Source organism: Colius striatus, chromosome 4 (assembly GCF_028858725.1).
Source record: "Colius striatus isolate bColStr4 chromosome 4, bColStr4.1.hap1, whole genome shotgun sequence".
NCBI classification, from domain to species: domain Eukaryota; kingdom Metazoa; phylum Chordata; class Aves; order Coliiformes; family Coliidae; genus Colius; species Colius striatus.
The window spans coordinates 63320756-63464934 of record NC_084762.1 but is presented as its reverse complement, the minus strand read 5'-3'; the positions used below and the strand labels follow the sequence as shown (position 1 = coordinate 63464934).

Sequence of the window (144179 nt, the reverse complement as noted above, 5' to 3'; positions counted from 1 at the left end):
GGTCTATAATGACTCCACAAAAACATTTTTTCCCCCTCTTGACTTCTCCCATGAAATGTGTGGCATGTAAGTGAGAAGAGAGCAAGAAGTGTTAGCAAAAGGAAAGCAATATGTAATACCTTAATATTTTGAAAGCACCAGCTGAATCTTTAGATATCCTGTGTGGGGATCCTTGTTTGAGAGGAGATGGTACGTGTCTGATGGTTTCTCTGTACTTGCCATGCCAGGATATACTGACTGCTTGTCACTGTGTGGTGAGAAGGATTGTGTTAAAGTCTTTGACTCTCTCGGCCTTTTAGAGCATGCCCATTCTCCTATGTTTTACAATTGTTATCTGCATGTTATGGCATTCAATGTTTTGTGCAGGAGGCTGTGGTGAGCGAGTTAAAGGTGAGAAGGAAGATGGGAACTGCACTGTGTGCTGTAATGAATGAGTGAATAGTAAAATACTGTGGAAGATGACTGAACTGTAAGAGAGGCAAGTAAATTTTGAGGAAAGACAGACAAGGAATTTGCTTCCTCCTTTTACCTCCAGGTGAAAGCACTCCTCCACTCACCAGCCTTTCCCAGCCTTTGACTTGCCATCTTTGTTTTCACATTTACTGGCACAGAACCACCATATTTTTTAGTTGAGGTGAGCACATGACCAGGGATCATACTAGCTCATGCCTGAAAAATCATTTGTACCTCTGACCTCTTAAGTTTTATATTATCTGCCATAAAATTAAAAATGCATGTTAAACATTTTGCTGGGATGACTTCAAGAGGTACCAGTTATATATTTCTGCTGATAAGTAATGTGACTATTTGCTTACTTCACACTAGTGCCAGATTTACACTGATGCCTTTTAGGTCATCCCAAGTCCTTAAGCTCTGGTGCACCTTTGGCTTTTTTCCCATTCACTGTCAGCTTGTGCTAATAATAATCTGTAGATCTCAGCTGTTTTTGTTGAACGGCCAGTGCTCTTTTGTTGACTTTTTTTTCCCCTGCATCCATCTTATTCAACCACTGATATTTTCTGCCACTCTAGTTACTCATTGTCAACAGCTAAGTAGGAAAACTTTATTTCTACCAAAGTGTGCACAGGGTGTTCTGCATTAGACACAGCTGCTAGAAATAGAAGTCATGTCCTTCTTGACTTTGCTGAGCAGTTGTAGATAATTCATGTCAAATGAACTCGGTAGGAGACTTAGGTAGTTGTTACTGCTGTTACCTAGAGAAGATTACAAACTTTTACCATGCTTTTTATTACAGATGGCATTTATTGTCATAGAGTTCTTGTCTTAGTATTTTTTTCTTTTTATGGAGTTACTTGGCAAATGTTTCACATTTCAATACCTTTAACCTCCTTGTGAGATACTAGTTTAGAAGGTGTTATTATTTTGCCTGTCAGTCTTGTGCCCCAATGAGAAGTTGTGAGTTACATTTTTAAGTCAAAGAGAATAGTCAGAAAAAAGAGGTGCTGACAAACCCAATGTATTTAGTACTTTAACATTTGTTTTCTGGAAGTCATTTGTAGGTATAAAAGTAACATTTGAGTAAACTAATTGCTGAGAAGTGTTAAACAGAATCTGTGTATATCTGCCAACAAAAATAAATATGGCTGTGATGAAGTGTGTGATGGTGGTATTAGCAGACCTGTAGAGGCTCTTGGAGGGACACTAAACAAGTACCACTGGGATAACAACCAGGCCAACCATGGGTAGTTCAGGTGCTGGGCTTCTGAATCAGCCTCTCATTTTAATGTTCATATGGAGTTTTAAAACATGGTTATTTTTAACAGCCTTGAATCTGTCAAAACTGAAGGACTAGGTTAACTCTCTGTAACATCTGATGTATTCAATCCAAAATCTTTGTATTAGCCCAGTGTGGCTGTTGCTAGAGGTTTCATGATTGCTCTGCTGACACTTCTAAAGACTAAGACTTCTGAGAGGAAGAAATAAAAGTTTTCTGCTTTGAGATGTCTTTGTCTAATTGGATGTAATGTTTAGGTGGCAAGAAGAGTTTTGTCATTAAGGCACTGACTTGATGTTGGGATGTGTGAATCCTCTCCATGGCTGTCCTGCAAACTGCTTGCATGACCGTAGTGGTCCCATGTAGTCTGGCCCTGCCTGTGGAATGGTAGTGTCTGCAAAATCAAACAGTAATGGTTTTCCTCCTCATTGTGCTAGTCTAATTAATTTGAGCCAGTTGTAGTCAATTTGTGTGATGTACAGAAATTGCACAAAGCACTATCTTGCAGTCGTCAGTGTTGAATTTGCATTTCCTTTTGAAAGTCAAGTGTGAGAGTGCCAGACATGAAAGATGCACTACTCTCAGCTTTTACTTTCAATAATGAAAATGCTGAAGCTCAAAATACTCCTTTGAACATTCATAGCAATTATATTGCAGTGGACAAATTGAAAACATGCAAGGACTGACCTCTATGCTTTTGCAGTGATAAAGATCTGAAGTCTTCATTTGAACACTGTATAATCTGTCCCTGTGGAAGGAGTGGGAGTTGTGTGTGCACAGCTAAAGCCATGAATTTGATCTGTATTTTTCTCCTGTACTCTGAAAAAGCAGTAATTAATCTTAAAATATATTCCTGTGTATGGTTTCTTCCTCCTTGTGTGTGCACATGCATTTTATCCTGGCTGTTATGCAGTCTATAAAAATTGTATGCTTTTTAACTATTTATGTTTTAGAGCAATTATTTTCTATAGTAGGCTGACATTTTTAAATACTAAGGACATATTCAAATGACACCGATCAATGCTGCCACATTTCTTTGTTCTTATCTGCTCAGAATGTAGTGTCAGAATACTTAGTGATAAACCGTAGAATATGTTTAGTGGTTTTTTAGTCCATGGAATAGTTTAGTTAATTAATATGAAGTGGTACTGAGAGGCAAATAGAGGAAGAGCCAGGATAAATACAAAATTTTAAACTCGTTCATTAGCTCTCTCTAAAACAGGACAAAGTCAGAAAACTTACTTATAGACATCTTCTGTTGCTACTGTGCGCAAATGTTACTATATGAACAGAGGTCAACGTGGTGCATTTTGAATAGTAGCAAGAATGTATTATCTTGTCATTTGTTGGGGTTTTTTTTTTAATTAATAATCGATATTTTAAAATTATAAAGGTAGTTTCCACATGTATTTTTTATATTTATTTTATATTTAGCTGTTGTTCCTCCATTAATCTTTATTCCAAACAATAAATGCCTTCCTCATGGCAGCTGTCCATTCACTTGTACCGTGACTACTGGCACGTTAAGTTCAAAGTGGAATGTCATGGAGAATGCAGATAATAAATTTAGTTCCTGTGAGCAGACAGTACAAGGCACCAATGAGTCTCGTTCTCAGAAGGGAAAGACAGCTACTTTCACTGTAATATTCCCCTTCAGTTAATACCATTTTATTTTTTTAGAGTGTTAGTCAAGTCTATCAGCATGATTTTTACTATAGTCTTCAGTGTTAGGAATATCTGAAAGAAATGTTTTAAGTGAAATAATTTGAAAAGCGATGTCAGACAGAATATGTAGAATATGTTTGTTTTTCAATGCTTTGCTGCGTGCATGCCAAAAAATAAGCTGTAAGTGGAGCAGATGCAGAACTCTGGGTCTGAGTGATCATAAGCAAGCCATTTTAAAACAAATTATAGAAGCGTATAGAAGAGAAAACTTTCCCAAGAGCTTAGTGAAAAGCTTAATCCATATTTCTAGAAAATTGCAGCTGTCAAGCTTTCTTTTATTACCCTAGCAAAATGCTGTGTCAGATGTTACAAAGAAGTTTGGCCACGCATTTAGAAAATTAATAGCTTCCTTACAATCAGATGTGTTAAAAAGAAACATGTCTGGTTGTGTAGCCAGTTGTCATATTTTGACGTTCCCATTGAAAGGTATTTCTTTTACTGTATAATTTATGTTCAGCAATTAAACTAATAGAAAAGAGACATTTTATTGGAAGAGCGATCTTCATGCATGTAAAAAACATTTGTAGAATTAGACCAACGTCTAATGTGTCACAAAGAAAAAAAAATAGTATTCACAAATTCGTTTGTATCCCTGATAAATTGCATTCAGTTTGTTAAAACAACAAATTGACAGTCAGTAGAAGTATCTTACTCTGATGCTCAGTCTTGCTAAGTCCTACCTTCTCCTAATAGGCTTTCCAGCTTTGCAATGCTTTCATCTAACCAGAGATTACTACCTGTATTAACAGCTTAAACCTCAAGTTTTATGGGCTTAGTTTCCCCAGTGTGTTACAATTAGCATACCTGAAACTGACACTGTGAAATTTTTGTCCCCATGTGTGTAATTTCCAATGTCGAACCTGATGTTTGTTGTCTTATCCTGTCACTGCACATCTCCTATCTTACCACTAGGAAGACATAAAGAGGAATAAGATTTTCTGTTAACTTTCTCTTCTTCGTTCTGACTAAACCCAGTTCCCTCAGCCTCTCCTCATATCACATGTATCCCCTAATCATCTTGATAGCCTTCTGTTGGGCTCGTTCCAGTACAGCAGTGTCTCTGTTATGCTGGGAAGTCCAAAATGAGACACATTACTCCAGATGAAGTCTCTCAAGTGCCAAATAGAGGGGGGAAATAACTTTTTCTCATCTGCTGCTTCCACTTTTGCTAATATGTCTCTGTGTGCTTTGACATTCTTCACCTCTATTAGCTCAGGTTCCAATGCTCTGCCAAATACCCCATCCTTTTCTGCTTTCTACTAAGTTTGTCCCTAGTCTGTGTAGTCATATGGGGTTATTCTGTCCAGGCATTGAACTTAGCACTTGTCTTTGTTGAACTCCATGAAGTTCCTGTAGGACCATATCTCCAGCCCATCAAGGTCCTTCTGATGAGTAGCAGCCCTGGCCTAATAGTTTTGGAGGGCAGAGTTGCAAATTTTGCTATTTATAAACTTTATGAGAGTACACATCCATGTCTCTGTTAGTAAAGATACCAAACACTATTGGCTGTCAGTCCCTGAGCAATAATACTGGTAACTAGCTGTCAGTATGGCTGGTCACAAACCCTTGAGCCAGTAGATTCAGCTAGTTTTCCACCTGCCATATCTTATTTGTCTAAAAGGGTACAGTGGAGACTTGTGGGCCCTTGTCCACAGAGATAGGAGTTTTGTTATGATGCAGTCAGGTCAGTTAAACACAAGCTGCCCTTGTTAAATCTGTGATTGTTTTTCCCAGTTGTCTTCTTGTCTATCATATGCCTCAAAATGACTTCTGAGAGAATTCTTCTTCTAAGGATGACTGGCCTGTGTTTTCCCACAATCATCTTGTTCCACAACCATCTTGTGTGACATTTACCCATTTCCAGTCTTCAGGAACCTACCTTGATCATTATGACCTCTCAAAGATGGTTAGTGGTGCTGCTTTTCTAACTCCACCCCTACACATTCAGGCCATATCTCTATACTCCTCATGAGTAGCCTGCCACTGCCTTCACCCTCTACGTACTTAATTTTTGAGGTTAAGCTCAATCAGGAGTGTCTTGTTCATTCATGCTGACGTTCTGCCCTTCCTGATCAGATTCCTACGTGTTGGAAAGGACAGAGAGATTTGAGGACATCTTTGGGAGATTCTTGAGGGTCAACCAGCTTTCCTGGGCCTCTCTACCCCCATGTCAGGGTCTGCCAAACAAGTGCTATCTGCGTTTCTGAGTGATAAGATTTGGACACATGAGAGAGTGGGACGGTCATAGTTTGTAGGATGAGAGTGTTCATGGTAATGTGTGGTTGGCTTCTTTCTGTTGGATAGATTAGAAGAGAAGGGAGAGGATGCAGGTCTAGTCTCCAAGCTGGCAGCATCATGAGGGAATGTGGAGAGGAAGAAACAGAGGCGCACAACTTCCATTGAGGTCTAGTATTGGTGATGACAGAACTGCTGATGATACTAGATGATTGTTAGCAAGATACATTTTAGAGCTGTGATCTCGGCAATCTCAGCATGGAGAAGATGGTTACTACAAAGGGTACATGTGATTTCTAATGTTTTAGAAAAGTCCTTCAGTGCTGGCAACTATAGGCTTACACATCAAATGTAAAAGAGGAAATAAAGAAAGGTCATAAAAAATGTTTCTCTCTCGTCTCTTTTCATTAGAATAACTAATTTTGTGATTCACTGCAAATATACAGTTCTATATTGTATAACAACAGTAGCCTATGTTATCCCTGTTAATTTCTTTACACAATGATAGCCTACTAGACCTCAGCATTAATTAATGTTTCTAATTTATCTATGCTTCATTGACATTACAAGTATCCTTTAAAAAGATAACAAAGCCACAACAGAAGAGTGTGTAGATAGTATAATGCTTGTTGTGTCAGTGTTTCTGGAACAATACGTACATGATTTTTTTTTTACTTTAAATGTTGAATCCAAATGCATATGCCCATTTTCCGTTGAGCCAAGGTAGGATGGAAAGCCCTGGGTATTCCAGAGAAACAGGATCTCACATTAGTTTTAATTTACTGCTTGAGCCAGGAGACATTCTAAGCCTAAGAAAGTAATTGATTTGTTTATCTCAGTTTTTCATGAAAATCAGTTTGTTTATTTGAGTGCAAACTGGCTAGGAAAACATTGCACAGAGACTTGATGACAAGAAGAGGAGAAACAGGGGAGTTTGTGTTTTAATTACCTCTGGTGAATTATTAAATCGGAAAGAAAAAAAAAGTGTTTACAGGCATTATTTATGTTTTGACTATTATTGTATGTTGTGAAAAATCTCCACATTCAGTTTTTATGCACTCTCTGATTTGCTGGTTTACGACCATCATAAGGCTTGACTCTAGCAACACTCCTGAGTGTGCAGCTATCTAAGCAGCTCTTCATTTAGTAGCCTGAAGTCCTTCCATCACTAACTGAGGAAGAAAAAGGCAGTCTACAAGTAATATTTGTCATATGCAATGAAACCTTCTCAGCGTTAGAACAAATTCAGATTTATTTGAAACTGAAGGATTTCATTGTAATATAAATTGGGATGCTATTTGAGGTGACAAACCAAGTGGGAACCACGCCAGAGAGTAGCCTGCACTGATCTGACAGAGAGGTACGGCTGGAAGCAGGCAGATGAGTGGCACTACAATTTGAAGAGGCTGGGAGTTCTGAGAAGTTGGATCCGGAGCAGTGAGATGTAGATCACATGGAAAGCCATAGTAGCAGCAATGTGACTGTGCCGTATTTTTTATCTCATCTGTAACTGTGTGGTAGGCATTGCTAACTCTGCAAAGGCTGTACTGCATTTGAACCAGAAGGATGCTCCCTATGACAGCTTCATCCCAGCCTCTCTAATGGATTTGAGAACAATTTTTCAAGGTCATTTTTATCTGTAAGTTTCAAAGGAAATAGCTTTAAATAAAGGACCATTTGTCTAGAAATTGGCTATTCTAAAACCTGGCTGAATGCCCATTTAAGTAAAATAAACCCCAAATCAAATAGTAAAACATAAGTGCTGCTTGTGGATGCAAACTGTGGCTGGTTAGGTTGAAAGAGGAAATTGGTTTAAGTGTGCTTTTTATTTTTCTTCTTCTTTCAGAAGAATGCAAAATAATTATTATATTTTCAATGACTGTTGTTTCTGTGTAATGTTTATGGCATAAACACGGTCTTTGACTTCTGAGAGCCTGGTAGGATTTTATCAATTCCTGGAGGAAGTTCTCACTTTTGAATGACCAGCATTTTGATGTCAATTTATCTAATTGATAATGTTTATGCCCTTACAGTGTACAAAACAGAAAACCACTTTTGTGGCAACTTTTAAAAGCCAAAGCTAGGCTACAAAATTTGATAACCACAAAAACAATTTAATGCAGCTAAACACCAGGACCCAAATATTTTCCCATTATGTAATGTACAAAACAAATTAAATACCCACAACATTAAAACAGTGCTTTTCCCTGCTTCCTGGGACACTTACAGTCTTCTGCCTTCTATTTTGAAGACTTTTGTACATACACCATTTGTTGCCTCTCTCTGCAGAGAAGGACAATAATCATCAAATGAGTAAATTTACCGATAAGATGGAAAAAAGCAGTGACTCTTCAATCTCTGTGGACTTTTTTTAAGCACCTATTGTGAGATAAGGTAAGATGGAGTACAATATTGAGCTCGTGCTTGGGACATTAAGAGGCTGAATGTTTAAGAGGTTGAGTTATATAGATATAGTTGTTAAAATGTTAGCAATTTCTCTGTCTTTATCACCCTAGCCAGTTTATGTTACTGAATGCTAAAGGCAACATAGTTATTTTTGAAATTGCTAAGCAGACTTCAAGAACAATTACCAAAAACTAGTTTAAATTCTGGAGTCCCTTCCGACTTGCAGTCAAACTTCCGGCAAGTAAACTGGTGCCCTGCTGACCTTAAGCCTGAGGATATTCTTAACACAAAATGCTATTTGTACTAAATTATGAAATCTTAGTTATATTATGTAGCTTGTGTTATGTAGGGCCTAAACTGGGATTATCACAAATACTTCTGTTAAGGTCTCATATTTGTTGAACCTAGATATTAAGTATACAAATAACTTTTTATTTTCTAATATGTACATAAAATAATAATAAGTTAAGAAGCCCTAAAGCGTCACCTTCTCTTGATCCTTTAGTGACAGGAGTCAGACTTCCCCAGTGGTTTCTGGAATAGTTATGATAGTTGAAATTCCATCAAGCAACTCAAAGACCTTAATAAATGGGCAAGTCTTTAAAAAGACTGCTTAAGAAACAAAAGGTTGTTACTTAGAATATTTTAAATGACATTTTATTTCTTACGACAAAACCATTTTCATATCCCTTATAGTTATGAATTTCTTATTAATGAGATTTATACAAATATTCACAAAGGGGAAAATGAGACATATAGCTGAATATTAGTGCAATTGTGTTCAGTAGTATCTGGGATGATGTTGTTAAACTTTTCATGCCAGCAACATGCCTTTTTTTTTTGTAAAATACACCTGACTAAAACCTACATGTCATGTAAATACAGATGTAACTATGCTATATAGATATATACATATGTATGTTATATATGTGTTAAGTGACCTGGGAAGACGTGAAGACTTCTCAGTAGTACTACAAATGTAACTCTTGTGAATGAATCTCTAGTTTGTATACATGAAAAATGATCTATTTAAATAATTTTTGTTCTAAATGTGAATTGAAGTTTTGAAATGTTTATGCTGAATCCCTTGCTTTCATTCCTTCTGTATTTCACTTTTAATCTTTGCAGAAGCAAAGTATTGCAATCCTAAAAATCTTTAAGTCTTGACTTAGTATATTACCACTCCCAGGAGGGGACTTGTAAGAGGGAATTTTATACTTTTCTACATATCTAAAAGAAAATTAATGAGAAGACTCTGATAGTATCAAGACTCATTTTTAAGGTAATCAACATTTCTGAGCCATGGCCAAGATGATGGTTAGGCAAGTCATTTGTCACACTTTGATTTGCCATTGTTGATTAGTTTTTGATTGTAAGATTTCAAGTGTACAGGAAAGATCTTGAGTATGAACCAAGTTGTAAGTGGAACGTGTCAGTGTTAATATAACTAGTCTTGACAACAAACTGCTTTTGCAGACCTTCTGTTTCTATATTTATGAACTATTATTAGTTTGTCATGATACAAACAACATATAAATAGTTTACTGTAGTGGCTAGAGGCCTAATCACAGACTATGTATTCCTAGAATAAAGAAATACGTAATTGTTTTTATTGATTGGACCTAATGCAAAGATTGTGAGAGAAACTATGACCATGTTCAAGTTATCAAGGGGAGTCTCAGTGATTTCAGAGGGACTGTCCTGCCAGATTTTTTTAAGTGTCATTTATTCTTGAGATAATTCCTTGGCCAAATTCCCCCCTTCTTATACCAGTTTCTACCAGTTGAAAATTAGTCTATAGCAGATGAGTCTATTACTCTGTTGTTCATTTCAAAGACTGTTATTTTGAATTATATAAGATTAAAAGTAGACCTTTGGTGAAGTTTATGAAGCTCAGTTTTCAGTAGCTGTCTCCTGTGTGGATTTTCTATTATCCTAAATTTTATTGAGGTTATGAGACACCCTTTCCCTTTATGGGGAGGAGCTAATCAGGATCTCTCTTCTAGTTAGGATTCTGTATCCCTTAGCACTATAGAAGCTGCTCTCTTTCTGCCAGGTTTGAATTATCATTGAAGCAAGCAAACAATGAGACACATATGACCTGCACAATAGTAAAATACATGGTGTTTTTTCTTATAGTGTGAAATTGAACTTTTGTTTGACATGTAATTAGAAGAAAAAAAAAGAAATTTTAAACATATCTTCATCTTTCTCTCATGTAAATATAATGTTCCTATGTGACCTGATCTAGGTGAACCTGCTTCTGCAGGGAGTTTGGACTAGATGATCTCTAAAGGTCCCTTCCAACCCCTACCATGCTATGATTCTATGATAAGTAACAGGTATGTAATGTGCAAAGGAAAACCCTAAGTTTCATCCCCTGTTGGAAATACATTTTCTAGTAAATTAAATTAGATGCCATGTAGCTTTTCTTTTTAAAAGTCAGATCATGTGTTAAGATATACTTTCAGATCATTTACATTATTTGATTATAAAAGTAATAATCTGGGTAACACATCTTATGGAGTCAATTGGTTGTTATTTAAGATCCTGGAAGAACTGAGATGGAGAGTGTGGGGAAGCTTAATGGGAAAGGATACCTTCTACTGTTTGACTTCTGTGTCCTACAGCAATGGACAGTGACATCTTCAACTAAATCAGATTGCTCAGAGCCCCATCCAATCTGACCATGAATTTTTCCAGGGATTGGGCATATGCCACCTCTCTGGACAACCTGTTCCAATGTTTCACCGTCTGCACTGTAAAAAATATCTTCCTTAGTTCTAGCCTTAATCTACCCACTTTTAGAATAAAACCATTACCCCCTTATCCTATTGTTATAGGCCCTACTAAAAAGTTTGTCCTCATCTTCCTTGTAAGCCTACTTTAAGTATTGAAAGGTTGCAGTAAGATCTCCTGGAGCTTTCTTCTCCAGACTAAACAACCCCAACACTCTCAACCTCTTCTTATAGAAGAGGTTCTCCCTCCCTCTGATCTTTTTTGTGGACTCCTCTGGATCCATTCCAACAGGTCCATGTCTTTTCCGTGCTGTGTCCCTCTGGATGGCATCCTGTCCTTCAGGTGTGTCAACCACACTGCTCAGCTTGGTGTCATCTGCAGACTTGCTGAGAGTGCATTCAATCCCACTGTCTATGTTCCTGAGGAAGATATTAAACAGTACTGGTCCCTTTAATAGCTTTAATAATACATGAAATTTCTTGATGTTTACTGGCTGAAAAGTGACTAAAAGCAAGATTATTCATATTCATAATAAAATCCCCACAAAACTCAAAGAACACCACAAAAATGGCAGATGATAAAATTTTGATACGTCTTTTCATATCTATTTCCATTTTTGTTATTCTAAACAGTTCTAATAGACCAATAGACTTTTAAAAGTTATCTGCAGCTATCTATAACTCTGAGAGAACTGAAAGTGATCAAACCTAATATAGATATTTGTAGACCATATTCTCATTTGCTGGGTAGCATGTTTCATCATGCAGTTTATAATGTGGTTGATAGGATATTTGATAGGATTTGATATTCTTTTACAAACACTCTATAGGTATGTAAATGACAATGCAAAGTAGAGAGGACTTAGATAAACATGCCTGGAAGATCATTTTAACCGTCCTATTTCAGATGAACCAGAGGGGACAGGCTGACTGTCTTGAGGACCAGAAAAAGTTTCTTGTCAAGATATAGAAATTTAGAGGGATCAGTGACCTAATTAAAGAATATGAATTCATCTAGTGTAGATGCCTTAAGTTCAAATGTGCTTTTTAGACAGGAAACTCTCCTGCCTGGCTACTACACAAACATTAAAACAACTCTGTGTGAGACAAGTTTTTTCAGCATCTGGTCTGCAGCACCATGAGACAATAGCTAAATCTTTGCTGTGCAAGACCTCCTTGTCAATCTTGTGCCTAAGCATAGTAGCCAGTGTTGTAGGTTGTTTATTAGGGGAAACAAATAATTCGTGTCTTGAGATAGCTCCTAACATAGACCACATTCCTCTTGCAAGTTATTGTAAAATGATTACTCTGTTTTCTTGCTAACTATATTCCTTCCAGGAAGAGACTCTGCATGCCTGCTAAAGTCATTTATAGCCTTGTCCTCCATATAAATGAGTGTCAAGGTTGAATAAGATAACTAATGAATTGGACAACTTCATACTTGAACACCAGAAGAGAGATAGCTCCAAGTTTCCTTCCTTTAGTCCTTGGTGGATTGCTCTTATTCTCATAACTTTTTCTCCCTACAAACTTCTTACTGTGTGTTTCTGGAAAAAAAATACCTTATCTAGGGCTTATCCAAATCACATCTACTTCGTTACCACATTCACCTTGGGACAAAAGCCCCTAATACAAGACAGGGATAAAATATGAAAACAATGGTTTCCAACTGTTCTAAATCTTTACATTTTATAACTAAATATTTTAGTGTCAGAAATGTACCTAATAAATTGAAGGCTTTCAAAATCACAACCAGGAGGTATGCTGCACCCTATACCACATGTTTTAAAAAGGAAATGACTGAATAAATTAAAACATAGGAAGACAATCTGAGTTACATAATAGCTATATGTATTAAATCATTCAGGAGAAGTTGCAGCTGAACTAACACTCTGTAAAAATGAACTCTCTGTAGTAGACTCTTCACTCACTGAACTTATTTAAAATGTAACAGAGAGGAGTGAATGGTTGTACAAAATGGAAAATTGCTGCCATGGAAGAGATATGTTCAGGTTTATTCCTTCCAGAGGAGAAGATGATGATTCAGTTACATACAAGGGAGAAGCAATTAACTGCATCTTTCAGTTTAAATATGATGCTTATTTGAAATTATGTTTAACCCCAAACCAATTCTGTCCCTCTTATCTAAATGCTCATCTATAAAAGGAAGAAAATATAATCTATTCATAGAGAAGACATTGTGGATATAATCAGAAATTGTTTACAGTCTGCATAAACACAAGGTCTAAATGCTTTCCTCGTATAAGCGCCCCATTTTTTTCTCAAAATGTTCAATCACGTTTTCACTTCCAGTACATGACATAACTACAGCCCAGATAAAATTAAAATCTTAATAGGCTAATACACAGTCCCTTACAGGGGCCTCCTTACAGACTGACCAGCCTTATGAATTCAGATCTTACAGTTTTATCTAAATTTGGAGCCAATGAGCCGGAACACATAATTTAATTTTATGATGCATTGAAAGTATTTCAGTAAGTAGTCATACCAGACTGCTGCAACACACAATTTCAGAAGGGTATTTCACAGGTTATCTGTACTCTAGATTTTAAAGAACAGGTATTATGTAGAAACATTTCTTATCTTTTTGAAGGATAACTTTATTGTTTTTTAAATAATTGAGTTTAAAAAATACTTTGCCATCTATCGGACCAAAATACTGCAGCTAGTGTGTGGAGACTGAGCTCTTTTCCTTTGTTCTGTTCCTTTTTCAAAAAGGTTAATTGCCAGATATGCCTTTTAGTAATCCTCCTTTTGTAGCTATTATGAAAACATTAGCTTTTACCTTGTCAGAGAAAGAAGCACAAATATATAGAAAATCTATATTCATATGCTAAAAGCTTTAGTATTTTGCTGTTGCGCCTAGAATTTACTAGTTCAAGGGATTGTCTGCTCACACATCCTTGAAAAAATAGTGAATTCCCTCATCAACATGCACACAATTGGCAATTCTATAACATATAAAACTTACTATAAAAATATTTCAATTAAGTTTACTTATTTAAGATAAATGCACAGAAAATTGTAATATTAATTGGAGGGACTCCATTATTTTTTCTGGCATTCTTTCTAATCAGATATTTAAATAAAATCAGAGGTTTTGTGCTGTGATTTCAGGGAAGAACTTTACCATTTGAGAATGCTTTAGTGATTGCTCTGTCTTTTCTCAGTTGTATGCCACAGCCGCTGGGACAATTTCAGTGAGGGAAGACACACAAATTCAGTGTGTCCTGTAGTTCATGGTTTCTTTGAGAATCTCTTGTAGTTAGTCTGGTGAGGACTTGGAAGTAGGTGAACTGTGAATACTCAAGTTCATTTCATTGAACAGGGCTGTGTATTTTAAGCCAAAGGTAAACAAACATCTTCACCGTAGGAGACCCATCCTAAAATCCCTGTAGATAAAAAAGCTGCATGGAGTCCATTGCACACTTAAGAGAATCAAGGATCTATCAATCAAGGAATGTGATTTCCCAATAGGAGGTGACAGAAGAGTCCCTCTGCTCTATAGGGCTGATCTATCTTACCTCTCAGTCTCAAAGCAGCTGAGAGATGTCATCTTTGGCAAGCTGAACCTTGCTGGAAATACGGATTACCAGGCAGTCTGACTAAAACCTTGCTGCTGGCCTTTCTATTTAGTTTCACTGTAGGGAAATCCCTTTGAACATCCACCTCTGTCTAGCACCATATTTTGGCTAGCCTTATCTGATTGCTTTGAGAATCTGAATCAGCTTAAACATTAACCTCAGGAGTAAATGGTCTCATTATAATCAGCACAGCTACCAACAGGCTAAACTTATGGTTCATGATTTAGGACCCTCCATTAACAGATGAATAGAGTAGATTCTAGTGGTTCCATATGTCCACTTATTTTTCATTTATTGAAAGGTATTGCACCAGCCACAGTTCAGTCCAGACTGCTTTCCAACATATTATTATAATCACTTGGAGGTAGGAGTATACAGTATGTGGTGAGGTTAGACACAAGCCTTGTTCATTTGAAAAGATGCAGTCCCTATAATGGTGAAATGAAAACGTTTATTTCATTTGAAACTCTTGTATACCCCATTGAAGGATCACAGTTTTTATCTTTTGCTAAATTTATCTGAATTTATGCTATTAAAACCCATTCTTGAAGCTGAGAGTTACTATTTTTAGGACTATAGACAAATCTTTTTCAGAGACACTTGTCGTAAGTGGGAATGACTGAATTTTGTGGAAATCCAAGGAGGATAAAGTCCACTCTCAGCTGATACAGTACTCTTGGTGATATTAAAAATGACAAGAAAATGCTCATTCTTGTTATCAACAGCTGATTTTCCATTTATCTATAAAGAACATCTCTTACATATATTTGAGACCCATTTGAGACTGATTTTTATTTACCTATAGATAATAAAATCAGCTTCTTTAAACTTTTAATGAACCTTTTCTTTCCTAATGACTTTTTTACTACATTGCATATCACCATAATATTTTAAATATGTTGACTGTAAATTGAACAATAGAAATGTAAATGGGAAAAAACTTCCTTCCACAGGTCATTTCATCTATCACCATCTCTGAACGTCAAACACCGTAATTAATGTTGTGTCAGTAGATGCCAGTCTAACATGATCTTTGAAACCTGTCATAGTGGAGTTTGCTCCATTCCCATTTCACAGAGGGTAATTCACTGTGCTCTTTGTGAGAGACTTTTAGGAACTGATAGGGATTTATCACACTTCTCAATTTTCTCCTTTCTAGATCCACTAACTTTAGATCTGTTAAGCTCAGTTCTTTAAGTCATTCCAGCTAAATCATATTGCCTCAGCTTTGCTGTCTCTGTGGTTCCTTGTAAGGTCATCTGCTGGTTCACATTTTTATTGTTGTGTGTTACCTAAAAGAAGCTGAGGGCATGTTGAAATAGACATGGGGGGATTACTTTGCATGTCTTTCATTTGACTTTGCAGTTTATAGGTCATGATGGAATGAACCCTTTTTTTTTTTTTTCATAGAGATTGTATAGACTGTATTTGTGATTTGCTCCAAAGCCATTTCTCCAGAGCTGCTACTTATCCAGTAGCTGTTTTCTCATATCTATGCAACTATCTGTTTAGATACTGCAAATGTTTTATATTTTAGTTTATGATAATCAAAAGAAACTAAAAACACAGGCTCAATTTTGAGACCTGACAGTGAAGAAAATTCTAGAAACTTTCAGTGAACATCTTTAAATCCAACATTTCCTTTTATTTCACTGGTTTCTATATTTTATTATCACTGCTTTTTAAAATAAATGTTCAGTAAATATTAAATTAGAGCTATACTACAGCTAGAGTGAAGTCACGCAGTCTGCATTTTAAACGATTGAAAATCTTACTTTTTTTTTTTGCTTGTTTTTGTCAGGATCCTGTAAATATAGTCCCGTTTTCTTGAATTTTTAGTGGATACCTTGGAAGGACATTTATTTTTACTGGTAACTTCTGTAATTTTTTTTTTTTTTTTGGTCAGATGCTCAGACATAAACTGTTGGCTTTGATGATGTTGCATAGCATTAGTTTCCTAGACCATGTTCTTGCAGACATGCATTTGCATGTAACTATATGTGATTGAAGTTGAGGGACTGCTTGCAGGGTTTAGACACATATTTACATCTTTTGAGTACTGGAGTTTTTCCTCTGAGGTCTTGGGGGAAGAAGCTCAGTCTGCTTTCTTTCCTGAAGAGTGTCTCATGCATTATAATAACAACACATAGTATGAAGAATGGGTGTAGTTTCTCATTCCAGCATACTATTATAAACAAAGAAAACTAGGTTGTTCCAAATTTTCAAGTGCCTGCAGATTTCTTTGGCAAATACCTTTGTTGTCTGATGACCTTTCCTTCATTAGTATGAATTTCCCTCCAAGGCAGGCATTTTTCCATCAACAGTAATTTGCATATAATTTATCAAGAGAAAAGCAAAGCAAAATAATTTTATTTAAAGATTTCCCTTTGTTTTAAGTGTCATTAGCAGTTTTGACTAATCAGATTTTTACAATCTCATCAGGCGCTTTTAGAAAATCTCTATGAACTCATCTAGAGGATGCATTTATTCCTAAGTGTCCTGTATTGCATTACAGCACAGTAACGAGTCACCGACTGCTACAGATGTTTATGTGAAATGCAATTAACACTCTGCCAATTTAGTTTTTATAGGGACACAATCAATTTTTATTCATTTTAAAGCTAGAATGCTTTCTTTTATTGTGTGCTGCCTCTCTGCTGATTACGGAGCTAAACAAATTATTCTTCTGTTTGTAGTAAATGGGAGTGTTTAGCCAGACAGTGCTGTGGTGTATTACATGGATCACATACAGGATAGGAATTAAATGTTTGGATTATGCAGAATTTGTAAGAACAAAAATCTAATTTAAAAATATACTTTACTTTGGTTTATTTTTTTAAATCACATAGAAATGTACATTATAGTATTTAGATGTTTATTTAATCACAAGCTTGATCCTGTGATATGCTTAGTTTCTACAGCTATCACGACTTTCATTATGAGGAGAATAAAAAACTCAGTTTGTTCAGAGTCTCCTTTAATAATGATGTTTTCTTGGATACTTGACTTACTTAAAGCAAGTGCAGTGGACAATACTGGATTGTTATATGTTAATCTTTGCTACATAAAGAGACCCTAAGTGGCACATTCAACAAATTGGTATAATGCTGTAGATAAGAGCTTTCAAAAGACATGAGAAGAGTAAGCATTTCTGGATGGTCCCTGTTGGCTAATGTTTTTTGGCTATTAAAGGTGATAATAATTCAAGTAAACGGTAAAAAGGCAAAAAGAAGAGTGGAGGTGGCATGCATGAGAACCATTAGGAAGAATTTTGCTTAGAATGGATCATCTTATACACTTAAAATTATTGATAAAATTAGTTTGTGCTCATGAAGGAGCCATTTTTTTTCTAGGAAGTGATTCAACCTCAAATAAATTCATCTTCTCTTGAGTTCAGTAATCACATGCAAATTCTGTAAAGAGAGCTTCTCGTTATTTTTTCTTCCTTTAGAAGTATCCCCATATAATTTCTATCCCTTCCTTATGCATTTGTTTGTTTGCTTTTCTCCCTTGACTGTCGGGCTAAGTTTATCTGTTTTTGTAAAAGATTATCAAAGAGTTCCTCCCTGCCTGTTCTTCACATATATAACTGTATCATCGGGCTGGCCAGGGAAACACTTGAATGTGATTGCATTTAGGCCATGGGCACTCTCCGTGATTCGTACTCCAACAAGCAGTCTCGGCACTGTCTTTCTGCCAATATTGATGTTTCTTCCTTAGTGTGTCTTCCTGGTCATGTTTGTTTCTCATGATCAGTTCTAGTGTTTATTCCTGGGACGTTTCCACCTCTTGTTCTTTCCATCCTTCAATCCCAGGTTCTGCATTGCCCCTTGTGTCCTTACATTCCAACCCCTGTCTCATCAATGATATCTTTCTTCTTTCTCCCCCTGCTCACCTCTCTACCTATTCTTCATGCTTTTTTGAGCCCCAGAGCTCATTTTCTCTCTCATTTGCTCTTCTTTCCCTGCATTTGAGTCAACTTCTTTCTCTGTCCTTCTGGGACACAATGCAGAGAGTGAAGGAACTTAAAAATTGTGTTTTTTTTTTTAAAAAAAAAAAAGATAAACACCCATTTCTGCCCTAATTTTATGAGATGCCTCACTCAAGAATTCCCCAAATCATACCAAGTGTGGACAGATTGGACCCTAGGATTGACCTGCTAAAATGTAATATGTTGTCAAGTCTCTAGCATAAGCTGTTTTTTCAAGGTTCATTTTTTTTTATATACTGATTCATAGGGAAGATAATTGCTCCCCTGAAATACATTTCATATCCCTGATATATAGTCCATTTTTTAAAAAAAGTAATCCATTATTTTGAAGGTAGGCAATTTCTTTCTCTTTTTCATCATTCTCAGAAATGGCTGAACAATTTTGATAGTCATTTCATATCAATTGCCCTGATATTGGGGAAGCTGTAAATTTACTGTGTTACTTGTTCCCCATGTAGTTAAAGCACATGTACATTTCTAGGTCTCTGCCAGCCAAGCTGGAAAGTAAGTTAAAAAGCCATTTCTTCTGCAGCTGCCTTATTACTCTTTCCTTGTCAGGCTGCAAGACTTTTAAGTGTTGTTTTAGTCCCGGTCACTTAGAGAATGCTTCTACTAAATCTACTGATTGCCAGAACCACCTCCATATAACCTATGCAACTATCAAAATACTTCTGGTATCAGAGAAAGCAGTAAGAATGTGCATCCTGTGTGTGTTTAAAATCCACATTTACATCTTCTGAATTTTTGCTGCACATTTCCGAGAGGTTTCAGTCTAATTCCAGATTTATGAGTGCTTAAAGGCAGTCTTGTCTATCTACTTGCCTGTCAAATGTTATGAATGTTTATAATTTTGTTATCTGTACCAATGTTTATTTAGGATGCAGTTACAGCACACTGCTGAATTTTCTTGACTTCATGCATTGAGACAGAAAATTAATTTAAAGCAGAGAAGTAGTTTCTTTAAACTGTGACTATAAATAATGCACACACTTCTGTGTAATGAAATAATTAATAATCCCCCCAAATTTAGTTATAAAATACTAAAGTTAATATTTATTTTTTGTTAAGTTTGGATTTCTATAAAATGCATCTAATAACTTCATACAACACTGTTGAACAAATCTAAAGAAAATGTTTACAGATTGTAACAAACACTTCGATTTTACATTGGTCATGTAATGATGGTCAAGTATTCAGAGAAAATGTTCAAAAGTTTTATTCTCTTTATCAGGTTTTTTTTTTTTACCAGATCAGTCTTTACATGGCAAGTAACAAAGTATTAGCACCTTTGGTGCTGATGCTAATAACTCACAATCTAATGCAGAGTTTTTCGAGGCCTCCCTGCAGACAGTATGAAAGCTTCTTGTTTCACATCTTAAAATTTATTAGTATTCAAGTTCAGTGAAGCCTAGATGAATAATTGCAGAAAATAAACACCCCTAGGAAGTATGAACAAGGTGAGCTACAGAAGCTGCTCTTACACTGAAATCAGATGAGATCCACATTTGATTCTCTTTCATTGTTTCTGTTGTAATTTTTCAAAGGAAATGATACAGTGACAATTACTGTTTTTAGTAACACATTGTAATCGCCACAGTGTTGGGACACAAAGCATTGTGAAACAGGAAAAAAAGACTGGAAATGACTGTCAAGGACACTTTAATGCACACTTGAATGCACCTCAAATGAAAACCAGATGTTCTTTGTTAACTTCAGCAGTAAGCCTTGTGTTCCGATAGAGGTAACTGTACCTTCATCAAGGACAGAAAACAAGGAGAGCTCTTTCCAACAACAATGCATATTTTTTGTATGTTTAATAGATAATAGTGCAGAGGTATTTTTTCTGTACTTCTCTAAACTTTTATGGCATATTTAACATCACTAATCAAGTAATGTTATGATTTGAACAGTACAGTTCTTTATTTAGGAAAGACATGTAACATAATTTGCTTAGCAAAATGGAAAACATTTCTGCAAAGTAACTACTGAAAAACTTAAAAAAAGAGAGCTATTTCCTTACCATTTCACTGCACCAGAAGGAATACTGCAAATAAAGTGATGTTGTAAATAGAGTTTGATTTTCAGCATAGTTTTGATTTAATAGATCGTAAATACCATTTTTTAGCTATCTGTTCTCAAAGTTCTAGTGGGACTGCCTAGTTCTGGCAAATCAGCCACTAACAGGAAACTAAAAATTCCTGGGAGAATTTGTTGTAGTATTTATGTGCATATTTATATTTATGTTTCTATATCAATACGTACCTAGACAGTCACAGATATATAACATTGTACTCCAGGCCTTGAAAACATATGGACTTGCAAAACATCTACAACAGCCAAGTCAGGTATTAGATGCTCCAAGTACCCCTGCAGACCTGCAGTCCTACTGCAAGTACAACTTCAGGAAGCATAACAACAATAATTTGTATCTTTGGTCTTTAAGGAAGGGATTTAATCAGTGATGTTCAGGATGAATCCTGGAAACCTGTAACATTTTATAGGTTTAGCACTGATTTCTCCAGGTCATCAGATTGTTCTGCATGGTTTGTGGCCAGCTGAACCTTTAGGCAGTGGGAATCCTGTCTCTGCCCCAGAAAGCAGATGATATTCCTGTACCATCTGTCACCTTTCCTGTTAGAAGTGAAACTGTGAACAGAGACAGGTCGTAGTGGAGCTAACTACTCTGTGCTTAATCACTTTTTGGACTGTGTTAATGGAAATACAGGTGGCTTTCTGGTTGTTTTAGCTGGAGATGAGGAATGGGGAGGAATAGCCTTGTAGCTGTCCCTCTACACTGACTGAACATAGTTTTAGGATTATGTATATTGTATTATTTCATGAATTACTAATGTAATATGAATCATTACAATCTGTCACATCAAGGCCTACTGAATGGAAATATAATGTATCATGCCAAGATCAACTGAGAGACAGTTTAATTTATGGCTTATTGACTAAAGTTTGTGATCATATTCTTTTAATATATACTGCATAAGGATTTATGAAGGCACCTGTTCTATGAGTGATGTAGGAGATCTGAATGACTAGCATGCAGTGGATAATGCTGAGAAATATACTTCAGCTACAAGTTCTTTCTTTGTGCCTTCTGTAATTAATATTTACGTATTTAACCATTTATCTGTTTATATAGCTAACAATTTAGGATGTTTATAGGAAAAATCGATTTGCGAGGAAGCCCAGGAAGTCTCTAGTCCAATCTCCTGCTCAAAGCAGAGTCACCTGTAAGGTCAGATCATATTGCTCAAAAATTTATCTAGTCCAATTTTGAAAAACCTCCAAGTTTTTCACCTCAGGGTGAAAAAGGTTTTCCTGTTATTCACTCTGAAATTCTTTTTGTTTTGGGTTATACCCATTGTCCTTATGCCCCCACCACACATCACAGTAAAGAGCCTGTCTCTTCTCGATGACCTCCTTGCTGGTACGAAAAGCTACTATTAGGCTCCTCTTAAGTCTGATAAACTTAGTTTAGGACAGTTGGCCTGATTTAATCCACATGTTATTTTGAGGAGTAAAGGCCAGGTTTTAGCCTTTAAACAATTCCCAACAGTTCACTGTTGCCACATGTCTAGGTCCTTTAGACTCCTTGGCCTCTTCTTTCTTTGTTGGTATCATGCTTTTCTGTGCCATAGGAGTGTAGTTCTGACATTAGTGAGCAGTTGTGAGTATTGAGCCCAGAGGTTCAGCATCAGGAGAACTGAAATGTTGGGGGAGATGTTTAGGTTGTATATACTCAGTAGCCTTTGTTGGTTGCAGAATGGTGTTGGTTTCGAATGCCTTTTTACATAATAGGAATAACCTACTATTTACGTTACTCACGAAGCTTTCCTCCAAAGGTCAGTGGATCTCTCCTCTTTTGTGTTGTTTACACTTAACCTCATTGCATCCTTCTTGCTTTATGCTCTTTTGCTGGGATTTTAAACTCCAAAATGAAGGTCAGGACCACAAAGCTTCCAGGAGCACCGGTTCAACTTCAGAGAACTTCTGTTTAACTCATCTCACTAGACTGTACCATTTATCCTGCTTCTCAGTATCTCATAAAGCTCTTACGACATCTGCTTCTTTACTTTGATTATGATCTGATTTGCTCTGCATTTCTTTAACACATTTCTTTAATGTGACACACGATACATCTGAAAATGTTCTAACTCTGAAAAGTGGTTTATCTGTTTTTATGAACAGTTTTGTTTTTACAAATGAATTAATTTCAGCTTCCTGAGAATGCATTTCAAAGTTGCTATTAGCTGTCTTCCTTACTTTGCATTCAAAATTGTTTTGCTCCTGTGGCGGGATTGAGACTGGACTGGAGGGAGTAGGTGGGGACATTACCATACGTCCTCAAAGGGAACTGAAGGGTGTGTCCTACATTTGTTTCAAAGTAAAATGCCAAAATTGACAAAAAATAACTGTTGACTATACCGATCTTATTTTTCACATTTTCCATTTGAAAGAAGAGATCCTGTGTATGCCTACATAAAGTGAGATAAAGTGAGAATCTCTTACTGGCCAGTTGTTTAAGAATACAGGGCTTCTGATTTGTACAGATGTATCAACAAGTTTGCATACAGCAGTTACAGCACAGCAGAAATTACTGCATGTAAGATGCTGGAAAGACTAGATTCATAGATATTTTCGGAGTCTTGCTCATCTGACACAACTTTATGCTTGGCTCCAGTGTTTCTATCCTTATAGGGTAGCTGTGGACTTGTAGATGGGTTGCATGAAGCTGAAGCTTTCATAAAGCCTTAGTGAAGTATATTCAACATAACATTTTGAGTACAAACTGCTGGCAGGAATCATGAGGAGTTCTTTGAGAATCTCTGATAGTTTTATACTTGGTATTTGGAAATTTTTACCCACAATATGTAGTATTTCTACTGTAAGGACTCAATTTACTTTGCTAGATGTAGAGGTGGAAAGTTTTTCTTTTTTATTTCTGCATTTATGAGTGGCATTTTAGCATTTATTCTCATCCTTGGAAGACTTGTAGGAGATGTATTGTCACATAAGAGTGTGGAGAGATATACTAGGTAGATGGATAGAAAAGCATGAGAAGGGAGGGGAGCAGATCACCAAGTCCTTCTGAATATCAGAAATTGTGATCATCTTAATTTGATGATAGCTACTGAGCATCAGCGTCTCTGTACAGATAGATTGACAGATTGCTCTGAGTTGATTTACTGACTTTTTTTAGGTAGTATCTCTGCAGTGTCTTGGGAAGGCATTAGTTAGCGACATTTACCCAGTCCAAGATCTACAGATTTTAAGTGGTTCTATTGGAGCATCCCTCCTGTGCTGCAAGCAGGAAAAATATTAGTGTTTTGGTTTCTTTCTATTTTAAGTAGACTTTTTCTCTAGTGTAACTGAAGTTTTGTTGTTCATTATGCCAACTAGTATGTCTCATGGAGAACTGAGGTCATGGAAATCCACTGGGGAAGGACTTCACAGCAGCAGGAAGGAGTCCAGAAATGGCAGTAAAACTGTGTTTTTTCCTTTGGTTATTGAGGCCTATTAAATTTATGTTTAAGTGAGCAAGCTTATAAGATATGAATTGGTACACTGAGGAGAAAAAAAGTGAGATCATTCTTGTATTTCAAGCTTTAGCAATTAAAAGTGTAAATTGATGTGCTACTGCTTCTTGTTTTACAGAAAAGAAAGACTGAGATACTGACTTGTGTGATCTGTGGAAGCAGTAAAATATATACTTACTTGAGAAGTCATTTGCAAGTCTAATTTGCATGTTTTGAATGTCTTGCAAAGTTTGTCCCAACGTCATTATAAAATAGATTCACTCCTGCTTTAAGTGATAGTGGCACAACAAAGTTATATTTACAGAAGTAGATTTCAAAAGAAATATTAGATAAACTAAATGAGCCTCAAATGCATAATAGTAGGTACAAATGTGTTTTTAAAAATGAGTTTTGGTTTCTTCTGTTTCCTGCTAGTTCCTACGCATTGAGATTTGGTAACGCATGTGTTCAAAACGCAGAGCTTTATGAAAGCATTAACTGGTGAACTCATTAGTACCAGATCCTGACTCTTTACTAGAAGATGTTGACGTGTAAAATCACTGGTTAGGAACAAAATAAAATAAAAAAAGGCCTGTATTTGCAAGCTCAAGTTACAGTATTTCCATACTGTAGAGATTTTACTGTTTTAGAATACATGAAGCCATTATTCAGCCACACAGCAGTGTTACATTTTGCATGTACAGGACTGTTGCATGAAAACAGTGACTGCCAAAGTTTGGAGTTTAAGGTGGCTAATAGGAATTTTCATAATGAAAAGAAACCACGAAAGAGGGAATTATACACCTTAGATATACTCTTAATTCTCACCAAAATATCTCCATATTATTTTCTCATTTGAGTGTTTTTTCCCTTTTATGACTTTTGGAATTTTGTCTGACAGTCTGGGAAAGCATTGTAACAGGGAGGAGAAATCACAGATTATAATTTAAATCTATGGTATGATTGCTATTGCAACATTGGATATAGCTGTCTGCTGAGGTTTTGGTATAATACTAATTTCTAGTGGGGGGGAATGGATTTTCTAACTTAACAGGAAAAATAAATAGAAGGTCCCAGTCTTAAACAAACAAAATCGTTGTGCCCCTAACCCCCTAAAATTTGGACACCATGCAAAGTAATTCAGAGTTAAAATTATTTTGGAAATGCAACCTGAAAATGGAAGAAATGTCTTTTCTATTTGTCCTATATTTTAAATGAAGTGAGGAAAGTGTTCATTTTATATATGTCTCGTACATTTTAGCTTGGTTTACTGGAGATCTCCTTAGAAAAGCAGAAAAGTGGATGGAGGGCTTTGTCAGTTATTGAAGGACAGCACAGAGTGTTAAATATCAGCAGAGATCTTACTTTCCAGCTGTTTGAATTAAATAGGCTATAATAAAATGTACACAAATCCTCCCAGAGATTTAAGTAGATTACTGTGCCTGACGAAGCTGAATTACAGAAAAGAACATCTTAATTTCAGACCACTGTCTCTGAAACTCATTTCATAGGCATTAAGAATAGAAATCAGGCTACTAAATTATGAGCACCCAAGTCAGAAAATATAGCCTCTTGTATTTTCACAAGACATCTATATTTTTGATAGTTTGTTGAGCAAGAGATTGAAGAGGTTATCTTATAAATAACAAGAAAAAAAAAGGTGATAATTTCTCATAGGATCTTTTTTCTTGTCCCTACTAGAATTTAAAAAATCCAATTATTCATTTTGTAAAAGCCAAAATATTATTCTGTTGGGCTATTAAACTATAAGAAATTAGATAAAATAGTTGAGTAGGGAAGAGGCACTACACCTCTATAATGACTTATGAATATTCATTTATGTTAGGATAAAATTAAACATCTACTTTTATACAAAGTTGAGGAACTGTTTCTGTTTACAATGCTGAAGGAGTCACTAAACCAAAAAGACAGAACAAAAGCAAGAAAGGCAAACTGTACTGTATTGTTCAGTTTAAGAAGAGTTGGTTAAAAAATGAGTTAACAATACCGGAAAGCACCAAGACATATTTTTATATGAGGTAACCAGTGAGTGTGGAAGTGTAAATCCCTTGGAGAACATATGAGAGATACAATAAGGCTTTCTGCGTTCTTCATATTGGTCATTCAGAGGGTGAACAAAAAGTAGACAGATACAGTACATGTGTATTTTCAAAAAAGCTTTAGATACAAGTAAATCAAGAAACATTACTGCTAAACATCTATGTGGACTGAAAAGTGGCTGAGAGTAAAAAACAAATAGAAAAGGGAGACTGACATTCATCACGCAAGAACTTCAGCATCTATACTACAAGTATTTTAAGTAAGTACACTCATTAATCAATTAAAAATAAGATGAATGGAGAGCTGGCAAATTTAAGACAAGATGATTTAGGTGAAGAAGATTGAGAGAGGCTGAAGAGCTCTTGTGGGACTTGATGTAACTGACAAATATGATGCGAACTGTTTGGAATGACTGTGTGAACTGTATAACCAGAGCTCCTAGAGACATTCGAGCATCCTTTTGTGTAGCTCATTGCCACTTCTGTACAGAACATGGAACCAATCAAAAATTAAAATGGTTTAATTGATACTAGAAAACTTTTTTGGAGCAAGTAGTAAGCTTGTATTACCCACAGAGGAAAAAATACTTCTGAAGTTCAGAAAGATTTAAAAGGATATTGAGAGGGATAATACAGATTACGGGAACAATCATAAGAAGATGTATGTTTTTAATGTTACATAATCCTTACACTTCAGAGAGCAAATCCGTGGGCAATTGTATCCCCCTGTTGTGGTTGTAGAAGAGCGATTGACATCTCTCTGATAAAAACGTCTGGTACCATCAGATGGGTGAAACCCTGTGGATGGACAAACCACAAGGCTGAAATGGTCCAGTAGTCATTGTATTCAGAGTTCACCAGTAAAGATAAAAGTTTCTAAAGGAGAAAATGCTTGTGTGTGTATGGGTCATCAGAAAGTGAAAGTTGAGATTGCAAACCCACTCCATGTAGCTTTTGGGTCTTACAACTGTATGCAAGATGACACTTTTATCTGTAAAGATATAACCTTCACTATTCATATTAATTCAGAACTGATCACCTGCAAATGAGCTAACTACTTAGACTTGTGTTGTTTTAGTATCCTAGCCTAGCTAAGTGCTTCTGGAGACTTAAAGCTCAAAACTCAGCCCACTCAAAAAGCTTGTTAATGGGTCCCACATGACAAAGCTATCAATTTTTTAGTATCAGATGTACATGCCATATCCATTATAACTTTCACTTAGGGGCAGGCGTGCCCTAGCTGTACAGGAGCTTGTAGAGCTTTGCTCTTATTTTTGGTCTGAAAGAAGGAAAAATTAAACAACATTATCATGAAACTGTGTATTGCAAAAGACGATGCTTAATATGTGTCCAACAGAGAGGCCTGATGCATTGCAAAGGGTTGCAAGATTCAATCTGTTTTTAACGTTTCTCAGGTTGTTTAAATGTGCATTGTAAGCAATGATAAAATGACAAGTTATCATTGATCTGTCCTTTCCTCCATCTCAAAGGGATTCATTAAATAATGCATGCACCCATGTGAATTACCCTTCTTCACTATACTATCCCCAGACCATTAGCCAAATATAGCAACAGCAGCATCTTTCAACCCCCAGAAACCCTTTGGCTTTCATTTAATTAAATTATCCCATTATGAAAACTCTTATAATGAGATTAAATTTAATTATTTATTAGACACTTATTTGCACTAGGGAACCTATCAATTATGCATGGTTGCGCTAAACATTTTTCAATCCATCACCTTTTCTTTTCATGGAAGGTGCAATTTATTAAGTGCAACTGAAGTAATGTAACAGAAGAGCTCTAGCAGAAATGTACATACCATCCTAGCTCAATTAATTGCAAATATAATAGAAAAACAGAAATACAAAAATGTATTCTCTCTCCTTTTCAAATGCAGCATGTGGACAGAATTGTGCATTTTGCACTTATTTGGAACATCCCCTTTTTACATTCTACCTAGTAAAGTTCATGGACAGTCATTTCAGTTCTTTTTTGGTGTGTGTGTTGTGTTTTGTGTGTTAATGTTTCCTAATCGCACAAAAATTCAGATTTAATGCCTAATCTAAATGGTTCAAAGAAATATTCGTGTCACACTGTGACTTGCAGCTAAGTGCATATAAAAATTTGTTACTAACTTACAACTAACAAGATACTAATATAAATTAGTTCATCATAAAAATGAAATTTTAGATAATTTTTTAAAGCGTGTAACTATAAACATCGTCAGTTACATATCTTCTTGATAAGAATTTGAATGTGAAGACAAAAACATATAAGCTACCAGTAATTGTTTCAAGTAGAATGACAGTTTCTGATGATTGTTAAGAAGAAGATATAAATGTCAATACAGCTCTGAGCTTTTCTTTTATAAGGCCTTGTCAATATGCAATTAATTATTCAACTGGAGTTCTGCTTGGCTCAGGGCAGCATTTCAAAGAGCTCTCTTTTATAAATTGCAAAGTCATCATAAGGTTGCTTTTACTTTTTTCCTTTCTTTTTTTTTTTTTCACATGTAGAAATAGCATGTGTATAAAAGCTTATAGACACCTGCAAGGTGGCATATGCAGCACAGCGGTAAAGTGAGGAGCGGTAGGCTTTTTAGTAACTATAGATTTTAGCAGATGCTTTTAATACATTACAAAATTCTGCCTGGCTTTAAAAGTGCTCGTGTTTCATGTTCGGATGTGAATAGGGGTCAGACAGAAAGGTTTATGTCCTTTTTTATCTCATTTATTCATGTAAGAGGATGTTTGCTTCATTAACTTTGAAATTCACTGTCCATATAGACTGCATATTTTAGAGAATTTAAGTAAATGTGCCCCAAAGTTTAGGCAAATGACTATAGGGCATTTCAGTCCTCATCCTGAAGGAATGAGACATGATGTATCTGTGAATAAAACCAAAGGAGTACTGCTTCTATTTGTGAAAACAGTCATATCTGTACTTACGACTTTATCAGTGTCACTAGTTGTTATTATTTGGTGCTTTATTCCTGAAATTCAGGATTGTTAATTAAATCTCAGTGTACCCTAGCGGGCTTGATAGGATTCTTTTATTCCTATGAGGGAAATTACATTCATTAGGACAGCTCTCCAGACAATATTCAGAACTGAAGTTTACTTTTCAGTTTGCTGCTTTTGCCAGCCAAGAATCTAGCTTTAATTTTCCAGAATAGCCACTCATATGCTACTTGGATAGATATGCTCATTTTTAAGCCTCATATGTAAGATTGGTACCTAGTCACAAGCAAGCACGTTTCTTCTTTTGAAGTACCAAGATTATACATGTAGCGGATAGTTGTACCAAAACTAGTAATTTTGTTCTCCAACATTTCCTCTGAAGAATCAAACCTCTGAGTGAAGCTAAAAAAACTTTTATAGATAAAAAACTTTGCAACATTATACAGCAGTTAGATTATCACCCGCAAACTCTCGAGTGGTGAAAGAGTATATTACATTTGACATCTTCTCAGCCTAAAAGCAGCATTTTAGTTTATTTTTTCAGTAAGATACATCAAAAACTTTATTTTAACTTTGACAAATGTGACAATTGCTGCATTTTGCCTCCTGAAGGTTTGGTGCTTCAGTCAGGTATGAAACAGCCCATCTTAGTCTGTGATAGAAGCTACTAAGTTGGCAATGGTTATTCTCATGTTTCCTGTTATGTAATCAATTGGCAGTTTTGAACTCTACTTTGAGACCTCCTGTAAGTATCATGTAAACTACACACTACAATGTGTTAGCAAATAGTTTTAAATGCATACTTGAGTCATGAAAATGAGATTAAAATGAAAATGAACATGAAAAAGCATGCTTGAGATATGACATCTGTCAGCCACCTACTTAAATTCTAGCTATCCAGTCAGGACAGATGTATTGGTAGGTGTACTCTATTTTTACACCTATACTACATGAAGATTTCAGTGTTTGCAAATTGGCTGTGGTTGCAAGTCTCCATATACTGCTTTCTTCTTTTTACATGTGACAATATTATTTTATTTTTCCAAGTGGTACATGAAAGGCGAGCCTTTTAAAAGCTTCAGATGATTAAACATTATAGAAACTGTACATCCAGCTTATATCATGGAGCAGATAATTTGGATATAGTTTTTCAATACTTTGGATACAAGTTTTGACAGTTTCATCTGGGCAAAGACATAATCTAGGAGGAAAAGCAGAATGGCAGTGATGATTTCGTCTTTGGTATCAGAAACTTGTCGGTAGGCTTTTCATTTGCAGCTTGCTAGTAGCTTGTTATCTTTCATTAACATCCTTTTACTTTTGTATTTAGTAATGACAACAGTTAATAGGATATTAGTATCAGTATGTTTAAAATACATACTGATTTCAGCTGTGTAGCTTTTTGAGCTTTATTTTTAACACTAATGATGAAAACATATAATGTAACCCAATCTAGCTTGTTAGAATCTTTGATCTCATGTCTTTGTTAATAAAGAGTAGCATGAGCTTAGTATGGTTCTCTAATATAATTTTTAAATGTTTTTAAAATAAATATATCAAGTTTAGTAAAAATATTACTTAGAGGCACGGAGTTTCCACATTTGTTGCTTGTTTAAGAGTAATCGATAGTAGAAAAATCATGGCTTAGAGGTGGTGTCAACGAGAAGGTTTTGGTTTTGGTTTTTCTGACAGGACCTTCTTCAATGACTGTAATCTGATAGGGCAGGATGGAATACATCTATCTCACAAAGGCACTGGTATCTTTGGGAATAAGCTGGCCAGCTTGATTAAGAGGGCTTTAAACTGAAGGACTCGAGGGGCAGGGGGTAAAATGGCAAAGTCTGTGCCATCCCATCTAACAGGGAAACAGGTCAGGGCAAGAAATGCAGTGATGATGCTCCTCAGCCCCACACCAAGATGACAAGCAGAAGGCTGAGGGAGTGTCATATGAGGGAGGATCCTCTTTCACCCATCCAGTAAAACCCTGTCTGCTTATATAAGCCCCTTTGTTGCCTGTACACCAACATATGCAGCCTGGGGAATAAGCAGGGGGAACTGGAGATGTGGATGCGGATGCGGGGCTACGACCTCATTGCAGTTACAGAGACATGGTAGCACAGCTCCCATGACTGGAGCACAGCCATGAGTGGCTATGTACTGTTTAGGAAAGAGAGGCAAAGGAGACAAGGGGGTGGAGTTGCTCTCTATGTGAGAGAGCAATTAGAGTAAATTGAGCTCTGCCTGGGCAGGGATGAGGGGAGGGTTGAATGTTTATAGGTGAGAATTAAGGGGCAGGGTAGTGTGGGTGATACTATGGTGAGAGTTTACTACAGGCCACCTGAAAAGGAAGAGGAAATGGATGAGGCCTTCTACAAACAGTTGAGAGCTGTCTCAGTCACAATCCCTGGTCCTCATGGGGGACTTCAACCACACTGATATTTGCTTGCAAAGCCACTCAGCCAAGCACACACAGTCCATGAGGTTCCTACAGGATGCTGATGACATCTTCCTGTCACAGGTGGTCAAGGAGTCAATAAGGGGAGCTGTGCTGTTGGACCTTGTGCTGACAAATAAAGAGGGCCTGATTGGGGATGTGAAGGTTGGAGGCAACTTTGGCTGCCGTGACCATGAGATGGTGGAGTTCAAGATCCAGTGTGGAAGAAGCAGGACAACAAGCTGGGTTGCAACCCTGGACTTCAGGCAAGCTGACTTTGGCCTCTTCAAAGATCTGTTTGGAAGACTCTCATGGGATAGGATTCTAGATGGTAGGAATGTCCAAGAAAGTTGGTTGATCTTCAAATACCACTTCCACCAAGCCCAAGATCAATGTGTCCCCACAAGTAGAAAATCAGGAAAAAGAGGCAAGAGGCCTACATGAATGAAAAAAAACCTACTAGGACTACTCAAGGAGAAGAAAGAAAACTATGTAAGGTGGAAAAAGGACCTAATTGCTTGGAAAGAGGACAGGAACATCACCAGCATATGGAGGGATTAAACTGGGACATTTGGAATGCCCTTTTGGAATTAAACCTCGCAAGGGAAGTAAAGGAAAGCAAGAAGAGCTTTTTCAGATACATTAGCAACAACAGGAAGATTAGGGAGAATGTGAACCTGCTGATGGGCAAGGAGGGTGCCCTGGTGACAGAGGATGCAGAGAAGGCAGAACTACTGAATGCCTTCTCTGCCAAGGCCAGCCCTCAGGAAGCCCAGACCCTAGAGAATAGTAGGATGGTCTGGAGAATGGAAGACTTTCCCTTGGTGGACGAGAATGAAATTAGAGATCTGTTGGGCAAGCTGGACACCCATAAATCTATGGAACCTTATATGATGCACCCATGAGTGCTGAGGGAACTGGCTGATATTATTGTTAAGCTGCTTTCCATCGTTTTTGAAAGACTGTGGAGAACTGACATGGTACCTGTGAACTAGAGGAGGGCCAGTGTCACTCCAGACTTCAAAAAAGGCAAGAAGGAGAACCTGGGAAATGATAGGCCAGTTAACCTCAATTCCATCTCTGGATAGGTGATGGAACAACTCACCCTGGACACCCTCTCAAAACACAGGAAGGAAAAGATAGTTATCAGGGGGACTCAATCAGATTCATTAAGGGGCAATCCTGCTTAACCAACCTCATAGCCGTCTATGAGAGCATAACTGGCTGGCTAGATGAGGGGAGAGCAGTGGATGTCATCTACCTTGACTTCAGCAAGGCTTTTGACACTGTCTCCCATAACATCCTCATAGAAAAGCTCAGGCAGTGTGGGTTGGATGAGTGGACAGTGGAGTGGATCAAGAACTGATGAAATTACAGAGCCCAGAGGGTGGTGATCAATGGAGCCAAGTCAAGTTGGAGGCCTGTGGCCAGTGGAGTTCCACGGGGACCGGTTCTGGGGCCAGTCTTGTTCAACATCTTCATCAACAACCTGGATGATGACACCAAACTGGGAGGACTGACTGATTTACTAGAAGGCTGTGCTGCCATTCAGTAGGATCTCAACTATCTTGAGAGTTGGGCAGAGAGGAACTCCATGAGGTTCAACAAGGACAAGTGCAGAGTCCTGTACCTGGGGAAGAACAACCCCATGCATCAGGGTTGGGGATTGACAGGCTGGGGATTGACCTGCTGGAGAGAAGCTCTGTGGAGAGGGACCTGGGATCTCGGGTTAATTACAAACTAAATATGAGCCAGTAATGTGCCCTCGTGGGATGCATCAAGAAGAGTGTGTCCAGCAGGTCAAGGGAGGTTCTTCTCTCTACTCAGCTCTGATGAGGTCCCATCTGGAATACTGTGTCCAGTTTTGGGCTCAAGAAGGACAGGGAAGTGCTGGAGAGAATCCAGCACAGGGCCACCAAGATGATCAGGGGACTGGAGCATCTTCCTTATGCCAAAACGCTGTAGGATCTGGGGCTGTTCAGCCTGGAGAAGAGAAGACTGAAGGGAGACCTCATTAATGCTTACAGATATTTGAAAGCTGTGTGTTAAGAAGATGAGGCAGCACTTTTTTCTGTAGTGTCCAGTGATAGGACTAGGGATAATGGACAAAAACTGGAACATAAGAAGTTCCACTTAAGGAAAAAATTCTTCACTGTGAGGGTAATGGAGCCCTGACACAGGCTGCCCAGGGAAGGTGTGGAGTCTCCTTCTCTGGTGGTCTTCAAAACCCACCTGGATGCATTCCTGTGCAACCTGACCTAGGTGGGCCTACTTGAGCAGGGTGGGGAGGGTGGACTAGATAATCTTTAGAGGTCCCTTCCAACCCCTACCATTCTGTGATACCTGGGCCCTGCAATGCACAACCAAACTGGGGAAGGATTTTGTGTCTGTAGTACTGTTTTCCTTCCTTCAACAGCCCTGTAGAATGAACCTGATTTCTTGAGATGTAGCTTTGCATGTATAGGTAGGAACTGAAAGGATTTCCTGTGACAACTGACAGATCTTACCCTCGGGGGAGCTGCCTTTCTATGTAAAATGAAGTTGCTCTGTCAGCAAAATTAAAAAGTTCATTAAAATATCTGAACAGAACTGTAAATGGAGATCGGGCAGTTTCTTGTTCTAACCTGGTTTCCTAAAGAAGAAAGGCTTTTGCAACCACATTCTTTGTACGTGTCTGTCTAGCTGTATGTCTCCTAGTAATAACTTTTCAATTTTTTGGGAAATCTCAGTCCAGTCTGACAGGTAGCAGCCACAGAAATTTCACACTCCCTCAACTTTTATGAAAACAGGCAGATGGGTTGTGGAGAACGTGTATAGATGTCCTTGGCAGATGAAAATGTGTATCTTGCAGTAGATATGCGTGAACCTGTAGGACAGGGCTTGCCTGTACTGATGATGATGAGGTTGGAAGTATGTGGATCTTCAGTGCAGGCTGAGTGCTTTTTGGCCTTGGGATTGTTGTGGGTGGGTACGGCTCTTTGTGTGTCCCTCTCTCTGCACTAGGGTTCTGTTAAGAGGCACATGATTGGTCAGTGTCAGCCCTATGCCACACACCTCAGCACTCCCAAGCCCAGAGACTGCATTTTTAAACAACTTGCATCCCAGAAGCCTGACCCTTTCTTCTTAATAGCTACAATAATCTCAGCAAACCTCCCCTTCTTCCTCATCTCTTGATTTGCTTCATTTAAGCCACCCAATGATCTTCTCTTCAAGTTTTCCAACACAGAGCCTTCAAACCCATTTCAACTGCTTCACCACTAGATTTCAGCCTGTTTTAAGCTGCTGCTTTGAGCCAGCTGCCCTTCCTCTGCTTGCCTGCGTTTTCTGTCTCTGCCTCTGTCGCTGCTGAATCTCTTGCAGCTATCTGCATGGGGAAAAAAGTCCTCCTTTCCCCCACTCTCGATTTTCAGGAGATGTAAAAAAAGCTAGTTAGAAGTAGCAACTCTGAAAACTGAATCCTATGAGCTATAAAACAGAGGGGAATCTCTGGCAAGACACTCTAAGTCTAAGCCTGTAATTCCGTCTACTCACAGCCTTGCTCTAAAATACCCTGGCTGACCTTCCTGGCACATTGTAGGGAAAGTTCAAATATAGTCAAATGACAAAAATCTTTCATTTATGACATGCTATCATTAGCTTCTGGGTGAGAAATGTCAAAGCACAATATCTGGGATCATTTGATGGGTTACTAGGTTGATTATATCTCATTCTGATTGTAATGGTGCTTTCGATCCTTATTTTTTTTCTAATTGTACTTTTAATTACATCAGAGATTCCCAGGGTATTATTTTTCTATGTATCTAAATAGACATTTCTGCACAGGAATTAATGGAAGTATCTTTAGATGTGAGGATTAGGAAAAGCAAGAGGCATTTAGGGACTCTAATTAGGCTGGGGACTTTTGAGTATAAAAATGCCACTGAAGCATCCTGAAGTATCTATACGAAAAGACTGTATGTCCCATATGTATTTATAGACTGTAGAGTGGGAGATGCAGACAGTGCACACTTGGAATTAGACTGTTATTTTAGATGGTGGAAAGCAGGAGGGAAATTTTCAAATTAGATTCTGAGAACTTAGCCATGTGACTCATTAAAATTAATAGGAACTGCATAGTTTAGTCTCTATGCACCACTTTGAAAATTTCCCTGGATGTTTCTCTATGAATATTTATGCAATCAGAAATAAAATGGAGACAATGAAGCAAAAGCCAGTGTAATACAAAGTGATCACATAATTTACATGTTTTTAATTATTGACATAAACTCCACTTTTGTCCAGTAATAAAACATACATATGTGTGAAAAAAGTAGTTAAACACAAAACAGTTTTCACAGAATCACAGAATCTTAAGGGTTGGAAAGGACCTTGAAAGCTCATCTAGTCCAACCCCCTGCCAGAGCAGGACCACCTAGAGTAGGTCACACAGGAACTCATCCAGGTGGGTTTTGAATGTCTCCAGAGAAGGAGACTCCACAACCCATCTGAGCAGTCTGTTCCAGTGCCCCGTCACCCTCACAGTGAAAAAATTCTTCTTTGTATTTCTTTAGAACCTCTTGTGTTCCAGCTTTTACCAAATGCCCCTTGTCCTATCATTGGGAACAGCCTGGCTTGATCCTCTTGACACCTGCCATAAATGCAATACTTTTCTGATTTAATTTCTAACTTGCTTGCACTTCTATCAGAGATATTTTAAATGTACAATCTGGTATATGTTTGGATTTTTTTTTAAAGACTGATCACTGAAGGGGAGAGATTTATGTCAATCAGATCACCATATATCAAACAATCTTCTGGCAGTGCACCAAGAGTCATAATGTTATCTCAATATTGGGTTAAACTAGTTATTTTTATTCCAAAGACTGTTCCTGTACTGAAGGATAGTACGAGAAAGGTGTAGGATGTAAATGGAGGGGGTATGTATTTGCCTAAGAATCTGCCTATCTATGGTGTCTTCCCCCCAATTACAATGGACTTATTGGAAGGTACAGTGTACTTATCTTTAATTAAAGTAATGAATGGTGTTAATTTTGTTATCTCTTGGTCTTTTATTTAACAGCACAAATCCAAAGCAAAGTAACTAGTAAGGTTCCTGGTTCCTAATCATCATTTCGGTTTGGGGAGAGAATGCAAGATGATTATATTTAAAAAATCCCTGTCATATGGTTTCTGCACTCCATCCAAAACTCAAGACCCTCTGAACTCATTTCAGCCATTAGTATTATTGAAACACATTTGATTTTACCACGATGGATGCAGCAGATCAAAGATTTGCAATGCCTGGAAAATGTGGATGACTCTGAATCAATATAACCTATAAGAAAACTGTAAGAAAAAGTAGATATTCTGCAACTGCAGCTTTCACTGTGCTTCCATATCTGCTGAGTGGTTTATACATTTTGAAGTCTTGTCAAACCTAGCAGCAATCTTCTGCCAAATAATTCCATCACCAATTAGTCTGTCATAGGCTTTGTCAGTTTATCTTATCTTTTCTGCCCTATGGTCTGAATACTGAATACATAACAATGATCAAGAGAAAAGAAGTATTATGCTTTCTCTCTGTATAACACTGCCTTAAACCAAACATCCTCTTTCCCTGAAGCTGTGAAGCAGTGAAATTCCTCCACAGGGCCCCAAACTGAAAAAAGAAAGAGTCACATCTCCAATAGGACCAAGCTGCTCACACTGTAGTGAGACCCAGTGTAGGAATGATAGAGAGGTGAGGAGAAATATGTAACAAATTGATTGGTATCAGAGAGAATGATCCCCTATGTGTCACTAGCAAAACAGAAGTGACCTCTCTATCCTATGGAAAATCTAATCATAGACTAGACTAAACTAGACTAGAATAGAATAGGTGTGGAATGGCATGGCATGGCATGGCGTGAAATGGAAGATCGAAAGGACCCTGCAACAATCATCTTGTCTAACTGCCTGAGAATTAAGTTGAGAATTAATCCAATTAGGACCTGAGAATTAGTCCCATTCAGAAATGACTTTTAGCTCTAGGAAATACATGTGTTTCTTCCTCAAAGAAAAGTTTCTTGTGCAAAGAAAGAAAAGTTGTGGAAATTGGTTACCAAAGGGAAAACTGAGAGAGATATGGAAGATTATGCTAGGTGAAGGTCAGCATCTCCAACTGTTGACAGTAGCTTCTGAACAACTGGATAACAGAAACTGCTATGAAAAAATTCAGACCAGCTTGTATTGCCATGGGACTGTCCCCACTGCCAAAGAATTCGGAATATCAATGATTCATACTTCAGTGATTCAGATCAAGGGACCTAATAGAGTGAACATCAGAGATAGAATAAATACATCCACTCCCTTCTCTCATCTTCGAAGTCAAGAGAAGGGAAATAAGCGGTAAGGCAGTCACGTCTGCATGGGAGAACAGACTCCTCAGAAAGTATTTATAATATGGTTAGTGGTAAGACACTAGTGTGTTGGACAACACATTGACTTCTCTGATAAACGTTTTCTGAAAAGTAATTTCTGGAGCCAATAAGAAATTATGTAAATGGAGAAATAATCAGATAAGGTGATCAAGACTGAAGAAATGAAACAGTCTTCCAGGATGCAGTTATGAAAAGATGCCGTATTCATTTAACGGATTTCAGCTAATGACGAGAGAGTTGTGATTGCAGGCAAGGGAGGAAACTGAACAAATTTTAAATGATAAATCAGTATTTATGTTTTCTAGACTTGCAGAAAGTTGGGTCTTTGTTTGTTTCAGCTCAAATATTTGAAACAACTATTATAAGAAATATTGAAAACATTCTTTTTAGGAATAGCTCTTTTTTGAGGGAGACTCTTCCTGAAAAAAGAGAGCCAAGCTACTACGCTGTGCTGCAAGAGATGCAGTGTCTGGCACTAACAAATTGCATTTTTGTGAGGATGTGGGTGTTGTGATGTTTGCTGAATCCCATCTGGCCTTACGCAACAGGGAACAGTAGCCTAGGCATAGTGCTCAGCTCTGCAAGGGGAGAAGTGGCACTCAGTATGCTCAGTAGCACAATTTGAGCACCAGTTCCTTTCTGACATCGCTAATTACTCATTTTTTTTAAATCATGTCTAATACAATTATTTAGATTGCACTGTAAGTAAGTTGCATTGTAAGTCTAAGGCAAATTCATGAAGGTGGGAGCAGTTTAGGAGTATCTGGGGTTTTTTCTAGTAAACAAGAAAAAATTGTTTCTTTTGCTGTGTTAATCCAATTCATAATTATCCAATATAATGACTCATAATATTAATACCTTGTCATTAATTTTATTTTTCATTGTAACTGTTAACTAATAGTTAACTGTTAACTAACAGTCATTAATGAGATGCCAACTTTTATTTGGTTACTTGGTCACTTGCATTTGCGACTGGAATACCAGAGATCAAGTATTATAAACCCGTTTTAAAGGATGAACATCAGTTTGAACATTTCAAAGCGTATTGTTTCTGTCAAGCTTCTATAAAAGGATATTTCAACATTAATTATTTTATTTAAATACTATGTTGTGAATCAATTTGCACATTTCAGAAGACAAGCAGAGTAAGAAGTAAATTCTTCAGGATTTTCAAATCATGGAGTTAAGCCAAGACCCATTCAAGCGTACAAAATTTACTGGATTTACTTCTTTCAGTAGAATCCACCCTACAGAAATGTCAATTTGGACATCATTGGATTTGGTATTAGGAAGGGAAGGATGCTGTGGCTTATTAGTTCTTCTAGCATGGGAGGAAAGAAACACATTTTCATATGGTAAAGGAGATATTAAGTGAATTAGTTGTTCCCTTGAGTAAATGACACCTATGTGCTTATGGCATGTTGATATGTAGAAATCTTATAAAGTCTAGTTATCGGTATTTTCATTATTTATTATGTTATCATATTTCCACTGATGTCTGCACATGTACTATTTGTTGACTGTTAAATGACACCACTACTTTCTGATTGCTAATAGTTCACATTAATATTAGTTCTCAGCTATTTGAAGGGAGATTTATTAGCATGTAATACCAATAAATGGATCTTTCTAGTAAGAGAAAGGCCTTGTATGTGCTCTGTTTAACAGAGCTAAAGTTGGAAATTTTGCAAGTATCTTTAAGCTGTGCAGTGCAGTTTTATTGAAATAATGAAACATATCTTGCAAAGTTACAAGCAAAATTAGATGAGTGTGAAGATTTAGGAAATCAGTGTATCAAACCAATCTCTTAAATCATTGTGATTCACTCTTTTTAATTCATTGTCATGAATTTCTAAGCCAAATGTAAATGATCGTCTTCAGACCTCTTATTCAGGATCTCTAAAGTCCACTTCTCTTACAAAATTAACAGGAAACATTTGTACTGCATGTTAACTTTCAGCTATTTTTTCATTGCCTTTCAATCATTTCATAGTACTCATTTGAATTTTGGTAAACTGGTGTCTTGGTTCACTTCAGTGCAGCAAACATGAAGAGATAATTAGACCTATATCCTGCAGTCTGGGCTGTAAGGGCAGACTCTGGTACTCGGCCTTTTTGAGGTCAGGACTGTTAATGGATACCACAGTCCACCTTTGGATTGGCCTGCAGAATGGTGGCCTAGGATGAAGCAGACCCCAACACTGTCTGATGGGAACCTTGTAATGTAGGACCTGCTGAAACATATTTCATGCTGCACATTCATCAGATGATAAATGCAATTTTTGGCAACCCCATATTAGATCAATAAAAGAAGAATTGACCTGCCAGTTGCTACTTTATGATGCATACTGCATAACTATTGTTTACTTACTGACCAGAAAATAAAAAAATAAAAGAGGCAAGTTCTGGAATTCATCAGCTAATAAAGATTTGTATAAAGCTCCTGCTGTGCTTGGTGTACCACACATGATTGAGGCCAATCCCATAAAAAGAAACTTAACATGAAATTGATCCTATTTTAATTCAAGCTTTATGAATGCATACACATCTATGAATTTTATGGTATTTTGGAAGTGAAAATATTAATAATGTTTTCTTATTTAAGAAGAAAAATATTAATACTAAAAATAATGTGGATTTTATGAGAGGGGAGACAGGAGGGAAGAGAAATGCACTGTAGGGATGTCATTGCTGGCTTATGGCAGCTTTTTTGGGTCTCCCAGAGGAATGGAAGCCTTATGGTCCTCCAGTTGTGTCCAGATGAGTGGCAGCCAATCTCCATCCCTCGGATTTCACCCTTCTCAACTGAACCAAATAGTACATGTGCAGACATGTATACTCTTGTATGGCCGCAGCCTGTTGGGTCTTTGTGGAGCAGGCGGCAGCACTGTCAGTGTCCTCGGCCAGGGCAATGGAGCCCTTGTCTGTATCCCAAACACAATAATGCATCACTTGAAGCATTAGGTCTTCAGCAGGATAATTTTGACTTTATTTCAATAAGCAGTCACCTGGAGTGGGGTACATTGGTGGTGTATGTTTCAATCTGGTGTATTTTTAGGCTACTAAATCTACTAAGTTTTCCTAGATGCCTCTAATTTAGGATTTGCTGCTTTCCAGAAGAGCTATTAAAGATCAGCTCAAATTGACAAAGGTACCCTGTTTATGAATATAAGGAACGTGACACCAGATGTACAAAAGATAAATAAGCATTTTTGAGTTGCAGACAGCACATTCCACATTTGCAGCACATAGCTGCAAAACTACATTTTTTTTTCAAAAAAATAAAATTATGGGAGTTAAATTCTGTTTATCTCTGCTCATCTGCCTTTGGTTTGAGTTCTTCATACAGTTGTGTTCTGTTGCGTGTATCTTTGGGTCCTTTTCTCCTTATATTGTTGCATACTTCTGGTATCACTGCATGGAAAGTGTTCTGCCTCTGCTCATGCTCTGTCTTTCAGTACATAAATTAGCATCCAGTGAAATCTGTGTTTTCTTTTGTCTGTGCTTAGTTAAGCAATAATATTTAATGGAGGTTGTTGTGTACAGAGATTCCTGTATCCTTAAAGATACATTTTCAGAAGTCCATCATGTGAATCACTCCATGCTTTTGTGCACAACAAATATGGTACAAGACAGAGGGGTAAGGTATATGATTTGTTTTTTTTAGGTATTGACATAAAGCTTTTGCTTGCCCTTAATTCTTGTGAAACCCTCTTGAAATCCTTATTTTAACTTATCTCCCTCTAAATTAAAAGCAGGTTTGCAGGGACAAAAGTACTGTGTGCCCTCTGTGATTTTCCTTTCCCTTGGGTTTGTAAGAGGTCTGTCATCTTATGTTTGTGGGCTGAAAATGTAAGTGTAATTATGAATAGTTGGTTTAGGAATTAAATATTTCTTTGGAAAAGTAGATTGCCAAGAAGGAAATACATGTAGAAAATCTGTATAACGCATTTAATTAAAAAAAAAAAAAAAATCCATGTTACTAGCCTGGAAGTATCCAAGCAGTGAAAAGAGTTTAAGCTTTGTTTACATTTTGGCTGCAAGAGGTGCCTCTCTTTAAGTATTTAGATAAACAAACCAAAGCTGCTGTTTTCATTAGCATGTAACACGGAGCCCAGTTTCCTTACCTTGGAGAACATTAAACTAAAATTCAGTGGCAGAAAGCAATTTGATCTCTTGCAAGTATGAGTCTTGATAAACCTTACAGTATGGAAAAAAAACCCAAAACAACCTTCAAATTTTGTACCTATTGACATTGCTTAATAAAAACATCTCAAGTGCTGGTGCTTCTGGGTGTGTTTCCAATAGCAATGTGATTGCAAGGCTCTGTGGATAAAATTACCAATCCTTTGAATTCTGACCTTCAGTCTAAAACAGCTTTAGAGGTTACTCTTTTTTCCGATTTGTGAGATTGCAGAGAAAAAGTTAATGCTGCTGGAAGGAAGTGGGGGAGGGAACTGGGCTTGGAGATGAGAACGGGGACTTTGAAGCCATCTGAGAAGGTTTCCTCTGGCCTTGATTTGTAACAACAAATATTGGCGGTCTGACTGAGCAATTATATGAAGTTTCAAAATAGAGCATGCAGCAATTGAAATTTCTGTGAATACAATTGCTATTGAGACCCAATTGATTTTAAGGGAAATTATCCTAATGGGTTCTTGGTGGAGCCATAGCCATCAAAACTTGAGAACTAGCTTTAGCCCATCATCTGTGTCTACAGGGACCGTTATCCTCAAAATTGAATCCTCTCTGGATGAATCAACTGGAAGTGTCTGTCTCTCCCCACTGAATATAAGGGTTGGGATGATCCTGTTAAACTAAATGCTGAATTTTAGGTGGTTACAGTGAGGTGAGAATCTAACCCTTGCTGAACAAATGAGGGCTGTAGTATTATTACTGTAAGGTTCAAAATAATTTTTTGTAGTAAATTTCTTAAAAACGGTTTACAGGAAGGGCAATTGATATGATTGTAAAATAGATTGCCCTCATAATGATTATTTTAACTTAGACTTCCACTTTTTCCTTTTCATTACAAGGCCCAAAATGTGGAATATTTATGAACTTCACTTTTAGAAGATACTTCATCCTTCCCGATCATCATAAGAAAAATATGTGTGACTGAATGTTTCAAGGTTAAAGACGTGCATATTTACTGTGTTCAACTAATGCAAGGTTTGTGATTTGAATGTGTGTTTATGAATCATTTGTACTAGTCACACATGCAGGCTTATCTTAAATTGTCAAAGTGAGCTTGGATTGCTGTTCTTTGAGTTTTCTTCATAATTCTAAATGCTTTAATTAAGAATTATTTTCTCTGTGTATTTTTTTATTTGCTTGTCCAGACTTAACACGGCAGCAACTGAAAAATTGTGCAATAATTGACACTAATGACTAAAATACAGTAATGATCCACTGCTCCATCTACTGTTGAATAGTGACACAAATAATGCTTCAGGAAAAAAATACGGAACACATTTAGGAAATAATAACAAAATGGAATTTGCAACAGATAAACCTATTGTTTCAGTGGTTAGTGAACAAACATATTTTTGTTGTAGTATTAAGAATTCTGAATATGACTTTAATTCAGAGCTGAAAAATAAAAAGGTACATTCCATCTCCCTTTCACCTTATAGGAAGTGCTGACAAAACTGTTTTTGTTCATGTTAATGAAAAATAGTTGGAGAAAAAGCAGTCTAGCAATAGTGAGCTGACTCATGTTATACAGTGAGCTGTATTTATATCACTGGCAAAAACATATGTTATTGCTGTGAAAATATTGCAAGGGTTTGTAATTTCTAACTTTTTTTTTAGTAGCACTAAATGAAAGATGAGGAAGGCTTAAATAGTTGTGGGAGGTTGAACTATGGAAAAATGGCGTGTGTGTGAAATGATGTGTTTTATAGTCCTTACAGAATAACAGGCCTTGATTACTTTGTCAGCTTGCCGATAATCTCTCATTTATACTGTGTTCTTCATGCAACTTAGTCTTCTGAGGAACTATTGAGCATAGCTTTTGTTATCTGTCAGAGTGCTAGCAGGCTTCTCATCATCACTGGTGCATTTGATTTAACTTGTTCATTTTTGTAAGCAATTGTTATTCACATGTCGCAGTGAAGGATGACGATGTTCAAGTTTTTAGGCAGTTATGTTTCCATGGTGAGATGGAGTAAAAACCTGAATGTAAAGTAGAAAGAAAAGGTCTTTCTCAAGGATGCTCACAGGTTGTAATTTAACACCTTTCATTTCACCACCTATCTTGCAATATGTAACGTTCCAAATAGCTTTGCTCAAAACCAGTTGTATTGCCTTCAATGGGACAGTTGCAGTTACTATAAACAGTTACTAACACATTTATGTATCTTTTAAGCTGAGAGGTTTTTTTTTTTTTCAAAAAAGCATGACATTCTTACAGAGTCTTAAGTACCATAGACTGTATTAACCCCTTCCTCCATAAAAGTATTGGACTTTACTGGAAAATGGAAAGTAATTTTAAGTAATTCAATTTAATACAGAAGATAATGCTTAAATGAAGGCTCTTGTAGGCTATTGTAGAAAAGCTATGACATTACTCTTAAATCAGTGGATCTGCCCTCAGAGCATCACAGACTTGATGTCTCAGTCTTTAGGGAAAAGTGATGTGATCACTTTTGCATGCAGCATCTAATTCAGATGATCTGGAGATCAAAACTTACCAGTATTTTTGTGTGGTGAGCACAAGTATAATTATGTTCATGAGATTTTTTCAGAGGAGAAAAGGGATGTAGCAAGTTTTCGGTTGAGTGTTACAAAGTACTAAGAGAGGTGACAGTATCAGATATATTTCAAACTTATCTTCATGTAGAAACCTTCCCTTCACCCTGCCAATCTACTTATTCATTTTAGAGTACTGAGCATATTTATAGCTTACACTGGTTTTATTTCTAAATATATACATGCTGTATTCCACCCCTACCACCACCACCCCATCCTGTTACAAGGTGCTTTTATGATCCAATGAGTCTATTGAAAAAAATGCATACCTTGATTTTAGAAAGTGAAAAATTGAGAAACACGGCTTCGATGTCAAACTAGACTTTGACTACTTCTTTTGTGGAAAATCTCTGCATTCATTCATATCATAGATATCAAGAACTATTTCAGAGTCATATAAAGTCAAGAATTCATTCCAAAAGCTAAAGATTAATAAAGGCTACTATTTTCCTATTTTTAATTATACAAAATGATCCTGCACTTCATACTGAAGTTGCTGATTAAAACCAAGTACAATTGCATGCAAACTAGCAAAGATGTCATGTGGACCAGCAGTTCATACACATTTTGACTAAGGACGATGGTTAGCAGCATGGACCTTTTCTTATAACACATTACACAGAGACTTTCATTCGTTATTATCAAGTGTATCTTGAAAAATGATAATGAAATTGTCTTTCTTGATCACTCTGATAGTTTTTAGACAGAATAGTTAAAATGGCTGATTTCTGTAACTTTTAAAAAAAATTGTATTTACCAAGGTCTTTCTACTTTTGCTCACGTGAGTATCATGAGACAATAAGGGCTCCTGTCAAATGCTGAAACTTCTGTTCCAGCCAGGGACGTCTCTAGGCAACAGCTGCTATGTGTAAGATAAAACTTGTATGGAGACGACGGAGAGATATTGCCAGCTTGAGAGGGTTCTGACGTTGCATTGCAGTTGTTATGGGAAAAGCCAGTCAGTGGCTTTCAGGAGCGATGAGGTGCCCCTCTTGCTTTAGTGAAGTGTATTCTTCCTGGACCTATTTCCAAGGTTAAATATTTCAGTAGCATTTCCTAATTAATGACAAAAACATAAACATCCCAATGTTCCATATCCATAATATCTAACTTTTCTTAGTTATGAACACATCTGTAAATTTGTTATCTAAATGCCCAGTAAATACTGTGTTCAGGATGGACTTGCTTTACTTGTGCTAAACCAAGTGTATGACACTGCATGTGGAGTTAAAGCCATATTGTGTGAGTAATAGTTGTAAAAATATACCTGGTAGCTTGACGGACATTTGATATTACATAATAGGCCTGGTCCTTTACTTCTTACGACTCTTGAGATGCCAGTTGCATCAGTAAGAATGCAGAATCAGAGCAAACTTACGCATGATGTAAGCATACACAAATCCTACTGAAATATCTGTTCCAAACCCAATGTTAGTGCAATTGTGGTTTAAAATTGATACTGGATGCCAATGATCAACAACCCAGCCTGCAGTGATTTGCTATGCAGTTAGCTAGAAGAACAAAACCAAAAAAAAAAAAAAAAGCTAAATAAACAAACCTCTTTTAAAAAGGTTTCAAATAGGTGCAGTGGTCAGCTGACATGATTAGATTAGCTATAGAAGTAAAAAAACTGTATTCAAACCAAATGAGGATCTCTTCCATGTTATCAGCGGTAGAATAAGTTCATAGGTTAGACTGCACCATGGGGTAATGATATACAATAATCTGAAGTCCAATCTTCAGACACCAGATAAAGAACTTTAAGGCACTGTTTAATGGCTGTATAAACACAGAGGACCCTGCTTTATCTTATATTCCCCATCTAGATCATTTATATGGCTTCAGTTCCCATTCTGCCTGCATGCCATACTATAGAGGAGATTAAAAATTCAAAGCCGATTCATTTCTTGCAATTCATCGTCAACACCCTTTTTCTGATCATCTTAGCCTCTATGTAATTTATCCCATGTTTATCATCACATCATCAAGCTCTGTATGTGTGTGGGGGGATCCGTCTTAGTTTAATTAAATACAGAGACTAGGCACACTCCTAAAGTTATTACTTAGACAAAACTCCCATAAGGACTACAAACTCTAACCAACAGTAAACCTGTTTTGGTAAGGTTTATATTTAAAATAGTAAAATTTATTTATATATCTGTGTGGTTTTTTTCTCAAGTATGGAATAAAATAGACTTATGCAGAAATTGAAATGCATCACTGAAAGTCAGAGTCGCATTTTAAAAAACACAATCTCTTGATTTCTGTAGCATCATGCAAGTATCCTTATTTTTGAGAGTGGGTTTTGAGTTACATTTTCCAGTGTCAGATGACACCTCACAACAACAGTATAATATTTTTTAGGGTTTTTTCCCTGAAATAAAATGAGCTGCTGCTTCCTGAAAGTATGTGCGTGATCTTTTTCATGTAGTAGACGGAGCTCCTAGAGACAGTGGAGAACTGTGTGTTGAGGATTGAGTAGAGTTTTTAAAAAATGATTTTATTAACACTGGTAAAGACTTCAGTGGTAAGCATTTTCTGTGGGATCATGGCCATTCCAAAAGGCACATAGTTCAGATTGATTGTATTTCAGGATTGCAGTGAATTTTACCTATCAAAACTGCAGGTCTCCATAATAAGTAATTTGTATTTTTTTCAGAGTTTAACACAGAACATCAGAAATAGTTTTTTTTCTTGGTATGAGATCTGGTTGGTGACTATAGAGAAGTAAAGGGTTTGTGTTTGCACTGGCTTCACAGACAGGCCCAATCGAAAGCTGCTTATTTTGACCTGGGTTCCCATATATGGTGTGTGACTGTCCCAAGATCCCTTTTCTCTGCTAAACAAAATGAAATCCTAGGTGCCTTTTCAGCTCGAGCTTGACTCGTAGCTTGGCAAGCCGATCTGCTTTCTATATTCACAATGTACTTGCTACAAAATAATGTCTCACTTACTGGGATGTAGTAGCCAGAAGACATTTCTCCTCTAGAAGTATTCCTTTCATTCACAGATTAGTTAACTGAAGGTAAGGATATATTAGTAGTGAATAACCAGAGATTTTTGTAAAGAAAAAAAGGTTCTGTTTCAATCTATTTATACAGCATAAAGTTATTAAAAAAAAAAAAAAAAGTCTCTGTAGATCTGGCTTAATATTAAGGCTTCTTTGCTTTTGGTACTGCAAATCATTACACTGTTTTCCTCATCATATTTGGATTACGTGGACTGAAAAAGTGTAGAGAAATAAATGTTACATGAATTGAAAGATACTGTCTACAAAGTGGAAATGCTCCAGAGAACCCTGGTTGAATTTAGTTATTGTGTGCATTATAATGTTTTTTCACATAATGTATATGTTTTTAAAAGAGGTTTTTTGAATTATGAGCAACTGAAAGTGCTGTAACAGAAATGCATCATAAAGCCATTTCAGTTTAATGGCTTGCTAATTAAATTACTTAATTACTTATTGATTGGTAAAAGCTAAGCTTTAAAGAGTTACTGTTACTTGATGCACAAATTTAACTCTATGTAACCACCTTTCTGTTCTTTGGAAATGTTTGTGAGGTCTATGGAAAGGGCCTTTACACAGTTTTAAATCTTTGGTGGGTGAGCGGTAATAATTTAAATTGCAAATTTGACTATCTTTACAATTGGGTTTAGGGGTACAGGTATTTCACATATCTGCATGGTTTAAACCATTTAAAAAGTTCCAGATACTTTATTTAATAAATAACCTTTAAATTGGAGAAGGCTGGCTTACATAGTTTTAGCAGACCCTTTCTTTACAAGGTTGCAAGAATCTCAGATATTTGAGAACAAATCTGTTACATATCCAATCAAAACGGCATGTCCGGACGTGCATGCTGGTTGTATGCTTAAGAGCCTCCGTGAGTATCCTTATTTAGCTTCTCTCATTGATACAATGTTGGTTTAATCCCGGTTATGCTATTAGCATGGCTTTAATTTAAATCCAGTTTACTACGGGGGGCAAATCTACACACGGTTAAGACTTTTTAAATGGGGAGGGACTCCAGGGATTCGTTAGGTGTTCTGGAGTGAGGATGAAGAAGGTGCAAAAGTGGGACTCGGGCTGGCGCGGGGCAGGAGGCTGGCGGCGAGGGACGCGCAACTCCCGCATCGGTTCCGCGCCGGCGGAGTGCGGCAGTCCCGGCTGCATTTCGCCCAAGGAGGAAGGTTGACTTCAGACCATTGCAGTTGTTGCTTTTAAACCAATAAGGTCGGGACAAGAGAATAGCTGCGGTTTGCATTACAAAAACAAAAACAAAACCCAAAGGGGAGTGGGGGGGGGGGGGGGGGGAAGGGGTAAAAAAAAAGGAGAAGCAAAGGGGGAGTGAGGAGGAGAGAGGGCGCGGGAGCGGCAGCGTGCCCCCAGGGCACTGCCTGGGCAGAGCCACACGGCTGAGCAAGCAGGCGGCAGGGCTGGAGGCAGCCTCCCTTCGCTGCGGCTTTGTCTGGCGGCCCCGGCCCGCGCCCCTCCGCCCCGCCGCCCCGCGCCGCGCCATGGGAGGCCCTGCCGCCGCCGCGCTCTGATCGCTCAGGGTGCGCGCCGCGGAGCAGGGGCGCCCCGGCAGCGTGAGTAGCGGGCGGCGCGGCGCGGCGTGGGGAGGGGACGGGAGGAAGAGACCGGGAGACGAGGGCGGTGGCAACAGCCGGACGGGAAAGCTGCCGGGAGTTCCGTCGCGGCGGGGATTAAGCGTGCGAGGAGTCGCGGGGACACTTTTCTGCCGTCGTGCGGAAGAGCAGTGCTCAATGATAAGTCGCTGGGTGCAGCAGGTCGTTTTGGCCGCGTTTCAGGCTGAGTTTTGTCGGCTTCCCACGAAGCAGATGTTCGGCGGTCCTGTTTACTGTGATCAGCCAGGTTTGGGGATTCTCCTGTTTGATTTCCTAGAGTGCGAATGGTTCGGCAGATAGGAATAACAGGATGCTGAGATGTTAGATGTGGGGGGTGCCGGGGGGGGGGGGGGGGGGGGACACGGAAGGAGAAAAATAGGGGTGTAATGTAGGAAGCCCACAGACCTTTCTGAAAGAGACATGAGAGCGTGAGAAAAATAATAAAAAAATCGGAAGGAAGAATGCCTGACAGAGATTTTGACAGCGCTTTCTGAAGCAGGAAATCCTTTTGCTTAATATGTTTAAATTTCCCAAACACCAAGGAAAACACACGGATCCCCACGGGGAGAACTTTTCAAGATGACAGAATAAACATCTACGCAACTGAAATATTTGACGTTTATTGATATCTTAGGTGGCTCGTTTAGAAGGCCGATCTTCGAATGAGGAAATTAGACATTTTGAAGTCTCATTAAATTTACATCTCACTTTTGAGCAACTGAGACTCACAAAACATTCCCAAGTATGTATTTCTCTCAGTGTTTCTGACAAAAAACAACAAGACGAAGGACTTCGCTTTGGAGTGAAAGGTTTATTCTGGAAAAGTGAAGGTGTTAGTGTATTTAAAAGTGTTTCTTAGAACGTGGTTGGCTTTTGATGGTTTTCTGAGGCAATAAGTAAATATTTAAAAAGAAGGCAAACAGAAGAGATAAAAGCTTTCAGGGGGAAAAGAGGATAATAGTTTTCATATAGTTTGTTTAAATTTAAAAATTATTTACAGAGAGCAGTTGAAGATAAGAAGTGGAGATGTTGTGTAGTGTGTCACTGGAAGTTTTTGAAGTTAGATACCACATATAAAGAATCTTTTCTTTTCCATCCCATAGTGATAGAGTTCTCAAAGCATCTGGCCGGAACACAGGCTGCTGGTTAGGTGTGTAATGTGTATATGTGTCAGTAAAAATATATATGCATGTATACACATTATCTACTTTTATGTACATAAACACATATTCAGGCAGCACTTTACATGTTTCTCAGGAACCCACGACACACAGTATTTAGCCGAGCACCTCACTGCTGTCCAGAGTTTTCCCAAGGCCTGGTAGGATCTGGGAATGAACAGCCATCCTCTCTCAGCAATTCTTCTCAGTGACAGACGGCTTGAGTCACGCTTCGCCTTTGGAAAGCAGAGAAAAAAAGAATGAGTAATCATTTTGTTTGAATTGCAGTAAGTATGAAATATTTCTTGGGAGCCAAAAAAATCTTGGAAAAGCAGAAAGGCATTCTTAAATGGCTGGTCATAACGGGAGCATTGTCACATTGTAGTACAGCTTTCTTAAAGGGAAGAAGATTTCACAATGTTTCATTCATAAGCATATGAAATGAGCATGCAGGTTAGCGCTTTTAGAAGAATTTAAACTAGTAATTAAAAATGGGAAAAACTGTAATTATCTGCTTGTGCTTTAATAAGTGCAATTTGTCTTTGCTGTGAGTGTCTAGTGGGAAAAAAAAAAAGCCTTACCTCTTCACTTAGAACGCAGTGAAATGATTATTGGAAGAGAGAAAGTAATATCAAGTTTTGTGTGTTGCCAGCAAGGTGCCTCATTGTAGTCAATTTGCATTTCAATTTTGCAATATTTTGGCTGTTGAAGCCATCATGTCTCTAGATACTGATTGCATAGTGCTTTTAAGGAAGCAAAGAGTTGGGGCAAAAGTCCCCTTCTCTCCCCGCTCGCTAAACTCTCCACCCCTTGCTAAAAATGACAGGATTTTTTTTTTTTTCTTCTAAGGAGGAACAGTCTGGTTTGAAAACTGCCATTGTTTTTGAAATTTGCTTCTTTAAAGTAGAACTGTGTTTTAAGAAAAAGTGCACATGCTGGCTGTAGTTTTGTTGGTTAACTTCTTTTTTACACTTAGAAAATTTATTTTCAGATGGAAAAATGTTTTAAATTATAGCCATTTAAAAAAAAAATTCTCCTAGCAAGCAAAAATACAGTGGAAAACCTGTAATTTAGACAAATACCTACATTTTATTTGCTCTGCGCTGCTGAAATTTAGAATCCCTTCCCATTTACAGTTTACTTTTCACAGAACATTATTAACTTTTTGGCTTCATACATGATCTTCTGTCAGATGCTTTTGATTTGTAATTTAGCAAACTATAATAAACAGTGCAAAAGTCATGAATTTTCCTCCGCATCCTGAGCTCTGTGGTAGGGAAAATGTGATAAAATGTGTACCTTAAGTCTTGTTTGATGATCTCTCAAAGCAAGTTTGCCTTCTGGAAATAATTTCTGGGGTTGAAGAGCATGGTATTAACAGATTTAATGTGGCTATTCAATGGATTGGTGGAGTACTATGTGAGGTTTAACAAAATGAGAGAGACAAATTGAACATCAACAAAACCTACATCTGTGAAGAATTATAAATTTAATTAGAAAAAAGGCAAACTTAAAAGACCTCATTAACTAATTAGAATTTGATGTTACTGATTTAAGATTCTTAAATGGATGAATTTTAAGTAGCTTTGGTATCATTGTCCTTTTTTTCTCACCATGTACTATGTGGTGCCAGAACTCCAATGCCAGAAAGATGTGAATGTTGCTTGCAACGATCAAATGATACACAGTAATATATTTGAGGCATTAAGGAGAACGTATATGCCATGTAACATACAAGGCATTTTTAGTTTAAGTGGAGCACAGAGTATGAAGGGTGAGTGACAGCTCCTTTTTTGTCTTTTAAATGTTTTGGGGTTTTTTTTATGTGCCCCTTTGGCTAGCCGGGTAACAGCATAGCTTTTTTTCTTTTTCCCCCCACTTTTTGTTTGATATGTGAGTTATGTTGCAGAACTTATCCAGAAATCTGTTGGCAGAATGGGAGAATATATGAGAGCAAGCACATGCCACCCAGAAATGTTTTTATTCTATGAACTGGTCATCATAAGTGTGGTTGCTTACTACATTGTAATTTTGTATTACACATAAAAAACTGAAAGCATGTGAAGTGTAGCATTTTGTAAACTGTAACTAATTTCACTCACATCTGTGTCTAATTGTTGTCTGCATTCGCATTCTTGAGAGTAGATTTATTTTTCCTGGACCACTCTGTGGATTCAGCTGACCAGCCTAAGTGAGGATTAGTTGTTTTAAAGTTATTTTGATTAAAGAGTCATTTTTAAATATGGTAACGTGCAACACATGGTTTAAATAATCCTTGAGACACAAAGGAATATATCTAAAGTATGTGTAATGAAAATTAAGATTGTGGATATGAACTTTCACAAATCATAGAGTGTTAGAGGACATATAAGGTCTATGTTTAATTCACTTTGAATGAGCTGTGGTTTTTTTCCCCTCTCCCATGAATATGTCAATTAAATCTCTTTCACTATACATACACACATGCACACACACACATATATATATTATTGAGATTTTTTGTTAAAGTGTACAGAAGCTATTTTTTAACTTGGGTAATTAAAATAGGGGGGATTAAAGGTATTTTAGAGTTTAGTGAAGCGTGAATGATACCGCAGGGCGCTTTTGAAAAATATCAGATAAGTAAAACAGCTATTTGAAAAGGCAAGTTCTTTCTATTATAAAAGATGTGTTTTAAAGGATCCTGTGCAAGAGGGAGTGAAGATAGCTCTGTAAGCAAACTTAGTTCTCACCTATAATTTTTTCCAGGTGTTTAGAAGTAACAGCAGAAACATATCCTAAGGCACTCTGCTGCAGTTTCTGGGGTTAAGAACTGGAAAAAAAAATCTTTCCAACAAAATGCACAATTTTGAATGTATCTACTCATCTAGTTTGATTTGGCGTGTGACGATGTATTTATTGAAAAGCACATTATGCAGTACTTAAAGTACCCAGTTATAAAAAGATTGATGTTTTTCAGTGTGCATTATTGCATGCTTCTTGACATCATCTGTAATGTTCTGCATTGCCTGGCTGCCCCTAACAGTTGTTTATTCTTGCTAGTAGTAATTCTGTCTGTGATTAAAAATAACAAAAAAAAAAAAAAACCAACCCAAAACAACTACAGACACATAAGTAAGATTTGCTTGGATGATTTTTATAGCACTTAAAATGCCTCATCTCTCTTGTCTTTGCTCTGTGATCATTTAAGAGATGTCAGTTCAGGTTGAATGGAAATACACATGAAGGATTCTCAGTGCAGACATTAAGAGGATATATACCTTGCCCAGAGAAGCTTTTGTGTGCTTTTAAGTTAACAGTGTCTAGTGGCGTATCTTCATCTGAATTTTATCACCTGCTGACAATTGTTACTGGCTACAGAGAAGAGGCTGTTAGCAAAGCAATGTTTTTCTAATAGAGTATGAAAATCTATTACTCACCTGAGTTATAAAAGGAGTTATTTTATTAAACTGGAAAATTATTGCTGGGCTTCCCAATGGAACTAGACTCCTTTCTTAATGAGTGACCTCAGAGCTAAATGCTAGAGCTCCCTCCTATTTATTTAACCAGAAGTGTTCTTTTAAATATTTCTATCAGAAGTCCCATTAAAGACTGTAATTTTTACAAGTAAGACTTTGTGTAATAATATATGAGGTTTTTATTTTAATTTTCCTCAATTGGAGATGGGCTTGTTTTGGAGATGGTTGTATATTACTGTTGGGAGTATACTGAAGATCTTTACCATAGGTAGACTTGCCCCTTCTTGTCCCCTCTCAAAAAAAAAAAAATAGTCAGCCTCTCCATCACCCCTTGCCTTTGGGGTGAGCTGATTTGAGGGTTCCCTGTTGCCCAGGCATAGAGGAAAGATGGTGAAGAGTGGAGGAAGAGAAAAGGGCAAGAAATTGTCAAGAGTTAAGGGGAAGGGAGGAAGAGAGAATTCGACTGGTGATAACAAGAGGCAAGGGGAGTGGAGGATGGGGGTGGGAGTTCAGGGCTGAAGCAGCTCCTGCGATGCAGTGGGGTTACCTTCGCGGGGGTGCTTGAGGGAGCCGTACCGTACTGTGCCGTGCCGTGCCGTGGGAGGAGTGAGCCCCTCTGCAGCTGTCACGGGCCCCTGATGAATCACTATCCCGTCACTTGGCCGCCGTCCCCCGGTGCGGGGAGGAGGGAGAGAGACCTGCCGGGGAAACAACAGTTGAGCCTTCAATTTAAAGACAATATGCCTTTCACAGGCACTGCACCCTCCTCCTCCTCCTCTCCTTTTGGGTTTAAAGGACAGAATTGTCATCTGTGGTGATACCCTTTCTTTAAATTAAGGCCTCGTGGCAAAGCGGAGTCATAGAGACTTCTGTTTGTTTCCCTGGTTTACAGGTGCAGAAGTCCCAAAGTTCAGATGTTGCTGTTTCCTCAAGCTGCAGGTAAGGATTTGATGGAAAATTGATGTTTCTCTACAAGTCTTTTATTGTGTGGGTTTTTCTAATTTCAGGTGATAGGCAAATATTTATTCCTGTTTTCTGTATTAAGCAGATGAGTAAGTGCGGGAGCATTGCTTTTACATGCCTGCAGCTGAGTCTGTAAACCACGAGCATGTACACTCTTTCACTAAATTGGTTGACTTAGACACTGGCTTTTCAAACTCATTGTGATATTGTCTTTCTTTTTGTGTCGATTAGTTTAGATAACGAAATATAAAATGAAGGATTTGAGTTCAGAAGTTGTGACAAAATCTCAATTGAAATGTGAAAAGTTCGTAGGTGAAGTGACACTTAGGCTTAAGGATATTTATACCATTACTGTGGGAGGAATTTTTAATATAATTTTAATAGTCTTTAAGAAAGATTAAACATTTCTTTTAAAAAATAAAAAATTGCTGTTTCAAATGTCTGGCAGGCACAGTAACCTATGAAATTTTTACTGGGAGCGATTACTTAGACTGAGTACAGCAAATAATACCACTGAAAGTTTTAGCTGTAAGGAAACACAAGGATGGGACACTTCAGTCATAAGTTTCCCTGACATCAGTCAAAGGATATGTCGTGGTGGTGATAGCTGTTGGTCTTTTTATATAAGGCTGCTAAAAATACAAATCATAAATACTCAGATGCCCGTGTGCTGTATAAATATTTAATTTTTGCTTTGAATCAGAATTACTGTCTTCTTATTCTGACTAAGCAACAGCTGCTGAGATACAGCAGAGTGCTAAGGCACACTAACGCCTATATGGATTCACTGTATGTTGATCATATCCCTTTTCAATTGGGCACGCTTTATGTAATCCACAAAACAAACAAGTGAGCAGACATAATAATGTTTTAATGCTACATTTGTTTCAATGGAAACAGAGGAACAATTAAGTAGTTTGCCAGAGTAAACACATACATCAGGAATATCTCATTCCCTGTCAGTAGATGATAGGTTTCCACAATTGCTTGAAGTGTTTTATTTGGTTTGGAGGCTCATTATATTGCCACTGAGTGGTAAATCTTGAAAAAGCAGTGTTACTTTCTTGTTAAGGGAATATATGTCTTCATGTATTGGTGGTTCCATCTCTGTATGTATCTTAAAAATACCAAGTTGACACGCATGTTTAAAGTACAGTACTTTGTATCTAAATTTTATTCTATTAGAATCACAGAATCTTAAGGATTAGAGCTGCAAAAATAATGCCGGTAGCCAGTAGCCATGCGTGTAAGGCTTCAAAATTAGTTTAGCACTAGAAAAGATCAATGTGGGAGAAGCTGTGCATTTTTTACTGTGTCTTTTGGGCATGTTGATTAATAGGGAGCTGCATCTCATATAGAGAATTCCTCTGTAATCCATGTTGAATATGTCACTAAAACTAGTTGCATCTTGTTTTCAGGTCTATGGAAATGCAGGATCTAGCCAGCCCACATAGCCGACTAAGTGGTAGTAGTGAATCACCCAGTGGTCCAAAACTTGATAACTCCCAAATAAATAATAATTCCATGACACCTAATGGCACAGAAGGTGAGATATCCTTTTTTTTATTGTTTCATTGGTTTTGAACCTTATTGCGTTGGTGTTTTTGAAGTCAGTAAGCTGTAGAAGGAAAAATGTTTTACTATTTTAGGTGTTCCGTGTTTATGCTAATACGGTATGTAGAGCTGATGTTCAATATTTCTCAGTAGTTACTATTATCAAGTTTCAGCAACAACTTTCTTTCCAGGTTTATCTTCCTTTAATGGAATTAGAATGAACTGAGAAGGTAGTATCTTTGGAACTTTAAAAAAAAAAAAAAGGATAGTTTCATTATGAGAAAAAAGGAGGTGTTTACAATTGTCATACTACAAAATTCAATCTTTAATCTTTTTCACTCTGTCAATATTTCTTTATGTTCTCAATTTTTGCAGGCTCCTAAGGCTATGAAAGTTTTGTCAAGTAGGCTAATAAAACTGAGTGTTGAAATTTCCTCAGGCTAGCTTGCTGCTCTGATGGAGTGGCCAAAATTCAAACAGGTGTAGTAATTCAATGTGGTAAACTGATACCTATTTTTCAAGAAGCAGTCAGACAGTTGATAAGTTATGTTTGTTCTCAGTAGAATACTAACAGCAGAACAACCTAACAGCTTTGCCAGTAATATAATACATATATAAAACATATGAAAATACATACATAATACATATAATGAAACGTAGAGAGTTTCTGTAACAAGCAGCAAATACCCCTCTTTTCTGTAACATTTTTATCACAACAGTAGGAAGGATTCTACATGAAATTTGGCTAGCTATATGAACAGAGATTTTGATGCATTGCTAGAAAAGAGAGTCACACAGCTTCAAGACTACTTTTCAATATAAATTTATAGTTAATTGTTGTGGGAAAGATATGCCTTTTTTTTTTTTACAATCTAGGTAATGTTAGGGCTATCAGACTGTTTAGGATTATGGAGATGCGTTGCATTCTTCCAGGAAAGGCACACGTCAATCAGACAGATGTTGTCCCCCCTCAATTCCTCAAACATCTCTGTTATTTATTCTAATTGGAGTCCTCTGTAGTGGGGAGAGTTTATGGGTTATCAGATTAACAGGCATTTGTGCCAGAGTTATGTGTAATTTACTTTTTGCTATTGCTGTAAAAGTATTGCTGCAATAAAATTTTAAGCACTTTGAAGGAAAAAAAAAAGTAGCTTTTAAAAGAATAAATGCTTAATATTAAGCAGAAAAATATTTCATGTTCATAAATAAGTCTTCTTCTTTTTAAATACCCAGGTATATTATTGAATCTGTATATCATACTATCAGATATCTACCAGTTTTGGTCCAGGATGAAATTTCTCGACACTTTCAAATTACAATTCCTCCAACTCATGAAAGACTTTGTCATAAATTTCACCAGCTTTCATACCTTCTGTGTAGCTCGAAGGTTCTTTAGTAGCACAAAAATAAGGAGTGCTCATTGAAACATTGAAAGACTCTCACCATCTGGCTCAGCTTTTTGTTCTAGGTAGTTGCAGTGTGCAGGCATACACTCTGAAAAATGGGGTGCTTAACATTACTTTGTCAGGAAATGAGCTGTATATTGTATCTATTCATGCACTGACCTCAAGTAGCAAATAATTTGGGAAGTAATATCCTGACTTCCAGGTAAGTATGAGAGTTTATTGAAGAAAGTAAATTAAACCCCATAACTTATTTATCTCACAGTAGAATTTTAAAGTTCAGACTTATTCTTTTTGAGTGAATTCTACCCAGAAAACTATAGCTTGTGATACACGTTTACTTTCCCAGACAAAGCCAAATGGTTTTCTTTTGTTTGCAATTTTCCCTCAGGTGACATGACCCTCCTCAGCACTGCAGACTGGCTGCTAAGCCCTAGCACACAGACCCCCACAGGTTTGGGTGGCTGCAGTGGGCGCAGCAGGCGTGGGCACTCAGCATGTGTTTTCAGATGTTGTCCAGAAAGCGACCGGAGAAATAGCTTGTGCTTGGCGATTCTGATCTAGACTTTCTAAATTGAAAATTCCTGTCTCTGATTGCTCTTAAGTGACAAAGAAGGAAAAGTTTGTGAAAGAAACATAATCTAGTAATTAATTTCTGAATTAGATGTGTGCCAAGAGACAAAATTTGTGAGTGAAGCAGATGGCCAAAAATCTGAAAGTGGAATTTTTACTGTTTACCTGTTTTATCTTGAAAAAAACATTTCATTGGGGTTCCTTGAGCTGTTTAACAGGCTTAAGAAAAAACTGAGTGAATGAAGCAAGGATTTTTGGGTTTTTTTAAATGAAGAAAAGTTATTTTTTTCTGAGATTCTTCAAGCAGAATCTTGCTGAGACACAAGTGGTAGACTGTAAGGATGCAGTCATAAGAGCTTGCCAAACAGCTTTCTTAAAATGCTGCAGTGTGATTTGCTTGCTTGTTGCATGTGGAGTGGAGATGTGGGTTGCAAAACATTCACATATTTAATATAATATGTGAAACCATCTTCTAATCTACTACACACTCATTCTCACTAACATGAAAGAGCCCTCCTTTTCTGGCATAAGGAACTTTCACGTGAAACAGAGCCTCTAGGTATTTGCATGTTATAAATATATTGTAAAGATATGTTAAATTTGATTTGATTTGATTATGGGTGTGATCTCAGCAGGTTTCCATACCCCAAAGTGCAGGATATGTTCATTAGATGAAGGGGAAGTAAAAAAAAAGCACAAACAAAAAAACAGAAGAAGAAAAAAAAGCCTGTCCCAAAGTGAAATGGCCCCGTTTCAAACAACTGTTCATTAATCCCTCTAAGGCACATTTTCAGACTTGTCTCTTATTGATGTTGTTCTACAAGAGGATGTGGTTGGAAGATAGCTCACTGTTATTGCTAATATTTTTAGCTTCACTCTTAGTGGTAAATTTTCAAAGCACTGAATGGGGATTTAGTTGAGTCTGAGTTTAATCTCTGTGTGCAGCTTTTATATAACAACTCTTTGTGTACTTAATTTTACTTTGGTACAGCAAAATTAATGTAGTACCAAACTGACCAGGTAGTGCTGCCTGAGGACTACCGATGGATGAAGTCAGGGGATTTTGTGGGACTGCTATTTATTTCATCTAAACGTTTAAAAACAAGTAAAATTTGCCCTTTCTTGTCTTAGATAGCAATTTCTCTACTGGCTTCTTTTAGACCATAGTGATTTCTGTAGAATAAACGCTACCCTGTTAAGCTTGTAGCAGATCAGGTGAAAGTCTTCATAGCTCTGGATATGTGTGTGGTGAAGGGAAAAGTAACATTTCCATAACATTTTTATTTTTTTAAAAAAAACATACATAGCCAAGAAGAAGTAATTTCTTTGCTGGTGTTTGAGTTTTTTCCTTCCACTTCTCCGGAACAGGCAGCATGGTCTTTAAACTGTTGATGGGGAAATAACAAGGAAATTGTAGACCCTGAACTGTCAAAAAAATCCCAGGATCAGGTGCAAAGAAGTAACGCTAAAATGTCTGGCTAAAGACACTCAGATGAATGAGTTCTGGCATGCCAGGATGGTGTTGATGATATAAATTCTGCAGTATTTGGGTTTTCCATGATCTTTTTAAGTGTTTTTCGACAAAATAGCCTGTGTCGTAGGAAACAGGAGAAATTGGACATCATTAAAGATTTGACTAAAGAGGAGTTGCCTAAGAAAGTCCATTAAAAAAAGAATAGAATTGAAATAGAGTTAAAAATGTTCATAGTTGTGCATTATCTCTGATCTTCCCTTGTCAGTAAATTGCTTTGATAGGTTGATACTTGAAGGAGTTAAAGAAACAATAACTACAGAAGCTAATAAAATGAAAGGTTTATCAGACAACTAGTGGCTATTCGAACAACAGTGCCCACTTTGGCAGATGTATTTTAGAGGAGAAAAGCTGCAAGTGATCAATACATTTCAAAGGAGTAGCAAAGCTGTTTTCCATAGTGGTCAGCTGCACCCAGTTTCCCTCTACAGTGTTCTCGACTTCTGTCTAAAGAATGTAAGCTGAGTTTTGATGGATGATGTAGAGTGAGAAACAGAAGCCCACAGCCCATCATAATAATATTTTGTTCAACTGGAATGGAAAATAACAGATAAAGACTGGGAGAAGGAGACATGGGTTTCCAAGCAACTACACTTCATTCATGTCAGGAGAATGGAGCTGCTTCTGCACTCATTTGTTGAGCTTTCAGAAGGAAGAAAAAAAGGCATTTTCATATCAAGTAGGAAGGGAAAATGGATAACAAATTGAAGATCAGATAGGAAGGGAAACTTCAAAGGGAGCTGGACATCAAAATTCCTTTGGAAAAAAACAGTTCTCTTAAGTACTTGCTGCAACATGAGAATGAGATCTTACACAAAGGCAGTCAAAACTCCCCACTACATGACTATCTGAGTGGTGGCCATTAGAGAGGTTTTTTTCAAGTCTTGTGAATGTAAATCCATCTTCAGGGTTTCAAAAGGCAATGCTGTGTAGTGTGTTTACTGTCAAGTTGCAATATTGTAGAATGGACAAAAATTGGTTTTAGTATTTTTTCTGAAGTAATGCTGGAGTAAGATGTTGAAATCCATAGTGAGGATATGAGCTGGTCAACGTTTTGGCACATGACATAGACTTGTGTAAGTAAATTCTATGTTGAGTATTTGTTCTAATTCTAACAGTACTCTGTAGCACTTAAAACAGTCTTTCTGCATTGTAATTAAGCCTGCATTTTGGCAGTGAATGTATTTTAGTTTAGTGTAAGTTGGATTTTTTTTTTAAATAGTTATTAATTTTTTGTGCTTGGGGGAGCAAAGCCATGGTAGGCAGTGGCAATCAGAAAAAAATGATCTTCCTTTGGGAAATACTTGGGTTCTGGTACCTTTCATTTGGCTTGTTTTCAGAGTTTCTACTAATTACATATGCCAAAGTTTCTAGACCTGTGTTTGTGACAAACAGCTTGATAGTATGAAACTTGTAATTTATGCAGAGATACCTTCATATTTAGACATCCTACAGTGCAGTAAAGATAAATCTAATATTTGCATGTTTTAGTAGGGTGTTAGTATCAAGTATTGACGCTAACTTCTTTACTTAGCCCAGAAGAGTGGAAGCATACAGTTATGTGGCCAAAGGCAAAGTTGTTGTAGTCGTCCCAGGCACCAGACTGGCAAAAGCAACCTGGGAGTCTGTAGGGTCTAGTAATAGTCTTCCACCCGCTGCCACTTCGGGGGAATAAAAATCAGATACACATCACTACCTGTTTATGTGAAGGCAGGGGGCTAATATTGACCATCTTTTCCTCCTTGCTCTTTACCTTTTTCTTCTTGATGTATTACTTTGGCTTCCTTCCAAACTCTTTGTGTTATCTGTGCTTCTATTCCCCTGCTTTCCCAAGAGCCCTTCCATCTGTTCTGAGCACATGTCTCATAATGCTCTGTTACTCCTCTTTCATGGGTTTTTGGCCAGGGACGTAGTATGTACTCCTCTCTTGGCTCAGTCCAGCAGCTCCTGTTGCAAGGTGTGTGCCATCACATGATTTCACAGTATAAGATAGAAATATCATATGCCTGGCCAGTAATGCAGATGAGAGGGAAATCCAGCCTCTGCTGTTGGTGTACACCAGCAGAAACTTCGGGGAACAGAAGTAGAACATCCTAGTCAAAGATCACATCTTAATAGACAATAGGGTGTTATTCAAAGAGCCATAGCAACTTCAGAGGCTTGTGGCTTGATGATTTAGCATTTGCAATTGCGTCCTGTAATCTTCTAGTAGAGTTTTGCTTTTTGCAGGTAGATTAAGAAGCATGGAACTTGGCTGCACTTCAAGGTTAGCCCATGTCATGGGACAACTCACCAGTGAGTGAAATACTTGTGCCTCCTGATTTGACGAGACAAGCTGAGGAGTTTATGGATTCTGATGTTGGCTGGAGGGGAATGCAAGCTGGTGCTTCCCTTTTTGTCCAGGGGAATTTGGCTTTAACTGTAGCAGTGCTGGAGCTCAGATTCTGGCCAAAAAGTAGAGGTCATTATTTCCCACTTACAAAAGGTCCCACCTACTTTGTTATTCTGCTTCTGCTTTCGTATCTCATTCATATCTTGTACACCTAAATGGAAGAGTGGACTTAATTTCTCCATAATACCTTCTGTTCACTGCCCTCTGTGTTCCCAGATGGTAGCTGAAGGAAGCTTTCTTTGCCATTAATAGCTGGGCTATGACACTGAGTGGTTCTTCCAACTGTCTATGTGGATATTTTACACAGACATTGTGCAAACTGTTACGCGTGTGCAGGGGAGTTGCTATGGTCACGTTTCCAATCAAGGATTTAAGAAGGATAAAGGTAAAAACCCCAGAAATAGGCCAAAACACTTCTAAAAGGATTGTTTCTGGAGATATACTGCCTGCATTTGGATGGGTGATACAATCTTTCAGTATAGATTGACAAGTGAGTGGGAACAGGTAAGAACATTAGTTTGACTGGGATGTTCTCATCTCCTAGCTGCAGTGAACAGCCCTGTTTTAACCCATGACTGTATTTTTCAGATGAATAACCAGGTTAAATCCTGGTTAGCAGCTACAAACGCTATCAAAACTCATCTCTACCCAGATGGTTTTGAATTTTCTTTCTGATTTTGCACTGAAGAGGTGACACCATTTCTTTGTCAATCTAATGTTTTTACTGCTAGATGAGTAAGTAGATTGACCTGCATCTGCAGGGGGATGGGACCAGATGATCTCTAAAGGTCTCTTCCAACCCCTAACATTCTATAATTCTATGATTCTATGATTCTATGATGTGAAAGCTCTTTCAGTTGTAATGCATAAAATAAGAGGATGAGGGTCGTGGGGGAACCATGTGTGCAGTTGAAGCTTGGTGTTATCTGCAGCCCAAATATTGCACAATTCTTGAAGCCACCTCATGTCAGAGAACAGGAGAGCACGAAACAGTCTGGGCTTGAACTAGAATGTGCTGCTTTGAGCAGGGACTTTCTTTGAAAACTAACCATACATTTAGGATGGAAATTACCTTGTAGTAATTACATTCTGGTAATTTCCAGACAATGAGATTCAGGAAGAGTCCTCCTCTCTGAGAAGCAGGAGCAAGTAAGATTATTTGGTTTCATGGTCAGGCGCTGATGATTTGAAAGTCTGGGATAAAAAGAGATAATAATGTCCAGGATAGGAATTAGTATCATTGAGTAACCTATCTAAAAGTAGCCTATGGCCTTTAGTAACCTGTTTATAATTGCAAGATTCTTCAGTAAAGAGAAGAGTTTGAATAAAATAATGGAAAATATCAGCAGCTTACAGATTCTGGGTATAATTTTTGACCTGTTATTAGTGGCAGTTATCTTTGAGCTTTGGGCTTCTACTGGGCAGAGAAAGAGGATGATATCAAGCAAAACAGTGTATTGATAGTAATGGATACGTAAAATACTTAATTGAGACATCTACCTGGTATTTAGATGCTAACATTATTTGAAGACACCACCTTGAGACAAGACTAAATACAGCTAGAGATTCTATTTATATGTATGTCTATAAACACACTAACAACCTTATTTACTTTGTTGGCATTCTTTGTGCCCTGTGAACACTGGGCTGTCAGCCAGGAATGATTTCATTTTTCATTCAAACAATTTAACAAGTCAATCATATTTACAGTATTTCTATTTTGATTTAATGTACATGGCATAGTTGTTAACACAAACCAGTTCAGGAGAGCGGACCTTATATGTATCTAAGTAACCAAAGTGGTTTTTAAAACATATTTTTAAACCTTACTTTTTGTGTGCTTGAAGGTGCAAACTTTATGACTTTTTTTGTTAGGAATGGACAATTGTTTGGTCTCTAAACCCCTGTTTAAACCAGACAGCCTCTCCTTCCTCATAGCACTCTTACTGCTATCTACACCAGTGACTGCATGACAGGTTGTGAACTCAGAAAGCTGTTACCTGGCCAATGAACCACATGAATTTGTGGGTTCTGGTCTGAAGTTCTGTCTTGGTGGACTTCAGAACTGTCATGTAAGTAATTTTTAATTACCCTTTGTAATATGGCTGACAAAACAAGGCACATTGTACTTGCAATCTCTGAGTGTCTTAAAAAAAAATGTCTTGAGAATCAATGGAATGTTAGAGAAGCGGTAATGTTATCTCAGAATTTTTGTGCTTTTTTTCTCAGAGTTAGTATGTGTGTTATCTGCTACTATTTTTTTCTATTATTCTGTTGTGGTTTTTATCCTACACGCTTTCTTTTTAAATCTTGTTTTTAGAGTCTCATAAATTACTAGAAAAGATAAATAAGTAGGAGGAATATCTCTCTATTGACATAGTTTCTTAAGCTCATTGGTATATAAACTAAATATCAATAATTATAAATAACTATTGAATTTTTGCAGAAGGTTAGGAATATGTTAGTTTTCTTCTTGAACTTCTTGTTGATACTCTGTTTTATTGAATGAGTGATCTTTCCAGCATTAAAACTTAGTAACGTATGCTAAATCAGTCTGTCTCTATAATGCAAGTCTGATAATTCTGCACCTCTCTAAAGGCCTATTTTGATAAAGGAGTGTCAGAAATGGGAACTTTCATGTCTCATTTGCTGTGATCTCTGCCATGACTGACCATGCTGTTGGCAGTTACTGGCAAACTTGCAATGTGTTCCGTGTAGATGTGGCAATAGTCCCCCTCATTTCCCAGTGCTATCCAATGAAAGCTTAGGACATGTTGCAGAAATGGTAATTACCATGGAAAATGTGGAGAGTTGAAATCCAGAGCATGTTTAAGGTGGCCTTGCTTCCTTGGACAGCTCCATACATCTCTCATGATAGACATGGTTTACTAACATGGGCTATTGATGCCCTACTGTGATAGAGTGACAGATTTGCAACCTTAGTAAATCTCTCACAGCTCTCTTTCCTTGTGATTCTGGAATGAAATATGCTCCAATACAGGTCAGGTTTTGCCTTGGGCAAATGAGAACTCATCCTTTGCAGTGAGAATACAGATGGTAAATATTTCCAACAGGTAAAACCATGGCTGTTCTTCTCAGCTTATTTCATTGTATAGCTGATGGGTGCTTACTCTTTGGGACAAGACTAAACCTAGCATGAATAACTCCCCCAAAACTGCCTAAACTGTGGATATTAGACCTTCACCACCAGCCATTTAATGCCATGAAACTTTTCCTACTGGCTGCAGTGCTTGCTAATGCAGACACAGTAGAGTTTTGTGTGAAGATAGTATTGATCTCCCAAGTTAGGGTGTACAGACAAAACATTATCAAAAGAAAATATAAGGTAATTAGTAAAATCTTGGGAGATTGCATATAATTCCAATGTATGAGGTTGGATGAAGGAATTCAGCACATGGGAATAAGGATTTGGATCAGAAAGGAAAGGTCCTCTTCTTCACTCTTTCCAAACCTTACACCACAAGGGTTTCTGCTAGTGGTGGCTGCAATTCCTGAACACATGTGTATAGACAGAGACACATACATACACACACACACTATGTCAAGATCATACTAAGGCATTACATGTGAAATGAGATGCAGTTTACTTTAGTTTTCTCAGATTCACTTTCTGCAGTGTTACTGAGCTGCCTTGATGAAAGGTCAGGTATGCACCAGTGCTGATGTGTGGGAAGTCATGACTGTGTGTGTCAACAAGAGTGAAAGCAGTGAGATGTTGATAGTAAGATCAGCTCAATCACTTTATGAAACATTATCCTCAGTTGCTTCTGGTGTGATATAACTTGAAAAGCAAAGTATGTAAAAATGGATTTGAGAGACTGCAATGCTGATCTGATAACTCAACTCCCTGGGCAAAGGTATTGTGCCTGTTTGCATCCATGCCAGGTCAACACCATCCTTGCTCCTTGGGGTGGAATACTGTTGTTACTGAGATTGCACTAGAGTAATCTAAAGGGGAATTTATTTATGTACTTGAGGATTTATTAATTAATTAGTTATGAAGCAGCATGAATCAAGAGAGAAGCTCTCTTACTTTCTTTTTTACTCTCTGACAATTGTGTTGGGTTGTGGGTGTAGAGGGAATAAAATGTACAAGCATTCTTTGAAGTAACTGATGAAGACTGTGTCTCATTTGTTTATTCACGGTTGCTGAGTATAAAGTTGGTTATCATTTTGAGAGGAGAAATCCATCATGAGGAAAACACTTTATTTTACTGCAAATTCTCATTTTTACTCTGAAAAGTTATTTGGAAGGGAAAAATAATTGATCAATCAACAAAAAAAACCCCCTCTGAATTACAAATTATTTCCTTTTTTTATCTTGCTCAAATTGCTATCTTTCAGTCTTGTAAATGTCTGTCTGACCTGATCTAAATGTAGATCCTTATTGTTGGATCTGCAGGATTAAGAGGAATCAGGACAGATGCAGAGAATTGCATGGGGAATTCTGGTTTGTTACAGTGGCTCTTATTCCTTGGGGACAGAAATAACTCTCTTGATCGTTTTATGTGTATGTGTAAATCATTGCTGCTAGTACTTTGCATTGTTTGTATACACAAATACATGAAATGCAAAATAACGATAGCCATGATTTAAAACATTTTTGACAGATTTTTGATTTATTGAATTTGTGGCTGTAGTGAGTTTGTGTACATGCATGTGCAAGAATATTAGGTGCATATAGAATATATTTTATTTATATTTCTATAGTTAAAACAGAACCAATGAGCAGCAGTGAGATTGCTACTACTACTACCACAGACGGGTCTTTAGACAATTTCTCAGGATCAGGTAAGGAATAAATCAAACTTCTAAGCTTGGCATTTTTTCACTTACTATTTTCTTATCCCATGTGATCTAAAGCTGTGCAAAGCTGTTTAAAAGTCTTGTGCACTTTGCAGCTTATGCCTATTTCTATTCATCTTACTCAGTGTAAGTCAATAGAAGTTTTCCCTGAGTAAGAAGTATTACAGCATCAGGCTTATTGATGTCCATTGGTGTCTTCAGTGGGAGTCTCACTAGGGAGTATTCTGGCCCAGAGTAATTACTCCGACTTTTTCTATGAGTAAACAAACCTACCTCTGTGATTAGTGTTGTAATTGAGGGGGTATGTCATCCTTATTTATTGTAATTTATTATTATCAAGGTATTACATTGTTCGTCAAACTTTTTTTCTTTCTGGAAGCCAAATATATCTTAGCTTCTAATATATAGAAGTCAAACACTGAGAAAATCGTAAGATACGTGCACAGTTTTACATACCTATGGATTAACTATAGTATTTCTAGCACATTGTTTTTATGGCATAAATCAAATAAGAAAGGATCTAATACTATGTTTTGAGATTATATTTCCAGAATAGCAAAACTCGACAACCAGTCAGGCTCCAATCAGCCAACCCTATCCTGGTTTTGTCACAGCCTCTGTTTTCTCTGCATGCTGTTGTGTATGAAAGTATCAAACTTGAAAGCCAAAAAAAAGGTTTCTAGAGTATTTTAAATCTCTGAAAGAAGATAAGCAAATGTGCTTAACAGTGGATGCATACATCTGTGGTGATCATAGGCCACAGAAAAAAAAATCTATCAGGTGTGGAAAGCACATGAAGAGATTCTCTGCTTCCCTCTGTGCTTCATGAGCACTGCCGGGGTGTAAAGATGATGGATTTGCCCTGTAGTTGACCAGGAAAGGGGTAGCTGGTGAAGGGTAATTATCCATGCCTTGTTTATTTCCAAGTACTTAGCAATAGAGCCTGTTGTTTCTCCGGCTGTCTGATTTTACAGTAGTCTCATAACCTGCTGCTGACCCTTTCCTAGCAAGGATTTCAAAACCCACCTTGGGACCTAGAGAAGAAATGGTACCCAAACAGTAACCAGAGAGGGAAGGGCTCCTGAAAATAATGCCCAGAGCAGAGCATGTTGGCACATCTACCACATTCATGGCAGCACCCAAAAATGCCAAAAGAAATTTTGATGGGTTGGAGTAAAGCTTTGTGCCATCAGTGATTGAGCTACTGGGGAAGTGACTGGGCCATTTAGCCTCTTAGGATTAAGTGTTTACTGAGAACATTTGCACATGGACATGTTTATGCAATACTGACTGTTTTGAAGGTCTGAAAGCATTTTAGAAAGCAACTAGTATGAGAGGAAAGAGAAGGAGGTGTAATATGGTAATACATTGTCAATATTACGAATTTGGTTTTTTTTTCAAAAAGAGGCACGTGCTCTGAAGCTGGCCATATGTTTTTAATCGAGGCATGTATAAAGCTCCTTCATAAAATATAGGTCTTAAAAATTCTGAAAGTTAATAAAATGTTGCACTTGAGATATCAATAATCCTTTGAAAATATGAAGGGAAATGTTTCCATTAGGAAGTAGGTGGCTTGAATTGAAAATGTTGTCTGTGTGTGAGCAAAGAGTAAACCATCATTCAGGAGTTGTACAAAGGGGTAATTTAGTGTTTGAGATTTGTAATCAAGATTTTAATGTTGAGCATTCTTGTATAGTTCCTGATAAAAATATTATTTTCTATCTAAGGTATCAATGATATTTGAATTTAATTAAAATCTTGTTAATACTATGAAATTCTATTAGGAAAAATAATATTTACCTTTGATATGTGTATTTACACTTCTGTGTGCTTTCTTTTCTCCTTGGTGCAGCAATTGGAAGCAGTGGTTTCAGCCCAAGACAAACACACCAGTTCTCCCCACCACAGATTTACCCTTCCAAGTATGATATCTTTTAAAAATAATAATAGTAGTAGTAATAATAATAACTGAAATAGGCAGATTTTAACCTCATTTAAAATAATAATTGGGTCCATCTGTTAAATCGTAATTTAAACCACAGCAGCTTCTGGGGAAAAAAATAATTTTTTTAAATGCTGAGAAAGTATTTGAAAAAGATTTGAAAAGTTCTTATTTTATTCTCTTGTTATTGATTTCTATTACTGTTTTGTCTTCATCTTACAGTTTCTGTTGTCTAGCACAGCCTATGATTATGTGTTAATGAACTAGCAGGATTATAACAAGGCTAAAAATAAGTAGACACATGTTTGTCTAATGCAGTATCTGTCCTATTTTCTGTCATTTATAATCAATAGCAGACCCTACCCACATATTCTTCCTACCCCCTCGTCACAAACGATGGCTGCATATGGGCAGACACAGTTTACAACGGGGATGCAACAAGCTACAGCTTATGCCACTTACCCCCAGCCTGGCCAACCTTATGGAATCCCTTCATATGGTAAGAAATTGTGTGTGTATTATTTTATTCCTGAGGTAAAAGTTTTATAGATCAAGATTATGTGATCCTTGCCTTAGTACTTAGTGGGATGGCTGTACTCTCGAACATTTCTTGTGGAAGACTGGCAATTTCCCCACTGGAGTGAGTGGTGTTTAATTTATGTATTAAAGAGCTCAGAAGCTACTCAAGAGGATGACTCTGTTTTGGGATCAAGAAGAGCAATTCATTAGCTTTTTACTGATGATATTAAAAAAACCCAAAAGACCACTTAAATATGAAAGGAGATCTAGGGACTTCTGTTACACAGGCGCAGCTTCTGGTAACTTACCAAGGAACTCTGCTCTCCAGCAATGTAGTAGGGTGTGCTGGTACGTAAAGGCCTGAATTTCATGTAATCTATATTACTGTAACCCAAGTGAATCAGTGATGCTGCACTGATTTTCAGCAGGTGAAAAACTGATTCAAAAAGACCTCCATCAAAAAAGAAAACCCCTCATTTTCAATGTTTTAAAACTCCCTCCTTGAGGTGAAAAATGAGGTAAAATGCCACTAAAGCTCTGTCTGCTTGATGAAAGAGATAATACTAAGTAGCAACTATAGAGAAAATAAAAAATTAAGAACAAGTTGCTGTGAGTGAGATCATTTTGCTGCCAGATTGTCTGCTGGCAGACCACATAGCAGTTCAGCAGTGAGGATGCAGTGTTAGAAAATAGGTCTTATATTTCTCTGGGGGAATATATTAAAAATATACAATCTACATGCTTTTAGCTGTATATTTTGTAAAGATACATTCAGGTAATGTAAGTTTTATACTGAAAGGACAGAACTCACAGTACAAGCTGCATCCATTAAAAATATTACAACTTTTAAGTGCAAAACTGGTGAATCTTTCATCTTCAAACCCACCAGATCTGAAATATATCCTACAGCAGATTATTGTGAACAGTAGGTACAAGAAATAGATACTTTACTTCAAAAAGTGTGTTTTATTGGTATATCATCAATAATTATGATCCAAAGAAGCATTCTTCCTGTGTCTATGGCCTTGGTTACTTACTGCCAAAAATATGGTTATCAACATGAACTGTATGTTTCAACTTTGGTTCAAATCCACATGCTTTAAATTTGCACAAACAAAATACATTGAAGATATTTAAACAACCTTTTCATGACTGAAGAGATGGGTATTCTTCCCTGGCCCCCCAGCAGCTCATGTTGCTGTTGAGAGCTTGTCTGCTATTTCCAACTGGATCAGGTGGTGCGATAACAGATGACCCCTTTCCCCACCGAGCTCTTCTTGACCTGTTTCTCCTGCAGACACTTCGTGTTCATACTTGGCTTGAGTTGCTCTAACAGTGACTTTTTTGTTTTTTACTTGGTTCCTCTGGATGAAATCTTGACCTCATTGAAGTAAACTATAAAACTCCCACTGACTTGATTCCACTACTTGAGTTTAGCTGTCTTGCTGTCGTCGGAGCTATAATTGAGAGTTGCTTTACTTGGCAACTGCTCACTGGGGGTTAACATGCCTGCCTCCTCTTTTGTTTTGGTTTGATTTTTTGCCCAGTCCATCCCCCGTGACTAGGACTTTGGATAATTTTGCCTAATGTTTTATATTGCAAAGCTACTTTTGACCACCAAAACCCACAGCTCCTGAGCCAAGTAGATTTTGACACATTTTGCTCTTTTCAGACAGTGCCTTGAGACTGGGGCTGTGACTCTCCTCACTGATGTACTTTATAGGAGTAATATTTAAATGCAAATAACTGTTAAAAATTTTGGTTCCTACCATCATATATATATTTTCACATATTTGAGGCACATTATATAATCCATACTCCCAAAATAAATTACATGGAAAACTTTGGGATGCTCATTTGTGACAGGAAAGAGATGGAACCTTGTCTAGAACCAGAATTCTCTTCTTGGTTCTGCAGCTTGGACCCCATGTACTGCCTCCCTTGCCTTTCTCTAGTCCAGTAAAGGAGCTTCAAGCAGGTATAAAGAGAGGAGACCTATGACTTATGTGAAGGGAAAAACTCTGAGTTGGAGGGCTTCTTTCTTTTTGTTTTTTTTATTCTAGGTTTTACTGGAAGAAAAAGAATTCATGAATTTTCTTTCTAGAGCAGTTTGGGAAGGTGCTGTCTCAAATGCACCTCCAACCTCTTAATTTTTCCACTCCCCCACCTCCACCATGGTGCAGTCATGCAGGCAGGAAGGGGGGTGGAGGGGAATGCCACTGACAGCTGCCTCCCAGAAGTCCTGGCTCTGGTTCATCTGCAAAGCCCCTGAGGAGGCTGGAGAATTTCCTGAAGCTCCCTCCTTCTGTCTACCCTGGTACCAGCATCCAACAAAGGCTTTGCTTACCAACAACTTTTCTTGCCACATACTGGCAGTACTCTTATGTTTTCTCACTGTCCCTTCCCACTTTCTTACATAGATTAGACTTGGGAGAAGAAGGGAGCATCAAGGTTTGATGAGTGAAGGTCTTCTGAATGAAAGCAGGTGGGAAGAGTAAGTCCCAGGAGATGAAAGGCTCTTCATAGCATGAAGGTTTGCAAAAGGGCACATCAATACCAAGTTGTTTTCACTCAAGTGGCATCCTTCTGCCGCTGCCTTTGATCGTCTCCTCCTGCTTCATCTGAGATGGAGAGTTCCATCAGACCATTTAAGCCAGACTAGAAATGTGATGCTTGATTTAGTTAAACTTTCTCTAAGCAATGTTTAAGCAGCATTTCAGAGCTCCTTAAACAAACAACAAATAGAGATTGTTGATACCAAAATATCCATAGCAGGGGCTTCCCCTAGGAAACGAGGTGTCAGATTTGTCATTGATATTGTTTAATTGTAGCATGAAACAGAAGAAGCAAGTAAGCATCAGGGAAAAACAAGCAAACAGGGTTAGTGTGGCAGTTAGCAGGTCTGGTAGAAGAAATTAAGGGTAATTAATGACAGCGGTTGAAAAATAGTGATTTAAGTAGCAGAAGAAAACATGTTTCCTTTTGTATATAGGGAGATATGAAATTTTGAAGAGTGACTTCTCAGATCTATCCTACCTTCAAACATTGTTAAATTATTTTATTTTATTTTATTTTATTTTATTTTATTTTATTTTATTTTATTTTTTAAAATCTAACCAGGAAATGAACTTAGATTAACAGACATTTCAAAAGGAGTGTTACTAATTCACACTTGGTTGATTCAGTTCAAATACCAGTGTTTTCTGAACAATGAGGTAACACTGAATCCCATAGTGAAACCTAAGAGTATTGTATTACTTTTCCATTGCTTTGATTATAATTATTTTTAAATGGTAGTTCATGTTGGGAAAACCTTATAATTAAAAGTGAGCGACAGAGGCTGAATTGTGTGCTTTCCTCAGTGTTTCACTTACTGATATTTACTTGCTTGTTGCTTTACAAATTGGGGGAAGAATCACTGAAGTTGGGAGGCAAGTAATTAATTTAATTGAAGTTTGAGTTTTTTAATAACTACATTTGGAAATGAGAGAATAATGTGATGTGTAATAGATTTCCCTGACAGTGCAGATTAATGACTCTGCTACATTTTCACCAGTTTGGGAGATTGCTTCAGGAATAATTCCTGTTTATTAGATGTTTATTTGTTAAAAGATTGCCTCCTATAGTGTTTAATTAGATTTGAAAATCATCATTACAGTTTACACTGCTAGTTATCTTTCTCCACTTCTGCCATTGCACATGTAATTTTCACAAAGGGATATTATAAAATGCAAATCTCAGTTATGTTATTAATGAGTGGAAGGCAGGAGAGCTTGGCTATGCTATGCTTCATTAAAATCATATAAAGTTGCTAATCTACCTTGATGAAATGTCATGAATATATGGAAAAGTTAGCCTCTGGCAGGAAGGGAAAAAAGGAATAATGCAACTTCCTGTTCTTGTATAAATTTCTTTTGCAGTTATTGGAAACATGATTTTGAATTTAACTTCTCCCTGGTGAACTTCAGTTTTATTTGTACTTTTAGACTCCCCATACCCTGTTCATTTGTTCATGCTCCTGGTATTAGTTCTTCCATGCATGCAATAGTAGGTATATCTTAAAATATGCTGTTAATTAAGTGATTTAATTTTCCATCCCTGTTTGAATACGAACAAATAGATTTGCTGTCACTAACTGATTTAGGTGCATTGTGGGCAGGCATCAAGACAGAAGGTGGATTGGCACAGTCACAGTCACCTGGACAGACAGGATTTCTGAGCTATGGTGCCAGCTTTAGCACGCCTCAACCTGGACAGGCTCCCTATAGCTACCAGATGCAAGGTCTGTATAAAGACATATTACCATTAATTAGATATAGTTAATGCTATGGGGTATTTTTCCTCTTATTTTTAACCTAGGAATGTAAGGAAATTATTTGCTTGAGCACTTACCTCTGTTATTGCAGTTGGAATTGAAATAATGATTGCCTTTGCTGAGAGCACAACAGGCCAGCTCTTGGCAGTCTGGAAGATCCCTCGCTTCATTAGTTTTTAAATAGTGAAGTGTTGTAGTGTTATTACAATAAAAATATATCTCCAAATAGCAATCGTTTAACAAATAGTAAATGTGACAAAGCAAGTCCTGGAAAACGTGTCAGGATTATGAATTTAGGAAGTGCCAAATATAATTTGACACCTGAATGTGTTTGGCGAGGGAGAAGAAGATAAAAATACCTACTGCAGCTGTGGAGGTAGCTGAGTAATGTTTGAAGTCTATTTCTTTGAAGTCTATTTAAAAGCTGTAAGTCTTTGTATGTATGGGCTATTATTATCAATTATATTTTATAGCCTTACTTGCCTCTTTAATTTACTTAGTATCTTTCCACCTTGTCCTCACAGTTCCTTTTTCCCTTTCTGTATCTGGAAGTCTCTGGGTGTGCCTAGTTCAGATTTTTTGCCACTTTAAGGGATATTTTTTAAATTTTAGTTGTCTGCTGCAGGACATTTCACCCCTGAATCTAACAGTTGAAATCAGACATTTTGCAGATTTTAGAAGTTTCAGAAAATCATTCACAGAACTGGACCTAATTTTTAAAAACTTTAGCACCTCTATTGTTATCATGCTTCATTTAAACTGTGCACCATCATGTAAACACTCCGTGAAATATGTTGCAGCATAAGCACTTTCAGAGACCAAATTAATAAGATTTGACTTTTGTTCCATGGCTTTAAGGGTATACTGATCTAGTCCTTTAGTCAGACACAAAAGAGATGTTTTTTGCTGGTTTTCATCTTAAAATCCTCTTTTGAACTACATGTTGAGTAGCTCTGTAGGGCAGAAGCGACCATCTGACATCTGAAGTGTTGTTTACTTGTAGTGGGCTCTGATAAGTAAGAGGAAGATAGGAAAAGAGTAGTGTGCAAACTTTCATCTGCATTCTGAATAGTGGTGGTCTTCTACTGATCAGAGTAAATATAAGCATAACCAGGTTATTTGGTTTGCTTTCTGCAGATAGATACACTAAAATAACCAAATATACATACTTCCCTTCCCCCCAAAAAAACCCCTACCCCTCTGTATGAGATACTTCAAGATGCTTGCCAGCAGCAGCTATTAGGAGCTCCTGGATTGACATTCCATCTTTTAAGGAACTGATAATTCATGGTCACTAGGAAATAGAGCTATTGAGAAGTTGTGTCTATGTTGCCCAGAATTTCTATTGCAGTAATGCTTTTATGCCACAGTCATATATTGGGAACTTGTTGTGGTAATGAAATTATAGTCCTCATAGAAGTTGAAGGCTAAAATAAACCACAGATGCTAGAAGGGCCTAATATAGCAATAAAGTTAACACTGTTTAGGCATAATAAACAGTTGTCACCCAAAATTGGGTATGTAACACCTCTAAAGGTAGTTGGATTTTTTTGTAAGATACAGAAGAGAAAGATACCAATAAAAAGAGATTTTTAAGGAGGACAATTAAGTAGTTTTGCAGATGTCTATGGGAAACATTCAATGGGGGGAGTAAAGGTGAAGCAGCATGGGATAATGTGAGAGTGCTTGTAGGAAAATTTTCGGAGTAAGCAGTTTAGAAGTAAGCAGTCTACTAATCTGGCATTGTTAAAGCGGAGCTATAACTCAGTCAATGGACTACATAGAGATCTGTCATAAAGGGTATTACTTTGTTTTCTACGATATGCAAAATATGTGTAAGATTGGAATTGCCAAGGTCGTGAAAGGGTGGCAGTTGTCAAAAGATGAAACAGGAAGATCCTGGAAAGTGTTTCAGCCATATCTGTTGGAAAGCCAGTACCTAAAAATATTCTGCAAAAGAAGTGTATTAAAGATAACCTAGTCATGAAGAGGAGGGTCAGAGGCATTCATTTTCACCAGGATCTGAGCCTGGGTTCTGGTCCAGCCTGGCTGTGCTTGGGCTGAGAGCTGCCTATCCATGAAAAGCAGCAGATCACTCACAGTCCAGCTTGTGTGGGAGAGCCACAGGTCCAGAGGTCACAGAGCCCACAGAGTCTGGGGATCCCTGGGGTGTGTATGTTGTTTCTGTTGTGCTCACAAACAGTATGGTATGTATGTTTCCTACAGAAACCTTAGAGACCATAAGAATGGAAATAAGGAGAATATTTAAAATTAAAATATTAATTGAGTTTATAGAAGCCAAGTAAAGAAGAATCACATTACTGAACATGTCTTTCTTGCGGTTAAATGTAGATAGTATATAGCTGTACATGAGAATGTATGTTTTAGTGTTTTCATTAGGCTAACTTTTGAATTTGAAACAACTTAAAATTGTCCTAATTCTTCCTTTTGTTTGAATAGATGTTAAAAGTAAACAGAAACATTTGTTTCCCTTTCCTCTTTTAATTTTGCAAGGAGAATCTATTTGTAGTTTCAAGTATTATTTAAGGACAAAATTGATTCTCTTGACAGAAGATGGGGGTAGTGCTACTACTGTTCAGTTGTTTGTGCAGAAACCTCCAGAGAGGAAAATGAGTTTATTCTCCCTTTCCCCCCTAGCAGTATACGGACAGGCTACAGCCTCAGCCTTGTCATAGCTTGCAATAGCTATTCTTCATCTTATGCTTGCGGCTGCTGAGCTGCTAAATGGGGATAATGGATCCCACAACCTACTTCACAACCAAGTGTTACATGACAGTGTGCTCAGGGCCCTGCTGGCATTCTTGCCTGCAGTAAAGGGGATTTCCTAGCAGCCTTACAGTTGCCGTTACTCATGCTCATGCTCTCTGGTTGTGTTTACCTCGCTCTCCAAAGCTTTGGAGTTATTTTGATTCCTCTCCCTGAGGTGAATGTCTCCCTGCAATGTAAAGGAGCTACCTCATGGTGCGTGTATAGCCAATTAAACCCAGTGCTTTTCCTGACCCTGCTAAAATTACAGTGTGATTAGTCACCAAACAACAGTGGAGAGAGGGACTGACAACTTTTGAAAATGATCAGGAAAATTGTTGCCTGTGCCTCCTTGCTAAGGTTATTCCGGTAATTGGATTTTTGTTTATTACAAATTTATCGTTCTTATAATAGGGAGTTGCAGATTAGAGAAGGTGGGAAGACTTAAGTCCTGTCTCCCCCCTCTCCCCACCCTTTCTTGAATGAGTATGTTCCTTAAGCTGTTTTTCATATAAGTTGCTTCATAGATGTTGAAAGACCACTTACATGACTAATGGCTGTGGGAATGGGCCGTTCTTCCTATATTGGCAGAGTTATGAGGATTGCTCAGAAAGGATAAATGGAGTGGAGAAGGACTGGGGGAAATGCCAAAGAGCTAGCTCTGTTTGTGACTGTCTTATTGAGTGTCCTTTGATTGTGATAAATGCAAGGCTTTTACCTTCCACCCAAGTAACCTACCCCTTGAAAGGTACTCCAGGCCTGTGATGAGCACCAGCATCATTTCAGTTACCAAGACTGTGATGCTTGAGAATATAACAACCAATCGGTTTGGAAATTCATCCATTATAAAAAAAGTAAATGTTAAGGTATTTGACAGTACAAAAATATTGTGCTGGATAGCTAAGCAGTTACTAGGACAACAAGGGGGAGATTGCCAAGGGTTTTTAAACATTGCAAGCAAACGGAAGAAACCTTGAGCTTAAATAGCCCATCTGGCCGTCTGAGGCTTTCCCAGGAGAGCTGTGCTAAACTTCTGCCACATACATTGCACCCTGATGATAGACATAGCCCATGGCAAGGAGGCTGAGCTAGGAAAGCAAATGGACTTTCCGTAGCCAATACACCAGGGAGGACCGCATCCTGTGCCTCGCAGCAGCCTGGGGGCGAGCCCCGCGCCTGGAGTCCATGCCCTGGGCCCAGCAGGGTCCAGCCGTCTTCCGACGCTGACCGGGATTCCCAGCTTTAATGTGGGTTTGTGCTCTTTGCAAAATAGACCTTTGACCTGCAATTTACAGCTTTTATCACGTTTTAAAGCTACGTAGCTCACCAAATTGGGGCAGTAAATCTCATGTGTTTTGTGGAGATTCTTATTTTTGTATTTGTTCAACTAAGACAGGAACAGCAGCTCTGTGCTGTGCCATGGCCGATTGATTAAAAAGCAAATGGCAAAATTGGGGCATTTTAAAAACAACTTTAGACCAGTAGATCTGGGTGGCCCACAGAGCGGTTTCTGAGAAACCTGCTTCGTGTTTGTTACGGTCTAGGAGACCCCTACCCCTCCTCCATAGGAGCCAGTGCTGACCATGAGATGAAAGAGAGAGATCTATATGTTAGTATGTGTGTGTCTTTGTCTGAGAGGGAGAGATGCTGACTGGCATGTAATTACTTTTCTCATTTGCTCTTGCAAATTATTTGCCAAACTTTCTGTGGAGAGAAAACGTATTCTTCAACAAAAGGGTTTTTTTGGGTCGTTTTTTTCTTCTTATAACTATGAGAAGCCTTTTATATCTTTTTAGAATGGCTCAAACTATACATCTATAAAACCTGTGTTTGACTGTATTACTGCATCACTCAGAAATAACTACAGAAATAAAAAGAGACATGGTGACTTACCTTCTTTCAGCCAAAGCACTCTCAGAAATAAAATATCATTTCAAAGTTTTACAATTTAAAATATTTTCAGCTGTATTTTGGCTCTGGGGTTTGTTATAATAAAAAATAACATCTGTTTTCCAATTTTAAATTAAATTTAAAACAACATGTTTTTCTCATTAGTACTGTTTATCTGTACTATCTGCTAAACTTGGATGTCAACTCTTCTGCTGAAGTAATCTGATTTTAGTTCACAGGATTAGTAGCGTCTATCAACAACCACAGACCTTTTGCACTAATGGCAAATACAAGAGAAATGTTTACAGTCATTATCACACATTAAATTTAAGCTTCATCTTTTGCTTCTGCTGCTGTTGGACATGCTTCACATCTACATGTTTAACTTGTGTGTATGTTTTAGTAACTTTTGCAATCAAAGCATTTAAATATTTTTCCCTTCTTACTTCTGATAACTAGGATATCTATTGGTGTTTTTAATTTCTTTAAAAAAGTAAATAACTCACAAATGCCCTTTAGGGGTTGTACTAAGCATGCAGCTCTACCTGCATTTCTTGCTGCTTGGATCTGCAAGAAATGTTGCTTTTTCCCAATGAGTAACCACTGCATAGGTTTTTGTTGTTAATTCAGTTGTGTTGAGTACATCAAAAGATTGGTTTATCTGTGCACCTGGCTGTTTCCATCCTTCCTTGCCTCTTTGGCTCACCTGCAAGCTTTTGCTACCAAGATCTTGCTATATCTTTGCACTCAGGCAGGTTTCAGTGGCAAGGGAGGCTGTAAACAACCTGCACAATTTAATGTGAGCTCCTTGCTGGCTGGTACTCTCATGTTGGATGAGTTCAATAGGTTGCCTCGTTACAGAGTTTCTGGTGGCTTATGTAGCTTCCCTCCGTGCATCCATATGTCTCAGCTGGTGGCTATGTCACTCCCAGGTTATAACCAGAAAGGGCAAAAAGCTGAAAGGGGGTTGCTGCCCTTTTAGTGGAACAGCTTCTCAGGTTAGGTATTAAACAAGAGCCCCATCTGTCTATTTTTGGTGGCTCATGAAGGGAGGAGGAGGGAGGTGAAGGCGATAATTCAGTCTCTGGGCTAAATTAAATCTTGGGTCTCCCTCCTCAGAGAGGTACTATTTTTTCCTGTATATCATGCCTGGTAGACTCTATCAAAAAAGAAAAAGGTTTCCGGCCCAAGGCTGTCTATCTTTGATTAGCAAAACCTAATGTCTTCCCAGTTGGGCTGAGCTATTCGGAGCATGGAGTTATGGTTTGCTGTTCCTGCAATGGGCTGAGACTTAGGGAGGGGAGAGGACCTGGATCCCAAAGGCAATAGGATAAATGGAGCCAGTGGGCGTCAGTGAGAGAAGACAGCATCTCTTAGGACAAGGCTCGTAGTTGTTGTTCTACAAAAACCAAAAGTAAAGAAATCCTCATTATTTCCACAACACTGAGTGTTACTTGAAGGGGTGGGATAGCCTAATATTCAATCAGAGCTGAGGTGACTCCAAATTCCTGTTTAAATTTTGAGTTTTTCTTTTTATTGCAATAATGAAACACAGGATGTGGGAACAATGAATTATCACTTTCCATATATTAACATGTTACAGAGCTGATGACAACCAAATCAGTCAACATATGGGAAATATTACAAATATGCCATATCCTTATGATAGAATCACATGGTGGGAGTTATTTTCTGACACTGTGTTTTAGTAATTGATATAATTTTTCATTTCATTTCAGGCAGCAGTTTTACAACGTCATCAGGAATATATGCAGGAAATAATTCGCTCACAAATTCTACAGGATTTAACAGCTCACAGCAGGTAAATTTATAAATATGAGTTGAGGAAACTTTGACAAACTTAGAATTCTCATTTACTGTAAAGTGTAGCCCTTAGCTTTCTGAAAGAAGTTAACACTCTTTCAATTTCAACTAATATTTACAAATGTTTTTCTTCAATTTGTCATCTTCCAATAGTAGAAATAATTGTCTGAGATTTATGTTATTCACACATCTTCACCAGTGTGTCCAATAAACTACTTATATGAAAAGATATACTGCATTATGTGCAATTTAGATTTTGTTTTACTGCCTCACAGTCTTAGGTCCTATTGCATCCAGTCCAGGAAGCATACGTGCCGAAAGTCTGACATGTGTTTGTAGTTATATTTTGGAATTTATACTAAAAAGTAGCAAAACTTTGATGATCTATTCAGTTGCTTTTTTGCCTTGCAGGAATATCCCTCTTATCCCAGTTTTGGACAGGGCCAATATGCACAGTATTATAATAGCTCACCATATCCTTCACATTACATGACAAACAGCAACACCAGCCCAACAACACCCTCCACAAATGCAACATACCAGCTTCAAGAACCACCATCTGGCATCACCAGTCAAGCGGTTACAGATCCTGCAGCAGGTAATTACATGGATTTTATGGTCCCTATGAGGCACGTTTTTGTAAGTTGAAAGGAGGTCGAATTGGATTTTTTTGTGTGTAGTCGTTGATTTCTTTTTTATTATTTCTTAATCCTGAGCCTGTAGCACATCTTGCTCAGATTCTAATAGAAAGTAGACTAAAGAAAAACCTGGATCAGTAAAAGTCATAAAGCTTGTGCTAAATACAAGTTGTTTGTATTTATTTGTAAAATACTTGTGTTAAAAATTGCAGGATATGCAAAAGTCTTTACAATAAACCAGAACCTGATGGTTTTAAACTCTGTCTTTATTAAGATAAGCTCCTTTGATTTTTCCTAAGACTGAAATCAACAGGCTTTCAGACCATAGTATCCACTTGAAAGAGAACTTCTGTGTTTTTTGCTTTCAGAGGACATAATAATGCTTGTAGTAGGGAGTTGAAATTGCACAAGTATTTCCATTTTAAGAAAAGGCTTTCAGTGGCTTGTCCTTCCTGGTCATTTTACTTTTCTTGCTGGAATTTGGCAGTCCCGTACTAGTTTAGGCAGTTTTTGAACATTTATACCAAACTACTCCAGCTGTTTTTGCAAATGAGGGGCGAAAAATACTTTTCCCATTATTAAAAAAAAAAAAAAAGTAAAACTACATTTTTAAATAGTTCAGTAGTTAGTAGATGTCAGAAGTTGGTCAGAGAGAATGTCCGAGGTTGCAGATGTGTTTCTCAGTAATGCAGTAAGAAAGAGCTATGATTTGTCAATGTTATCAAGAGGTTTTGTTCTGGAGTTTTGTTGGAGGATGTTGGTTTTTATTTTCTTGAAGTACTTGACAGGACTGATCTTGCACGTGCAATGTGAGCTTTAATATAATTTGCTAGGACTCTTGCTCTTCTGCGTGAGCATGTACCTGAAAAAAATATGTGCAGTGTTGCTTCCTTTTGATACATGTGCTGAAAGTAACTAGGGAAGAAAATACAGCTGGTGTGTGTGTTTATATTTATGACAACACGTGTGTGTGTGTGTGTGTGTGTGTGTGTGTGTTGCATTTGAGAAAGGAATCTTTCTAAATATATAATTGCATATTGGAGTGTGCAGATTTCAGAATAGAGGAATGCGATGGAGTCTGCATAATTACTCTGCTTTTCTCTTTGGAAGGGTGTCAGATGTTTGCTTTGTTTTCTTGTGTGTTTGTTTGCTTTTCTTTTAAACTGGGAAGTGGTAAATTCTTACCCCAAAAAACCAAATGTAATGAAGTTCTATCTTTTATCAAGGTAATAAAATTGAATCATCATATCATCCGGGTCTTGATTTTTTTTCAAAATCTTTGTATATTTTTTTAAAGTAGCTGTTGCTTCCTAAAAGAGAGAGGAGAGTATATAGAGAGAGGAGGTATATTTTTCCCAAGCTTGAACTTAGTGCCTTGAAGGCATCAAGTGTCTATCTCACTGTGAGGGTGATGGAGTACTGGCACAGGCTGCCCAGGGAGGTTGTAGAATTTCCTTCTCTGGAGGTTTTCAAGAGCTACCTGGAGACATTCCTGTGTGACCTGATCTAGGTGAACCTACTTTAGCAGAGAAGTTGGACTAGATGATCTCTAAAGGTCCCTTCCAAACCCTGCCATTCTCTGATTCTGTGAAAGACTGTCTTCTTATTTAAATTATTTTTTGTGCTCTATGAGCCTGGGAAGAACTTTTCTGTCTTTTTTTTTTTTTTTTACTTTTCTCCCTGAAATGATTCATACTCTTGTCAAGAAAATTTTATCTAAAAATTTTAAAAAAGTTGTAGGGCTTTCTCATGGGTAGGTCCTGCTCCTCAGTTTATACTTTAATGTACTGAAAGTTATATACCCATAAGTGCTCTACCACTACTTGCTTAAACATAGCCATTCCTTCCTTAGACATGTGCACAACTTCTCTGACATTACTGTGACTGATGCCTCTTTCCCCAAGATACTTATGTTAAGAACTTAATAATTTTGAAACATTTTATTTTAATAGCTTGCAAATAAAAAATCTTAATGTAGCTGTAGGGTTATCTTGGTCTGGGTGCCTCTATCACAGACATGTTTAGGAAAGTACATGTTGTGATCCATTCTCTGTTAACAGGAGCTAATGGAATCATGGAATCATAGAATAGTTTGGAAGGGACCTTTAAAAGTCATCTAATCTGACCAAGCCTTGCAATGAGCTGGGATATTGAATGAGCCTGACCTTGAATGTTGCCAGGGATGGGGCATCTGCTACCTCTCTGGGCAACCTGTTCCAGTGTTTCACCACTCTCATAATAAAAAAGATCCTCCTTATATCTAGCCTGAATCTACCTTCTTTTAGTTTAAAACCATTACTCTTTGTCGTATCACAACAAGCTCTCCTAAAAAGTCTGTTGACATCTTTCTTATAAACCCCTTTTAGGTGTTGAAAGGCTGCAGTAACATCTCCTTGAAGCCTTCTCTTCACCAGGCTAAATAACCACAACTCTCTCAGCCTTTTCTCATAGAAGGGGTGCTCCATCCCTCTGATCACTTTTGTGGCTTCCTCTGGACCTGCTTCAACAGGTCCATGTCTTTCCTCTGCTATGGAACCCAGAGCTGGATGCAGTATTTCAGATGGATCTCATCAGAGTGGAGTTAAGGGGAAGAATCACCTCACTCGATCTTCTGGCCACAGTGCTTTTTTTGATGGAGCTCATGATACTGTTGGCTTTCTGGGCTGGAAGTTCATATTGCTAGTTTGTGTCCAGCCTTTTATCCACCAGTAGCCTCAAGTCCACCACGAGTCTGTTCTCAATCCCTTGAGCCCCTAGCTTGTATTGATACCAATGGTTTTCCTGACTAGGTTCAGGATTTTGCACTTGACCTTGTTGAACCTCATGAGTTTCTTTCTGTTCCTCTTCTTCAATGACCAGAGTAGAATGTATAACGCTAGATCTAGATTGATCTAATTATCTTTACACGCTTCATTTGTCTTTATGTATTTAAGTTAGAATCAAGACCTTTTAGGCTCCTTCTGTATTCAGTGGAATACACCTCTAGAGCAGTATTTAGAATTTGATTTAACTACAATCAATCCAGAGATGCCAAAGAGTCTTTGATGGTATGAGTGCAGTTTAAGGTGATTGACATAGCAGTGTTGGGTTCCTAGGTTAAAATCAGGTGAGAAACTTTTGCTGCCTCAGAAACCTTCAACACTGCTAGAAAGGAGGTAAGGACTAGCCAGTGAATCCAGTCCCATGCTTGCTATTTCCCCTAGTATAATGTAATTTTTTTGCTTACTTGTTTTTCACAGAGCCTGTTATGCACATGCACAGTATGCTTGGGAGATAAAGCAAGGTTGGAGTCAAAGAAAAGGGATCAGCACAGAGGAAGAGAATTCTGGTGAGGGACAAGTGAAAGGGATATTAGAGAGAAGGAAATCGAGGGTTGGATCAAAAACACAGAACAAAGAAGCAAACTAACCAACTTTTAATTACAATTATTCAGAATTCTGTTTATTGTTTTACTCCATCTGTTCAAGTTAGGCTGCTAACTTTCTGACACAATTGGAACACTGCATATGAGGGATGATGGGGAGCAGTGCAGACCTATCATATTAGGCTACTGTACCCCTTTAGTAAGATGAGTTCCAGCTGCTGAACTGCAGCTGTTCTTGCTGGATATTGATATCCCTAGGCATCTTCTATATTAAAAAAACCCATGTAATCTGTGAGGTTCTGAACTGTGCCAGGGTAAGAACAGCATAGGCTTTAGACTTTACAGAGGCACCAGAATAAATTGACAGACATAGGTGCTTCCTATGAATTTGGAGCAGTAAATGAAATGCAAGAGTCTGGTAAGAAAAACATGAAAAGAGAGAAAGTAATTATGTGCTCATGTGGCATTTTTACTAGAATTTTGCAGACTCAGAAAGCTCAGATAATTTCACTTAAAATATGTTTAATTCCCTGTCCAAATATAAAATAATCCTGTTATGATTTCCTACAGTTCCTAGTTAAATATGCAAGTTTTTGCCATGCAATCCAGGACATCTAAGGATTCTTGCAGAAGAATCAGAGAATTTCCATTCTCACTGTTTATTCTTTCTCTTCTCTTTGTGGATGTGAAAACTTTTTCATACCTCAGTCATGACAAAACCTAATGATTGCACAGAAGCTAATAGTCCCTTTCTCCATCAATCAGACATACAAATTCACGTTGTTTTCTGTTGAACAGAAGGCTGTATTTTTGCTAGTGACATAATCAGGAAATTATTAAACAATAACATTTCAAAATTTTAATGTACTCTGCTTCAAATTTAATTGGAAATACTATTTCAGTTCAAAAGTAAGAATTTAAGACTTTTTTTGCACTTGTAGAATTCTAACTTTTGCTAACAGAATAAAATGTTTTTCATCAGAATAACAACAGAACATTGGGTTCCTTCTGGAATGAGCTTTCAATCCAATCATGAGTAGATTATCCTGGGTATGGACAGTGAGTTGCTGATTTTTTGCCTAAGCTGTAGTATGTAAGAGAAGTATTAATAATTAAAGTTATAAAAAAGAATAGAAGTAGACTAGTGAGCAAAAATTCACTCTCTCTTCCCATATTAAAATTCATTGAAGTAGATTCAGAACAAACAAAAGGAAGTATGCCTTTATACTGCATATAGGTAAGCTGTGCAGCTCATTGCTGCCAGATGTTTTAGATGCAAAAAATTTATGCCAGTTTAAGCATTGTGTAGACAAATTCAAAGATTGGACTTGCACAGACACCAACATCATTAAATTCTTGACACAAAATGTCACTGGAAACAGTGGATAAATTGGCACTCTGTGTATGTCTGTATATTTAATGCTCTCTCACCTAGTCACTGCTGTTGGCCAGTGTTGAAATTTATCCTAGATAGAGGGAACTTTGCCCTAATCCATTATGCCTGCCCTTATGTTCTAAAACAATTAGAGGAGCATTCATTACATGTATTTCTGAGAGTTAATGTAGAGAATGACTACTGTTTAATAAGCTTCAGTAATTTTCTGTTCCAATATTTCAACTCCATCATCACAGCTGGTAGCAAAAAAGTTTTGATTCATGCAAATATTTGTTTAGAAATGCAGTTGAACAAACTCAATTTATCCTTCTATTTCAGATGGTGTTGTATTTATAATTCATTAAACAGTGTTCTCACAAGGGAGACTTGGGTTGTTCTTGAGACTTGATCCCTTTCAATTTTCTTGATTTCTGCAATAAGCGTGTTTAAAATATTACTGGAAAAGGTTTGTTTTGTTTTGTTTTGTTTTTCATATTACTCACATACTTCACAATGCAAATTAAAAACCCCACAAGGGCTGTACTAGCCAACAAAAATTGTTCTCAGCTATGGGTCACCATTTTGCTCTTAAAGACTAAACTTCTTGAACACTGTATCACATTTAGTATTGTAAAAGGGAAAGTTGCTTTTACAGTTTCTCGTTATCATATTTCATGACAATAAATTAGAGGCATGAAAATGAAACAGTGCAGGGTCTACATAGGCAACTTTTCATTAATACCCATATGGAAACAAATACTACTGTATTCACAGTATATTACCGGTGTTCAAACATTTGCTCATATTCACAAGCACAAATGAAAAGTAAATCTAGAGTATATCTTTATATGGGAAAGGAATATAATCAAAATTCTGTAAAAACAGACATGAGATTGGATGCAGTAATGATTGGCAAAGTATGGCACTAGCTTTACTTTTCTGGTAATGGTTGTTCTCCTGGTACTATCTTAATAATGTAGAACTTTTAACTCTTTTGCATTGCATTCACAAATATATAACCTGACTCACTGTCCCAAGATATGTTGAGGCTAAGAATCTGATGCATTTTTACATAGATAAGTAGGATGTTCACCATTGATTTTAGTTAAAAGTAACAATAATTTAAAATTCTATGAAACCATAAATGATGATTTGAGATGGATGCCATCTCAAAACACATGAAGGAAAAGATGATTATCAGGGGCAATCAACACGGATTCACCGAGGGGAAATCCTGCTTGAGCAAACTCATAGCCTTCTATGAGAGTGTAGCTGCCTGGCTAGATGAGGAGAGAGCAGTGGATGTCATGTACCTTGACTTCAACAAGGCTTTTGACACTGTCTCCCACAACATCCTCATAGGAAAACTCAGATAGCGTGGCTTGGATGAGTGGACAGTGAAGTGAATCAAGAATTGACTGAATGACAGAGGCCAGAGGGTGGTGATCAATGGAGCCAAATCGAGTTGGAGGCCTGTGGCCAGTGGAGTTCCACAGCGATCATTTTTTTTCTCCAATACTGAAAGTTAGAGAGCAAATTGTGAACTGCTGCAGGGCTTAGTATAGTTGTTATCCTACGTAGTTAATATACACTGTTATATATAATATATACTGTTAATATGATATTTTGTCATTATATGAATATACAATCTTAAATAAAAAAAGTCACACAAGCTTTGAAGTAAATATGTGGGATTTTACCAGTATTTCTAACAGTGTTTTTTAATAGACTATTGAGGGTTTCTGCCAAGTTGCTATATTTGAGATATTATTCTATTTCCTGCAATACTTATTTAGTACTTTTATTTATTTCTTACTCATGTAGTAGCCATATTTTTTACAGAGAAGCCAAAAAAATAAAGGTCCTGAAATAGCTATGTGACTGTGCTGCAATATTCAATCCTGGTTCAGTTTTATGTAAGCAGTAATGGAAAAAGTTTGTATCGTGCTCATGACATTTTGTTTAGCTATTTATGCAAAACTAAGAAAATCATAGCATTAGACTGATGTATTCAAAATACCTGTGTCTTGTGCTTTTATCTTGGTGTAGAGGAGTTGAAATAACATTGGCTTGAGGATTTAAGGTCTTTATTCAAAATTAAATATAAGATTTTACAGGAAACCATTAATCTGGGCACAATCTAAATGTAAAATATTTGTGCATGCCTATTTGCAGAGTCATTTGACTACAGTAGCTATCTTAGATCCATCTCGTCAATGTCATTTACATTGTGACATGAGATATGATTACTTTGATAAGGTGCGTTTACTCTTTTTTGCATATTCTTTCAGTGTGGTAGGGAAAATATCTGATTAAATTTGCAACGCTTCTGGCAACAAGAGCTCTACCCACATGTTTGCTATTTGAATTTACCTGCTGATAGACTTGATTTGGGGATTTGTGAGACAACTAGTTTTTCCCAAAGTTGTTATTTGGATACTATTGCTGCACAGTGCTTTGAAATCAATAGTAAGAAAATGCAGCAGTTACTCAGGGAGGATTTCCATAACAAACAGAAAGGAATTGCTGAATATGGTGTTGAGAATGGTATCTCTGTGTCTGCCTTGTCTGTTCATGAGTAATCAAAGTATTCTTATTTATGAAGTGATAGAAAATTGTCCTGTGTGACAAAACCATAACAGGAAGGTATATGCTTATGATATTTTATGTCAAGTTGCAATAATATGGTGCCTTCAAGCATAGGGGAAAGTGTGCTATAGTATGGTTAATGTATTTTAGGTAAATCAGAATGCAAACATATTTTACTCCTCACAGTTACATGTAGGTTTTTTTGGCTTGTTATCACCATGCACTACTGGGGTGAGTACTGAGGTCAGGAGCAGGGGATACTGGTCACACCTGGAAAAAGAGGTATACATTTGTAGCACCTGTGTTTAAAATGTTTTTCTGACTGACTAGGGAAATCAAGATTGGGCCTGATACACTTGGTGGAGGTTTAGAAGAGAGAATTCTGAGCATGTGAAGTAGAACAAGCCATAACATTTTGTGTCAGACGGCCTAGGGCAGGGTGCAGAGAGCTGCCATAGCAGAGACATCTAAAATTACATGTATCTCTTAATTAATGCAGAAGAATAATTGTTGCTACAGTGTTATTATAATTTTGTGAAGCTTTTGTGAAGCTGTATGCAACATACAGAAATGGCTATAGTGGTCCAGACTGATAGATCAGCAAGTCCAATACTCTATCTGCCACAGTGGCCATCAGCAGACACTCTGGGAACAGTGAGGACAGACTAAGACCTGCCCTTTTCCAGCTTCCAGATATTTTCACCTCAGGGGATTTCCAAAGCTGCTGTGGTTTGTATGTTTAAGGTGTGCCTACATTAGCATTGTAATTTAGAGCAGGAGTCTGTTTCGAAGCAAAGAGCTTTGGCTCAGCAAAGTATTCCTAGAGCACTCAGCTGGAGTCATTCCAGACAAAACTAACCCTGGAAGGCGTCCTCCAGGCCACTACCTAATTCCTCCAGCCCCTGTTGAGGATGCTCATGACACTAAATTAGACTCAACATACACCAAACTTGCCAGAAAGACACAGTGGAAGCCTATTAACCTGCTCTTATCAACTAATATGGAATAATAATAATAATAATAATGATGTGGTTTGTGGGTATATATCTTGACTTCAGGAAGGCTTTTGCTGCCCTGACAGTTAAGTAATTTCATTTAACAATCTTATAAGCAAACGAGGCTAAAACAGTCTAGCAGAAACTACAGCAGAATGATATAAAGCTGTTTAGGAAACTGTGTCCAAAGAGAAGTCAGTGAGAGCTTGCTGTTAAAATAGAAGGGTGGCTACAGCGGCATTCCTCAGTGTCTGTCTTGGGCCCAGCACCAAACCACATTTTCATTAATCATGTAGATGACGGAACAGAATGTGTTTGCCTATTAAATATGTAGATGACACCATGCTGAGAGAGGCTGCAAGTTCTTTGGAGACAGGATGAGAACTCAAAAAATGGAGATGTGATCTGAATAGGAGCAGGTGTGAGGTATACATTTAGGCAGGAATGATGAACTGCACAAATGGGGGATGGGGAATGTTGGCAGCTCCTTCCAGGCTCTACCTTTCCCCACGGACCACTCTCAGTACTCCAGATATTAGTGGCACACCAAGTACCCTCAGCCGCTGTTGTTTTCTTACTCCAGAATTTGTCAGGGCTTGGACTTGTCAAGGCTTAGGGCTCAGCTGGATACTGGATTCTTTAATTGGGTTTCCTTATGAGGGCCTGAGAGCAACCATTGGACAGTGAGCTGGTAACCCAGCCGTGCACACAGAGGCTGCCTTGTTGAGCAGCCTTAATCCAAAGAGTACATGCTATGGTTTCCCTTTACATATGTGGAATAAGTTTCTTGTACACAATGTCATGTTTTCCTCCATTGGTTACTGCCATCTGTCACAGTCTTTGCAACAGACTGGTCTCCTGTGTAGGCTCAGAAGCTCAAGGTATTAACAACGTCGTGTATTCTGTTCATGTGCAATATTCGGACAGATCTTTGAGTTAGATGTTGCTTCCTTCTTGGAACATGAACTAGAGATCCTGAAGCTAATTTGCAGAAAATGTAAATTGTCTCCTGTGGGATATGGGAAATAAATTTTTTCCCAACTTTTAAAGATTAAACTTATACTGCTGTAATGAGCACTGGAGTTGTGTGTTCTGTTTCTAATGACAAGGCTATTAAAGCAGCAGAAGAGGTTTTCTGGAGAGATCAGTAAGAGCAAGATAGACAAATCTCACTTGAGAGTGATGCAGGTACACTAGTGCCAAGAAGGGAAAGCTAAGGTTTGCCAATCTCTTGTTCACAAGGTGAGTTTATGAGTCTTTCTGTCAGGTAAGGGTCTCATCCATCCAGGCAGATGACTTGCATCTGTGAAGTCGAGATGGCAAGGAGCCTTCACCCAGACTTGCAGCCCTGTGTTTGACGTCTTGAATGCTATATACTTAAATTGTTTGCAAATTAGAAAACTGGATGGCTCTTAAAAATGGAATTTCTTCCCTTCCCTCACTATGTTCTGCACTGCATGCTCACTCCTATAGATTTATAGATTATGCTTTTATTAATCATGAAATTTTATTTATACTTGTTCCACACTGTTATCTATTTTATTCAGTAGTATTATTACTACACAAAGTTTAATACTTAGAATCTTTAGATATATCACATGTATGAAAGGAAAATTCTGGAGAAGACTGAGAGGAGATCTTATTAACATTTACAAATATCTAAAGGGTGGGTGTCAGGAGGTTGGGACATCCCTTTTTTCTATAGTAGCTAGTAACAGGACAAGGGGTAATGGGATGAAGCTGGAACACAAAAAGTTCCACTTAAATATAAGAAAAATCTATTTCACTGTGAGGGTGAGGGAGCAGTGGCACAGGCTGCTCAGAGGGGTTGTGGAGTCTCCTTCCTTGGAGGTCTTCAAGATCTGCCTGGACATGTTCCTATGAGACCTGATCTAGGTGAACCTGCTTCTGCAGGGGGGTTGGACTAGATGATCTTTGAAGATCCCTTCCAACCCCTACCATTCTATGATTCTAAGAATTTTTAAAAATAGGATCTAAAGCTGACCTCCTAAAAAATATTGTTAGAGACCAAGAGCAACTCTAATTTAAATTAGGCAATAGAAAAATTTCATTACATCTAAGTTTTAGAGAACATATTTAGAATGTCATTGTCCAATGTACCTGCTGAAGAAGTTCAAATGTATTTATTTTACAAGGTTGTAATTTATCTCAAGGATTCTGTGTGTTATTTTCTAACTTTGCTTGTTCTTTTTTACTAAGAATAAAAATAAAGTATAGCAGATAAACTCATTTAAGTTTAAAAAATTGGGGAAAATTTGTACTAGTTGAGGTTATGATTTCTTATTTATGTTTAAGTACAGTAGGTGAAAGAGCAATCAGCATTCAAAGTTAAAATAGTATAAATAAATATTCTGGAGTTCACATTGTCCTAGAAAAAAATATATATTAATAGAATTTACACGATCTTCGACACTTAAACCTCTGTCTTTAATTATTTAGAGTGATGTGACTGGATGATTTTTGTTGTTTGTCACCTACACAGAATCACTCTTTTTGGTATAGTTCAAGTTTCTTTTGAAGATTTTTGTTTTACCTTGAGTTTCATCTTAACTTGTTATTCTTTGTAAAGTTGTTATGCTTTGTTTAATGTAGCCTGAGATACTTAGGTAAAAGTATAATGTGAAATATATAATATATCCTGATTTCCAGTACGTGTAAATTCAAAGGTTTGATATGAGAATTTCAGGACCTTTCCCTCTTATGCAGTACAGGCAACCATTATTATTTTGAGTAATTGTGAATACGTGGTGTTACACAGATGTCCTGAGTCTCGTCCCTAATCTATCCTTTTACCTGAATAAGATGAATTTTTTTAGAGAAAGGATCATGTGTGTGAAAAATATACCTGTTTGTTCAAACTAGAGTGCTATGGTCTAGGCAGAATAAAAAGAATATTAATATTGTTACAAACATTCACATCTGCTGAACTCTAAAGAGCAGTTAATGTTAACTGAGAGGTGAAATTCGTAAATACATCGTAAGTTGAAAATTCCATCTGCCTTTACAAAAATAGTTTTTAGGGGAAAAAATGATAACTGCTAAAATAAAAATATTTCCTCTGTGAACTGAAGACTGTGAAAGGAAGTCTTGAAAGGAGATCTAAAAATGTATTTTTTGCAATTCTGAGGAATGAGTTAGGAAGGATAAGTTAACCAGAGTGTCTGTTTTGTTAATGTTCAAGCACTTCTCTGTTCCTGAGTTTATGGATATTAAGAATAGCAAAACATCTTCCAATTAGCATGTTTTTAGGAAACTTTTACTGTTTTTACATAAGTAAATCATCATTTTTTACCTCTTCAACAAGTTTAAATATTTTTGTAAATAAATTTTACTGAGGCATAATAAGTAACATATGGTTCTGTTTGTAAAGAGTTGCATCTTATCTTGAAGGTAGTCATTGGAAAAGTTCAATCTTGACTAAGCCTTTTGAAGAAAACTACAAATTAAATCTTCATAGTTGATGAATATTTAAAACTTTTTAATTGAACTTGCTCTGGGAAAATACAGGCTCTATTTTATGCTCCTTTTATAAGGAATATGGTTGAAATGTAACATTCTAAAAGTAAAGCTTCTGCAAGCAAGCAATTTTGAAAATGTATTTATTTATATGGGTTTTTTTTCACACCTGGATGTATTTTTCTTGCCAACCACCAGAGTGATTGTCTTAAAGCATGTTTAAAAACTTAGAATTGAATCAATGTTCTTTAAAAAAGGCTAGTATCTCTTAAAACTGTTCATTTAAAGTTTAAACTTCTCTGTGAAATTATACGAACTTCTCTATGATTTGAAGGAAGAGGTTTTATTACTTCCTCCTTTTTATTTGTTTACTGAAATAATCTCTGTTTTTACATTTAACTTGATTGTATTAATTTGTGTATCAATAGTGGCACTTACCATTGTAGATGTAATTATTTTAGTAAAGTGAATATCCTGCTTTTAGTGTCATATGTGAAAAGCAAGTAAGTGAAACATCTTGAAGTTTAAACTGAAGGGTAAAAATGTCTTTTCTTTACTACAGCAGAATACAGTACAATCCACAGTCCATCAACACCCATTAAAGATTCAGATTCAGATAGACTACGTCGTAGTTCAGATGGGAAATCACGTGGACGTGGCAGAAGAAACAATAATCCTTCACCACCACCTGACTCTGATCTAGAGGTACATTGTATTAGGTGTCTTTGCTCTGTCACAGACTATTTTTATAATTATTTTGCACAGAGATGTATTATTTACACATAAAAAATAAAGTGACATTGGAGCTCCCTTACATTTATTTTCTAGCAACAGTTTTGTGGAAGGTAGAATTTTTCTTCTAAAGAACTTTCTTTGTGAAGAACATCTACTGTCTCTAAAAAATACTGGGGGCTGCTTTTCTTGATTAAAAAAAAAAAAAATAAAGCAAGAACAAGCTCTTCTCAAGTCCAAGAAAGGTCTGTGTTTGGACAGGAGACACTCTAGCACAATAGTTGGCTTTCTTCTCTCACGCTATGCTCACATTCCTCCCAGTGGCCCATGCTTTATGTTGAGAACACATTGCCCATGACACACCACAGCTATGAGTGTCCACACAGCATTATTTTTCCTTTCCAAAAGCTTAGCCCATTCGTCATTATGGGAAACACAGTCTCACCAGGATTTAAACTACTTGTATTTGAACGCTTTATTGTTCATTAAAATATCATTTTGTGTGTGATCAGAGCACGAATTTATAACACATATTTTCCACTGACTGTAAGCAAAAGAATTATTTACTGATGCCATAAATTCTTACACATGCATTATCTAAGTTCATAATCTTAATTTATCAGGTGCTTAAAATCCTATAAAATGAACATAGATTTGGGGGATTTAAGTGATTTGCAGAAATTTGCTTTATTTTGTTTACAAAGGTAATTTTGAAGGGCAATTGTATGAACTCTATTTTGTAAGACTTGCAGAAATACAGAATGCAAACCACAAATATTTGGTTTTCAGAGACTTCTCTTAATTTATTTCAGTTTCTGTCTCACATCTGGCTTTAAAATAATGCATTATACAATCTCATTTTCTGTGTGTATTTGACAATAACTATAATTCTATTCTAATAGAATAATTTGATATAATAGCAATTGTAGTAAAAAGCTGACAGATTGTATTACTCCATTCTGGAAAAAACTTGTTAATTCTGCAGATAATTGGCAAGGAAATTATGATTTTCATATATAACCATTTCAATACCGTTTTCTTATTTGTGCACTTACTGATTCAAATTTTAACTTTCCATTTCAAGTATCAGCTTCACAGAGGAACACATTGATTTGATTCTCTTTTTACAGAGAGTATTCATTTGGGATTTGGATGAGACAATCATCATTTTCCATTCCTTGCTTACAGGGTCCTATGCTAACCGATATGGAAGGGTAAGTGTCAAGAAACTGATGGAAATTTTCAGTAATATTTGCTGATTTATGTTTGATAGTCAAAGATCAGAATGTTCATTGATTTTCTAGAGGCAAACCTATTTCAAGACATAAAAATCAAGGAATAAAGCTATTTCTCATGTCCATTCTTTGCACTTACTCAATTCGTATATTCAGTAAATAATTAAATAGCACTGGGAGTAATACTTTGACCAACTGAGGTTTGGTTTCTAGGTACAGAGTGTCTGAAACCTGTTGATACCATCAAGATTTACCTCCCCTGAGAGACTGAAGAACTTCCAGGAGTGATTGCTAAATACCATTTTAGTTCTGAGTGATCGCTAAATACCATTTTAGTTCTGAGTGATCAACAGTGGACTGTGCTATGTATTGAGAGGGCAAGAGTAAGAATACTTTCATATACTGAAAGAATAGTCTAATTTTTTTTTACCTTATCTCTTTTTAATCTACATATTAACTGATGTTTTTGAAAGTCTACTTAAGAGTCAAATCTTTCTATTGTGCACCATCCATAAATTATAACTGAACAGATGAATGTGTCTACAGATTGTGGGTTTCCTCAGTAATTCTTGGAAGAATAACAGTCTTAGGTGAATAATAACAGTTTATGAATGGAATTCCCTTGTAAGATCAAATATTGTTTTTACAGGATTGGGTTTGTAAGCTGATGTCTCAGCTTGTGCTAAAATCTGTTATACCATTTCATGTTCACCTCATAACTGGAATACAATTACAGGCATAACTAGAATGCGATTTTTTGTTAACATGAAAAAATTCTATGCAAAAAGAACAAGAAGATAGTTTTGTCTGATTTCATATAATAACTGTCTTCTTGTAAAGCTCTTATTTATCACTAAAAGGTTTTACTCTATATCCAGTTGAGTGAAGGGCAAAGCTACTACTGGTTCAGTCTATGCCTGGGTCAGGTTCTGAATTCCCCCAGATAGCCTTTTTGCATTATAAAAATCTACAGCAGTACTGCTTTGCAAACTTTCTTGCTTGTTCAGGTAAGGTGTGTTTTCAGCATTGTTTGCTGTAATAGCAGCTTAACTGTTTGAGGACTATAATTCATTATGTATCAGAAAAGCAAGCTAGTTAATTAGCCTTGATTTCGTAACTGTTATTAGTTTACATTTAAGTAAAAAGACAAAGAACTTTAAATGTTTCAACAATTATTGTATGGATACATATAGACAACAGCTTTATAAACATTTATCAAAAGTTATTTTCCCTTTCTCAGACCAAAACCAACTTTTGCTTAGCACCTCAAAACCACCAAGTCTCTGACAGTTAGGTTCAGAATGAGGAGAACAAATTCCCAACACTCACACAAAACTTCAGTGTCAACAAAATCTTACCCCTTGCTTTTGGGCAGCAGAGTAGTGCTGGAAAAGTCTAATTAGTCATTGCTGTGGGAGTACTTCAGAGAGCATATTTTTGCTATTTGTTACTTGTTCCCTATACTGATTTCATTAATTGCAGCCTGATTATAATCACCTTTCTTACTGGATGCCTGAGGTTTAGGAAAGTGTCTAGTATTCAGCTACAAAGAGATGTAAATATGTATGCTGCAAAGAGGTGGATGATTCTTGGTTGCAGCTCCATCACTGTTGGCACTGTTTATTTGAGATGTAGCTTTCACCTGTCTGGTTCTGGTTGCAGGGCATGTGGCAGAATACTTCTGCATTGATAAACGACAGTCAAGCCTTGATGTTAAGAGAGATGATGGCATTAGTGCTTATACTGTATATAAATACTAGATCATTTTGGTGAGGACTAACAATGTGCATCTCCTTGTCTCTGAGATGTAGTCATAAAAATGTGTAATTCATTGTTTTCTTAAAGTTTCATTCCTATCACAATTTCTCTTGACAACTTCAGACAATAGTTAGCAATCCATCCCTACCGTTCTATGATTATATGATTAGAAGAAGATAACGTCAAATATTCAAAGCAAACATTAAAATGTGTTATCTGAGGATTATAGGGTTTATTTGCAGCAATGGAAAGTGCACATATTTTTTAAAGAGTGTTTCCTAATGATTTCTGGCCTCTAAAGTCAGGAATCCAGATTATATAAGTCTGAAAAAAAAACCCAAAAACATTGTTGAGGGAAATTTTTATTCTTTTCACCTGTATTCTACTTTCTGAGCAATCTAACATCATGTTCTCATAAGATTCTGCACTGTGATGAGAGCTAGAAATGCCCTTTTAAAAAATTACATCTACAATGCTCACCTAATCATTAAGATACAAAAGCCAGATCTTCAAGCAAACAAAAATATCCTCATTAAATAATAGGGGATTTGTCAACTTTACATTCATCTCTTTTTGTAATGCCTGAGTGAGTTTCATGGTGATTGACTGTGAATGATGAGCAGCCCTGCTGCTGAAGGGATTGGTATTTTTCCTTATTCTATAACTTGTTCCTCATAACTTCTTGCTTGTTCCATGCTTTTCTATACGTTGTTAACTTCACATCTGTTTTTATCACCTGTTCAGCTTTTGCTGCTATTGTACTCTTATTTCTCCCTGCTTTTGTGCTTCAGCTTTCTTGGAATAAAATAATACTTTTCTTTCTCAGTTTGCACAGTCATGGTATGAACTGCTCCATTTTTATTTAAGGGCAATTTGAATGTTGCAAATTTCAGGGGAGTGTATGAAACTAGTGTATGAATATGATTTGTCTTTCTAGAGGAGAAGTAAAATAAGAAAAACATTTGCATTTTCTTTTGGAATTTTTTTTTGACATATAGAGTTATATAAAATTATCAGTACCTTTAATTGACATTGGACATTAGAGATTCTAACACCTAAAAAGATCTTTCTGTTTTGAGTCAGATGTCAACTGATAAAGTTTTAGAATCTGGAAAAAAGTTGTAGCTCTTCTTCAGTATATTGGAGCAGAGGAAAATATGTCTCAGTATTGGCACAAGAATAATGTGGCCTTTACATACATTTCCATTCTTTGTGAAAGCATTTATATTCAGAGACTTTAGTGGAGTTTTCTTTTAAATTATAAACTATTTTAATGTGGTTTAGTGTATTTTAGAGATTGAGAAAAACAAAGCCTGGTTTCACTTAACCCTTCATTTGTGACCTGTAGGCTTAAGTAAGCCTTGTACCCGAAGTGAACTTTCCTGTTTTTCAACTTCTTGTTTCTCCACAAAACAAAGAAATCAAGTGGATAGAATTTAGAAATGACATACAGACAATGTTTTGGCTGCAATACCAGTATTCAAAACAAGAGGCCTACTTAAGCAGTTTGGTATTTCTTTTCTTAGCTAAACTGTACCTCCCTCAGAGATTTGTACCTAATTTTGACCATACCTGCAAAGACACTGCAACTGAACCTGCAAATCCCAGCCAACAAAAAGAGATTGTTAGCTTTCCTCCTCATTGTGTAACACCTCAAAATAATTAGTTGGCAATTAGTGGCTTAAAATTTCAAAAAAGGGCTCAATATGGGATAAATCTTTTTAAAACCATATTCTAGCTTTGTTTTTTTCAAAAGTTTTCAACCCTCACTGTAATGCCTGACATCAGAATTTGATCTACTGCGGTGCCTTTTTACTAGAGCAGTTACAAAACTGTGACTACACAGATATTTAAAACCCTAATGTAGGTATGGCTTTGGCTTCTGTTAAATGTGTAGGTATCCAGAGCTGCAGCTTAACTCATTTTTACACTAAGTGGAGCTTTCTGTAGAAAAAGATTGTGTTAAATCAAGAAATTAAGGTTTCTTTGAAAAGGAACCTGTTTTGTTTCTTCTCTTAGCTTTTATGGCATTTAATCTGACATTTTCAGTAGGTGACAATGATTTTCTTATTTGTTTTTCTCCTAATTAAATTAACCTAATAAAGGGCACTATTTTAGCATTACTTTAGAGAAATCCCCATTCTGTTTTGTCTGTCATTTAAAAATACCTTGGAGTGAAATGATTCACAGAAAGCTTGACAAAAAGCATTTGAGTTTTTTAACTCAGAAGTGGAATAAAAAAGTTTGATAAAAATATTTCATTTAAGTCATGTGTGCATTGAAACATTAAAATACATATTTACAGTCATTTGTTTAAAAATAACTGCATGAGTTCCTAACTAACAACGTGCTCTGCCTTCTTATTTGTTCTGCTTTTCAAAATTATGTTCCTAATTATGGATGGAAGCTCAGAATGGGATTATTACTACACAGTTACGTTAGCAGTTGATAATCATGATGTAGCTAGTGATCTTCAGTTGCATCTTGGACTCTTAGTCCATCTAACACCTTTTAATGCCTAGAGCAGGGGCTTCTGTGGGATGGCTTCTGTTAGTGCTCAGGCACAACAGAAGTCCTTGTCTGATTATAAAAGAAAAAAAAAAAAACAAAACAAAACAGTGATGAGCTATGAAGGATGGTGGGCTGGTGACCGAGCACAGAGATAGGAATGTTAGAGGGAAAATGTCAGGCCTAGATGGAGAGAAGGTATCACCTGCTTTCCACCCCACGTGCCCACAAAGATAAAATAAAGGAAGATATAGGTCTACAAATCAAACAATATTAAAACAGAGAGACAGAATACTTTTGTTCATATTTTAGAGTCTTTCCATTTGAATCAAGAAGGGAAATACTCTTGTTTTTTTGGTGCCAGCTTCAATAAAAGGTTTATTTTTATGGGTACATCAAGTCCATCATTTATAAGGTCTATATTTTTTGATACCAGAAAATACTTACTGTTCAAGAAATAGATGTTTTATCTGTTCTATATAGCTTTTTTTTCCTAAATACTTCTTTCCAAAATTCTTTTTCTGGTTAGTTTTACTTGGATTTTGCCATTTCCAGAAGAAAAATGGGCTGCCAAATCACTATTCTCTTCCAACTCTTTGTACTGACACATTTGGCTGTTTAACCAGTAGTTACAGAAAAATATTTGAAAGTTCAGAGATCATGTTGAAACACCTATTAATTTGATTGAGGGGTGGAAAGAGAAGCTAGTGACTGCATCTCTTGGTTTTTAACTATGGGTTGTCATCAGGTTTAGAATATTAATTTATTTTAAATAAAATACAGGTTGTCACTTCTGTAGTTCTATTTAAAATATAATTCCTAACAAACTAACATCGTTAATAGAGGGTGTCATGAGATATTATAACATGTTCTTTCAAACTAATGCTTCTGTATGCTTGGATATACTTGGCATTATAAATGAGAAACTCTATATCAAATGTGTATATTAGGCTTTCTTCTCAATTTTTCAGATTGAAAATACATAAACCACTGAAAATATCAAAACAAGACAAACATCTGTAATGTATTTGGAAACCACAATACCAAACATGCTTTTTGAGTTTATTAGCTCAGTAAGGAATAAGCTGTTATGGTAATTTCTGTAGAGAAGTGTGTTGTGCATTAATAACAAACAATAGATTTGTTCATTCTGCATGGGTGGGCCAAACTGAGGGCATAATTAAAACACGGCTTTGTGGAGAATCAAGGAGTGGTTTTAAATATAATTGCCATTTGTAAATTAAGCATTAATGGTGATTTGCTTTAAAGTCGCTAGGTATTCCGGGGACAAAACCCTTTCACTTGTGATTAGTGAGAATTTATTTTGAGTAACAATAGCATTATTGTGGAGCAGATTGATCCTTAAAGTTGTAAACTGTTGTAAAATCTGAAGAAGTTTAAGGTGAATTGGATTTCTTCTTTCTGCACGGAAGGCAGAGAACCCATGCAGGGATGCACCACAGAGGTCCTGCTGCTGAATCACAGTATCAGTCAGGTTAAAGTAATATTTTTGAGTATTACTGGTAAGTGTTATAGTGTGAGATTGGAGACTTACTGAAGAAGCAGACATTGCATTTATTATATCAATTAATCTCTCTTGAAAAGTGGTTCCTCCAGTTTGTATTGTTATGTATGTTAGGCGTGATATTTACAGTGTACTTACTTAATTTCTTCTTTAAGGATCCACCCACTTCCGTGTCTCTTGGTCTCCGAATGGAAGAGATGATTTTCAACTTGGCAGACACGCATCTATTCTTTAATGATTTAGAAGTAAGTGTTCATTCTTTTAAAATACAACAAGATGATATAATATTTGTCCCTTTTTGTCTGTAATTGATGCTTTGACAATTATTTTTGGTTTCACATTTTTAATATGGAAACCTTTAGAAAATATCTATAAAATTTAGTCCTTAGGGTATATAATAATATTTATACTAAATATCTGCACTAGCATTTAGAGGTTACAATAGTATAAATGGTAGAGTTTTGTCCTCACAGGTCTTGGTGTTTATGACTACAGTTGACAAGTTTTAGAAGGGGATACACCAAAAGCATTTATAAACGTTAGAATTCAATAGTCTGCACGGGCCATTAAATATTAAACTTCAGCTTCTATAAACAGTTAGTGGGTGGGTACAGATTTCTCAGTTATGTCTCACTGCAGGCAAGTATTACCTTAACCCCAAGGGAAATCATTAATGTTGTATCTGCTGTCTGTCTCAGTCACCAGTTACTGGGGCTACTCTGCCTTTCCCGGTGGCAGCTACGGTTTGTTAGGTGCCGGGGTTTCTCTGCCACTCATGCCTCTCCCCTGTGGCATGTGGAGAGGAGCTGGTGTCAGTCAGCATGCCAAGGGCTTTTTCAGCCTACGCAGGCTATGGTTTGGCGATGCTTGTGAGATTGTTCTAAAACTCTCCGAACTGCTGAAAGAGACTGTCACCATAATGACTGTCTGTTTCATCTTAAAAGGGAAAAAAACAATTTCTGATCATATTTTAGTAGCACAAAACCCAAGAAAACAGTCAGATTTCTTTCCCATCATAATGAAGACAGCTGTTTATTTAAAATCCAACTGTTAAGCAAGCTTGTGGTGGGGCTGCCAACACACATTAATCATCAAGTTGTTGTTTTGCTAGATTTTAGAATCGTGTGTTATTCCAGACAGGCAAAAGAATCTGAAAGATGCAAATGCAACTTTTGCTGATCAAAGTTAATTGGCAGCAATTGGCCTTTAAATATTTCCTGATGTTTCCCTTTTCAAAATCAAGCAAAATACACCTTGTTTAATAGATGAGCCAAAATCATTTGAAAAATGCCAGTGTATGATAGACCTCAAATGTGGTTTGTCCAACATCTGTCCTATATTTTGATTTCTTTTCATCTAAAAAGAAACCACTCACAGATGATTTGGCATCTTAGAGTGTAATGAAATTATTTAAATGTGCTTTATTTTTTTTCTTCCATTCCTTAGTGGAGTATTTACTTTTATACTTAAAGAAATAATCTATTTTATTGTAAATTTTTAAGTAGTGTTTTTTTTCATTAAAGTAGCTTTATGTAAAGATGCAATTGTTTTGGATATAAGAAACATCATTAGTGAGTTACAAGTATAGGAGTGTTTTTTTGTGTTTGTATAAAAGTATAACAATGCTAGTTATTTTCCAAATCTGTTTCTGATTTCTAGTTATATTTCCTTTTATCCAGAGCAGAAAGAGAAAGTACTACTGTGTCTTACCAGCATATTCAACAAATTTTAATGTGTTTTCTTTCACTGTGCATAACCATGAACTTAACAGAGTTGTAGCTACTTTTTCATACATGTTTGTCAGAGTCACTGGCTTTAGTGGATGGTCATCAACTGCGTATTTGAAATAGTAGATTATCCTCTGCTACTTGGCATGTTACAGGTTTAAATGGCAGTTTATTCACTGAAGAACTTCAAAGCTCTCTATGAATAAAATGCTGATCCAAATGGTTCACAGAAGCAGAGAAACTCACCAGATGAGCTTTGGTTCTTTGTATTTCCACCATAACAAGCCAGTTTATCTTGTATCTCCAAACTCAAGTGTAATAGTCTGTTTTTCTACCCGAGTCTGTCTTTGTACACAGAGGCACTTAGGAACCAGCAGCTGTATTCATATCCTTGTACATAAGGTCTAAGTCTTTATTTCTAAGTCTTTATTTCTGAGGAACATGAGCTCCAATCTGAAAGATCATGCCCTTTTCAAGGGACTGAAGAGCATACTCAGTGTGCAAAGGAGCTGTGCTTGTGGATTGCCATAGAGAAGTTTTCAGAGAAGTATATAGGGAGGGGGAATTAAGAGAGTCTTTACTTTGTGGGAAGCAGTGTGTAAGGACTGGACCTGGTCACAGAGTGAAATTGCAAGTTTTTTGAAACGTGTTGCAGACACGTGGTGGTTTTGAAGGAACGTGTCCTCCTGGAGCTGATGTTTGTCGTTCTTGTGAGCGTCACAAGACGCTGTTATTAGCAGGGCCTGCCTGGTTCCCAAGGCCTGTGACCTCAGGGCAGATTCCCTTCATTCATCTCAGAAACTGAAAGTCCTTGCTTGGTGACTTGGAAGTTCAGACTGCCCTACAGCTTGACATGCTTCCATGAAAACTGCAGGCAATTTGGCTTGGCTGTTCCTCAGGCTTAAAGCATCTGTTCTTTCTGATGGACTGAGACTGGAAGATCTAGTGGTGACCTTGCTCAAGCCTGAGCTTTCAAATTCATGTGCGCAAGTGTCTGGGCTGATAAGAATCAAGAAGTTTGTAGGCAACATTACTAGCAAGCTCCAGAGTTGAGGCTTCCTTGCCTAGAAATAGTGTGGAGACAGGCAAAGCTGGATTTGGAACATGTCAAAGCCACAGTGTAGACATATCTTTGAGTCTAGGCATGATCCAAAGTGGGAATCTGAAAGCTGATGCTCTCTGGTTCACCCAGGCTTAGAGAGAACACTTCCCAGCATATAGAGAGGTTGGGATAATTGGCAGGCAATCATCTATTATAACTTTGGCCTATGATGCACATTTTTTCAGATACCACAAGCTAATGTTTTTTAATAAAAATCTTTTTTCATCTGACACGTACCAGAAAGCTCTAATGAAAACAATTCTCTCATCATCCAAGTTGGTGAGAAAGTGTTTTGTCTTCCTGTAAACTGCTGAAGACTGATTTAACATTTTGAACACAAAGTTGCAGTAGTTGCAGTAGTGATCTCCAAAGCACTGCTGGATTTGTGTACGACCTAAGTGGCTTTTCAAAGCTCAACTGAGAGATTTATTTAACATTACTAGATTTAAATTCTAAACTTCAGCAGACATTTTTAACCTGTATAAAGTGAACTAATGCCAATCTGTATCAGTTGCAAACTAATTTACCCATCCTAATTTAGTAGGGGATACAGGCAGGTAAATGAATCATCTGATTTTGCATACTTTGCTCTTTATGCAATAATAGTAACAGTGGTATTTGTAATTGGCATTTTTCAAACTCAGTGGAAAAAATCAGCTATATCTCACTTTCTAGCTCTGAAGTTAGTGTTTTGTTTATGAATGAGATGCATTTAGACTTACAATTAGTTACTGCATCCTTGGTTTGTACCTGTTCTTAGTTTTTTGCTTTGAGAAAAAGTAAAAGTTATTGTTTATATCTTTGCAGAGATTTATTTGGAATAACTCCAAATTGATATAATTGCAAATAATTTCACTTCTCAAAGAAACATAATTTATACATCATGTTAAAGTAGCATAATTTTTTTTGATGTTCTGAAAGGAAAATATTAACTTTTACTAATGTAGTATTTGATCTAAGTACCATCATAAACAATGCTTTCTTGCCTTAATAGTAATTTCCTAATTAAATTACAGAAGAATACCATAGCAAACAATAGAAAATAGTGTAGTTTTTTTAAAAAATTAGATTCTAAAATCTACATTTGGTCCTCAAAATAGGAAGTTTAGATTTTCTGCATTGAGAACTTTTATTTAAATATCTCATGCTCTCTTCTATAGTAGCATTTTAATTGCATGCAGAAAGGAATAACTACATTGATGTAGTGTTCTCAGGAGAACCAGAGTTATTTCATCAGAAAAGAATGTGTGATTATGTTGTGATAGGGATAATAAGATATAATATTTTAATGGTATATATGGAGTAATTACACGTATTAGGTATTTTAGGATGTATGCGCCAGTGTTTTAGGGAAATTAGCAACTTGATGATAGGACTGAAATGTGACATCTACCTGACTGCATCTTTAGAGATTGTATATTTTTGCATATTGATACTGACTTTCTTTGGCATATAGGTGCATATTGTAACTAGATATGTTAAAGGAGTAATTGCTGGTAAGGAATGATTATGAATATCATATTTTTAAAAGTTAATTCAGTGCTTTGCAAACTCATTTCTAAAATAGTACCATCTCCTTAAGTCTGTTCCTTTAGAGATATTTACTCAAGCTAAAAATGTTGCTTACAAAAACGTGTATTTTTAACCTTACTTAACACTTTTCTATGAATGAAGTACTCTTTTATTGGTCTGTGTTAACTTCTATTGAAGTAATGAAAATGAGATTAATTTGTAGTGTTATGATTATTATTTTTTCTTTTAGGCTTTTTATTTCTCTTTGTTCATTTCAGGTTTTTCTGTGTGAGAGTTCAAAAAAAGATTATATATGTTATGATACTATAAAAAATTTTATCTTGACATCTCTGAGAAATGCAATAATGCATAAGGGCCTGGTAATGATGACTAGCATTCATTGCTCAGCTGCCACTGAAGGATATATAATGCATACTCATAGTTTCACTATTTACGTTTGTGGAGTTTTTATATGCAAAGTCAAGGTACTTGTTTGGTAGTCATTTATAATGAATGACTGTATGATGTGAGTTTTTCAGCTGCATTAGTTTATGTATTTCTCTTAATAAAGATGAGAGGATACTGTCAGGTATTACTGTAAAGCAGTAAATTTGCTTCTTTGGGAAAAAAAAAGTTTTAACAATTAGAGATGTTGACCTTGATTTACATCCCCTCAGATTCTTAATTAAAATCCACATGGATAAATATTAATGTGTTTCTAATGAAAATTCAGAGCATAGTCTCATCTGTCAAAAAGAGCTGCACAACTGATTTATTATAAGTATGATATTGCTTCAGACTCATGAACCTTTAAGATGTTGCATCAGTGTTTTCCTACTCACAGACCCCTCTGGAAAGCTGCCTGCTTTAGAGTTGCATGTGAAGTCCATAAGATGCAGCCCTGTCTGTAACCACAGCTGGTTGGAGCTGCAGCCTGTATAGACAGGGGCCAGAGTGCTCATTTCCCACCTCCAGCTACCAGGCAGCACCTTTGGTCCTCTGTCTCACCCACTTGCTGTGATCAGGGTCAGTCGGTCCTTCCACACCGAGGAGTGGCACAAGAGCAGTTGTCTGTGTTGCTGTAACTCTGCTCCCCTTTCACTCTGAAAGTTAGATCAATACAGAAACATTTTGCAAATCTTACATGTTACACATATGGGAACATACCTGGCTCTCATGAAACATCGAGATATAGACTTAAATAGATACATCTTTTCACAGTTTAAAGAATAAGAAGCATTTGTATCCGTACACTCTCACTCCCTGTGTTTGCCTTGTAAACCTCCTCCCTCCACCCATATGGCAACAAATTCTTCCAGGACTCCTACAAGTCTGTAACTGCTAGCTTGGATTTACTCAGATCTAAAAGTTGATATGGAGAAATTAACTGTTGGGTATTTTTTATGAAAACTGCTTTTTATGGCTTGTTTCCTGCATTATTTAACATGTGGATGTTCTCCTTGTTTGTAGCTCCCAGTCATTGGTCTATCGGTATTTACCAACATTTCCTCATATTCCTTTGCAAGCTCAAGGAGGCAGGTTTTCTACTTGAAATGTGGCTGGGATGTCTCACACCCAGCAGTATGCAGAGCCATTCTGTTCCCTAAAGAAGTATAAAGGACTTCGGAGGCTCATGTTGCCATGCAGATTCTCATGGCACTAAAGCTAATGGTGAAACCTTCTGTACTTAACACCAGGCACTAAAGGAATTGCTCCAAGAGGAGGTGCTCCAGGGAGATCACAGTGAGAGCTCAGGCCTCACTAAGAGAGTGAACAACTGAAACCCAGCACAGCAACTGTGAAGCCTGACCACAGAGCAAAACTTCCTCAACATGAGTCCCTCTTTGGCCTTTGCCTTCAGTTCTTATAGGTGAAGCTAGGCTGCCTCCCTGCTGCTGGAAGCAAATGCACCATATAAATCACTTCTGTGCCTCAAGGAGACCTTTTCTTCATGACAGGGACATATATTCTTCTTTTCATCAGCTTGAGAATTTTCTCCTTTGTAGGTCTCCGTAGCACTGCAGGAGACTAAGTGACTTTCCTCCCAGGTCCTTCAGTGAGTGTGCATGCAGCTACGTCCCTAGCGTACCACACAGTGCCCTGTAGGAATGCCTTTGAAGCAATACAGCCGTATGCACTGTTTCTTTAATCTGAAGGGGAAAGGGAAACTATTTCCCCTCAGACCTTGATACTTTAATATGCCACAGACTCTGACTGGTAACTTTTAATGCAGTAGCACTCTGTAGCATGATTTGGGATCATGGGCATTATGATAATACACATTAGTGAATAATAACATTCAGCAGACTTATTGTGTGCAGGTTACTGTGTATCTCAAAGAACCATGCCTGCTGTAAAGTGCTCTTCTTTATGAAAGCATTTTAGCACATCTGCTTCTAGAGTCAAGTAATCTAACAAGTAAACTGCTTGGATGCAAGCCAGCCCTTAAGTGCAGGCTTTAAACAAGCTCCAGAGCAAGCAGGGAGAGCAGCTTGGCTGTGATTAGTGGTATGGAAGTGCATCATTTATGCTCTCACACCTTATGGAAATATGGTAGAGATAGCTTTGGGCAGGCATGATAGGCATGATACTGCCTAGAATTAACTTTAACTAAGTTGTATGGACATCCACAGTCAGTGGTGGGAGTTGAGAGAGCTGCAGAGACATAGCCAGGCACACCAAGAAAGTGGAAGAGGATTGTGAAAACAGGATTACCAGTAAGAAAAGCTTACTCAAATTCTATGAATAGAAAAAAATCAGATTAAGATCATTTTGTGACTGAGATCATGCTCCAAGCTCTGGACATTTACAGGGTAAGCTTTTGGCAGCTTTATAACTAATCAGTTGTCTGGTGCATATATTTTACATACATATTTGTGTAGAATTGAGTGATATGAGGTCTGTTTTTGTGGTTACGACTACTTTGTAATTCCTAATCACTGTCCCTCAGTCTCCTCTTCTACAGATAGGGATGACGATGGTGATAAGGATGGAGATGATAATTCTATAGTAAAGTGCTCAAGAGGGAAAAGACAGATGAGTCTGGCAATTGTAGTATTTGTCATTATGTACAGTTGTAGTTGGCTTTCTGACCATGCTTCATCTTGGTCGCTTGGATGTCTCACTCCTCAGGAACATCCTGATTCTCTCTGTTGGCACAATTAGAGAATTGTGTATTCAAGCAACTTGTGGGAAAAAAAAAAAAAAAGGACAAAACCCCATTGCAATAGTCATCCAAGAAAAGCTTCCAGTTTTCCACTGTATTTGTTATTTGTTCTCTATTGAGTTGGATTTTTTTTTAATTAATTTTGTAAGTTGAAATTGTTTCAGTTCAAGTAAAGTTAAGTCTTTCAAGTAAAGTCTGTTTTGCAAAAAAAGACTCCAACGTTTAGAGCAGAAAGGTATCAGTCATCACTAATCATTGCAATGTTTCAGATGTCGACGTTTGTGAACTAGTGACCAGTATGAACTCCATGTACTCTATTGTTTGGTACCAGGGCTTCTGTTTGGGATGTCTAGATTTTGCTGAAGTAAAATTGAGCTAAAGAATAAGCAGTCATGTTTTGTGAGTAAATGTATTGACATGCAAATCACCCAGTGTAGTAAGGAGCATTTCATAGAATCATATAAAAGTTTAGGTTGGAAGGAACCTTTAAAGATCATCTAGTCTAACCCTCATGTCACAGGTAGGGACACCTTCCACTAGACCAGGTTGCTCAAAGCTTCATCCAACCTGGACTTGAACACTTCCAATGAAGGGGCATCCATAGCCTCTTTGAATAAAAGCTTGTTCCAGTGTCTCACCACTCTCATCACAGAGAATTTTTTCCTTGTATCTAATCTAAATGTACCATCTTTCTGTTTAAAACTTCTACTGCTTACCTCTTGTCCTATCGCTACAGACTTTGGTAAAAAATCTGTCTTATAATCTCCCTTTATATACTGAAAAGCTACAATAACATTTCCCCAGAGTCTTCTCCAGGCTGAATAAGATCAACTCTCTTGGCCTGTTTTCATAGGAGAGGTACTCCAGCACTCTGATCATTTTTGTGGCCTCCTCTAGACCATGCACTTACTTGTGCTGGAGAGTCCAGAGCTGGATGCAGCGCTGTAGGTCGAGTCTCACCAGTGTAGAGCAGAGAAGCAGATTCAGCTCCTTCAATGTGCTAGTCATTGGCTTTCTGGGCTCAGAAAGCAGAGCACATTGCTGACTCATGTCCAACTTTTTATCCACCACTATCCCCAAGTCCTTTTCTGCAGTGCCTCTCAATTCAACAGCCACCTTTTACTGATACAGGTGATTGTCTCAACCCAGGTGTAGGACTTTGCACTTGGCTTTGTTGAACTTCATGAGGTTCACATTGACCTACTCCTCAAGTTCCTCTGAATGGCATCCCATTTATCAGTGGCATACGTGCTAGTGAAAAAGGGTTTACGATAGACAGCAAGTTAAATTTAGTGGTTATAAACCCATCTCCAAGATGGTACCCTAAAGTAATTTCTATCTGATAACAAAACAGATTTTGTTTACATATTCTCCCAAATTGCACATTCAAATATGTTGTTTCCAGTGACAAAACTCAAGTTCTTGTCCACTTCTCAGGAAATAAAATCCCAAATGCTGACATAGAATCATAGAATCATAGAATGGTACGGGTTAGTACCTGTCAATTACAACTAGGTTCTGCAGAGCCTGAAATAACCTATTTAAGGATTGGCTAGTACAGGAGATAGTGTATTGAAGGGCAGCAGTAAGGTACCTGAAGGTCACTGTAATATACGTTTCAAAGCAGCGTATGAGCAGCATCTGTTACTGGAATCACAGATCTGCCCCAAGTATGGCAGCTTTAATTGCAAAAGAAACCTTAGTGTTGTGCTGCAGTGCCAGGCTCTGAAGAATAACTTAAAAATTACTATAAAACTAAGAATGTGAGACAATGCTTTGAAAATTCTTTTATAAGCAATAATAAAACAATACAGTTATTCTAAAAACCTGTCTATGACTTGATAAAAATGAAGAGATGCAAAACTCACTGTAAGAAATAAAACAGACTAAGAAGTTTGCAGTCTATTTTCATGCTTTTGCTGTCAGTCCATTATCAGATATTAAAACACTGGCTTACATTATATTACTGACACATATAAACACCTGCTCTTAACGAATTTTTACTTTTGAGGAGTTGCAAAGTCCCCAGTACATGTCACAGAGGTCTTCTGTCAATGCAGACTGTGCTCTAAGTTCCAATGGGATATACTGCTTGATATTTCAGTTAGAACCAAAACTAGGTAATAATGTGATTGATTTTGAAGGCTTTAGTGTCAGAATTGTCAATTCAAATTTGCATGAGCTCTTTTTATTATTTAAATTATCCTAGAAGTCTGAAATAATAGAACAGTGATGCCAAATCAATTATTAAATAGTTGATACTGATAGTGAAAGCAGTTAATATTGCTACTAATTAATGTATTGCTTTCCATTTATTCTTGTGTAAAGAGACCTCTCTTTGGCTTTTAATATTTCACATAACTGATGTGAACAAAATGTTTTTCACCTTTTCTTTAAATATTATGAATACCTTTAAACAATGGCCTCTCTACCACTGTGATGCCAATACTGTAGTTAGGACTTATTCATAACACCCTCGTAAGTTTCCTAAGTAGCTTATTATTAGTTTATAACTTTAAAATCTAAAAACCTTCACAAATTCAAATAACATTCCTGAGCAGTAGATTCTGTGTTTTGGGATCTGATTAAGCTGACAGATGTGTAAATTCTCATACAGCCAGTCAAGTCCCTAGTGCAGCTGCAAGTGCTGAAGAGTGCAAGTTATTCCAGCTAAGATCAACATTAATTTACACTTAAATATCTTTCCCATCCCACCCTTTCTGTTCATGTAATGCAGTTATTTTGTACTGATTCTACCACTTTGAGTCACTGCATTCTTCCAATGCAAAACCCAGAAGATCAACTGAAGAGATTATGGTAGTCATTTTTAAAAAAAATTTCTCATTGATTTGGGTACCATCTTAAATTACAAAACTCAGATTTGCATCATCCAGGTTGGTGTTTCAAGTGGATTAGTCTCTGAAAATTATGTACCTTTTATTGTAGGAGAACTAGGTGAAACTGTCACCCTTACATGCTAGTTCGAAGGATGAAAGCACATGAGCCAGTTCTCACATAAGTAAAATGATTTGCAATCGCAACGTAAATTTCTTAGCAATTTACATGGCAGGTAGTTTTTATTAACCTCTTCAGTCCAGGTTTAATTTTAGCATGAGTTTAAATGTTATTTGCAAGTTGTCTGGTATCTTGAGAGCCATCATGCAGTTTGTGCTGGTGTGATTATGTGTGAGTGCTATGATTGTAGTTTAAATTTTAAGAAAATACTGTACACATATATTTTAAACAAATCTGTTTGTGCTGTTTGGAGTTTTTGTCAGGAATTATATTTAAATGTTGCTACAGTGAGGAAAATTAAGAAATGTCTTTCATTCATTTTGTTTTAAAAGCATAAAAGGAGTGCTTGAAGTTGGTTCCCAAAATGTTTAAGTTTCATAGTCTCGAGAGAATTCTACTGTTTCAGTGCAGTTACAATAAGGCTCCTATCTGAATTTCATCCAGTTCAATGGTCTAATGAAACAGTAAAGAAAGGAGGAAGGGGTTATTCCCCTTACTCATTGCAGTATCACATTTGTTTTTCTGTATTTTAAAGTAAAATTTGTCTGCTGTTAATTGCATTTTTAAAATTTGTCTTTAGATATGGTCAAGAAGGTGGGTGATTCTGCAGTGGACTAAAGAGATCTTAATGTGAGCTGTTAAGAGTGTGAGGATTTAATGACAATTTTAAAAAACGTAAATCAGAAGTTTAGCAAAAGAAACAATGAAGTATTGAAGGAATGGAGTATTTGTTTGGTTTTTTTTTTCCTCTCTAAATCCCTTCCAATCGAAATATGTCAGTCGCGGTGCTTTCTGAATGTTATCTGCAGTACTCTGTCCATCAGGACTTGATGGCTCTTATATTTTCACTGACAGCTGAGTATAGACTGCTAACATGAGTACTGAGCTCATCTGAAATACTATTTCCACAAGAAAGATCAGCTATATCTAATCAAATGATCCTTTCTGAACTGTAGAAAATAACTTCCATCGGTTGAGGCATCTCTTTTTCTTCTGCATATTTCTGTAACTTGCATTGTGAATGTGAAGTATGGATGCACAGGGGAATAACTCCTTTCCTAACCTTGGTGGGCAAGGGGAAGAGCCAATTGTAGTTACAACTCAAGAAATTTTCTAAGATTTTTTTTCTGACTGAAAAGTTTAAAAATACAAGTCAAATATTTACATTCATTTATTGGAACTAAATATATATTTTTTTCTAGATGTGTGTTTTCAAGTTGAAAACTCCTATTAGAGCCTTGTTCAAATGAATAAAGTATAAATCAAGCCATAGTTACCTACAAATAAGGATTGACAAACAGATCAAAAAAGACAGTGCAGCAACTTTTTTTGTTCCATCACTTTAATAAATTCAGACAGAAATTTGAATACAAGCAACCTCTGACTCCAAAACTGTCGAGAGGACTGACTAACAAAACTAATGTCTCTTCCTGAATCTAATCAACACTAGTTTGGTGTTTAACAAAGCAAATATAATGACTAACAGAAGTATCTTCCATAAAAAAAAATCATGAAGCAAACAGGCTTCTTTTCCTAAATGTCCCATTGTATTGTAAATTCATGCACCTTTCCTTACTGTAGGAAGGTAGAAAAAAATAAGAGAAGGAAAAAAGTTTCATATGACTTCAAATTTTTAGTTTATAATCAAAACCACACGCAAGCATCTATGTTAATGTATTGTGTCATGTATTTGGAAAGAGTCTACAATTTTAATTACAACATTGCATATTTAAAAAAAAAGTCTGAATACTACTCAATTGAGTACTGTAAAAAATAATTTAAAAACTTGGGTTTAGTAAATCAGTAGTATGGTAATACAGCTTTTATGTATAAACTCCATGTGGTGATACAAAGGGTTAAGCTATGTGATTTCAGGATAAAAGGTTTCCTGAGTTGACTATTATTCCTATGGTCTGCCAACAACTTTGCAATAAATGGAATGATTTTTATGGGAATGTGGTTATTCACAGCAAGACTACAGTTGGTGTCAGTATGAAAAATTCTTCTTTAGTAGATTCTCTCAGCAGGGATAACAGATCTGAAAGAAAGGCAAAAAGTAGTTACAGAGAACTCTGGCTGGTATTGGTGACAAATTATGTTTACAAAATGATGGGATAACCCATTGAAGAAGGAAAAAGCAGAACAACACTAAATCAGAGCCTTGCTCCTAAAAGTACTGCTGTTCCAAAACAAGTTACTTGTGATTGTATCATTTAACAACTCTCATTTCTCTTGCCTATTAAGCAAGCGAGACTTCTAGACTTTCAGTTGCAAGCATGTGAAATAATTCTTTAGAAATTAGTAAAATTCCTGCAAAGTTATACCATTGTCTTTGAGATAATATAAAATGTTGGTATGTATGAATTAAAAGAATTCTGGAGAAAGGAAAAACATTTTGTGCTTTGACTAGATTTTTTTTTTTATAGTTCTTACTTATACTATTTTTAATTTTTATTATTTCTTAGCATCACTTGTATATTTTTTAACTTGTTTTTTAATAATGTTATTGGGTGGAAAGTGTAATGGAGAAGGCAATAAGATATTAATGAACTTAGGTAGTGTTAACTGTTACTGCATTTAGACTTTGTTTGTGATATGCTTGCAGAATGCTTAAAAGATTAAAGCATTAAGTCTACAGCACCATCATTAGAGCTGTATCTTCTATTTGTTATGAGGAGCAAAGATACATACAATTTAATAGATGTCCCCAAACCATACAACGGCTTTATGGTTTTGTCTGTTCAGTCATTCATAAAGTTGTTGGAGGATGGGGGATGTGGGAGTTGTTGCTATTTTGATTGAGATTTTTTTTTATTTTAAAGCAATAAGTAGCAGCTGTTTAGGAGGTAAACATGAATGCTTTGAGTGCTTCCTGCTCTTTGTTTTGCTCATGCACAATTATCCAAGTTCTATTTAAAACATTTAATTTGTGAATTTGTCTCTGAGCATTGTAAGACCTCGGTGCAGCATTATGGTATGAATTTCCTTTGTTATACTGAGATCACCAACAATGTACCAGCAAGAAAATCGACCAATGTTGGGGGGGAAAAAAGATTATCCAGGGCAGACCAACAGTGTTGTTGATAGATGGAGGTTAACCTTTCTAGAAGTAAACAGGTGGGTTTATTGACCCCAAATATTGACTAAGGTGACACCAAAGAAAATGCGTTTCTTAAAAACATTACCTTTCACATTTTCTCAAACCAGAAAAACAGAACATGCATCCTTGAATATTCTAAATGTCTTAATTAGAAATATTTTAAAACAATCTATGGAAGAAGTATTTTTTTGTTCTAAAACAGTTTTTGAAAGAGTATGATACTTAAAGATGCAGCTGAAAGCAGATTCAGCTCTTGATGTGTGTTGAGTGGGTTTTTATGTTTCAGTGTGATCATTCATGTTGATCATGTGAACATTTATTGCTAGTAATACAAAAATTGAGAATTTAGTAGTCCAGCTTATCATAAAGTGATGGGTTTTGCCACATGATCTTCATTGGTGTCAGGAGGTTGGGATATCCCTTTTTTCTATTGTAGCGAGCAACGGGACAAGGGGTAATGGGATGAAGCTGGAACACAAAAAGTTCCACTTAAATATAAGAAAAAACTATTTCACTGCGAGGGTGAGGGAGCCCTGGCACAGGCTGCCCAGAGGGGTTGTGGAGTCTCCTTCCTTGGAGGTCTTCAAGACCCACCTGGACATGTTCCTATGCGATCTGATCTAGGTGAACCTGCTTATGCAGGAGGGTTGGACTAGATGATCTCTAAAGGTCCCTTCCAACCCCTACCATTCTATGATTCTATGATTTAGCATTGAACAATGGACAGAAATTCATGTTCAGACCACTAGATCTGGTTTTACAGCTGTAAGAAATAGCTGTTTTGCTTGAGACACCTATCTGATTTTGTCAGTCTGATTTAGCTGTGGTTGGAGGATAGATCCTGGAAAATCTTGGACCTTTAGCCTTTTTGCTTCCTAATTGATTAGCTGAATGTTGAATAAGATACAGCTGTAGCCACTTATTACAAAAAAAAAAAATAAAACAAACCATAGAAAGGAGTCGAACATGCTGAAAATAGATTTCTGGGCCAAGTAAAAAAAAAAAAATACAGGCAAGGCTATTGAATAAGTCTTATTCCTAGTAAGGTACAAGAAATGGTTGCAGGGAAATGAAAGCTTCAGATAGGGCTGTCTGAATTATCTCCCTCCCACCCCCAAATACCATAAGGGTGGCAGCTGAACTAATCCCTGGCCATCCAGGGCTCTACAGAAAAATATCTATTAAAAAATGCCTTTTCTCATTTGGCTGAAATAAGAGTGCACCTCTTCCTGATGTTTGTCATGTCTGTAACAGGAGCCTCTTGACCAGACTGTGGCTAGGTATACTTTATGAGGAGCCTGAGATTCAGCTTCTGATAGTTCACCTTCAGCAATAGAGAGTTCTGGGAAATTCCAAAAGCTTCAGTAGAGCTCTTATTTTACAGCACTATTTGTAGATGCAAACCTAAGTTTGAAGGTACTTTATGTCCTATAAAAAGTAGGAGAGCTTACTTTCTAATGAAGCCATCGATGATTGTGGACTCTGTCCCAACAGGCATCCCATCAATTATCTTAGCACATTCAGATTGAGAAACAAAGATCATCTATTTGCATTTAATTTTACACTGTAGCAGTCCAAGAGCTACTCAGTTTTACTGTAGGAAGGAAGGAAAGAAATGAAAGGAAGTGCAAATCATGGTAGGGAATTTTTCCTGATATATATGTATATGAGGGAATGAATGGAAATTGTTCCTCATCTATATGATACTATGACCATGGACAACTTGTCGAAAGCTCATGAAGTTCCATTTCATGAATGTGAGACTAAGTTACACCACACATGTGTCCTTAGGTAAATGAATAGAAATGCAAAACAAAGTCTTTATTCATAGGCAGAGCTGCAGCTTTGCAGGTCTGCACAAAACCCAGCTGAAAGCTTTGACCCATCTGAAATGTGGGATGCCTGGCTGTTGTGGAATGTACTGCTGTGCCTCATGAGTGCTAGAGCTACGAAGAATAACAAATACCTCCTTAGTTTGAGAAGGTCATTCCTATAGGCTTATGCAACTTACTAACCACCTATCTTCTTTCATGTGGCCAGTTATAAGTACCTTCATGCTAGATGCCACTGAAAGTAGACCCTATATGATTTCCTTTCTAAAGAAAATCAGATGTTTCTCTTTGCAAACAGAGAGCTGAGCTGAAATCCATGGGAGCCTACTAAGCTCTTAGCATCACTTTATCACTTTACTTATCTTCTTGTTGGTTTCTCTAAATGTAAGGCTGGCACAAAACCTCTTGTCCATCCAGCTGACTTTCTCTGAGCTCTGGTGAAACAGATAATTGTCTTCTGCTCAGCTCACTCCCTATTTCTGCTTCTGAGCAGCATGATGGAGGTCAACATCTGCCCACAACGTTGAGGGGGAAGGAAAATGAAGGAGAAAAAATGCTAAGTGCTGTGCAAAGGGCTTCAGGCTGACCATAGAAGCAAAAATTTTAGCTGTGTGTACTGGCAAGGTTAGCAGAGAGAATCTTTGTCCTGTTAGCAGATAATTAGAAGGATGAGAGGCTCACTAGCCCAAAGCATTGTAGCTTTCATTCAAACACATGCATTTAGGAGATGATCAACAGAACCACGGCACCACAAATTTAAATGAATTTTTTGTGTAGGACTGAAAAGAATACCTCACATCTTTTTGGGAAAATTCCCACGTGAAGTACAAGAGCACTCTCATTTCCTGATATATGAGACATTGTTTTCAGGTTTTTATGGAAAAATGATTCTTTTTATAAGTTCAATTTTTAAATTTAAAAAATGAAAACATATTTTAATGACTTTTAGTATATAATAAATTTCAAGTTAATATATTTGGGAATAATTCATGACATGCTGACCAGATTTGTGACTTTTGTTACTTCTTTAAATACATTAAGATTTTATTTACAGTGGATTTTATTAGTCATAGATTTTTTTTTCTTTTTACAAAAGTATATATCCGCAGGTAACACAAATCATGTCGTAAAGAAAGTATTTAGAATGTGAAATACTGAACTTTTTTAAAATGTGAATTTGACATTTTGAACTTAGCACTGTCCTTTGCAGGAGTAATACAGATGCTTTAAACAGATAAACTTGAGTAATATTTAGCCATTTCTATCTATGGGTAAAATTCTTTCCCTGACAATCTCCTCTTCCCTTCTCTTTTTCTGAAAAATATACAGAAAAAGAATAATAAGTTGTCAAGAGTCACAGCAAGAATTGATTCTTATAGAAGCACTCCAAAACACTTGCTGAATCAGATCATGCATTACAGAAATAGAGTAGTTTTATATTTTACCTTGTCTGAACAACTGGAATGTAATGAGCATATTTGGGACGATAGGGAACATCTGGAACTCAAACAACAAATCTACATCCTAAAGCAATCAAAAAAAGTTCTGGTTTTGGAGGAGTGCACTTAACTGAGATTGCCCTGAGTTCTGTTGACCAAGTGCTAGAGGTATGATTTACCTTTTGGTCTTCTTTCTCAATAGATTTCAATGTATTGAGTACTATACATCAAGAGACTATTAGTTCTTGAAACTTGACACTTATGAGGTAAAGAGAACTAGCAAAATAGTTTTCTTTTGCTTTGGGAATGTAGCCATAATGTTACAGTTGCTATAAAGATACTAGTCTAGGTCATGTTTTATTTCAAATTGTATCTTTCCAGTTACAAGATGCAACTAAAATGAAAGTTGAACCTTGATTTTAGTGTAGCTACTTCAGTAAACACAAGTTTCAGAGTAAGAACTGCATTTATTTTGGAACAAGCACTATTTACTTTAAGAATATAATATTTAATCCAAATGCACTTGTTTGTATGAGCAAGCAAAATAAGATTGTGCGTTTTTGAAGGGTTATGTCTTCAGTGTGGGTGAGCACTTTTAAGTCATTGTCTAGGAAAATGAGCTTGTTAAAAAATTTTCATTCTTATTCATTAGTGTTTATAATAGCTAATAGTTTAAACAGCTAATAGCCTTAATTTTTGTTTCTTTGTTTTGCTGTGCTATTTCAACAGTGAAAGGTGGGGGCTGGGATTTTGTTGTGATTTTTTTTCCTTTTTTTTTTTTTTTTTACACTGTAAACTTCACTTTATAGTCTTAAGTTTAAAATGGGAATGTTTTGAAAGCCTTCATAGCCTGTTTTAATTCTTTGACTGTTCATCCACAAATTGTCAGATAGAATGAAGTGGATTTCAAGAACTCTCTTTGTTCTTCATATCCTGTGCCTGACCCACAGGTAATCTGCACCTTTTTTCCTCAGCGACGAATAATTGTGGTGGGAAAGAAGACAAAATGTTAGGGTCACAAAGTGCAGGCTAGACAGAGATGACAGGTCCTGCCGATTGAGTGCCAGTGTTGAGAACCTGCAAACCATAGTCTCTGCTTTTTCACATGGATTTGCACTGTATGTTAACAGGCACTCTGCGATGATGGGTTAGGAAGTTCAGCACTTCAGCCTCGACTTGAAAGGAAGCACAGAGGATTTTGTATCTTTAGCAAGCACAGCAAAGGAGTATTTGGCATAGGCTATACACATATATATGGGATATAGGTGTGTTGTTCTATGTAATATCAATTTTCTAACCTGTGTGCACACTAGCTATTTCACTATCCTTCTTGTCAAGCAAAAACCATAGATTTACTTGTCAAGTTTAGTGACTACTGTTAAATAATGTTGGGATCCTTGCATGTTATTTTTCTAATATTAGAGATTGATTGAAGAAATCCACATTTTGTTTCACAGGAAGATAATCACAGCTTTAAGTAAAAAAGTGTAGAAACCAACAGTTTTATAAAGAAAAAAAGGTCATTTACAAAGTAGCTTTGGAAAATGCAAGTGTTGCTTGCAAAAACATTCCTTGACAATCTGAAAGCCTGTGTTTCCTGAAGAAGTACATAATGATAGCTTATGTAAGTGATGAGTATTTGTGGAGCAGACAATAGTCGGAAAGAGTATATAACTTAAAAGGTATATATCTTATTTCTGTAACAGACATAAACAGAGATACTACTGTCATAAAAAGCTACATAAAAAGCAGCCGTGGACACTAGAGGATTTTTTTTTTCTTAAGGTTTTTTCAGATACATCACATTTATAAAGGATTGCAGCTTTAACTTGTTTTGCCAGATCTGTTCTCACATGTACATGACCAAATTTCTCTGCTGTTCAGTAGGGAAAATGAAGCAGTGGATATAATTGCGTAATGACAGATATGAGAGGAATAGAGAATCTCAGCAATCATTTCCTGTGAGTTGGCCAGTTTCCAAGCTGTCTCAATGGGCACACTGATGTAAAGGCAAAATGAAAATAGCTTGTTCTGAAGGCTGGTTGTTGCAGGGTGGGGGGTTGCCTCTCTCATTTGACTTTGCAGACTAAAGATATTGAAACAATTAGTTGATGATGTGGTGTTAGTTTTCTCACGCAAATTAAGAAGATTAACTAAATGTGGAAATATCTTTTAGCTATAATAAACACATTCACGACTGTAGGACTTCAGCATCCTCTGAGTTTATATACATAATATTATTCACATTATTCCTTTTCATAACATGCAAAGTTGTCCAGACCTGTCTTACACTCACCATTTATTCAAAGATGGTAGAATTTTTAGATATATTTTTGTTAGTTTTGTAACACAGAAATGCAAAGGATCAGGATGCTAGCCATTACGTCATTCCACTTGGCATGTAGTATTGGCACAGATAAGAAGAACTCTTGTAACAGCCTTAATCTCTCTTTTATTATTGTTATTAATTTTCCTACAGTAAATTGAGTAGTGAGGCATGTTTTACATAATTATGGCAGAAGGGTATAACTTGACGGGTGGTAGTGAAGGAGCAAAGTAATATAAATATTTGCAGAACATTTCTGCCATAACTTAATGCTTTGCATATGAGTCTTTATAAAGATCCTAAGTTAGTTTAAAGGAATTATTCCAGAAGACTACGTAGGTCCAGGCATTTTAAAAGCTGTGAATGATGACTGTGGAGCATCTCTGGGAGTTTTTGGCTCATCATACAAAAAAAAAAAAAAAAAAAGAGAGAAAGAGGAAAAGTTAGCAGGAAGGAGTTAGCAAATGCTTTGGGAATGGAGGAGGGAGAAGACACAAGATTTCCATGTATAAGCCTTAGGCTAGACTCATCTAGTCATTCATTTTCAATTGCTGGTTTTCTTTGGCTTGCTGCATTTCACTGGAGACATATTTTCACTTAGCAAATGATTGCAGCAGTTTTACAGAGCTCCTGCAAGCACGTATCTGCAGCTGCTTCAAGCCCCAAAGCAGAGATGATGGAAGGGAATGTAGAAACAAGTCTCAGTTACTCCGCACAACGTTTGTTGGTTTAATTAAGCTGCTGCAGATTTGTTTCAAGCTAAACTACTAGTTGAGGCACTGAAAGATCCAAGGGACACAAACACGGATCCATGCAAATGAGCTGTGCAAGAGAACACCAAAGAACAGGGTGGATGGTAATTTCTTAAATTATTATAGGTAGATTTGCTGAGTTACACATGCTGACCCTCTCATTTTCCCTTAGGCTAATTGCTAAGTCCACAGAGAATCGCCAGGATCACCATTAGCATCACATCTTTGAACATGCTTTGAGCATGTTACTAATGTTTTGTATCACCCGTCTCCTTCATCTGAACTTGCACTTCAAAAATACACAGGAAACGTCTCCTTTCTCTCCCTTGACAGTAGCTTTTGCTAGAGAATCCTTTCTACAGGCTTTTAAAGTCTTCCTGCATTTCACAAGTTACTGTCTCTCTTGCCACCATTCCTGAAATGACGAAGCTTGCTCTTTCCATTTGCAGAAGATGAAATTTCTCTCTGCCTCAAATTCTTTCTTAAAATGTAATTCTCTGTGAAGTCTTTTGAACAAACTTCCCCAGCTTCCAGATGACACTTAGTTGACATAGGTCTGAGGGTGCTGCCTTGGGCAGCTGCCAAGAGCACCAGTCCCACTCCCACCATCCATCCCCCTTCTCCCACTTTTTCCCATAATGGCTGCTGAGCTAGTGTGCTGATTGCACAGAAAACTTACCAAGAAAAAACAACCATTCCAGGTTTCTGGCCAACTTTGCCCTACTATTGCTGGGCACAGCTGCAAGGGATCTGCAGCAGAGATCTGAATCACAGCAGCATCGCTTCCCCACATCCTTTGCTAATACCTGCTCTATCCCGTGTCTGCCCCTCATACACAAGACACGCAACACCATGAATAAGGTCCTTTAAAGCTTTTATATGTTTTAGTAACCCAAATCTCATTTTCAAATGTTAATTAAGCACTGTGGCAAGGATTTCATTAAAATTAGTGCAGTTTAGAAGACCTATGTGAGAACAGGGTTTAAATGCCTAAGGTGCTTTCCCCTTCTGAAAGTGTGATCCCTGAACTATCCCAAAGTGCAGAGCTGCATCTCAGCCTGTCTGACTGAAATCCAAATGTTCAGTGCAAACATGTCATCACTTGTAGACCCTCATGAAGATTTCATACTGGATACACTGAAGGTGCAAGATCAATACCTTTAGAACACAGCTTGCTGCATAATCTTTATACATAAGCTACAGGATATTTTTGCTCCTTACTTGCCAATTCAGCCTATTTTAAAGAGAATTCAACAATTTTAATGTTCTGCTTTGGAAGTGACTGCTAAACCAATTCCATCATAATAAAATACATCTGCATAAATAACATATATTTATAGTGTTTCTACAGATACTTTCAATATTCATTTCAGATATCACTTTGCCGGAGAAATTTAGGGGATAATACTAGAACTGTTTGCTCTGAAAATTTTACAAAAGTGTCAATATGTCCATAAAGTCTCAAATAGTAAGCCTGTGAACAAACCAGTTTGGTTTGTTGTTTGGTTTTTTTTTTTCTGAATGATTGTTCAGCTCTAATTTGACTGCTGTCACAGAAAATTTTTTGGGAAGTACTTGAGGAGTTTTTGAGTCTTTGTGTTTTTACTAAAATACATCTTTGCAAAAATGTACTGGTTGGACATATACACTTTATTTGTTGTTCAGAGTCAAACTTCATTTTAGTGTATCCCCAGTCATGGTTCATAATGAGGAAATAGCTATTTTAAAATGTTGAGTGTTTGTATGGATGCATGCTTGTAACTAATCAAGAGGCTGAACAGTGTCTCAGTCTTTTCTCATGAACAAAATGCTTTGTGCAACGCAAGCAGGTGAAAACAAACACAATGTGTTGTGAAGGAAGATTGAACCAGATCAATTAATGGTGGGCAGATAATTAGCTTCTTTGAAGAGTTATTCCTAAAAAACTTTACTGCTAAAACAGCAGTTGCTAAATGAGTGTTTTTCCTTCCCATGTTCAGGGGTTGAAAAATGCCCCCATCACTCATTAGCCCAAAGTCCCTGTCACCTAGACAGCATGAAAAAATACCTGGCACTCAAAGCTCACATTTAGCCTCAAAGCCATGTCCTGCCACTCAAGAAGAACAAAACAGTCGTGCACTGTTTATGACCTTCCTTTAGTTGTAACGTAGTGTCAATCACACTAGACTTTAATCCTTTCCAAATTCTAACACATATCTCTTGTGCTTTAATTTTACTTCATTCCCTTCCTGACTTGACTTTTTTCTTCTTTTTACTGACAAAAGAGCACACTGTCCCTCTCTGTTAGGTTCGATATGTCACCTGAAATTTGTGATGTTCATGATCTTTTCTTCACTTTCCTTGCTTTCTTGATTCAGTTTCTCTGCCTTTACCCCACCAATTCATTTTCCCTCTCCTAAATCTTCCTTTCTTTCAATACCACAATTTCTATTTCTGTTTCTGTGGATCATTTCAGTTCACTTTCTACCTACCACCCAGATGGTCAGACAAAAGGAGAGAATGTCTGTGATGTCGCAGGGCTTGTGATAGTCCCAAGACCTTGCTCTGTAAATTAAAATTCCGAGTCATCAGGTCCTCACTAACTGTGGGATCTCAGATGTAGTGATCTCATCCTTGTTGCCTCTGTTTTTGACCTGAGATTGTTGAATTTGGAAGTTTGTTGAGTTATTCCTTCTTTGAACTGCTCCTGTGCAAAGCCGATCTTCTACTTCTTCCTTTAGTTTTGTGATTGCTAAAAAAAGTTTCTTTTCCCCAGATTTCTATTTTGAATCCTCTTCTCCAGCAACTTGTTCCAGCTGTCATTCATAATTTCCAAGCTGGGAGAGGAGGCTATTTGACTTGATTTCCATGCTACACTGAGAAGCTTAATTTTTCTATCCATGGAGATTTTGAGAAGTCACTGTGCAGCAGAAAAGAAACTAAAATGGAAAGTCACAGTCTCAGGAGAGTGTCTCTTTGATAGCTTCCACTCAGTTCACATTTGAATCATTAACTTCACAGGCATTTGGATGGACATTTCGTTTCATCTTTAAACAAAAAAACCTCTTAATTTCTGTGAATTTGCTAACTTGATAAAGAAGCTTCTGCCTTTTTTTGTAGTGAAGCTGATTTTCAAAGCCTTACACCATATGTTCACACTTGTAGTTTCAGCTGTGTCTGTACATCTAATACATTTTGTCTGCTTGGGGAGGAAATTCACTGTATGGTGGTTAAATATGAGCAAATGTAGTATTGTCTTTCCTATATTGGTTGTCACCTCTCCAGCACAACCTATCTATGTGTAAAATGTGGAAGAGTATATATTACAGCAAGAATAAGTACATGTTTTACATTTGCAAAAGACCACACCTTGTTCTTCAAAGTATTTGAAAAGTTTCTGAAGTATTTTTTGTAGATCATGTGAGGCCAGATAGACTTATTCAGCTTTTTTCTTATCTGAGGTTGTTGACCTCAGGAGAGGAGGAGAAGGTTACAGGGTCAAAGTCTTTTCCTCCTTGGAGCTTGCTGCTTGCTGGGAGAGGGTTGGCTGGAAAATAGATGTTTTAGAAAAAGAGCTGAGGGTCATGATTTTAATTCTGTTAGGGAACAGCTGGTTTGAGTTTCTTTCCACTTCTGTCTTCCCTCCCTTCCTCACAAATCCATGGAGAGAAAAAAATTTGTTCAGAGGAAAGCAGTAACACAAAAATAAAGGACTGCAATATTTTCATGTTTAAAATACACCATGTTTGTTATAGGACTTTGCATTAAGAGACTGAAGAGGAAACTATTAAAATTATTACAATAATTCCATTATTGTTTCAAGTATTGAATTGAGATTGATCAAACATGCCAGAAGTTTATATGGTCTTCTGCCAAAAGTTAAATTGTTAATACTAATTTTCTAATGGGTTTTTTTTTTTGTGGATAAACAATATGCATTAGGATTTTTAGTTTAGTGATGGACAAAGCTAATTATGAATGTGCCATGTTAATTTGCATACAAGTCACTGAAGAAAGATGGTACAATTTGACTGTTGCTGTTTGCAGTTTTCTTCATCTTTGCATGCTGCTTTCATGCACTAAGACCAAAGAGAGAGAAGGAAACTCACAACTCTCAAATGAATGACAAACGAGGAACAGATTTTTCGTCTGCACTCCTCTGAAACGCTGGCCTCAGGCTGTGTTGGTGTGTGGCTCAACAGCAATCAGAGGTCATAATTTCATTGGCAGTTAGCATCAGGTTTAATTTTTCTAATATGTTACATTTACCAAAATGTCTGGTTTCAGTTACATTTATGCATTGACTGAATCAGCTTTAAGCAGCATGATGTTTTAAGGTACCTGAAAGGCTACAAGAACGTTTATGGAACACATATGCTAATTGTTTTTAACCACTTTCCTTTCTAAACACAAAAATGTGTTTTTGGAAACCCATTTAACAGTAGTAGCTAATGATGGTGTGGATTTATTCTAAGAAATAAGCACAATGAATAGGTAAAATAGTTATTTTAACGAGACTGCCATCTACTGATTTCCACTATTGAAAGCATACCTGATGAGTAGATTCTTCATAGTTTTTTATAGCTTTATTTTTGAGATTTTCAAGATCAAGGTAATTATAAAGTCTTTCTGTCACTCTAGGAATGTGACCAAGTTCACATTGATGACGTGTCTTCAGATGACAATGGTCAAGATTTAAGGTACGTGAGAACTGAACAAGATAAAACGTTACAAGTTCCTTCACGAGCAAGCAATGAACTGCTGTAATCCTTAGAGTAGCCTACTCTCTTTTTAGCTGTCTTAGCCTTTTTTAGCTGTCCTTAGCCTTTGCAACCCAGCAGAGCAACTGGTGACTGAACGTAGTCTATTGCCTTTTGCTAATCTGGAGGTTTTCTTATCTCTGACTAGCACCTATAACTTTGGAACAGACGGCTTTCCTGCAGCTGCCACCAGTGCAAATTTGTGCCTCGCAACGGGGGTGCGTGGAGGAGTAGACTGGATGCGAAAATTGGCTTTCCGCTACAGACGAGTAAAAGAAATATATAATACCTACAAAAATAATGTTGGAGGCAAGTGACTGGAGTATCTGAAAAATGTAGATTAAAAGTAGTAAGAGGGAAGAACATTTGGGTTGTTTTTCTTTTTTAACAGGGTAATGTTTAGTGAGCCATTTAGTTTGCAGGGTGTGGAAAATTGTCTCTGGGCTAATAAAAGCAAAGGAAAATGAGAGAACAGTGCAGACATGCCCTTATCTACTCCACAGGTCTACTTGGTCCTGCAAAAAGAGAGGCTTGGTTACAACTAAGAGCAGAAATTGAAGCTTTGACGGATTCTTGGTTAACACTTGCACTGAAAGCACTCACCCTTATTCACTCGAGGTGAGTATGGGATAGTTAGGAAGTTCTAGGTTTCTGATGATCAACTAGGTTTGCTGATGATCTAGAAAAGGCTGCCTGGTCTGATGGGCAAAATCCTGAACCTGGAGGACATTCTCATTCCTTGTTCTCCTGTAAGGTAGAAAAAAACTCTTTAAGAGTCTTTTAAGTAGCAAGAATAATAGTGAGGGGTAAGATTTTCCTTCTTTTGTTTTGATTTTTTCTCTTTTGCTTTGTTAAAAAAAGATGTTTGCATTTTCTCTTCCGTAGGACAAACTGTGTCAACATTCTGGTAACAACTACTCAACTAATTCCAGCTCTGGCAAAAGTCTTGTTGTATGGACTAGGGGTTGTATTTCCCATTGAGAATATTTACAGTGCAACTAAAATAGGTGAGCTATTTTTATAATGTTATGATACATCCGAAGCTGTACTTCTAAATAAAAGGATACTACACTCTAGAGTTATTTCTTACATGCATTCACTGTAGCAAATATAGAGATCAGTGATACCTGATCTCCAGAAACACTTTTCATGCTAAAGCATACTAAAAGTGGTTTTCAAATATTTGGCATGGTCCAGTTCAGAAGTTTCATATAGCTCTGTTGCTGTTGGTGCAGCCTCTGTTAGGAGGAAATAGAATTGCTTTTTTGACATTGCTCAAAACTATGAAGCTGTGTAGCAGCTGAGAGACTTTTTAGTAAGCTGTAAATACAGAACACTGAAGTCTCCCTAGATTAGCAGAAGAAAGCCCTGGCACCGTTTGTTTTCATGGGCTCTGGAGCAAATTTTGGTAAACGATTTACCAGAAGCAAGAATATTTTTCTGCAGAATGTAATTATTTAAGTTCATTCGTACTGACTGCAATAAGCTTCAGCCAAGCAAATGTTTATTTCTGGTTTCTGGTTCAATATAAAAGATGTTATTCTGAGTATTGTAGAAGAACATAGGACCAGATGGCAACAGTGCTTCTAGTTTTTAATGTGATTATGATATATCTGTTCTGTCTCAGATTCCATCAAAACTGTGGGCTATGTGAAAACATTTTTCATGTGTTCTTGAGTATCTACAATACAGAAAGCTCAAATGACTGAGAAAAAATAATGGATTGTTTTTGTTTGGTTTTGTGTTGTTTTTTAAAAAAGTCTTGGTTGAGAGTTTTATGTAGAAATTTGAAAGCATTACCACAGAAGATTTAAAATTGTTTCCTGGATAGAAATGTTATGGCACTCTCCATGAAAACTTTGATTTATAATACTTTAAATACACATTTTAATTAAAACATAGTTTATTAAGTATTCACTTGTGACTTCATATACACAACACAGAAGGATATTTTTGGTAAAATCCATTCAGTCATTGACTGCCATAGGAATTGTGAGATTTTTTATAACATGATACAATTCATAATTTTCAAGCACTGTTTCAACCTACTTAATGTTGGAGATTTCTTATATCTTGTGCTACTGTTAAAAGGTGTCCACTGACTAGCAATCATTTTTTAAATTTCCAACCTATTTTTTTTATACTGGTTTTGTTCTGTAGCTAAAATTACTATTTTGAAAAGTATGATTTTTCCCATTGGTTTCTGTAGATACACAGGTAAGTACATACCATAACCAGAGTGAATGGGGACCAGAGTGAATTGAGCCAGCAATGTGCCCTCGTGGCCAAGAAGGCCAATGGCACTCTGGCATGCATCAAGAAGAGTGTAACCAGCAGGTCAAGGGAACTGGGGCTGTTTAGTCTGGAGAAGAGGAGATTGAGGGGAGATCTTAGTAACATTTATAAATATCTAAAGGGTGGGTGTCAGGAGGTTGTGACTTTCCTGTTTTCTGTGGTGGCTAGCAATGGGACAAGTGGTAATGGGATGAAGCTGGAACACAAAAAGTTCCACTTAAACATAAGAAAAAGCTATTTTACTGTGAGAGTAACGGAGCAGTGGCACAGGCTGCCCAGATGGGTTGTGGAGTCTCCTTCCTTGGAGGTTTTCAAGACCTGCCTGGACATACAACCTGATCTAGGTGAACCTGCTTCTACAGGGGGGTTGGACTAGATGGTCTCTAAAAGTCCCTTCCAACCCCTACCATTCTATAATTCTATGATTCCATGACTGAGAAAACTCAACTGTAAGCATTTACTTTCTTTCTCATTTCACAGTACCAGTACCTGGAGCTTCTCAATATAGGTACCTACGTGGATAGGATCGTTCCCTTAGGTCTGTGCAGCAAAGCAATGAGCCACATTAATGGATCCCAGTGCAGGCACAAGGACCTTGCCCATGTATTAAATTACAGGCATTTACATCTAAATCTTTTGAGTGACCTTCTAAGTCAAGATATTACTGTTTCAGGAGCTGTGATTGATCTTGCCAAAGATTGTGGAGAAAAAGCTAGAATTTCAACTCAGATTCAATCAATTTTATCAGTTCAGGATACAGGCCATAAACAGGCAGTAGAGAATTCTCCTGGTAGGGAAATTTCCCCTGAAACCTGTCTCAGATTAGAGAAGGAGACAAGAAAGGTGGTCTTGTGGACCTCTATTACACTGTGTCTACCATAATGTGTGTACTAAAGTACCTCATGGAGCAGATTTTAGGGTTGCCTGTTCAGGTGCTATGGTGAGAGTAATACTGCAGTCAGCCTTAATAGGCCATCCTGAATGAGAGACTCTTATCTCCCAGTAACTCGTAATTGTCATAGTTTGGGGAGACACGGGCCAGAAAGTGATTTTATAGAATCATAGAATGGTAGGAGATGGAAGGGACCTCTAAAGATCATATATTCCAACCCACCTGCCAAAGCAAGTCCACTTACATCAGGTCACAAAGGAACACTTCCAGGGTAGTTTTGAAGAGCTCCAGGGAATGAGACTCCACATCCTCCCTGGGCAGCCTGTGGAAGGGCTCCCTCACCCTCACAGTAAAATAGCTTTTCCTTATGTTTAAATGGAACTTTGTGTATTCCAGCTTCTTTCCATTAACCCTTGTCCTGTCACTAGATACAACAGAAAAAAAGTGATGGCCTCTCCTGACATCCACCCTTTATATACTTGTAAATATTAATGAGATCCCCCCCCAGTCTCCTCTTCTCTGGACTAAACAGCTCCAGTTCTCACAACCTTTTCTCATAAGGAAGGTGTTCCAATTCCCTTGATCATCTTGGTGGCCCTGCACTGGACTGTCTCCAGAAGTTCTCTGTCCCTCTTGAACTGGGGAGCCCAAAACAGGGCACACACTCCAGATGAGGTCTCACCAGGGCAGAACAGAGGAAGAGCAGAACCTCCCTTGACCTTCTGGCCACACTCTTCTTGATGCATCACAGGATGCCATTGGCCTTCTTGGCCACGAGGGCACATTGCTGGCTCATGGTTAGTTTATTGTCAACCAGAATTCCCAGGTCTATTTATTGATTTTATATCATTGATTTATTTGATATCATCCTATTGCTACTTATCCTGAATAGTCTGATCTTTTTCTTTCAGGAAAGGAAAGTTGTTTTGAGCGAATAATTCAAAGATTTGGAAGAAAAGTAGTATATGTTGTTATAGGGGATGGTGTCGAAGAAGAACAAGGCGCAAAAAAGGTAGTGGTCCTTTTTCAGTGAGAGTTGATTTGTAGAGTCTGAAAGCAAAATTGTTTTTTCTTCAGCATGCATTGACATTTGGGTTTTGTATCATTGCTTTATGAAATATGTTTTCACTGTATCTAGTAGAAAGCTACATAGAACTGTAGATAATGATGTTCCCTGCTGTTGTCCAAAAGACACATTAAGCTAGCCATGTATATTTGATGTATTTTGAAAAGGAGACAGAAAGTGGACCCCAGCTTTTGTGCCAAGAACTAATAGTTCTGTTTTCATTGGCATCCCAAAATACTCATAGGGTGTTAGGAATATAAGCAAAAACTAGTGATTCTTACTGATCAAAGGCAGTATTCTATTTGACTATATGAAATGCGTGTAAGTCACACCTTGAAAACGTGTGTAGAACTGGACTAGGTAGATTTCAGTTTTCTTGCATCCATAACTTGGATTCTGCATTCAGGTAGCAACCTGTGGCTTGTCCTGCATTCATAACCTCAGGATACTATTTGACTGTGCCTTTAGTATTTTTTACTTTCTGGGAAGAAGGGAATTTTTTTATTGTTTTTTTCTCAGTAGAGTAAGCTTCATAAAAAGCAATATTTCCCACTGAAAAATAATAGATAGTATTCCTAGCCTTGCTATTCTACCCAAGTACAGCAGATACAGACTCTTGGAGGAATGAGGCATACTATTGGCTATCTTGATAACGGGGGAAAGAACAGGATAACGGGCATTTCTGTTCTTGTTTCCTGTTCCAGGTGAATTGCTTTTACACAGCTGCTTTTTTTTCTACAAAACTCAGTGTCTGTTTCCACTGTAACTTTCTGAATTGGAGAAGTGAAATTAATTAGTCTTCTTGGTGTTTTAACAGTCATTCACTAGGTTTATTTCATGAAATGTGGGGTTTGTGCCCACGAAACATTGCAGATTGTTTCCTGACTCAACCCAGCACTTTGCAGGGTCTCAGTTTCATATATCCATTTGGCGGACTGATGGGAACAGTTTGCTCCTTTCTCCTTCAGAAATGCCTTTCATCTTTGAGGAGAAATGTTTTCCCGCTGTAAATGATTACATTTTAAAAGCTGCATTTAAGATCAGGAGGGGAAAAAAGAAGTCTTCTCTTTGTTCCTTTTCTGTTGCTTGGTGAAATAGTGTTGTATATGATAATGGCTGCGGTAGTCCTTTTAGTAACATTATCTAATTCAGTGCTTTTTTCAACAGGAAACATGATTCAGAAAAGCATAAGAAAAAGCCTTCCAGTCACTAAGAGGAGTAGCAGTATAGAAAGTTCCTTTGTGCCATTACTTCTGCATATTCTTTCTTGGTGGAGGGAATTTTCAGATTCAAAGCATTATTAGATGCTCTGGATTAAATTATCTGCAATAGCAATGCCAGAGAAGTCAACAAGTAGACCAATAGCCCTGCCTTTCTATAGAAACTATTAATTTGATTAAGGAGAATGCTTCTGTGATTCTTGTCCTGCTTCGTACTCCACCGAAAAAGAAGTCACTATTTCACAGTAAGGCAAGATTTGCCTAAGTTTTGACCCTCCTATCCTGCAAAAGCAGGAACCACACAGTGCCTTGCAGTATGAGGAGATGTTCCTAGGTCAGATTATGCCTTTTTGATTATCTGCTCCTTAGACTGTTTTTAGGATTATTAGGAAGAATGAGCATGGGAATGCACCCTAGTGTATACTGTGCTTCAGTTTAAAGACGTATGGCCTGTCTAAGGAATAAATGGTATCACTGTATTAGAAAACAGGTAAAGTCTAGACCTGCTCTGAACTAACAAAATGGAGAAGATTTACCCCCACAAAAACACCCAAAGTCCATCAATCCAAAGTGACATAACTGTCTCATGATGTACCTCATTGCCTTGCTTATCCCCTGAACCTTGTTAGCTGGTTTCTTCCTACCTTCCTTCCCATCAACACATTTCATTTTGTGATACTCTCAGGACAGGGACAGGTTTTATCTTATCGTTTTGTAAATCAGTTTTCTGAATGGATTTGGCCAGTGGTAAAGCACTTAGAATACGTAATTTTTTTTTACATTTCTTAGAGTGTAAACAGTACATCTTTATTTAAATAGGACTTAATTGATTACATATAAACTATAATGCCTATTTTTATATAAGCATATAAGTTCAAGCCTATTTAATTGGAGATTTTTTGAAATTCTGTGTTCATTTAGTAAAAAGAAATGAACTTCTAGTTTAGGAGGTGAGAAAGTTAAGGTTTGATCCTAAAAATAATTCACCAATAATTTATCAATTGCTTCATCATAAACAAGATTTTCACTTACATCCTTTGTTCATGGAAAATTCTGGGCCAACACAAGAGTAGGAAAAATAAAGGACACATTTAAAATCTTTTTATTATTGTAATTATTGAAAAAATTCAATAATAGAAATTTTTAAATTCCATTTAAGATATCATTACTCTTTTGAGAAACATTTTTAGGATGGACTATTTTTTCATAAAATGACTCTTTTGGTTGATGAAAATTAATACAATACACTGAGGAAATGGCACACTCTTACATTTCACATAGCACGGGGCAAGCCATGGTATCAACACCTTTGTTTAGTTGTCACTTTCAGCAAAGTATTTTATAAGACAATTAAAAATCTCAGGATGTCTGTATTGCAGACCAGGGGATAATCATACCCCTCTGGATTGGTTCAGCAACCAGCCAGCTTGGCTGTAAAGCCAGGGTTCACACAGAGGTTGCTACCTTTGGATCAGCTTTACTGGGGGAGAGGAGGGGAGAGAGAAAAGGAGTGTGAGAGCCAAAGGGTGCTTGCTCAGGGTTGCTGTCTGGCTGGCATCCACACTGATGATGTGGGTCAGAGCTGCTGCTTCTTGAGCGCCACCATGATGACACAGTTATTCACAGAATAACTTTCTGGGATTTGCTGTCAGAGGCCTCTTTGTCTTGGCATTTTGTTTTGCTTTGCCTTGTTTTGTATTTTGATTTTTGTTCTGTTTTTTTTTTTATTGTTGTTGTTGTGTTTTGGTATGTTTTGTTTGAGCTTCTCTTTTGCCATTGCTTTCGGAGATATAGTCAGGAAATACTTGTAAGACAGAGAAAAAGCCCAGCTCCTGGCTTTTTCTACTTAGGAGAATCCTCCAAAGTATTTCTAATTTGTGAGAGGAGACAAAGGAGGAGGCTCTCTGCACCGAGGAGCTGGATTTTACATCAGGTGTTTCGGGAGAGCCTGGGCAAATTGGCTTCTCCCTTTGTCTCCATGATTGTCCTGCTGCCTCAGAGGAAAACTGGGAGGAAAAATCATAAATCTTTGTGGAGCAATAAATAGACTATAAATGGGTATCCAATATGCCACTGCTTTTAAGCTCACAGTCACACTGTGCTGGTCAGGTTTGGAATAGGAAGTAAAGACAACTGCTTCGCAAATCTGGCAGGACTACAACAAAAATACTGTGAAAGATGACAGAAACTGATGAATTTTCTGTTCAAATCTATCACAAATCTCAGGAGTAAGATTTTAGTATAAATATGTATTCATTTAAGGAAAGGAGAATAGCCTGCACTCTTTGGTGTTGCCATCAAAAAATCTCTCTTTTGCACGTGTATTAATAGAATCTCTTAATTTTGTTAAACAAAACAGTTGGACTTTTGTTCTTTGAGTAAATACATGCTGAAAAATAATATTGCTTCTTTGTTAGAAATAAAATACATTAAATTTTTAGGTTATTAAATAGTATTATAATGATTAGATATAGTAAATTTATTTCACTTTTCATGCTTTTTCTACCAAAACCAAATCCAAATCTTTGCCACCATATTTCATTTCAAAATGTCATCAAGATTAAATAACTTAAAAGTTTATAAATTTATTTATTACTAAGTACCATCTACAAAATGATCTCTGTTTTTAAAAGACAAAAGCTTCATATCCACTCAGCAGATATTGAAATAGTACACAAAATCATTTTTTTACTACCAGTCTAGGGTATATTCTTCCAATATGCATTAGGAATATCCTTCTATAACTTCATTAGATACTAATACATCCAGTTGCTCTGCCTGTTTATTAGTGGTTAGCATTTGTCATCCATTCTTCCACAACAGCAAATGAGATATTTGCACTTTTCAGTGTACTCAGAATAGAAGACACGTGTTACATATGACTTGTGTCCTAGGATAAAAATTACAGCATATGTCCCGTGAACACACATGTGTTTCTGTGGACACATGTACGTGTGAGACTATATTTACACACAAGCATCTACATATAGACATATACAGAGAACTCTATATTAGATTTGTTTCCCCTTCTCTTAGCTGTGAAGGTTATGGCACAGGGTCAGACTGACAGAGACCTGGATCGGCTGCGTTTGGCCATGCAGAGAACACCAGTGCAGACTCCAGCCCTGTACAGCCACCACCTTCCTGGTGTGCTTTATTTCTTGAGAGTGTGCTGCTGGTCTTTTGACCTATGTGAAGGAGAACTGAAAATAATTATAATTGTGAGGTTTACACAAGCTCTTTCTTTTCACGGGACTCTCCATTCCACACCTCACTTCTGCAACTACATGAAGTAAATGGAGGTGAACTCCTTTCACAGATAGACATAAATACAGTGGAGGACACTTAAATGAATTTGAAATAGAAAGATATAGCCAAAATAATGACCACTTAAACTTTTGGGTTAAAATTTTACCATAAACAGCTGAGAGTAATACAAAACTTGATATTGCATATGGGCATCTAACAAGAATCACTGCAATTTGATTTAGCAGAAGCTAACCCTTCTGTTGAATCAATCAGAGTCTTTAACTGCCTGGTGTGTGTACACTCTGTGGTGCTGAGGTTGTTACTAGGGAAGCAGTATAATGCTGGAGCTGCATGAAGTGCGAGCTGGAAGCCAAGAATTTATTGCTACAATTCTCCCTGATCATTAGCTTGCTGTATGGCCTTGGAGAGTGTCCATGTCATTGACTCTTGGCTTCTGCAGAGACACTACGCAAAGGCAGATGTCCACCAAACTCTTTGCCGTGCCACATCTTAGATACGCTGTTTTCACCTCCCCAAGACCGTGGTTGAGGTAGAGCTGGTGCCAAGCTGACTAAAAGAAGCAGGGAGCTCTGACTGGCTGGCAGGGAGAGCAGGTGGGTCCTACATGGCAAGGGGCTTGTGAGAGAAGAGGGAAACTGAAGCTGTGCAAGAAAGGGAGGCAACACTGCTGACAGCCACCAGATAAGTGCAATCAGTTGATAAACACTACACAGACCTGTTGGAAGCACAAATCTATGCCCATTTTTTTTTATATAATACCCCTGTTAGGTGTTATAAATTCTACCAGGAAGACCTCACAGCCAAAATAAGAGAGAGATGCACAGAAGCTTTTGGATAGTCTGGAGAACAGCATTATTGGAATTTTTTATTTTGTTTTTTCTCTTGCTGGTTCATTCCTGAACATGATGCAAGAAATGAATGTTTTGGAAAGATTTGAGTTGGAAAGCAGCAGTGTCTGGCCCAACAGAGCTAAGAGGATAGACTATCTGTATAATGTTACAGTTAAGACACTGGGCTGTTGAATTGTAACTGAGTGAGCTAATTGCATCTTGGTTCTTTTGCTGGTAGAACATATAGACAGTACAGTGGAAATCTAGACTGAAGATGTAGAACTACTAGATGTCATAGTGTTTAACGCTTCATTCTTAAAATATCATAAGTTTATGAAATATCATAAGTTTTTTTTTCCAACAACAGCTCTACTTTGGTTCTTTGTTCTCTCCATAAGCAGATATTGCTCATATATTTATCTCCAAGCCGACTTAGTTGTTTCTCAGGGTTTTGTAACAATCAAGAGCAAAATGAAACAGAACAGGAAGTCTTCCAATGATGCTTCCTTGTGCATCTTATTTTCTTGCTGAGGATATTTCTTTGCTCTAAAAGCTAGGCATACTCTCAGTGTTGACATCTGTAATGCATTCATACTACATTTGAATTCAGATCAGGAGTGCCATATTTGAAGCAGATCTTCCAGTCATTCCTCCCCACTATGCCTTGATTAGCTTCCTGGACTTGTTTTAGGGAAAAGCAAAAAGAGCTAAAGAACAATATGTTGTCCAGGTGCTTGCCAAATGCTGTCCAGCTGTTTATGGGCACTTTTTTCCACAATGGCAGACTAGAGCTATTCCAGTGAAGTGAAAACCCTGAAGCATGGGCACTGGGTGCTCAGCTCTACCTTCTTCACTCTGCAATCCCTTTAATTTTGCAGCTCTACTTGCTAACATTTGTTCTTCATTGAGTGTGCATTTTCAAGATTCCTTACAGTGCTCCCTTGCTGATTGTGTACAACTCTTTAGTCTTTCTTATTAATATTCATTAATTCAGTGTTACTTTCTGTGGCTCTCAAGAGAGTAAGTGTTCCTTAACAGTTGCTGTTTGACTTCAGAGAGACTTGTTGCAACTTACATGGTTGCATTTCTTTTAAGAATCTCTGTTCTATTCTATAAATTCAACCCAGTTCATCATCAGGTCGTCATCTGGATTGAAGCAGTATTCTTCTGAAAATAATAATTACTTATACACTGATAGACAAACGTTTACGTGAGCTTCTGAAGGCAAATTTGTGATAGGTTCTGTGCCATCTGCCTTCTGAGATAGGTATACAGAAAAATTAAAGGACTTACAGTTAACATGTAACTGTAGACAGAAAGTTTCACATTGTTTTCAGACTTGTTCTCTAACTTAAAATTTGAGAAGACCTGAATGAAGAAACCTGGTCAACCTAGAAGTGATAATCAGAAGAGATGATGTTTTCCCACTGGTTACAGTAGAATTAGGAATTTACTAAGGAGGTGCTAATGGAAGATGAAGAAAGCCTCTCTGAGAAGTTGTGTATAAAATGCTTAGGGAACTCAGAAGCTATTGTGATAACTTGCTTGTGGTTTGCCTCCTAAAGATGCCAGGACACAACCTGACAAAATGAGATGTGAACATGGTCATGTTAGTCTTCAGAACATTTTCCCATGGGATTTATAGAATATTTTCCTGCCAAAAGCTGATGGTTATCTCTTTTTTATTTATGCAAAAATTATTGCTGACACTCTAATCCCTGGTTTAGAGTATAAAGATAGTCCTTAATCAGACTTTTACCCTTCATGGATGAGGTAATGTGTGCTTTTTCCTAGTATTTGTGGTTTTGGTATATTCAGGTTCAGCCCTTTTTTTACTCCAGACAGATTTTATTAAACCTAATAGGAAAAATATATGTATTTATTTTAAAATTGTACCATATGGAAAAAATGTTTTAAGATTAGTGCTAACAATGAACGATGTTATACAAACCACTGGGATAAAATTCCTTTCAAAGTGATGTGGACAACACATGAGCTATTCTGAATCACCGTGGCTATGTTCTTAACTTACCTGCCAGAGATAATTCCACAAGGAAAAAACACATTTTGATAGAAAATAATATCTTCACTTCCTCTATTTTTTGGTTTTTTAATCAAGTTGTCTTCCCTTCCTCAAACTACAGACATGCATCATAGGTTATTTTTTTATTTTTTTTCAAGAAATAAGATTTTCTTCTGCAGCATGCTGGAATCTGTTTTTCTTGTAAAGAGATGAGAAACCCCTCCTTGCCTGTGTCTCCTGACGTGTTTGCTGTTGTTTCTGTTAGTAAATAGGTGTGCTGTTATTCAGAATATATGCTGAGGAGGTGGGTTAGAGAAACTAGAGATACATGTAAAGGATTCGATGTTTTGAGAGCTCTTTTTTCTCTCCTCCCAGTGTTCCCTTATCCTTGTGAAAGACAATGGGTGGGTCTAAATACCAGAATGCTTGGGGTTATTTTTACATGTTGTCTGTGCTGTTCACAGCATGCTATGCCATTTTGGAGGATCTCGAGCCACTCTGACCTTATGGCCCTTCACCATGCCTTGGAACTGGAGTACTTGTAGCAGCTCAGCAGCACTTTGAAACCTCAGAGCCTCCTTCTGCCCATGGACGGGATGCCTGTGTCTTGTGTCAGCATTGGACTACAGAACTTTGTGATTTCAACATGTTGACATACAGCTGCAATTGGTCTTAACCCTTGCCCTTTCAGTAAATGGAGGAGCATGTCTTTTTTTCTTCAGAACAGCTGTTGACTCTGGTACTGCAAGTCCAATGAAAATAAGCCATGCGACTTTTTGAACAACTCATCTTTACCATATTTGCTACCCAAAAAGAAATAGGGAAGGAGGAAAAACAAAAAAAGGAAAAGGTTCATACCTGTGAAGAAAAAAAAAAAAAGGACCTGAAAATGCTTTGTAGTTTTTAGACTCTTCGATGTGACACATACAGTTTCTTCAACACAGCAAACGTTATTGCACAATGAAGACTTTGATTTTTCAAAATACCAGTGGAGTAATTTTCTTGTAAAGAAGGTTTACTTTTTGGTTTCTCATACCCAGGGTACTCTGTACATCTTTACTTATTTATGAACAGACTATATTTTGACATCATATAACTGAGGATATGTATAATAGGATTAAAGGCTATTATAAGCCTTTGCCTTATGGTACAGCAACTACTTAGCACAATACAGAGTAGTTTAAAATATGTCTAATTTAAACTAATAGGTACATCACTGAGACAATCATGTACAGGAAGAATTTTTTGTGTAAATTTGTAATAATGAATGATTCTTTACATATTGTTAAGGTAAATGCTATTGAAAGATAGTAATGCCTTGTTGGTTAAGAATGAGGTCACATGTGCACAAACTGTTGTGCAGTGCCTTATCAATGCGTTGGTTATAAATATGTAGATAATGGATTTTTTTAGATAAATTTGTCAAGACCAAAAGCATGGATGTCAAGTGTCAATAGGAACTGGGTTTTGTTCTTTTCAGCTGTTTCTCTACACTTTTCTTCTCCCACTTGCTCTGCTTATGAAAAGATTAATTTCTTTCCCCTCCCTAAAGGAAGTACAGATAAAACACAACTGAAGAGGATTCCTCTACTGTCTTCTGTTTCCTTTTTTGAAGTTAGCATGTTAACCATTTTTTAGTTATTGAAAAATGAGTTAGAAAATTCATTCCATAAAGAAATAAAGAACACAAATATATTTTGTGACATGAATTAAACTGGAATCTTGGTACCAAATAGTTTTTGTCTCATCCAAAAAATGAAGGAAATTATCATCATTATTATTTTTAAAAATTAGAAATTATAATATTTTTGAGAAATTGAACAGGAGTACTCATATATATATTTAAGTTTTTTAATCCTCTTCCACCAGGAGTCAGATTTTCCTAAGATATAACATCCATTGCCGGCAATGGAAATACTGAAATAATAATCACCAAGGAGTTAAAATCTGCTTTTGTCTATACTCATTTACAGGACAAACCTAGACTGTGTCTGTCTGTGACTTGTGAGTCTTCTAATCTTGAAGGCCATGAGCTACTTGGTCAGATAAGCTCTTAGTGTGACTTTTTGGCTAGAATTGTACCAATTCCCGTTGCCCAATTTAAATCTCTTCACCAAAAAGAAGCCTCAGCTTTGTTGGTTCATTATCCAGCTTTTCTTCTTGTTTTCTTTTGCTAAAAACACCAGCCTTGAAACAGCTACCTGCAAAGCTACAAAGCACCATTGTAGCTACAAAACAACACCCTTCTCTATTGGAGGAATCATATTGCTGCTAGAATGCAATATTTGTGAATTGTTTTATTACCAACAGAGAGTTTTTTATGCTATCAAGACTTGCACATGTGCTTTACTTTACCCAGTCTGAGTTCTGGAATTCACACAGTACTCACATGCATACATAAAGCACATCGTGGGTAGTTTTTAGAATTGAGACTATAATTAGCCTTTTTATTTTTCCTCAAGCAAAGTAGACAGTGATGGGGGTTGGTTGTCTTTTTTTTTCTTTTTTTTGCTCTTTTCAATTTTTAGTCACTCGCGGACTGAAAAAAACCAAACAGTTTATCTGGGCCTTATTGTACAAAAAGTGTGTTGTGTCCACAATTGTGTACAGAATTTTTCTTCATTAATTTTGTTTTAAATTAATAAAATTGATTTGTGAACATATTGCAAAATTGTCATGTATGCAAACTATCATATTTCTGCCTTCAAGTTCGGTAATAAAGAGACATCTCTCTGCTGTCCCAAGGCAGAAGCTGTTCACCTCGTCAGCTGAGATGTTAAATAGGATAAAAAAACATTTGCATCTGGGCTCCAGAAGGCTCAGTTGAGATGGGCAGCAGTTGTTTCGCTTAGAAGCAGGAGCTAGAGAAGGTTGGTGCAGAATAGGGACTTGGTGCATGATGTCCTGGAAATGTCCTGGAAATGATGTCCTAAGTGACTCAGAAGTAAATGCCTGACAGTTAGTTGAGCCAGAGACCACAGAAAAGAAATCAATGAACCAAAGAGTGAGTGTGGCTGAACTGAAAGGAAAAGCAGAATCAGCCAGGAGAAGAAACTATATCCATCAGCCAGGTATGATTGTTTTGAAGTGGCTGGTGAAGAGCTCTCTTTGCTCCTCTGCCCATGGATGAGAGACTTGAACGGAGGCTAGTGGCAACTTATGCTCGCATTCTAGTCTTATAAGACCTGGGTTTGGTTGCTATGATGTGCTGCAGCTTCACAAGAGAGATGGACGGTGCCACAAGCTAAGAAAGGTGTGGCTTAGTCAAGTATAGGTTTGTGTCTTTTCAGAGAGAAAAGGAATTAAGTCAGCATAACTTCTTTGATCTAATTTTCCAAGTAGTGACCAAAAGGACCGTGGAATAAAATTGACTGATGTCTACCATGTTTTTTGAGCAACTTGTTTCTACTGGTGCCTGGAAGTACTATACTGGAAGTGCCTGGCAAATCAGGACCTTAGGAGAGTTAAGAGAAGAAATTTCTACTTTCCAACTCTCTGATGGCCCTGGGAGTGAGCTGAGAACCAACACTGAGCATAGAGGTCTTTTGGAGACTAAAATTCCTTTGACAGTTGGCCGTGCTTTAAAAAGACACCTCTAAAGCTATCTCCTCCCCTTGATCCATTGATTGCAGTGCTCAGATGTGCTTCTGAACGGCCCATGAAAAGGCACTGTCTGTTCTATTGAACTAATTTTGAAAATGTTGCTGTTTAGGCTGGTGGATGATCACAATGTTTTAAATACATCCTCTTTCATCATTACTTCCGATCTCAGATTAGTCTTAAACTAAGAATGTGAAATTGTCAGTGTTGCTTATGTCCAAACATTTGCTTCCAGAACCCTGGAAGGGCTGAATCTAAACATAAGCTGACATTACCAATGGAGTCTGTGTAGCCTAAATATTCTACACTGTGAACCAGCTCCTTTGATGCATGAATACGCATACTCCTATCAAAAAATTGTTGCCTCAGAGTCCTCATTTATTTTAAACTTTTTCATCTTAAAGTGATTATATGTACAGTACTATTGATGTTTCTAGGCAAAAGGAACCAGATCCAATTTATTATTCTGCTGTAATCCATTAGAACACGGAGTTGAATGGCAAATCACAGTTATGGCTTTACAAACTTATGATGTGAAGATGAAATTGAGCTTTTTGTTTATATTTTCATCCTTTTCTTTTAAAACTGACAGCCTGGCAATGTATTTGGCACCACCATGGGTGCTGGATTCTCAGAACTGAACTATGTGTGTATGTTTTCGGTATAACACCCAAGGCATTAGTGCACTGCAATAGGCACCTAAGTCCTCTCTGAAGTCAGTGGCCTTGTATTCTGAGCATCTCAATACTCTGAAAATTGGTTCTTCTTTATGGAACTCAGCATCATGTTGTGGTGTAAGTTGCTTATAAGCTTGGAATCTGCTTTTTTGAATCTGTTCGTGCTGCTCGAAGCTTCAATTTATTAGGTGCTCACAGATAACAGTACTCAGCTTTAGTTCTAAGAATAAAATACTTCAAAATCATTAGAGATGTGTAACTTTCAGGTAGTGCCAAGACAGTGAAATAATATTACTATTAATATTAGTATTAATATTAATATTAGTTGTAATATTAATATTAGTAGTAATAGTAATATCCATATTACTATTAGTAGTAATAGTAATAATAGTTGACTTTAATTACTAGAAACTACAATCAGTGAGGAGTATCATTGCCTGACAAATACTTGCAATGCAAGCCTGTAAAACATCATTAGAAATTATCTTTTGCCTTTTCCTTCAAATTTCTTTTTCTTTGTGTTGTGATTCTTGAGTTCTGCCCTGCAAAATGTGTAAAAGACGAGTGTCAGGAGGCATGTTGCTTTGTGTCATATACTAAGGGAGAAACACAGTCATGCACCAGTCTTCTTCTGTTCTTTGTCAGTGGCAAGACTGCACAGCTGCTACTTTTGTTGTTCTCCTTTTATCCAAGGACTGTCTCTAACAAAACTGTCCAGCACTGTTATGCTGTCAAAAGGCTAGAAGAGAAAGGGAAAAAGCAGGGAAAAACAGTCAGCTCCCAGAAGAGAAAAAAAAAAAAAAAATAAGAGAAGTGAGAGAGTTGCAAGGCTCCACAGACAATCTGTAGGTAACCAGGGAGAGTCACCAAGATGAGCACCCAACATTCCTACACAGCTTCCCAGCAGCTGCCCAGTTCTCTGCCCAGGGACATGATGGAACAAGGGACTGGTGAGAGGCCCCACAGTCTCTTGGCTACCCTGTCCCACTAGCTTCTCTTGTGGATGGCCAGCTTGGCCACAGCAAGGAGGACAATAGCATGCTGTAGCTCAACATGAACCTCAGATGAGGATAGTGTAAATCAGAGGAGACTGATTGTAGTCTTTCTTCTGCACAGCTGGGGCACAGCCTCTCTCTATGTGCCAGGAAGGCTCCAGCAAAAGATGGTAATTTGTGGGGTACACGTCCCCATGTCCCTCCATAGCCTATTAACTGTGTGAACCTCTCTGTAATATATACACATATACAATATAGGTTGTCACATGTTAGTTATGACAGCAGAATTAAAATTGTGTGTTACACTGGGGAAAAAATGTATTATTCATTTTTGTAATAATATTCTAAATCATTACCCTTTCTGATTTTAAGTGGCTATTAATTCCTGCTAATGATGTTAGAATAACAGCAGAAAGAAAATTAAAGATTTGGATTTATTCAAAGGAAAATACAGCTCTGCCAGCTCTCATGGAAGCCACATGATGTTGCCAACTAACACCTTGTGGAAGTCAGCCCAAGGCACAAGTATGTATGTTATTAGTATCTGCCCTTTCCATTGCTTCATCATCACTGGCCATTATTTTGCTAGGAAGAGGTATTTGTGGCTTGGGTTTTGTTTCTCACCCGCTCTTTGAAACCTTCTCTGTGGACTGCTGGCTGTTACTCCCCAAAGGGCTGGCCTTTGACATCATGCTATTTCCAGTCTCACTTACAGATGCCGCATTATTTTCCAAAGCGGGAACTGAAGTATCTACAAAGGAAGCCCCAGTATGCTTTTTTTTTTTTTTATTGTCAACTCATGTCAGTTTTGACATGGAAGTGAGATGAAATCTAGAGATTGTATTAAACTGAGTAGCTGGGTCTGCAGAGACAGGAGTTATAATGCAGAGAAGGTGGACAGTGGTTAGAAAGAAGAAAATGTAAGATACTAAATCTGGGGAAAATAATCAAAAGCAAAGAGTGGGGAAGAATGGTGAACTGGAAGGAATGGAGACATGGAGGGAATCAGCTTTATATTTAGAAAAGGAAATTTAATGTCTTGGCTCCAACATAGAGTGACCCAGGGTTGTTGTTAGGGCTCCAGTCCAAAAAAAACTTAAGCTCAGATAAGCTAAGTGTTGCTGTGGCTGGCCACCAACAGGGCGTCTGGAATATTGTGTCCAGTTCTGGGCCCCTCAGTTCAAGGACAGGGAGCTGCTTGGAGAGAGTTCACCACAGGGCCACAAAGATGATGAAGGGAGTGGAGCATCTACCTTATGATGAAAGGCTGAGGGAGCTGGGGCTCTTTAGCCTGGAGGAGACCGAGGAGTGAACTCATTAATATTTACAAATATGTAAAGGGTGGATGTCAGGAGGGTGGAGCCAGGATGTTCTTAATGGTGTCCAATGATAGGACAAGGGACAATGGGTCCAAGCTGGAACATAAGAGGTTCCAAAGAAATACAAGGAAGAATTTCTTCACTGTGAGGGTGATGGAGAACTGGAACAGGTTGCCCGGATAGGCTGTGAAGTCTCCTTCTCTGAAGACATTGAAAACCCACCTGGATGAGTTCCTCTGTGACCTACTCTAGGTGGTCCTGCTCTGGCAGTGGAGTTAGACTAGATGATCTTTTGAGGTCCCTTCCAACCCTTGAGAGTCTGTGCTCCAGAGCCTTATCTGGGCGTATGTGGTCTCCATGGAGAGAACTGAGAGACTCATTGAGGAGCAACTGAAATCACCTACCAGCACAAGATCTGTGCACAAAACCTTGTCCTCCCTAGGAACTTGGGCACCACATCTCATCCCTTGACTAATGTCTGGGATCCCCTTCCCAAAGTCAACTGTCTGCCTCTCAAAGAGTTAGAGGATTTTTGTGAGAGAGGAAGAAGACAGGAGAGAGGGAGTGAGGGAGCATCCAGATTCTCAGATAAGAATGGCTGGAAGACATTGTGCACCCGGGAAACTATGACATAGTGGGATGAGTCACATGACTCAAGTGCTGTGCTAATGGCTACAAACTCTTCAGAAAATGCAGGCATGGAAGGAGAAGCAGAGGGGTAGCCCTCTATATTAGGGAGTGTCTTGAGTGTTTGGAGGTCAGTGATGGT

General features: G+C 37.2%; 1 protein-coding gene across 6 annotated transcripts; it reads left to right on the top strand.

Moving 5' to 3' along the window:
- The first annotated feature begins 56203 nt into the window (after positions 1-56203).
- On the top strand, positions 56204-137364 carry EYA1 (EYA transcriptional coactivator and phosphatase 1). Of its 6 annotated transcripts, XM_061994744.1 has the most exons (17): positions 56204-56327; positions 58130-58201; positions 66966-67046; positions 68914-68983; positions 69360-69502; positions 73643-73804; positions 80233-80315; positions 80729-80915; positions 93318-93460; positions 94618-94701; positions 100669-100758; positions 125105-125163; positions 125372-125532; positions 125727-125841; positions 126109-126230; positions 129322-129422; positions 137284-137364. In XM_061994744.1, the coding sequence occupies exons 1-17, from the start codon at positions 56204-56206 to the stop codon at positions 137362-137364; spliced, it is 1878 nt and encodes a 625-aa protein (XP_061850728.1). The 6 variants fall into 6 exon arrangements, with proteins under 6 accessions (XP_061850728.1, XP_061850732.1, XP_061850731.1 ...); XM_061994748.1 differs by lacking the exons at positions 56204-56327; positions 58130-58201; positions 66966-67046; positions 68914-68983 and having other exon boundaries at positions 69421-69502; positions 73682-73804; positions 93321-93460; XM_061994747.1 differs by lacking the exons at positions 56204-56327; positions 58130-58201; positions 66966-67046; positions 68914-68983 and having other exon boundaries at positions 69421-69502; positions 73682-73804.
- Positions 137365-144179: the final 6815 nt, after the last annotated feature.

Excerpts from the sequence above, each read along its gene's own strand:
- EYA1 (XM_061994744.1), top strand. The coding sequence starts at position 56,204 with ATGGAAATGCAGGATCTAGCCAGCCCACATAGCCGACTAAGTGGTAGT. Across the intron at positions 125,533-125,726 it reads CTACAAAAATAATGTTGGAG|GTCTACTTGGTCCTGCAAAA; the intron begins GCAAGTGACTGG and ends TCTACTCCACAG. Across the intron at positions 126,231-129,321 it reads TTACAGTGCAACTAAAATAG|GAAAGGAAAGTTGTTTTGAG; the intron begins GTGAGCTATTTT and ends TTTTTCTTTCAG.